This window comes from Budorcas taxicolor, chromosome 5 (assembly GCF_023091745.1).
Source record: "Budorcas taxicolor isolate Tak-1 chromosome 5, Takin1.1, whole genome shotgun sequence".
Classification (NCBI taxonomy): domain Eukaryota; kingdom Metazoa; phylum Chordata; class Mammalia; order Artiodactyla; family Bovidae; genus Budorcas; species Budorcas taxicolor.
The window spans coordinates 113,319,367-113,463,545 of record NC_068914.1 but is presented as its reverse complement, the minus strand read 5'-3'; the positions used below and the strand labels follow the sequence as shown (position 1 = coordinate 113,463,545).

The following is a 144,179-nucleotide window of genomic DNA, read 5'->3' as shown; positions in this document are numbered from 1 at the left end:
AAAAAACTTAAACCATCCCCCTTCCCCTTAATTTTCAGAACCAAATCCCAACTCTTTATTTAATTTTTGATTTTTTTACTGGTGGATAATTGCTTTACAATATTGTGTTGGTTTCTGCCATACATCAACATGAATCAGCCACAGGCACGCACATGTATATATACGTACATATATATATGGAGGGGACAAATTGCAACTCTTTGATCTGGGCCTCGTTTACTTTGCTGACCTCACCTTCCTCCCCACTTCCAGTAAATCCCCCTCTTGGCCAGGTTAACTTTCTCAGCAATCAGCAGACGACTATGGACCTCTCTCCTCACTCACCAGGGTGGAAATTCAGGGGAGTGGCTGGGGTGTAGGGAAGAGCACCTTGAAGCAAAATGAAGATATGTCAAAATAGAGTTAGGAAAATTTTTTTTAAATTTTTTTTTTGTTAATTAACACTTTCAACACGTGCATGAAAAGTTCAATGGGGGTATAATCTCACTAGATGACTAGGAGGAGAATCCTGAATCTGGGGTCCTCTGTGATGAGGAGTTTCAAGCTGAATAGGCTTCCAGCTACACACACAGCCTCAACCCTGTCAGCTCTCCCCAGCCTAAGAGGCCCTGAGCAGCCTCACCAAAAAGCTCTCTCTCTCTCTTTAGTCGCTAAGTCATGTCTGACTCTTGTGATCCCATGGACTGTAGCCTGCCAGCCTCCTCTGTCCATGGCATTCTCCAGGCAACAATTCTGGAATGGGTTACTGTTTCCTTCTCCAGGGGATCTTCCCAACCCAAGAACTGAACCTGGGACTCCTGCATTGCAGGCAGATTCTTTACCAACTGAGCTACACCAAATAACTATGGTGCCTGAAAAGCAACTGATTTCCCAAATGCTCTTCCCTAGCCTCAGATGCCTTTTCCCTGCCCCTTTCCTGTGCCTGCTTTAATTCACACCCTTTAAATGGAAGCAACTCGCCTTTTAAAGACCACACTTGAATCTTACAGTCCAGAGGCCATTAGTCTTTTAATGCCTTGGACCCCATTGGGAAAAAAAAATGAATTTGTGGCATAGTAACCTATCTGCTTCTTCTTAATGCATCAGATAACAAGATCCGGAAGCAAGTCTAGTATTTACCACGGTTTTGGTGTCATGATGCACATACGTGCTCTTTCAAAGTTTCTGTCACAAATGAAATGTGATATAAGAGTATCTGTGATTATAATTTGTGCCAAAGTCATGGATACCACTATGCCACTGTGGTTTGTTGCCTACACTCCTAGGAGAAAGGGCTTTCTCATTTCAGTTACAGGTTGGAGAAAATTAAGATAACATTTTTTTTTTAATGTCCAAATTCAGGGAGCTCTAAATTCAGTCTACAGACTGTAAGTTAATAATTCTGCCCTAGTCCAATTTGGAGAAGGCAATGGCACCCCAAGTCGGACACGACTGAAGCGCCGCCGCCGCCGCCGCCGCCGCCGCCGCAGCAAAGCAGTCCAATTTAGATGGCCCTGACCTAAGATCTGGAAGCATTTTGACTATGTCTCTGTATCATGTATCTTATCCTCTGCTTTCAAAGCTGAAACTTCAGCCTGCCTATAACCTGCCCTCCCTTCATCTACTTATAGGAGGGGTGAGGACGATGGGGGAAGATGGAAAGGAGGTTGGATCTCTGCTGGCAGCCCTCAGCCTCAGCTTCAGTCTCCAGCTCCCAGTGCCAGCTCAAACTGGAATACTTCACACAATGAAATCCCCTCCTTTCTTAGAGAGAAAATCTAGCGTTTCTAAATTGCTATTTGCTGAGCTGACCCTGATGCTGGGAAAGATTGAAGGCGGGAGGAGAAGGGGACGACAGAGGATGAGATGATTGGATGGAATCACCGACTCAATGGACATGAGTTTGAGTAAACTCGGGAGTTGGTGATGGACAGGGAGGCCTGGTGGGCTGTAGTCCATGGGGTCACAAACGGTCAGACATGACTGAGCAAGTGAACTGAATTGAACTGAGCTTGACCCTTGGAAGTCCAGTATTGGAAGAAGTGCTAGAAGCCTCTTTCTAAAGAGACAGTTTCTACACTTTCCTGGTATTTGTAAAGTCTTCATTAAGGAGACCAATGGCCACCTTTCCTCCCTGATCAGGGGAGTAGATGGCGGGGGGCAGTTAATAAGATGCTCAAGCCAGTCAGTGTGTGTGATTAGCGGCTCAGTTGTGTCTGACTCTTTGCAATCCCATGAACTGTTGCCCTCCAGGCTCCTCTGTCCATGGAGGAGTGGGTTGCCATTTCCTACTCCAGGAAGCCAATCAGAGTTTTCTTTATTCCCTTTATTACAAATGTTTTACCATCTAGAGCAAGGGCTTAATTGGGTCTCTTGCTTAGTCTGGAGGAATGGTAGTCACTGACTAGTTGACTGTAAGTTACTTGAGCATGGAAACCAGGCTCTGTATCCCAGTTTCTAGTATGCATTAGACATTCAATATTTTTGGAAGAAAAACTTGTATGAAAAAGCAATAGTCAATGAAGGTTAGGTGTCAAGAATGAAAACCTAAAATACCTGATTCGTGCTCTGTCCTAAGGCTTTCATTCAAACATTTTTCTTCATCAAACCAGTCTTTCTCTATTATCCTCTCTTGCTCTCCCACCTAATACCGTGTCCAATTAAGTGGTTTTGCTTTATAACCTTGCACCAGGAAATGACATGAAACATAGACCTCCCAAATGAACACTCACTCCCTATATTTTTGGGGTGAAAGGACTGACAGGTTCTGGGGAGAGGCTGAGAATACTTAACAATTGATTAGTGACGAGAATACCGATTTTCATATATTTTCTTCCTTACCACTGAGAGGTGAACAAATAAAAGTAAAAAGGCTATGAAGCTTGTGCATGCTTTTATCACTGGGCCCCTTTGCTCGGGTCTGAGGGCCTCCAGTGCAGTTGTGCAGCATTTGGATCAGATTTAATTTGGTGACTCTTCACGTGCCACTTGCATTCTAGGCAATCTATTGGTTTTTCCTGGAACCACCTGGCTCACCAGGTGATGTGGCTTTTGTTATAGACTTTGGTTTATGGAGGTTTGGGGCGTTGCAGATTGTGAGGTAGACCAGAAGTCCTAGAAGGTGGTTGATTTGTCACACAAAATATCAAAAATTGGGAAATAAGAGGTCTACTTTTAAAAATTTAACTACTTCACTGAATTTCCAACTTTTTTTTCTTTGAAAATTGGAATGCCTGGCAATACTGAGTTCAGTGTCTCATGTTCTAACACCTGGCTGGTATTGAGTCATAGCTGCGCTGTTACTGGTGCCTACAGTTACCCTCTGCCTGCTATGTTTAAAATTCTTCAGGCTTCATATTACTTTCAGGTTAGAGACCAACATTCGTTCTATGGCCCACAAGGCCTGCATAGACTGACTCCTGCCTGCCTCCCTGTCCTCATCTTATGCCAGAAATAATAAAAGCAGTCTTACATATAGGGCTAAATATGTTCTGGACTCTGGACAGTCTCAAGAAAATCCTGGGAAGGAGATATATTGTCTCCATATTATGGGCAAGGAGTGAGGCACAGAGAAGTCAAGTAACTTATCCAAAAGCACACAGCTAGGAAGAATCATAGTTGGGAAGTAAACCAGCCAGCCAGTCCCTTGGAGACTCCACTCCTAACCACTCCATTACGTCTCTTGGCATTCCAGTCACATAGGTCCCTCCCATCACAGGCTTTTTCCATGGGTGTTGTTACCCTGCCTACCATGCTTTCCTGTCCTTCCCCAGCTTTCCTCACCTCTGGATTTTTCCTCATCCTTCAGCTTCAGTTCAAATGCTTCTTCCTATGGGAAGCCACTTGGTGTCTGAACCTCCAGAACTCATAGTTTTGGTTCCTTTCCTCATGAGCAATGCTTTCCAGTAGAAGCTTCTATGATGAAGGACATGCTCTGTATTTGTGCTGAGCAGTAGCGTAGACACTAATCCCATTTTTTTGTTGGGCACTTGGCTGGTGTGACTGAAGAACTGAATTATTGACTACGTTTAATTTTAATTGAAAGTTGAATAAAAGTCACCACTTGGGGCAAGTGGCTACCATCTTGGATGGCACAGCTTTGGAGTTTTTGCCTCATGTAGGAATTATACTCTCTTACCCCTGCTGGTCTGATCTGTGCCTGTCAGCCACAGACTGTAAGCTTGATGAGGGTGGACGTGACTTCTTTTGCTTCCCGTTGTATTGCTGACCCTGTAGTCAGTGCCTGGCACATTCCAGATAATGCCTGAATGACACATTTGATAGCTTTTGTCTCTGCTAGAGAAAAATGTGCTAGAGAGGGGCAGTCTGAACCCCACCCCAGGCAGAAGGTGGCTTTGCATCAGTGTGGGCACTGGAAGCAAAGCTGTATATGAACCAAGGCTCCAAATACAAGCTCTGTGAAAATGGAAAATTTCCTTTCTCCATTAGGAAAATGGAGATGGTAATAATTGCTGTCTCGGAGGACTGTGAGGCATAAATGAATAACTGCTGATAATAATAGTTAAGATTTCTTATGAGTTTATTTCAGGTCTTCTAAGAGTTTTCTATGTATCATTTCACTCGGTCCTTTCAGGGAGCTGGGGCATGGAAGAGCTGGGTGACATGGGGGCATGTGGGTGGTACAGTGGTGCAGCCTTGTTTGAGCTCACCTGTTCCCTCCCCAGCACCACCTCCTAATCATCATGTAAAAAGTGCCAGCTCTTGTTGAAAATCCTAGCATGTTTAACTGTTGTTCATTTCCACACCCCCATCTTTGTCCCCTCCTCCCCTCCCCCAGACCCCACCAGCTTCTCCCTGGTCCAGCTGCAACAGTGAAACCCCCCTGCTGGTTTCTGGGGCCAGCTCTGGGTAGCCACTGCCTTTGTGGGGTCCAGGTGGCTGAGCCCACCTCACAATAGCCGCAGAGGCCCTGGAGCTTGGGGACAGGCTGGGTGCCAGGTGTTAGTGAATGGGCTGGCAGCCCAGCCAGTCTCTCTGCTGACCCTGCTGCTGCCCCTGACCTTGTGCGGCTCCATTGGCCACTGTGAGCATTGTCCAGCTGTGAGAGGTCAGCCTCTCTATCCTCAGGCGGGGTGCTTTCCATTTAGCCTTGTTGGAGACTCTTTGAAGGATTCAGACTAGGAGGCTGCGAACGGGGTGGAAGGCAGAGTTGGAGGGAGAGGGGAGGAAGGAGGAGAGAAGGGGAGAAGGGAATGAGCTTTGTGGGTAAGAGGTCAGCTTGGTCCTGAAACCAGGGCATTTTGGACTTTGAAGAGACCCTGATGCTGGGAAAGTTTGAAGACTAAAGGAGAAGAGGGTGGCAGAAGATGAGATGGTTGGATAGCATCACCGAGTCAGTGGTCATGAATTTGAGCAAACTCTAGGAAATAATGAAGGACAGGGAAGCTGGCATGCTGCAGTCCATGGGATCTCAAAGAGTCAGACATGACTTGGTAACTGAACAATGACAACCTCTTAGGCAATGCTTTGCAACAAGGCTAATGCAAATGAAACTAACACTTCTCAAGAACTTGCAATGGGCTGGGCATTGTTCTGATCACCCTTCAAAGCCTCTGTTCTCTGATTTAATCCCATTTGACAGAGAACAGAACTGAGGAACTTAAGTAACTTGCTCAAGGTCATACAGTAAGTGATTGAGCCAGGATTCCAACACAAGCAACTGGACTGCAGAACCTAAGTCTTTATGAAATCATAAACCTAGATTATCTCATGTGCATGTTAGGAGACCCAAAGATTAGTCACTGGGTACACTCTATTCCTTGTACACCTGGGACTTCAGAAATCTAGAGAGGAGGCATCTTGAGGATTTGATCAAGGTCATACCTGTGACTGGAGATGGAGCTGGGTAAGAACTCAGTCCCTGACTCTACTTTAGACACATATTAGAAAAGATCAGGATTTAACTATACTAAAACAGTCAGAATTCCACCTCCTTGGTGAATTCAAATAGAAATTTCAATGACATATTTCTGGAAGCAGGTATAATGAGATGCTCTGTGAAAGATGGGACTGGAGGGGGGTGAAGTCTGGGTGGTGTTTGTGAAGAGTCACTGTGCATACTTGCTTACCAAAGGCAAATTCTCTCCATCACTTGGTTGTGGAGTTTTGTCTGATTCACTGGACCCTTGGACCTTATACAGAAGGACTAGCTGCAGCTCAGGTTGGGAAGAAAGGGGTAGAAATCAGATAGAATTGGGAGGGTGTATGGTACAGGGGGAAAGCCACGGACTTCAGAGGTGGGCAGACTTGGGTACAGATGCTTCCTACATGGTAGCCTGTGTAATGTCGGGATTATCCTTAGAAACTGTTGCTCGCAATGGACAACAATAGCTCTCAGGTCTGTGTGAGCCCAGACGGAGTCACTGAAATGCTTAACACGTAACAGTCACCTTGACCAGGTATAGCTATCAATACTCTTAAGATAGTTAACCAACAGTTCCTAAAGTGTACTGTTCCTAACAGTTCCTAAAGTACAGGGTTGTTTTTTTTTTTTTTTTTTTTGCGAATTAAGAGGTATTACTTGACAAAAGTTTCTATAGCCAAATAAGTTAGACAGTACAAGATATGCAGATTTCTCTCTATAGAACTTCTCAATGCCTTTAGTTGAATTCTTCTCCAACTCTGTCTCTAGTCTTACTTCTTAGGATTCTCAGTTCTGATTTTTGAAAAAAGAGACATGGCTTTCCTATTCATTTACTTTTTAATCACTTTTAGGAAGAATTTATTTTTGTTCACCTTTGTGGAATATTTTTCTTGAGTTTTAATTGGAGGATAATTGCCTTACACATTGTTTTGGCTTCTGCCATACATCATTGTGAGTTAGCCATAAGTACCCATATGTCCCCTTCCACCTGAACCCCTTCCAACCCCCACCCCATCCCACCCCTCCAGGTTATCACAGAGCTCCAGGTACCCATACAGCAGCTATCTATTTTACACAAGGTAGTGTATATATAGGAGGAGGCAATGGCACCCCACTCCAGTACTCTTGCCTGGAAAATCCCATGGATGGAGGAGCCTGGTAGGCTGCAGTCCATGGTGTTGCGAAGAGTCAGACACGACTGAGCGACTTCACTTTCACTTTCATGCATTAGAGAAGGAAATGGCAACCCACTCCAGTGTTCTTGCCTGGAGAATCCCAGGGACGGGGGAGCCTGGTGGGTTGCCGTCTATGGGGTCGCACAGAGTCGGACACGACTGAAGCGACTTAGCAGCAGCAGTGTATATATATCAATGCTACGCTCTCAGTTCGTCCCACTCTCTCCTTCCCCTGTTGTGTCCAAAGTCTGTTCTCTATGCCTGCATCTCTATTCCTGCCCTGCAAATAGGTTCTTCAGTATCATTTTTCTAAATTCCATATATATGTGTTAATACATGAAATTTCTATTTCTCCTTCTGACATTCTTCACTCTGTGTAACAGGTTCTGTGTTCATCCACCTCATAGAACTGAGTCAAATGCATTCCATCTGTTTATTTTTGATGACTATTTCCCCTTTGGGCCCTCTACATCTTAAAGTACCTTAAATGTTTTGTGATACTCTGAGTGTTAATTAGTAAGGTCTACTGATATATGTGTCATGCCAGGTGTCTTGGGGCACAAAACCAGCCTTTATGAGTGAGGGCTTACTATGTGTTAGTTACTTGATATACATAATCTTATGTATGTTTCACAAAAGGCCTGTGTCATTTTATTATCCCCATTTTATAGACTGGGAAACAGACTCAGAGAGCTCCAATATTCAAGGAAATCTGTATAGTTTATACAGCTATACTTCAGGCTGATTCCAGAGTCTGCATGCCTGGAGTGGTGGTAGAAGCGCAAACTTTAGGGATGTCAGGAAATTAAAAGTAACCAAACAGAGAAATGAGAAGCTTCTTGGTCAAGGAAGGGTAGAGAAGCCCCAGAGCGGGAGTGAGTTCGCAGGGTCGCACGATTTTCTCTGCTGAATGCTGGGGCTGGGGAGATAATTGAGTAAATAAACAGCGGGGTCAAGTTTCCTGAAGGTTGACAAGCCAATAAGATGACAGTCCTCATCTAGTTTAGGGGATGGAAAATGGGGGTAATTGAAAGAAATTGGCTGTTTTTGTCACCTTAGGCTGAGCCTTGGACCTTTCATGTGTTCAGTTTGGATTGATGGTGATTTTCCTGCCCTATTCTAGACTCTTTTTTTCCCTCTAATTTCTGAAAGATGGTCTTGGAGCCAGTTTCTGAGAGACGATGTTTTCATTTTACATGAGGTTGCTTCAATAACTTAATATTACTTATTGTCACTTGCAATAATCACTTGAATATTGGAAATAAGATCTTTAGGGGGGCAGAAAAGCTTGCCTTCTTTCCCATTTGGGACTAATGATTCTTCTTCTTAGAAGAATGAAATGGGACTTGGGAGAATTAAGCCTAGAGAGGAAAAATGGAAAGTGGGCTAGAAGCCACAGCATTTGGGGTACCGTTCTAGCAGAAATGGGCTTCCCTGTGGCTCAGATGGTGAAGAATCTGCCTGCAGTGCAGGAGACCTGGGTTCAGTCCCTGGGTTGGGAAGATCCCCTGGAGGAGGGCATGACAACCCACTCCAGTATTCTTGCCTGGAGAATCGCCATGGACAGAGAAGCCTGGTGGGCTACAGTCCATGAAGTAAGTCAGAGTGAGGACTAGAGGCACCACTTAGCTGTGTGACCCTAAGAAAGTCCTTTTACTTCTCTGGGTGTCCATTTTCTCATTTGTCAAAGAGAGGGTTGAACCAGGTCATCTACTCTAATATTTCAAAACTTACTGTGTGGGCATGGGATGGATAAATACACAGTACAAGCTCAGGACTGCTGGTAAGATCAGGCTTGGGGTGCTGGGTCTGGTGAGGTGGGGTGCTGGGGGTTTGGGTCTTTGGGGAGGCAAGGTTTCCTTCATGACATCAACCTTAGAGGATTAGAGGTGCTCCCTCAACTCTGGATGATATGCCACACCTTGCAAAGACCATGTGGCATAGTGGTTACAAGGTTTGAATTTCAGCCTGGCCACTTTATTAGCTGAGTGATCTGGCCAAATCCAAATGACATCACCACAATTTTTAAAAATATCCCAGAGTTTGGGATACACAGATCAGCCTGGAAATACCTGGTGCCAATCAACTCTTGTAGTGTTTTTCACCTGTAAAATGGTTTCCAATCAGTTATTTTCTGAACACATGAAACTGAAATAATACAACTTACAGACTCATAGGGGCTTCCCTGGTGGCTCGTTGTAAAGAATCTGCCTGCAACGCATGAGACGTGGGTTCGATCCATGGGTTGGGAAAATCCCCTGGTGAAGGGCATGGCAACCCACTCCAGTATTCTTGCCTGGAGTATCCCACAGACAGAGGAACCTGCTGGGCTACAGTCCATAGATTGCAAAGAGTCAGACATGACTGAACGACTTAGCACATAGGCTTTTTGTTGATAGGAGGTCAATGCAGCCTTTGCCTCCTCGTCCCAGCTCTCATCTCTTTCCAGTTACCTCTGGGCCTGGGGTCATCTCAGCTAGTCTCTTGTCTCTCTTCCTTTACCTAGGGACACCTCCCTGTGAGCCCACAGGGAAGGAAGTGGGCCTTGGGGTGTAATCTACGGAGAACTGAATTCTCCACGCCCCCTACACCAAATCCTCGCCTGGCCTCCCTTGGTGCCCAACCCCTTCATCACGATGGGGACTTCTCTGGCCGCCCAGAAGCAAGAGATCCAGACCTACTACTAGCAGGTGCAGCGCGTCTCCACCCTGGGAGATTCCAGAAGGGAACCTCTCTGAATCCAGGCTCCTCTGCCTGTGGGAGCCAGTGTGTCCTTCCTCCCCGCCCCCCACAAAGTTGAGAGAAACCCAAGGGGGTGTGCAAAGCACTCTACTCCACCGGCCCGTATGGGGTTAGTTGAACGTGATGGGATTTGGCTGTGGAATCCCTTCACCTGCTCAGGCACTCGCCCCCTACTCAGGTCCAGTGGACTCTCACCCTGTCGAACTCTTCCCCAGCATGGTCAGATCTCCTGTTTGTTTGTTTGTTTTAAAGATAAGCTCAAACATCTGGATTTAAAAGCACAAAATAATCTCCCAAGTTTAAATGTTAGCAACCTCTTATTTTTCCTTCAAGACCCATTCCAGGGATCACTTCTGGGTAGTCGTTCATTCCCCCTGTCTCCTCTGAGCGCCCCCCATGCCCTCTGCTTCTCTCCATCATCATCTGGTCTTATCACTTTGTTTAATCTCTCGTGGGATGCATACTTGTCCAGATTTGACCCTGAGTTATTTAAGGGTGACCACCTGGCTTGACTCACTTTCCTCAGGCCCCGCACAGAGAGACACTCGACAGACTTTTAGAATGAATCGATGACTCAACGATCGATGAAGAGCTAAAGCAGGCAGGTGTTATGGTATGATTCAGAGCTTGCCAACTCAAGGACCAGGCAAGGAAAAAAAAAAATCCTTGAAGCTGGCTGTGCTTAAGACCACAGGCGCCTGGCTGTTTGTAACATGAACCATCTACTTTCTGTCCTATTACATGGGTTAAGCAAGTGTTAATTGCTCAGTCATGCCTGGCTCTTTGTGACCCCATGGGCTGTAGCCCACCAGGCTCCTCTGTCCATGGGATTCTCCAGGTAAGAATACTGGAGTGGGTAGTTGTTCCCTTCTCCAGGGGATCTTCCCAACTCAGGGATAGAACCTGTGTCTCTTGCATTGTAGGCAGATTCTTTATTGTCTGAGCCACTAGGGAAGCCCTGGGCAAACTGCCCCACAAAACACCTGGGCCCACTACTCTTATATCCTGGCACATCCCTATGTGCCGAGAGATTATATATCATGCTCTGTATAAAACAGCTACACTCAGGTGCAAAGAGAAAAAGAAACAGGATACAAATGATATCAATTGTTAGGGTAGCCAGGATAGTAGTGAAGTTCTTGCCATTAAAAAATGTATTATGGTTTCAACGAGAAATTTGTTTAGTTGGAAATAATTTTGATAGTGAAACATGAAGAAAGGTACAAAGAATATAATTACTAGATATCTATGTAGCTGCCACCTTGAATTTTTGTTGATATTTTATCTTCTTTCCCTCAAATATTTTTATATGAATGAAATTTTAAAATTAAAGTGGAAATTCTCTTTCCCCTTCTTTCTTGGTCCACTTCCTCAGCCTCCTTCCTCTCCTTCTCACACCCCACAGGCATTGACATCTCTCGTTTGGTGGGTCTTTTTGTACTTAGCAATGTTGTTTAGAATAATAAACACAAGTAAGAGAACAATATCATTTTCCCTTTCTTTGTGTGCATGTGCGCTAAGTTGCTTCATTGTGTCTGGTTCTTTGTGGCCATATGGGTTGTAGACTGCCAGGCTTTTCTGTCCACGGGATTCTCCAGGCAAGAACAGCGGAGTGGGATGCCACGCCCTGTTCCACTTTCCCTTTCTTCACCCAGCCCCTGTTCTTTCGGGTACCAGGATGAGAGGCGTGGGCTTCCCGGGTGGCGCTGGTGGTGAAGAACCAATGCCAATGTGGAAGAAGTGAGAGATGCGGATTCCGTCCACTTCGGGGTCGAGAAGAGGCTGGAGGAGTGCGTGGCAACCCACTCCAGCGGATTCTTGCCTGAGAGTCCCATGGGCAGGTCCACAGGGTCGCAAAGAGTCAGGCACGGCTGAAGTGACTTAGCACGCATGCCCGCATGAGAGGCTAACTTCAGTTTTAGAAACTAGAATATTTTAGTAGGCATCACTAGGAAGAGTGTGGTCCTAGGAGATGCTGTGTGGGGCAGTGTGATATGTTCAATGGGATTAAATGTGCCCAGTGCAGCCAGAGAAAGGACATGATGTTCAGTTTAACACATCGTGGGTACTTTAAATATGTAACCACATTCAACCTTTCCAGAAGCCTATGAGGAGAGGAGGAAACTGAGGCTTATGGAAGTGACAAGATAGCCCAGGCCACCCCACTAACAATCACAGCTGGATTTGAACCTAGTTCTGTCTGACGTCAGCATGCCTGCCTGTAGATGCCAACTGAGTGAAATGGGCTGTGAACAGATTCAGGTTTAATGGCTAAGGTTCTTGTTCTCATTAAATAGAACTTCCACTGGGTGCTCTGTTTTCTTTCACTCACTCAGAATTTTTCTGAAACTTTCTCTCTTTAGGGCAACATTTTCCATCACAAAAAGGTGATTTGTTTTGGAAAAACGGGTAAAAACAGCTCTATATTTCTTGCTTTCCAGAGAATGGAAAAACACATGCTATTTGGTTGTGTTGTTAATAGCTACTTCGAGAAACAACATGCAGACATTCACATAAATTATTTCTTCTTTGTTAATCACTCCAAATGCCATCCACAGCATTTCCAAAGAACAGCTGGGAACGCGAGTTAAGAAATTGAGTAATTTCTCAACATATTTACTTTCCTTATGAAATCTATATCCTCTACTTTAGGAAGACAAATGTGTTTGGGATTTCTCAACCTGGAGTTATTTCACATTTTCCGAGGACCAACAGACTTCCAGGTGCTCTTGGGGGACGTTCAAGTCTATGTGGCATCTTCAATTTAACAATCTCATAAAATAGGGAACGATATAGAAAAACAGATGAATGAACAAATGGCTAGTATTTTGCAATTAGAAAAGCATGTCACATATATTATTTCATCCTGGAGGGTAGGGGAGGAGATATTATTCCCATTTTACAGAAGGGTCAGATGGGATGCTCAGAGGTTAAGTGGCTAGATTAGGTCATGTGGTTGGTGAGGGACAGGACTACTCCTTCACCCAAGGCCTCCGGACTCCCGGAACTATGCTCATTCCACAGAGAGACAGAGCAATGGGGTTTGAATCTTGACTCTGATGCTTATCAGATGTGTGCTCTAAACTTCATGTCTTCAACTGTAGAAGGAAGAACGAAGATGCCCATAACCAGAAGCATGGGAGAACAATCAGTGAGCTAAGGAAAGACTTGAAAAAAGATGCCTTAGATCAGGCTCACCAAGTAGTCTAAGCAAAAGGTGGGGTCAATGGGATAATCCTAACCTAACTTTATTTGTAGTCTCATTGTTGTTGTTGGTTAGTTGCTCAGACTCTTTTGTGGCCCCGGGGACTCAGCCCGACAGGCTCCTCTGTCCATGGGGTTGCCATTTCCTCCTCCAGGGAATCTTCCTGACCCAAGGACTGAACCCACATCTCTGCATCCCTTGCACTGCAGGCAGATTCTTTACCACTGAACCCCTGCGGAGGACTAGTCTCACTGTTTATAATTGATTTTTACCTGGGCACATGGCTGCCCAGAATAAAGCTTCATTGCCCAGCATTCCTTGCAACAGATATGACCACGTGATCAGGTTATGACCAATGGGATATGACAGGAAGTGAGAAAGGAGGTCTCCTTGCCTTCTGTTTTTATCCTTTCTACTGGCTGGAAGGCAGACATGGTGGTAAACCATTTTGGACCATGTAGATAAAGGCAACATCTCCATATTAGTTTTCTGGAGCTGCTGTAACAAAGTATGACAAACTAAGCAGCTTAAAAAACAGAAATTTATTGTTTTCTGGCCTTGTTCTGGAGGCTAGAAGTACAAAGTCAAGGTGAGAGAGGGTTGGTTTTGTGCTTGTGGCCCAGCTTCTGATGGTTTGCTGGCAATGTTTGAATTTCTCTTGGCTTGGAGACGCATCACCCCAGTCTTTGCCTTTGTGGCATTTTCCCTGTGTGCATCTATGTGTCAAAATCTTTCCTTTTTATAAGGACACCAGTCATATTGGATTAGGGGCCACCCTACTCTGGGATGAGCTCATCCAAGCTTAATGAACTACATTTGCAATGACCCTAGTTTTCCAAATAAAGTCGTATTCTGAGGCACTGAGGGGTGATGACTTCCATGTATAAATCTTAGAGGGGACACAATTCAACCCATAATCACTTCATAGCGGATGCTGTTCTGTGATTACCTTTTGGGACTGAAGGGTTTATACCGACAGCTGCCAGACCCCAGCTCTCAACCCTTGCTGAGAGGTGCCCTCAGCTGAACCCTGTTTTCTGCTCCAAGGTCACATGTCTTTCCTAGGGGCAGACAGGATCCAGTGACCAGTCTTTGTGTGTGGTATAAAGTCCTGGTCTCAGGACCTCAAGTTGGACAACCCTGAAAAGGCATTGCAGTCGCAGGGCACCCCAAGGGGCTGGCTAAGGCTGTGACTGTATCAGAGCCCACGCTTCCCTCTGCTCAATCCAGTCTGTATACTTCTCCATAGATGTCCACCCTGTATGCTGGTCTCCAATCCCGAGTCTGTTTCCTGGGGAGCTCAAACAGCAACAAACCCTAAAGGGTCCAAAGCAGAGAAGATCCTGTGTCTGACCCTCAGGGAGTTGCCCTAATCAGCCTCTACTGTTTACTGTGATATAAATATAAAACTATAGAATGAAAGAATATATATAGAAAAATAAAATATAGAAAAAGAGAAACTACCTCTACATTTAAGCCTGTACTTTTTGCTGCATGTTACACTGCAGTGAATAGCTAACTCATTGGAAAAGACCCTGATGCTGGGAAAGACTGAAGGCAGAAGGAGAAGAGGGTGACAGAGGTTGAGAAGGGTGGATGGCATCACCGATTCAATGGAAATGAACTTGGGCAAACTCCAGGAGATGGTGAGGGACGGGGAAGCCTGGTGTGCTGCAGTTCTTGGGGTCGTGAAGAGCTGGACATGACTTAGTGACTGAACAACAGCAACAACCCTGCACTGGGGGCTTCCCAGGCAGCGCAGTGGTAAAGAACCCAACTGCCCATGCAAGAGACGCAGGAGACGTGGGTTCACTCCCTGGGTCGGGAAGGTGCCCTGGAGAAGGGAAAGGCTGCCCGCTCCAGTATTCTGGCCTGGAGAATCCCATAAACAGAGGAACCTCATGGGCTATAGTCCATGGGGTCACAAAGAGTAGGACACAACCGAGTGACTGAGCATGCGCGCATGATCTAGAGCAGAACCTGTGTCCAGCACTTGTTGAGGCGTAGGGGGTGGTTTGCGCAGAGCAGGTGATCGTATTTAATGAGGTCTGATGATCTCTGTAGCCTAGAATTTCTAGGAGCCCCAGATTCTGTGAACACAGCATAGTGGACATTGGCCTTCAGATTTGTGCATCATGCTGGAAACTAAAAAAGCTGCTTGCTTGGAGGTGACATCGAAGACTTCTAATGTCTGTGGTGGGGTCTGGATGGCTGTGATACTGAAGATGGCATTTGGGCTGCACTGGTGTGGGGGAACTCACTGAGCTTTACTTAGGGGATTTGGTTCAAACTCTGAGTATCTCTCTTTCCAGCTCTGTTATTTTTCCGGGCTTCAGTTTCTCCGTCTCTGACACAGGACTGAGTTATTTGCAAGTCCTTTGCTCTGCCTACTTTAGAAAGTTGCACAAGGCCAAATTAAGCCCAGATGAAGGGCTTTGAAAGGTCAGTAGCGCTGTCTAAGTACACAAGGTGCAATGATTGTGATTGGTATTGACATTAAAAGGCTGCTTTTGGTCACAGGTTGTACAAACCCAGTGCTTGACAGATGCTGTTCCCCTAGTGCTCCCAGGAGTCTTGTTACTGGAAGATTTTCCACGGAATGCAGTTCTCCTTCAAAAGTTTTGTTCTGAAACCAGAGAGCCAGTGAGGAGCCTTGGTTGATCCTGAACGTGGGCTGAACAACTCAACTAGCTGAGCTTGGGGCAGGCCCTTTATCTAGGCCTGGACCTTTGTGGAACATGGGAAGAGATGCTCTTTTGGTCCCTAATCCAGCTTGCCACAGTTGGTCAAATGTGAAAATTGCAGTTTCCAGATGTCTCTGGACTGAGTTGAGCCAGACTTTCTGCCTTTGTCTTCATTTTTTTGTTTTTCAAATTGAAGTCTAGTTGATTTATAATATCGTGTTAGTTTACGTGTGGTATTAGTTACATGTGGTTAGGTGTACATGTGGTGATTCAGTTATATATGTATATGTGTGTGTGTGTGTGTGTGGTGGTGGTGGTGGTGGTTTAGTTGCTAAATTGTGTCTGATTCTTTGCCATCCCATGGACGGTAGCCTGCCAGGCTCCCCTGTCCACGGGATCTCCCAGGCAAGAATACTGGAGTGGGTTGCCATTTCCTTCTACAGGGGATCTTCCCCACCCAGGGATCAAACCCAGGTCTCGTGCACTGGAGGGGGATTCTTTACTGACTGAGCCACCAGGGAGGCCCATATATATATATATATGTATATGTCTATATGGGCTTCTTCATTATTTTTTTTTTAGATATTTTGTTTCTCAGTTCTTTTAAAAAGTCTGTATATTTATTTATGGCTGTACTGGGCCTTTGTTGCTGCAAGCATGCTCTATCAAGTTGAGGTGAGCAGGGGCGACTCTTCCTTGTGGTGCACGGGCTTCTCATTGTGCTGGCTTCTATTTGCGAAGCAAGGGCTCTGGGCATGCAGATTTCAGCACGCTGGCTCAGTAGCTGTGGCTCTTGGGCTCCAGATGTAGGGAGGCAGGAGGGGGAGGGAGGGAAAGAAGAGGAAGATCTTCGCACCCGGAGGCTGCCGAGGACCTTAAGGCCCTGTAGTCCACCCTCTCCCTGTTACCAGTCCTGACACAAGGTTCAGAGAGGTTTATCTTGTCAAGGTCACATAACAAGTTTGGAGATAGCTGGGTGCAGAACACTGGATTTTCAACTTCTTGGCCTGGGGCTGTTTGCCACCCACAGAGACTGTTGACTGCTGCTTCCTGGAAGCCTCCACAGAGCTGGGGAGTGGGGTGGAGCCTAGACTCATTTGCCTGGACCTGCTTTCCTATCTCAATAGCTGGTTCCTCCCTTTGGTGTTGCTAGATGCTTGTTAGATTAGTTTCTCAGAAGCAGCCATGGGCAGTGACCCGGCCGGCGGCCCTACTTTGAAATGCAGTAGAAAGTTGATTATGGTCTGGAACAAGGGCACTGTGACACCTTCATTTTCTCAAGAGACCCACCACTGCCTGAAACTGCTCCCTTAAAGGCCCTCCTTGGGGGCTGCCTTGCTAAGATTCCTCTATTTAAAATGTAAATAACCCTGGGAGCAGCAGCACTTTTCCATCTGACCTGCTTTTGTTGGCAGAGCCAGAGCCGCTCTGATCTCCAACAGGTCCTGAAAGAGAATTGAACTGGGCGCTGTGAGGGGGTGGGGGTGAGAAGAAGATGGAAGTGACGACGAGGTGTGGGAAACTCCCTTCTTTTACTGCACAGCTCTGGTGAGGGCTGGTGGGCTCTGGGAGCCCAGCCTCTGCCTGGGTGAGGGGCATTGGCCCTTCTTGCCCAGGGATCTTGACCTGACTCCTAGACTGTCTGGGAAGCCTGGGGTGTCCTCACAAATGAGCCCACCTTTGACTCTCCTCACAGACAGGGAGCAAGGGATTTTGGGGGTGGGCTCCACACCACACGTGGGGACTACAGGGGGACAAAGGCCCAGCAAGAGGGCCAGCTGATACCTCTGGCCACTTTGGGGGAAAAGAAGAGCTCTTAATGGGTTGGGGTCAGAGCTCTGTGATGGTCATGAGAGGGCTTGGGGTGAGGGGGTGGGGGTGGGTCTTTGCAAAGGCAGAGGAGGTATCTCTCTTCCTAATGTGATTTCAGGGAAAATCAGAAGAAGCCAGGTGCCCAAATATATCCTTGAGCCCCCTCACCCTGCCCCCTGCCCTCACTGGCTCTGCTTACTCACCAATGGATCAGCATTTCTTTCAAAACAGAAAGACCATTAGGAAATTTGTCATGAATATCATAGAAAATCTAGAAATGCATAAAGAAAAAACAAAAACATCTATAATCCTGTTGCCTATAGACAACAGACTGTAGCCCACCAGGCTCTTTTGTCCATGGGATTTCCCAGGCAAGGATACTGAAGTGAATTGCTGTTTCCTTCTCCAAGGGATCTTTCCATCCCAGGGATTGAACCTGCATCTCCTGCATTGATGGGTGGATTCTTTACCACTGAGCTACCAACAAAACCCAACCATCAGTTATATGTGTCTCTAAATTCTTCTAGGAGAAAATTGTAGGTGGTATGGGATCATGGAAAAAGCACGAGAGTTCCAGAAAAACATCTATTTCTGCTTTATTGACTATGCCAAAGCCTTTGACTGTGTGGATCACAATCAACTGTGGGAAATTCTGAAAGAGATGGGAATACCAGACCACCTGACCTGCCTCTTGAGAAACCTGTATGCAGGTCAGGAAGCAACAGTTAAAACTGGACATGGAACAACAGACTGGTTCCAAACAGGAAAAGGAGTACATCAAGGCTGTATATTGTCACTCTGCTTATTTAACTTCTATGCAGAGTACATCATGAGAAACACTGGACTGGAAGAAACACAAGCTGGAATCAAGATTGCCGGGAGAAATATCAATAACCTCAGATATGCAGATGACTCCACCCTTATGGCAGAAAGTGAAGAGGAACTCAAAAGCCTCTTGATGAAAGTGAAAGAGGAGAGCGAAAAAGCTGGCTTAAAGCTCAACATTCAGAAAACGAAGATCATGGCATCTGGTCCCATCACTTCATGGGGAATAGATGGGGAAACAGTGGAGACAGTGTCAGACTTTATTTTTTTGGGCTCCAAAATCACTACAGATGGTGATTGCAGCCATGAAATTAAAAGATGGTTACTCCTTGGAAGAAAAGTGATGACCAACCTAGATAGTATATTCAAAAGCAGAGACATTACTTTGCCGACTAAGGTCCGTCTAGTCAAGGCTATGGTTTTTCCTGTGGTCATGTATGGATGTGAGAGTTGGACTGTGAAGAAAGCTGAGCGCCGAAGAATTGATGCTTTTGAACTGTGGTGTTGGAGAAGACTCTTGAGAGTCCCTTGGACTGCAAGATCCAACCAGTCCATTCGGAAGGAGATCAACCCTGGGATTTCTTTGGAAGGAATGATGCTGAAGCTGAAACTTCAGTACTTTGGCCACCTCATGTGACCAATGAGTTGACTCATTGGAAAAGACTCTGATGCTGGGAGGGATTGGGGGCAGGAGGAGAAGGGGACGACCGAGAATGAGATGGCTGGATGGCATCATGGACTCGATGGACATGAGTCTGAGTGAACTCCGGAGATGGTGATGGACAGGGAGGCCTGGCGTGCTGCGATTCATGGGGTTGCAAAGAGTCGGACGTGACTGAGTGACTGAACTGAACTGAAATGATGAATTATCAGCTAAGTTCAGGCTTTGAAACTGCATGACTTGGGTTGGAGTGCTGGCTGGACCATTTATGAGCAGTCAGAGTTTGAACTGGTTATCTCCGTGTTCTGAGGCTCAGTCTCTGCATCTCTCAATGGGACCAGGTTGGGAGGATGAGTGAATATGTGTAAAGTGCTTAGAGCTCTACCTGGCACAGAGTAGTTATCAGTTTGTAGCTATGCCAATAACCCATTGTATTCCGAACTAGTGAATAGCTGGGCAACACTTCCTCATGCAGAGAAATAAAAAAGAACCAGCCATGAGATCATCAGGGTGGGGTGGGGTTGGGGTTGGCTTGCCCTTTTTCCAGTAGTCTCAGTCCATGTGAGATTCAGCTTTCACTGTCAGGGCCTCTAGAGGGTCTTTCTGCATACTTCTATCCCAGTTCAAGCCTTTGAAAATGAAAATCCTCTGGGGGAAGGAGCTATTTTCACTGAGGTGCTAAGAGTTTATCAGATCTGGGCAGGAAGGGAAGAGACACTCAGTGGCTCAGAGAGCAAAGGAGGGAAAGAGGAAGGGGAAGAGAAAAAAGAGGCACAAGGTACAGCAAAAGGCAGGAAGGAACACAGGAGATGGCAAGACCAGCCCTTCTGGACCAGACTGCACTGGGTCCCCCCAGCCCCTGACCTGGCTGCTGTCTCACAGGTCTCCCCTGCCTGAGATGAGGCAGGGCCTTGAAAGCCCTCTCTGCCCCTTCTTAGGTAGCAAATAATGAAAGGAGCCTCAGTTTCCTCACTTGCAATATAGGAACAATAACCCTTCATTTGCTTGTCGTGAGGTTAAGTGCAATGTTATAATGTATCTGTGGAGCTTGCTAGAATGCCTGGCACAAAACATGATGACAGCATGTGCTCGTGAAAAAGAAAACCAAAGGACCTCAATAGACATCTCTCCAAAGAAGACATGTGTGTACTTGTTTGCTAAGTCGCTTCAGTGGTGTCTGACTCTTTGTGATGCTACGGACTGTAGCCCACCAGGCTCCTCTGTCCATGGGATTTTCCAGGCAAGAATACTGGAGTGGGTTGCCATGCCCTTCTCCAGAGGATCTTCAAACCCAGGGCTTGAACCTGCGCCTCTTGTGTCTCCTGCATTGGCAGGTGGGTTCTTTACCACTAGCGCCACCTGGGAAGCCCAAAGAAGACATATGGATGGGTAATTAGGGTAATCAACACATGAGAAGATGCTCAACATCATTAATCATTAGGTAAATGCAAATAAAAATCACAATGAAACAGCATCTCATATCCATTAGAATGGCCATTATTGTTATTTGTGACTGCACTGTGTGGCTTGTGGGATCCTAGTTCCCTGACAGGGATTGAGCCTGTGCTCCCTGGAGTGAGAGTGTAGAGTCCTAAACACTGGACCACCAGGAAATTCCCTAGGATGCATATTATTAAAAAAAAAAAAAAGACTCAGAAAATAATGAACATTGATGAGGATATGGAGAAAATAGAATCCTTGTGCCCTGATGGCGGGAACATAAGATGGTGCGGCCATTGTGGAAAACAGTATGGTGGAACCTCAAAAAGTTAACTACAGAATAGCCATTTGACTCAGCAATTCCTTCTCTGGGTACACACCCCAAAGAAATGAAAGCAGGGACATGAAGAGATACTTGGATATGCATGCTCACAGTAGCCTTGTTCAAAAAAGCTGAAAGGTAGAAGCAGCCAAGTGTCCATGGATGGATGAAGGGATAAACAAAATGTGGTAGAGATATAGGATAGAACATTGTTCAGCCTCGGAAAAAAAAAAGAAATTCTGATGAAAGCTATAATACAGATGCACCTTGTAGGCATTATGCTAAGTAAGAGAGCCAGTCACAAAAGGACAAATATTGTTTGATTCCACTTTTATGAGGTGTCTTGAGTAGTCAAAAGCACAGAGACAAGGAGTAGAATGGTGATGGCTGGAGGGAGTGTGGAAGGGGAATCAGTATTTAATGGGTGCAGAGTTTCAGGCTGGGAAGATGAAGATGCAGAGACAGATGGTGGCAATGGCTGGACAACAGTGTGAATGTACTTAATACCACTGAACTGTATGCTTAGAAGTGATGAAAATGGTAGTTTTGATGCTATGCATATTTTTCCACAAAAAGTAGCAAGACAAAACCAAACCAAGGAAGTTATATATATATATACATATATACGTATATGCTACATATATATATATATAGTAGTGTGTATACATATATATATATACTAGCAACGTTATTATTAATAATGATTACTGTTATATTTCTGAAAGTGGATCCTGTTTATTTTCTTAACTTTTGTCTTTCCTAGCCCAGCACAGTTCCAGGCTCTACAATAGGAAAGCTTCAAGCAAAACAAACCTTGGAACATTAACTAAAGGAACAAAACCCACTGGTAGTTATAAGATCATCTTCTACTTTTGGTCTTCCTTCCCCATTTCGTTCTTTGGGAAGTCAGGTCCTGGGTCTTAACCCCATTTTATTTCCAGAACCTAGCTCAGTGCCTGCTTACTAGAATTTTCTTCAGTGAAAACATGATAAAGACTATTCCTAGGAAACTTGTCTCTGCTCTCCCACTTATACTCCTAGAAATGCAACTTGAGGCTCCTGACATGGGTTGTATAAAGTCAGCAGAGCAGCTAAGAAGCTAATAAAGGGACTTCTCTGGTGGTCCAGCGGTTAAGACTTGGTGTTTCCAGTGCAGGGGGTGCAGGTTCGATCTCCAGTTGGGGAACTAAGGTACTGTATACCATGCAGTGCAGAGGCACCTCCATTCCACAAAAAGCTAATGGAGGGATCAGAGCTATCTCAGTTGATTGTGATAGAACCAGATAGGTGAAAAGTGAAAGCTTTGGGGGCAGTGGAGCCAAGACTTGGTGAGAGAACAGCAAGACTTCATCCCTTTCCAGAAATGCTGAGTCCTTAATCACTAACCAGAAAAACAGACATGGTTTCAATCCTTTCCAGGATTCAAGTTCACTTCCAAAGGAACTGGCTTCATTCCCTCAAGAGGAATAAGAGGCTTTCCTGGCACTTTGTTTTATTCAGTGAACATTCCTTTGAAATGTTTTAATTTGGGGGATACACAGTAGCCATTCCTTGGTAGAGCAAGATTTATCTCAGGGTTTGAGAACCAGTAGATGAAAACCCTTGGAGACTGGAATGAAAGCCCTGTTTGATTGTCTGACTTATTTTCACAGAGTATTTGGAACCACTGTGATCCTTTCTCATCTCACAGGCCATGTGATTGGTCTTTGGAGTGAGAGGAAAAAAGGAAGAGGCAGAACTGGGGTGTCCAACCCAGGTGACAAGGGAAGCAGATGATTGCTTATTGCCTCTTTGTCCTTAAGAGAGTCTGGACATGATTACTGCAACTTTCACTACCATTCTGTGCACACCAGAGTTACCAGTTATATTAGTTAGCATGTGCTGTGTAACAAAAGACTCTAAAACTTAGTAGGTTAAAACAATAGCCATTTATTTAGCTCATGAGACTAGGTGTGACTCCCTGCTTCTCTTATCTGGGCCAGATGTGACTTACAATGCTAGGTTCATGCATCTGTGGTCAGCTGCAGGATGGCTTGGGGGCTGGCTGGTCTTGAGTGGCCTCGGCTGTGCTGGCTCATCTCTGCTTCATGTGGCCTCCCATCCTCCAACAGGGTGACCCAGTCCGGGCTTGTTCCAGTGGCAGTTGTCCAAGACCTCAAGAGAGAGTGTAGAAGTGGACAAGATCCCTTGAGGTTCAGGCTTGGAACTGACTGAATGTCACTTCCACTGCATTTTATTGGTCAGAGTGAGTCACAGAGTCAGCCCAGATCCAAGGAATGGGCAAATTGATTCAAGGAGGGGAATGATGGCAGGCTGGTTTTGCAAACAATCTATCATTCTAACTTTACAAGTTTGCTATCATCTGGGACATCATGTGAATGGGAGAAATAATGAAACAGCACTTAACACAGCGCTTGCCATTAGTCATGCTCATGAAATGTTGGATAAATAAATAGAAGCAATTTATTAGGCAGAAAAGATAAAAGTAAGAATAAGATGCTGTCCTTGTCCTCAAGAATCTCAGAGCCAAGAAGGAAGACAGATGCATAAACAGATCCTTCTGATACAGTGTGGTCAGGGCGGCCTTTAGCAGTGTGGATGGATAATTGCAGACATCAATAAGAGATGGGCTCTCCTCATCCAGCCTGGGAGTAGGGGTGAGATGTAGAGAAGTCAGAGGCAGTAAAGTATAGTGGTTAAGGCCATGGTTTCCAGCCATTTTGCCCAAAGTGAAACCCAGCTCTGAATCGGGGTGTGATCCTGGGCAAGTCACTTGACCTCTCTGTACCTCTGTTCCCTCATCTTTAACATGCAGATGTTAAAAGCAGTGCTTACCTCATAGTGTTTGCATGAGTATTAAATGAATATTTGAAAAGTACTTATAACAGTGACTATATAATAAGCATTATGTGAGTGTTAGCTATTGTTATCAATTTTTTTTTTGATAATGAGTAGGTGTTAGCCATAGGAGAACTTGGGAGAGGTCAGAGCATTCTAGATGTTAGGGGTTTGGTATGACCCTATTGCCTTCTCCTCCCCTCTAGATGTAAATCAACTGAGAAAAGAACAGGGATCAGGCAGAGGAAAGGATCAGGTGTATACTGCTAAAGGTGGACTAGCGATCTCAGCTTGGCTTTGAGGATGATGTCATTTTCCTTCTCCTTACTACAAAGCTGGCATACAGTTAGTGTTCAGCAGGTTATTATTTGTGATTCCAAACCTTGAAGGTAACTACTGGATTCTTTTGGCTCTAACAGAATTTTGAATCTAATGGAGATCAAATTTCTGATAACTTTTCTTACTTGCCCCTCAGCTTCCTTTCTCCTTCCCTGCCTCCCTCTACAGAACCTAAATGTGCCTGCCGATTACTTTCAGCCTGCTTTGTAGATAAATGTAACTATGTGACCAAGTTCTGGTGGACGGAGTAGGCTGGGAAGTATTTTCATCTTTCATAAAAGGAGAGAAGGACACATGAAGGGCTCACCCGAACCCAACCTTTCTTACTTTGAAAGCAATAGTATGAGAATGTGATGTCTGGAGCTATAGCAGCCATCTGTGACCATGAGGCAATAACCCAAAGTTACAAAAAAGCCAATAAACTAAGAACGGTTCAGAAGAATAGAAAGAGTCTGTGTTCTTGAGGTCTTTTTGAACTGCTGAGCCATCTCTGGAAGAATGTACCTCCAGGCTTTTTGTCATGTAAGATAATAATATGTCTTCATTGTTTGTCACTTTTACTTAGTTGTTTTGTTCCTTGCTGTTAAAAGCATTTTTATATAAATCCTCTCATGATAGGAGAAAGGTACATTCTCACTAAGGCTGTTCAAAAGAATGTGCTACACACTAAAATGCGCTTCCCAAAAAATGTCCAGCAAGTGTTCTTCCCCAACCCCACGGTGAGTACTCTGAAATGGACACCATTTATTTTGGATTTGTGCATCTCAATGTATTTTTAAAACCAGTCTCATTTCTTTATAGTTACACACGTGGGCTTTAGCTCAGCTTAGTTCAATATTTACTTAGCGCCAATTGTACCAAGCACAGTAATAGCACTGGTGATACCCAAAGAAAAAGAGACCCAGACTCTGCCCAGTCCAGAGGGGAGAACAAACAGATAAACAGTTTCAAAAAAAGGAAATGTCAATGATGAAATGAAAGTTCAAAGGAGGGGAACCAACCACATGGTTGGGGAAGATGATGGAGGTAGTGAATCAAATCAGGAAAGAGAGTATTTATTGAACACTTACTACGGGGTGTATGAAAAATTAAAAAAGTGAGAGTGTTAGTTCCTCATTGGTATCAGACTCCTTGCAACCCCATGGACTGGAGCCTGCCAGGCTCCTCTGTCCATGGAATTCTCCAGGCAAGAATACTGGAGTGGGTAGCCATTCCCTTCCCCAGGGGATCTTCCTGACCTGGGAATTGAACCTGGGTCTCCTGCATAGCAGGCAGATTCTTTACCATCTGACTCACCAGGGAGTATACAGAGTATATGAATATATGACTTGTATCTTGAATTCCTAGTTCTGGAAACCTACATCAGCTCATGAGAACTCCCTTCCTTCCTCATCTTTTCAGCATCATCACAGTAAGCTAGATTAATTTACACCTCCATAAATGACAGATAGATGAGAGGGTAGCATAGCCAGCCTGGGCACTAATAACATACCTAGGATCACCGTATTAGGGGTTGCTTATTTGCATATAGCCAATCAGAGCAACAGCAACACTCCAGTGAACAGCAACACTCCAGTGAAACCAATCACAGAAAAGGAGCCAGGAACTATGAGCTTTCAGAGCTGGGTGGCATCTGTTGACACTGTACGGCCCACACTGTATACCTCAACATGTCCCTCTCTCACTGGCCTAAGTAACCCTTGAAAGTCTTCTGCCAGAGGCTCTCTTGATGAAAGTGAAAGAGGAGAGTGAAAAATTTGACTTAAAGCTCAATACTCAGAAAACTAAGATCATGGCATCTGGTCCCATCACTTCATGGGAAATAGATGGGGAAGCAGTGGAAACAGTGTCAGACTTTATTTTTTGGGCTCCAAAATCACTGCAGATGGTGATTGCAGCCATGAAATTAAAAGACACTTACCCTTTGGAAGGAAAATTATGACCAACCTAGATAGTATATTGAAAAGCAGAGATATTACTTTGCCAATAAAGGTCTGTCTAGTCAAGGCTATGGTTTTTCCAGTGGTCATGTATGGCTGTGAGAGTTGGACTGTGAAGAAAGCTAAGCACCAAAGGATTGATGCTTTTGAATTGTGGTGTTGGAGAAGACTCTGGAGAGTCCCATGGACTGCAAGGAGATCCAACCAGTCCATCCTAAGGGGGATCAGTCCTGGGTGTTCTTTGAAAAGACTGATGCTGAAGCTGAAACTCCAATACTTTGGCCCCTCATTCAAAGAGTTGACTCATTGGAAAAGACCCTGATGCTGGGAGGGATTGGGGGCAGGAGGAGAAGGGGATGACAGAGGATGAGATGGCTGGATGGCATCACCAACTCGATGGGCGTGAGTTTGAGTGAACACCGGGAGTTGGTGATGGACAGGGAGGCCTGGTGTGCTTGTGATTCATGGGGTTGCAAAGAGTCGGACACGACTGAGCAACTGGACTGAACTGGATCATGCTCTGATGAGAACTTTGGGACTGGATATAACCACAGTGATGGCTGAGACAATAGCTGAGGCAAGAGAGAGAACACTCATTTCTACAGGTGAGTGATTCCTGCAGGTACCTTCCTGAACATTCAGTTCAGTTCAGTTCAGTCTCTCAGTCATATCCGACTCTTTGCAACCCCATGAATCGCAGCACGCCAGGCCTCCCTGTCCATCACCATTTCCCGGAGTTCACTCAGACTCAGGTCCATCGAGTCCGTGATGCCATCCAGCCATCTCATCCTGGGTCGTCCCCTTCTCCTCCTGCCTGCAATCCCTCCCAGCATCAGAGTCTTTTCCAATGAGTCAACTCTTCACATGAGGTGGCCAAAGTATTGGAGCTTCAGCTTTAGCATCATTCCTTCCAAAGAAATCCCAGGGTTGATCTCCTTCCGAATGGACTGGTTGGATCTCCTTGCAGTCCAAGGGACTCTCAAGAGTCTTCTCCAACACCACAGTTCAAACGCATCAATTCTTCGGCACTCAGCCTTCTTCACAGTCCAACTCTCACATCCATACATGACCACAGGAAAAACCATAGCCTTGACTAGACGGACCTTAGTCGGCAAAGTAATGTCTCTGCTTTTGAATATACTATCTAGGTTGGTCATCACTTTTCTTCCAAGGAGTAACCATCTTTTAATTTCATGGCTGCAGTCACCATCTGCAGTGATTTTGGAGCCCAAAAAAATAAAGTCTGACACTGTTTCTACTGTTTCCCCATCTATTTCCCATGAAGTGATGGGACCAGATGCCATGATCTTCATTTTCTGAATGTTGAGCTTTAAGCCAACTTTTTCACTCTCCTCTTTCACTTTCATCAAGAGGCTTTTGAGTTCCTCTTCACTTTCTGCCATAAGGGTGGAGTCATCTGCATATCTGAGGTTATTGATATTTCTCCCGGCAATCTTGATTCCAGCTTGTGTTTCTTCCAGTCCAGCATTTCTCATGATGTACTCTGCATAGAAGTTAAATAAGCAGGGTGACAGTATACAGCCTCGACGTACTCCTTTTCCTATTCGGAACCAGTCTGTTGTTCCATGTCCAGTTTTAACTGTTGCTTCCTGACCTGCATACAGATTTCTCAAGAGGCAGGTCAGGTGGTCTGGTATTCCCATCTCTTTCAGAAGTTTCCACAGTTGATTGTGATCCACACAGTCAAAGGCTTTGGCATAGTCAATAAAGCAGAAATAGATGTTTTTCTGGAACTCTCTTGCTTTTTCCATGATCCAGCGGATGGGTACTGATAAAACCTTTTATCTCAAAGGAGTAGATGAGTTTGCATTAATGCAAAGGTTTAGTCTAGACAGTTTAGGTAATTTTCTATTGGGAGACTTTTTAGTGTTAAATAATCCTCTTTGTGTGTGTAATCTGAAAGATGTCCTCAGATGGGCTTTTACATATGGCAGAGCCAGTGCAGTGAACAAAGCCCAGCTTGCTGTAGCCTGAAACCCCTGTAGCTCTGACAGGGTACTTGTAAACAGGGACTATGTCAGGTACTCCTAGAATAACATAGATGGAGTTTGCAGGATCCACTGTCTCTGCAACTCTGTTGTCAATAGGCTTCACTCAAGAGGCCAGGATCATAATCAAGGTTGTACTCTTTACAAATCCAGGAAAATACCTTAGAGGACAAGCTCACCTCTGGCCAACACTGTCACATAGGACTTATTTGCAAAAGTGATGGCAAGTTCTCTTTCACCCGCACTGACACTTCTTAAGTTCATCTGGGTATGCTTGAAATTCAGTAATTAGAGTTTCATCCTTTCGGCTAAAGTCAAACAGGCAATCTGTGCTTTGTTAAGTACATTTCTTGGAGAGTGAACTGTTACATTTACGAGTCGCAAAAGTGATGTTCTCATATTCCTGCTTCTCACTGGATGCTCCTGAGCAGCCCAGTATGATGTTTGATGACTATACTTGTTTAATTGATGAGGAAACAGAGGCCCAAACAGAAGCTGAATTCTAAACCCTTAGCTTGAATTTCAAATTTCTATGGGGGATGGGGGCTCTTGGGTCTTACATTGCTCATGTGAAGATCGGACACCATAATACAGTAGCTGAGACTTCCCTGGCAGTCCAGTTGTTAAGACAGTGCTTCCATCGCAGGGGGCCTGGGTTCAATCCCTGATCAGGGGATGAAGATCAAACATGCTATGCCATGAGGCCAAAAGTAAATTAAAGAAAATAAAGGAAGGGTTATCATTAGTTTAAAAAAAATAATGCAACAGCACAGCGCTCGTGGATGTCATCAGGAGGACCAAATGAAGCATGCTCCTCTGTTGCTTGTTAGTTCTTTTCTTAAAAAATATTTTTATTTATTCATTTTTGGCTGGATTGGGTCTTTGCTGTTATCGCGCAGGCTTTTGTCTAGTTGCAGTATGGGGACTTATCGCGGTGGCTTCTCTCGTTGCAGCACGTGGGCTCCAGGGCGCTCAGGCTTCCGCAGTTGTGGCATGCGGGCTAAAAATAGTTGCAGTTCCCAGTTCTAGAGCACAGGCTCAATAGTTGGGATGCATGAGCAGTTGCCCCTCAGCCTGTGTGATCTTTGCGAATCCGGGATCAAACCAACGCCTCCTGCTGTGGCAGGCAGGTTCTTTATCACTGAGCCACCAGGGAAGCCCCTGCTTGTTGGTGCTTCATTCACATTTAGCAGGTGGTTCTCGGTAGTTCTGATCTGAGGGGCAGAGGGTTACCAAGATGCATGAGGAGTAACAGCTGCTGCAACAGTCGAAAATAACATCGCCCTTTAATCAAGCCCTTGTTATGCACCAGATGGAAAACACAGTTCAATATGGTCGTGCTGCTGACGAGAAAGCCTATTGGAAACACACGAAAGCCAGGGGTGAGAACCAGAGTGCGAGTCTCCTGGGTGAAAATACTTCCCTAAAAGCCCTTCCAGCTTAACGAAGGTGTGGTCTGGTCTGCGTCCTTTTCAGAGAACGTCGAGGTAGCTTGATGTTTGAAAGAGCAGGAGGTCAAGCTGAAGCCAGGCCGGGTTCTTCGTCCTGCCCTTTTTGTGGCTCACTATACTCTAATCTGGAGACCGATAGCTACATAGAGTCCATTTCTTTAGAAAAAGGACATCGAGACCCTGTAATGAACCACATAGAAAGTGTTTCACAAGTGACTTTCACAAACATGCCCCCTCTTTTTTCGCTTTGACAATGTCCCTGTGATGGAATATTGTCTCCCATTTTATAGGTCACATGTTTAGTGGCAGACCTGGTCCTCTAACTCCATCTTCTACTCTTTCCTTCACATCACTTCTCCCTGGATTCCTCAAGTTCTTCGAGTCCCTGTCCTAGGAGCTGGTCAATGTATTTTTCTCTGCCAGGCAATGTATATTTTAGGCTTTGATGATCATCTGGTCTCTGTTGAAACTACTCAGTTCTGTTGTTATAGCTCAAAAGCAGCCATAGATGTACATAAATAAATGGGCATGGCCGTGCTCCAAGAAATCTTTATGTGTAGCTTGAAATTTGAACTTCATATAATTTGCAGATATCATAAAGCGTTGTTCTTATTTGATTTTTCCAACCACGTAATAATGTGAAGATCAGTCTCAGCTTGTGTGGGGCACAAAGAAAGGTGGTGCGGGCCCCAGCTCTATCTTACTTGTAAAACCGGGGAGTGTGCATACCTCTCTCTTAGATTTTTATGGGTTAAATTGGATCAGACAGGGGATACACTTTCGCAGAGGACATCGTTGCTCTTCTGTCCCACTGTCAGAGCATAGGCTTCCCTGGGTTTCCGTTCCTTGGTGGCTCAGATCGCCTGCAATGCAGGAGACCTGGGTTCAATCCCTGGATTGGGAAGAACCTTGGAGGGGGGCATGGCAACCCACTCCAGTATTTTTGCCTGGAGAATCCCCATGGATAGAGGAGCTTTGCGGGCTACAGTCCATGGGGTCGCAAAGAGTCGGACACGACTGAGCGACTGAACACAAAGAGTGAAGAGCTGGCCACTTGCAGGCCTGGCAGTCTGCAAATTCCTCCCAAATTCTTGAGAAAAAGCTCTGACTTCCTGCCTTCTCCTGGGCCTGAGGACATCCACATCTCCTGGATCGCCCCTGAAATTCTCCGCTCTGCTTCCATTTTAGCCAAGTTTTTTTTTTTCCCTCTCAGTCCTGGTCATTAGTTAGTCTGTGCCTTGGATCGCCCTGAAATGAACTAGATTTCTCCTGCCTGTTTCATAGAGATTTTCATGGGCAGAGACTCGGCCACTTGGTGGTGCTGTGGGAAAATGTTTCTACTCGTAATGCCACCTGGAAGTTCCTGACAGAACTTAAGTTTCAAGGTAGGGACATCAGAATTGGCATTTCGTGGGGGGAGGCAGGGAAAGAGATGTGGTTCATACCTGGGCATGTGTTTTCTGCTTTTGTCCACATTCTGTTAATTTGGGTATTCAGGGCTCTGGATTCTGAGGTTTCAGGAATCCCAAGTCAGATATATGCATTGGAGGGACCAGGGAAAGACATCTGGGGAGACTCCCAGTTCATCTGGATTCCTGGTTGGTTCCCAGATCCCTGCCCCACCCCCACTTCTGTCTTGTTTAGGGAGGGAATCTGTCTCTCCTCCCCAAACAAAACATGCAGTTCTCTTTGGAGCCATTCAAATGGCCCTTATCTTTCAGCGAGCTGACTTTTTGTGACTTTTATAGAACTGCTGTTTGTGAGATGTGATGTTGCTTGGATACTAGCTGCGGTGGGGCCAAAATACCTGAGTTTGAGCCCCTGGTTCCCTATTTATGAGCTGTGAGAACTTAGATAAGGCACCCAGTCTCTTAACACATCCAGTGAAATGTCGGAAAAATCAAAATCTCTAATCCAAAGTAAAATATCATTATGAGAATGAACAGAAGCCAGTCGTGTGAAGGCGTTTGGTAGCCTGTCAAGCAAGCCCATGGGAGATATTAGAAACTTTCTGAGGGCAGAGGACTCTATTAGATGACTCTTGATCCCCAGTCCTGCCACAAAGACTGCCTCTTATAGGTGCTCAAGGAACATTTGTTGCATGAACGAACGGAAAACCACGGGGATGCAGAGATCGTGAAGGGAAGGGGAGACTGGCAATGTGCCTGGTAAATTAAGGGTTTCAAGAGATGAGGCTGCAGAGGGAGCTGAAGTGGCAGATCCTTGAGAGGAAGTTGGGGCACGTGCTGCAGGTGCTGGGAAGGCAGCTAACACATCGCTCACCAGCTGGCTGCCTGGGCAGCTTGGCGCCAGGCCACAGGCCATCTGAGGCCCAGGGGACCGCACTAGAGCAGGTGGGCCAGGAACTTCTGCCGTCACAGGCCTGCTGGTGCCACGCCCGGAATGCCCTTCTCCAGCCTGCGTTCAGTGCCTAAGTCCCTGGTGACCGTAAACATAATGGACACGGGGCCTGACACTGAGCTGCCCTGGGTCTTGGCAGGGCAGGGCTGAGGGACCCGTATCCCAGGGTTAGAAATACAAATAAAAACAAGACAGGTAAATACAGGCAATTATGTAGGCTATCTAGATCCCAAGGCTGTTTTTCCCTGACCTAGGTTTTCTTTCTTTTGTTTGTTTGGGACACAATTACTTGGGAAATTGTAATTGCTTTACAAGGTTGTTATAGCTGATGGAATAAATGGAATAAAATGATTAATTAAACAGTCAGATAGCAGCTCCCTTTTTGTCAATGCTTATCACATATAGGTACCATGCTAAACACTTCATAGACATCATCTTATTTAGTCCTATAACATAAGTATTAACTCCATAGGATCACATTGCACAATACTATAAAGTGTTATAATGATATCCATTTTACAGATGAGGGAACTGAGGTTTAATCTTTACTTACTTACTGGGTTCATAGAGCTAGCAGATGAAAGAGCTGGAACTCAAATCATTTATCCATCCATTCATTCATTTCACAAAGAATTATTGAGCATTTATTATATACCAGGTCCTGGGGATTCATGAGCAAGTAATATAGATAAAAATCTCAGCTTTGTCCAGACAGACACAACAAATAAGTGAATTGTATAATATTATATGCTTCCCAGGTGGCACTAGTGTTAAAGGACTCACCTGCCAGTGCAGGAGAGGTAAGCGATGTGGGTTCGATCCCTGGGTGGGGAAGATCCTCTGGAGAGGGCACAGCAATCCACTCCAGTATTCTTGCCTGGAAAATCCCCATGGACAGAGGAGCCTGGTGGGCTACAGTTCACAGGGTTGCAAAGAGTCAGAAATGACTGAAGGGACTTAGCAGGCATGCATAATATTGTACACTGGTAAATACAATAGTGAAGAATAAAGGGGGTAAGGAGCATCACTGAGGGAGTGGGGGAGGAGAGGGTGGGCTGTAGTTTTAAGCAAGATGATCAGGAAAGAGCCCATTGGTAAGGTGACATCTGAGCAAAGAGTTGAGCTGGGTTGTTGAGTTGTGTGGAAATGGGTCAGAGAGTAGAATTTTAATGCCTTTGAACTTTGCCCATTGGGCAACTTGAAAAATTGGAGTTCAAGGACGATTTCTATGGATTCACCTTTTTCTTAAGTTCCTTCTTTCTTTCTGGGGCTATGCATTTCCAGAGTAAGAAATAAGAAGGTAAACTAGAAAGAAAGTAAAGGTAGTCACATTCACCCATCCATCCATCCATCATCTTTCCAATGTTTGTATGGCATTCATTATAAGTCAGATCTATATTTCTATTAGAATGAAGGTAAGATCTAGCTCTGTACTGTTGGATACAATAGACATGAGCTACATGTAGCTAGTGAGTGCTTGAAATGTGGCTATGTGACTGGGAAACTAAATCATTAATTTCATGCAATTAATTAAAATTCAAAGCAGAAAACCTTGGAACAATGGAAAATCTTTTTCTGTTAAATACAACTTAATTGTTTTGCTAGGATTACATTTCAGTTTAACCATTGGAAACAAAGCTCTGAATTGAGATTTACAGTAAGAGTAAATTATGCAAGGGATTTTTGACATCTTAGCACAAAAAGAAGCTTGTCAAATATCTCATCAATGAGTTTTTTAATATTACAGTCAAGATTACACCTTGATTGCACATTAAAATCAAATTTTGAACAGAATAGGTTAAATAAAATATAGGATTAAGATTAATTTCTCAGTTTTTTAACTCATTTTTAATGTGGCTGTTCAGTTCAGTTCAGTCGCTCAGTCATGTCCAACTCTTTGCGACCCCGTGAATTGCAGCACGCCAGGCTTCCCTGTCTATCACCAACTCCCGGAGTTCACTCAGACTCATGTCCATCAAGTCAGTGATGCCATCCATCCTCTGTCATCCCCTTCTCCTCCTGCCCCCAATCCCTCCCAGCATCAGAGTCTTTTCCAATGAGTCAACCCTTCGCATGAGGTGGCCAAAGTACTGCAGCTTCAGCTTTAGTATCATTCCTTCCAAAGAAATCCCAGGGTTGATCTCCTTCAGAATGGACTGGTTGGATCTCCTTGCAGTCCAAGGGACTCTCAAGAGTCTTCTCCAACACCACGGTTCAGAAGCATCAATTCTTTGGTGCTGTGGCTGTTAGAAAAGTTTAAATGCTATACAGGGACTTCCCTGGTGGTCCAGTGTCTAAGACTCTGTGGTCCGAATGCAGGGGGCCCGGGTTTGATCCTTGGTCAGGGAACTAGATCCCACATGCTGCAACTAAGACCTGGAGCAGCCACATAAGTAAAGAAAAAGAAATACTAAAAAAAAAAAAAAAAAGGAAAGAAAGAAAGAAAAAGGATGAATTAGAAAAAATAAATGCTATCTGTGGCTCACATTATATTTCTGTTGGATGGTGCTGTTCTAGACCTGAATGCCCTGGAGCTTTCAGGAAACTGAGCAGACCTGGGCACACAATTGAGTAACTACAGTACCATGATGTAAGTGCTATAATAGACCCAGGGACTGAGTGCTCTAGGGACAGAGCCTTCTGTTCTATCTAGTGCAGGATCAGAGGCAGAGTGACATCTTAGGCTCAGTGTCCGAGGGGAGCTGGAGTTTGTCACCTGGAGGGCAGGAAAGGGGGTGTTCTAGGCACTGGGTACAGCATGTAAAAAGGTGGAGAGATATAAAATGGAGTGAGGTACCCCAGAAACAATGGACGTTAAGTGGGAGGAGGTGGTATGGATACGAATCAGGAGAGGGCTTTTAGGGTCAGACCATCAGGGCAAGGGAAGCAGGCATTACTCAGCCAAAGGAAAATGCACGGCTGGGTACCTGTGAGCCAGCAACCATAACAGATGCTTTCTTCTATAGTAGTTCATTGGTTGAGTCCACACAAATGTGTTGAGTACCTACTATGTGCTAGGCATCGTTCTACATGCTGAATATACAGAGGGAACAAGACAAAGTCCCTGCTCTCAAGGACATGCAGATAATAATATCCAGGACAAGGAGAAAAGAGAAGAAACCAAGGTCAGAGAAGCTGAGTGACTTGGGTAAAATCACACAGCTGTTGATAGGCAGGGCCAGGATTCTGACCCGGGTCTTTCTGATGCTAACGCCGATATTCTTATTACCCTGTCCAGCTGCCCTGTATGTGAGGCTAAGGAGTTTGAACTTTGTCCTGAAGGCCACAGGAGATAGCAGAGGAGGGAGATAGAGGGTCAGATAGACGTGTGCTTTAGGAAAGACATGGTGACCATGTGGAGGAAGGATGGCAGAGAGGAGATCAACTAAAGAGCCATAGTCCTTGCTTTGTAGTTCCTGTAGGTGCCTCTCCTTGGCCATCATCAGAGGTACCTCCCCAGATGCCTTCCCTCCCTCCTCAAGCCTATGTTCAGTACAGTGGTTACAAAGAGACTTTTCAAACCCACGTCTGATTATGTCACTGCTCTAATCAGAATTGGCCAATGGCTTCCTGCCTGACTTAGAATAAAACCCAGAACTCTCCCACCACTCCACAAAGCCCTATAGGATTGGGTCCTTTGGTTAACTCTCTGACTTCATTCATTCTCCTCTCTTCCTATTTCACTCTGCTCACAGTGGAATATTCTGCTCTACTCACTGTTTCATCAATAGGCCAAGGATAGTCCTGCCTTGTGGCATTTGCATTTTCTAGACCCTATTACCTGAGATGGTCCTTCCCTGGATATCCATATTGTTCCTAGAGGCCCACGTGGTCTATTCTCTTGCTTCCCTGGAGGCTTTGCTCAAATGTCACCTTATCAGAAACTCTTTTTCTTACCATCCTCATCATTCTGTACCTCTTTACCTGGTTTTATTTTTCCCGCTAACCCTTAACGGTTATAGGACATATAATACATTTATTTGTCTAACTGTAAACTGATAGGCTGAGCACCAAAGAATTGACACTATCAGCCTGTGGTGCTGGAGAAAACTCTTGAGAGTCCCTTGGACAGCAAGAAGATCAAACCAGTCAGTCCTACAGGAAATCAACCCTGAATATTCATTGGAAGGACTGATGCTGAAGCTCCAATCCTTTGGCCACCTGATGTGAAGAGCACTCATGGGAAAAGACCCTGATGCTGGGAAAAACTGAAGGCAAGAGGAGAAGGGGACAACAGAGGATGAGATGGTTGGATGATATCATTGACTCAATGGACATGACTTTGAGGAAACTCAGGGAGATAATGATGGACAGAGAAGCCTAGCATGCTGCAGTTCATGGGGTTGCAACCAGTGGGACATAGTGACTGAACAGCAACAACAAAACTGAATTAAGGCAGGGACTTAGTTTTTGTTCACTTCTGTACCTGCAGTACCTAGAATCACGATGAGCCTATGGTGAGCATGTAGCTAATGAGACTGAGTGCACTCACCCGTACAGGGAGTATATAAGGAATACACTTATAAAGTGTAACGAAGGAAAACTCTTTATTTTTATTTATTAATGATTTTTGCAGGGCTGCCTCTAATATCTTTTTCCAAAAAAGATTTATTTATTTGTTTGTTTGTTTATGGCAGTGCTGGGTCTTCATTGCTGCACGTGGGCTTTTTCTAGTTGCAGCAAACAGGGGCTTTTGATTGTGGTGGCTTCTCTTGTTTCGGAACATGGGCTGTAAGGTGCAGGGTCTTCAGTAGCTGCTGCAGGTGGGCTCAGTCATTGTGGTGCGTTGGCTCAGTTGCTCTTCATTGTGTGGGATCATCCTGGACCAGGGATCAAACCCATGTCCCCTGTGCTGACAGGTGGAGTCTTAATCACTAGACCACCAGGGAAACCCTCTCTCTAATATCTTGATTTTTAGTTTTTAACTTTTTATTTCACAATGGAGTACTGCAGAGTAACAATGTTGTGATAGTTTCAGGTGGACAGCAAAGAGGCTCAGCCATACATATATATGTATCCATCACCCCCTGGTGGCTCAGCTGGTAAAGAATCCGCGGAAGACCTGGGTTCAATCCCTGGGCTGGGAAGGTCCCCTGGAGAAGGGAAGGGCTACCTACTGCAGTATTCTGGCCTGGAAAATTCCATGGACTCTATAGTCCGTGATGTGACAAAGAGTTGGACACAACTGAGCAAATTTCACTTCACTTCACCCTCCCCGCCAAACCCGAGACCATCCATATAACATCATAAAGAGTTCTTTGTAGGTCTACTATACAGTAGATCCTTATTTGTTACACTTTTAAATATAGCCGTGTGTACATGTCAACCCCTAACTCCCTAACTACCCCCTCCTCCCCATCAAGAATTCATTATATCTCCCGAACCTGCCCAGAAATCTCCATTCAACTTCCTTGAAACCCAAAGGCTCTTTCATTGTAGCCAATTAGAGTTATTCCCACGTGACCCCAGCACGTCTCTGCATGTGACACGTGTAGTCTCTCGACTTTCTGGCAGCCACTCTTTCCAGGGTGGTACGGTATTGTTTGCTCCTGCTGGAGTCCTGCCAGCGCTTTCTCTGTTGATGGGGAATTTATCACATTTCAGTTTCTTTTCTCAGTAACAGAACCTTCCAACGAATCCCTGCTGTTGTGTTCCCACAGGAAGCTGCTATCTTATTTTTCAGTATAAAGTTTAGGACAGAGAAAACAAAGCAAATGGAGCTGCTGCCAATCGTCCACTTGCCCCATTCACTTTACACGTGCATGAAGCAGGGAGGAAAAGAAGGAACATGGTGGGGATGTAAAACTGAAATCTCCAAAAGGGGTCGGGGATTGTCAGCCCTTAGGAGCATCTCACCTGATGACAGGATTCCACAGAGAGGTGGAGGTACCTGGCCAAAGTACCGGGGTATGGGATGGGAGAGACATGGGTATGGGTATGGAGAGTATGGGTCAGGAGCCCTGTCTCTTGTCCCACGGGTTGTCCCATTCTCCAGGGATTACCCAAAGGGATGCTGTTCCCAACAGGATTCTTCTGGACCCTCAATCAGCAAGTAGATGAGAAGAATGGAAAGTAGGATCTCAACCTGGGTTATTTCAGTTGAATACTTGTAATATCCACCGATTCTATTGATAATTCTTTTCCCTGGTGTCATGTCAGCCCCCTGAAATGGCTGTCCACTATATCCTTGTATACACAAAATGTCATTCCAGTGGGAAGGTGGCCAAAGATAGTAACAGCCAATTTATTGAGTGCTATCTCATGTCATTTCATGTTGTTCTTAGTGCTTTTTATTTTTTGCATTAACACAGTCAATCCTCAACAGACACCCCTTGTGCTAGGTATTGCATCCACATTTTAAAGATGGGGAAACTGAGAAACAAAGAAGCTGCCCAAGACCACACAGTTTGAAAATGGTAGAGCCAGGACTTGAACTCAGCCAGTTCTGATTCTGAAGCGTATGCTGTTAACCACCATTCTTACTGTTTTTCTAGCCACTTAGCAGGGGAAGAAGCATAGGATTCTGTTTTGATGTACAAGGAAATTTTAGTTTTTAAGCATATCTTCCACTTTTAAATAGCCTGGGATCTCCCAAGAAGTTTGGTGGCTGGAGGTCAGTTGAAAACTGTAAATTGTATTTATTACCCACAGACGGGGTGAGTAAGATGTTCAGCTTCCTGAAGATGAGACCAGGCCTGTCCTGTTACAGTGCATTCTCAGCCCCAGATGTCTGGTATGAAGCGGGAAAAACAAGAAATATTGTTGAATGACTAAACTTGTTTCTTATTAAATCATTTTATGACTACTGAATACTATTCTTGTTTGGATCTTAGATACACGTAATACAAGGAAAATTAGAGGAAAAACTTCCAGTTCTAAATAATAAGCTTTCTCCTTAAATAAGCAAGTGGACAGAGAACATAAAAGTGGCATTTTGGGTTCCAACTATTGAGATTGTTGTTATAATCTACCATTGTGCTTTTTATATGTAAATATGGTGGTATAGTGGTAAACAATCTGCTGGCAGTGAGGAGATGAAGGTTCCACCCCTGGGTTGGAAGGATCCCCTGGAGGAGAGAAATGGCAATCCTCTCCAGTATTCTTGCTGGGAAAATCCCATGGACAGAGGAACCTGGCGAGCTGTGGTCCACAGGGTCACAAAGAGCTGGACATGACTGAGTGACTGAACACACACACAGTATAAACTGTATATATTTGTTAGGATAGTACTAACTGCTGTAACAAAGAAACTTTGTAATCTCAAGGGCTTAACACAGTAGCAGCTTACTTCTCACTCATATACCAGTCCAGTGTCCTGGCCAGAGGTTGGCTTTATCCTTAAGGTGATGCAGGGACACAGGCTTCTTTTATTTGGTGACCTCACCTTCTTCCGGGGCTTTGGAGCCTTCTGCTTACAGCTAGGTCAAGAGGGGAATGCATATCCATTTTTCAACACTCTGCTCTAGAATTAATGCACATCACTTCTGTTCATATGCCATTAGAGATAACCAGTCATATGGCCACACTGGGATGCAAGAGAAGTGGGGGACACACATTCCCAGCAGAGCAGCTGTCTGTGAGCTCACCTCCTTGAGAAGCATGAATATTTGGTGGGCAACTAGAAATATAGGCTTTCCAGGTGACTCAGTGGCAAAAAATCCACCTGCCAATGCAGGAGATACAGGTTCAATCCCTGGTCCAGGAAGATCCCCTGGAGAAGGGAATGCTGGCAACCCACTGCGGTATTCTTGCCTGGGAAATCCCAAGGACAGAGGAGCCTGGAGAGGTCACAAAGAGTCGAACACGACTTTCCAACTGAACAACACCTAGAAATCTGCCACTGTGAAGAATAAACACTTCCCTGGGTTGCTTTTTATCATAAGGTGTCTACCAAACAACATACTTAAGTTAGAAATATTACAACCTTTGGTAACTTTCCAAAACCTCATCTAGAAAAATGCAAGACTTCAGTTAACCAAAGCATATGCATTCACGGATATGAGCTGGGATGTCAGGCAGCTTGGAACAGGGATCAGAGGAAAGCTTGATCACAGACAGCTTAACCTTTTTGAGGCTCAGTGTGAACAGCTAAGTGGCAATCATTAATACTCATCCTGCAGTTTCATGATGATTAGAAGAAGTGAAGTGAAGTCACTCAGTCGTGTCTGACTCTTTGTGACCCCATGGACTGTAGCCTACCAGGCTCCTCTGTCCATGGGATTTTCCAAGCAAGAGTACTGGAGTGGATTGCCATTTCCTTCTCCAAGGGATCTTCCCAGCCCAGGGACTGAACCCAGGTCTCCTGCATTATAGACAGATGCTTAACCGTCTGAGCCACCAGGGAAGTCCTCAGTGCGAACAGCTAAGTGGCAATCATTAATACTCATCTTGCAGTTTCATGATGATTAGAGGTAATACATCTTAGTGAAAGTGAAAGTCACTCAGTCGTATCCAACTATTTGTGACTCTCCAGGCCAGAATACTGGAGTGGGTAGCCTTTCCCTTCTCCAGGGGATCTTCCCAACCCAGGGATCAAACCCAGGTTTCCCACATTGCGGGCGGATTCTTTACCATCTGAGCCACAAGGGAAGCCCCCAATATATATAAAGGTCCTGGCAGACTTTTAGATAGCAGATAAACCATAACTAGCATTATGAGGTCTTCTAAACGGCCATTTCTTAAGAGAGCAAATATTACTTTCTTTCCTTTTAAATTGCCTTGACAATGGAAAGTGTAATAAAAAACAAATCGTGTGCCTTATGAAAATATACGTTGTAGGACAGTGCGGATGTTATGCTTCCAACTGCTAATGTGACAACATTGGTCCCATATCCATAATGAAGCCAGAAATCAGAGTCTAATCAGGCAGTATGACTAACCTGCTTATAACTGCCTGAATTCTAGTAAGAGTCATAAGAAGGTGAAAAATGAGTATAATCTTAATAGCCATGATTTACTGAGTATATATATTTCTTAATCCTCACACCAACCCTCTGAGACATACTGTTACCGCTGCAAATACCACCTATGTTATTACCATCTCCACTTTGCAGATGAGAGAACAGAAGGGTAGAGAGGGAAAACAATTGTCCAAAATGCTCAATTATGAGTGGTGGCACAGGGATTTGAACCCAGGCAGTCTGACTCTAGAACTCAAGCTCTTAACCAAGGAGCCTGGGGGCTTGTTGGAGGAAATGCTTTATCTATGTGAAAACACTTGAGCACAGTGCACGATAACACTGTGTAAAGTGTGGTTCCAGTTATAAATGCTATAGGAATTCAGTCTGGAGAGGAACTCCCTGTTCTTGGGCATGACTTTGTGCCAGGCATTGTACTGTTTCCATCCTTCCCAATTAAGGAGAGGTAGAACTGCATATGTGGTAGAACACACGCTTGGGAACTGGACAGGTAGGGTTTAATTCCTGGCGTGGCTATTTACAACCTGTGTAATCTCAGGCCAATTACTTAACCTTTCTGATATGGTTTCCTCAACTGAGAACAGGCTTTACTGTCATAAAATAGGATCAGCACATGGTAGGTGCTATTTATTCGATACTGATTAAGTCCTAGGCACTGGGGAGGATCACCATCAGCCCGAATAAGTTAGGTTATGCTGCTGTAACAAACAGCCGCTAAATCTCCCTGTTTAATATTTGCTCACACTACTTTTACAATGCAGGTTACTTGGGCCAGTTCTGCCATCATTACAGAGGCCCAGGCTGGATGAGGGAGGCTCTATCTCTGTACTTCATGGTTGTTGTGATTGCCAACATTGCATTTTCAGGACTGTCAAGACATGGGCATTTACCCATTGGTCCTTCAAAGTTTCCACCTAAAAGCAATGCACATCATTGCTCTCATTCCATTGGTCTAAGTAACGTGGCCACATTTAATTTCAAGAGATGGGGTAGTGGATTCCTACCATGTTCATGGGCTTCCCTGGTGGCTCAGATGGTAAAGAATCTGCCTGCAATGCTGGAGACCTCAGTTCTATCCCTGGGTTGGGAAGATCCCCTGGAGGAGGGCATGGCAACCCACTGTAGTATTCTTGCCTGGAGAATCCCATGCCCAGAGGGTCACAAAAAGCTGGATATGACTGAGTGACTAAGCACAGCACACCACATCCCTGGGAAGGGAAAGACCCAGGGTTAACAGTTTTAATTACCACTGTAGACATGATCCGTTTACCTGTAAAACAGATCCAGTAATCTACACTTCAAGAAAAAACTGAAGCTCTGAGAGGTTAAGTCATTTGACAAATGTCACACAGCCTAGCCACTGGGAAGCCAGGCTCAACCTGCCTGTTATTTATACTGACTCTCTAATCTACATATGCAAAGTCTACAGATTTTGTATAAAAGCAGAATAGTTGCAAGAGGCAGGCAGGGAGACCCTGCAAGGGTGGAGGACACGTATGGTGACTAGTGTTACAGGCTATTATTCTGGCACTGCGGAGGGGACTTGCAGGGAGGACGTGCTGTTGCGGGATCCAGGGTAAGGTGATAAGGCATAGACAGGCCTGAAGACAGCAGGAATGCAGAGGGCTGAACCTGAGAGCTGCGGAGTAAGGGCAAGTCCGGCTCACTGGTGAAAAAATGAACCACCAGGCCATCTGCAGAACGCACCAGACATTCCTCACCCCTCACTCTTCCCATCCCAGTCTGGTATACCACACTATTGAAAAAACTCCCGAAGCCTCCTTTTTCTCTTGTGCTCTTCCTTATTTTCCCTTGCTGCTGCTTAGAAGGTGGCAGCCTTGCCACCGTCGTAGGCCTTCCTGCCTGACCCTCGCTTGTGGGGGTGGGGTACTGGGTACCATCTCCAGGATCTGGCCATCTCAGTTAAAGGAGAAATGCAAACGCCCAAGGGGCCAAGAGGCCTGCCTGTCGCCCCTGGCTTAGCCAGTCTCAGGCCCTGCTCCATCCGAGGTCCCTGGTTTGCCCATCTGCAAACACAGCCTTGGCGGGCAGGGTAGGCGCCCAGCTGCATCAGGCACCTCTAGCGACCCAACTCTCCTCCTCTCCCAGGCGGGAGTCCTGGATAGTGTCGGAGGGCGGCAGTGCGGCGACCGGCCGCAGATTCAGCCTCGGAGCCTCCCTTCCTCCCCGCCTTCGCCTTTCTCCGGCGAGGGCGCGGGGCCGAGGTCATCGCGCCTCTCTTGGGGTTTTCAGGGGCGCGCAGCTGCCCCGACCCCGGCCCGGGAGAGCAGCCCTTCGCCAGCCGGGATGGGGGTCTGCGAGGCGGGGGTGGCAGCCTGGGCTGAGCGCGAGGGGGTGCGCACCGCGGCGGGGGAGGGCGAGCCGTGACTCACCGCCTGTAACCCAACACCCGCGCGCCTCCCCTCCCCCAGCCTCTCCCCGTCTCCGGCCTGGCGGCCGCGGCGACACCTAAAAGAAAATGAAGGGGCGCCCGAGCCCGCAGCGCCCCCGGCCGGATCGCCAGCGGGCCCCGGGGGCCCCCGGCTCCGAGCGCTCTCGTCTACCCGGCGCCGGGGCTCGGCGAGCCGCCGCCGTCGCCGCAGCCAGGGCTCACGCAGGAAGGGAGGCCGAGCGGCCGGAGCCGAAGTCCGAGGAGGCGGCGGCGGCGGAGAGCCCGCGGTAGCGGCGGCGGCGGGCGAGCCGGGGGAGGGGGCGCCCGGGCTGGGAACCCCCCCGTCTCTTTCCCAGCCGAGCGAGGACAAAGCCCCCTGGCCGCCGGCGCGGCCTAGCCGGCGCTGCACAAAGGGCGAGTCGCGACACGCTTCCATCCCCCTCCCAGTTCGGGGTGGCCCCAGGCCCGGGAGGCGGGCGGGAGTTGGGGGGGAGCCCCGGCCGCGCCGCCCCTCGCCCCCCTCCCCGGGGGCCGGCCCGCGCGCCGCCCCCGCCCCCGCGCCCGCCCAGTCTGCGCGTCCTCCCGGGGAGGGGTCTGGGGGCGCGGCGCCCCACAAAACACTCCCCCTCCTGCGCTCGGGGCCACCCCTCTCCCCTCCCTCCTGCGAACACCACCGCCTCCCCTGCCACCGCCGCCACCTCGCCCGACGCGCCGCAGCTCGCCGCGGCCGGTGGGCGGTGCGCGGATCGTGCGCGCCCGGGGCGCCAGATGTGCAGTCCCCGCCGCCGCCAGTGACCCAGCCGCAGCCCCGGCGGGAGCCGGCCGCCTTCCCGATGCTGCGGGGGCGACCTTGAGCGCGCCCAGCTTTCTCTCGGCTGGGACCCCGACACCGCGAGCGCCGTGCTCGGTCCTGCCCTCTCCGGCCCTGCTCGCCCCGCATTCGGACATGGAGGGGGCCGCTGCGCCCGCGGCCGGCCCGGACTTGGGGCCGGGGGCGCCGGGCTCTCCGCCGGAGGCGGGTGCGATCGCAGCCCCCTCGGCGGCGGGCCCGGAACCCAGGAAGCCGCACGGTGTGAAGCGGCATCACCACAAACACAACTTGAAGCACCGCTACGAGCTGCAGGAGACCCTGGGCAAAGGCACCTACGGCAAAGTCAAGCGGGCCACCGAGAGGTTTTCGGGCCGAGTGGTAAGTTGGGGGGAATCCCGGCGGGCTCGGTCTAGACGCGGCTGGGGACGCAGCGCTCACGCCACGGGGTTTGGGGCGCAGCGGGGAGTCTCTGGTCCGAGAGGGGGCTTCTCCGGAACCCCTAGACAGATTCCTCACTCTCACCACCGCTCCCCACCCCCGGCTCCAGCCCCCCGTGGCTCAGGCGTGTCTTTCTCCCGAAACACTTGTTACATCCTGTCTGCGCATATTTTGGGGGTTTTGATCCCAGCAGCAAAGTAGTGTTTATGATTTGCAAACACTTTGCACCATCGGGACCGTTGGGGTCTCCCTCTCGGGCACGCATTCATGCCCTGGAATGCCTTATTGCTGTAACTCCACACAGAGCCACATCCGCAGTTCGGAGCTGGTTCGCCTCGTCCCGTATCCTATAGATGAATGAGACCACCCCCCCCCCCCCCCCCCCGCATCCTTCCAGTCCCCGTCGCCGCGGTGCTGAGGTCGCTGCAAGGGAGGACGGACTCCTGCCTGTTTTGAAGAGAGAAGGTTAGGGAATAGAAGTGAAGGTTCAACCCTCATGCCTGAGGGTTGTGACAGTTTGCTGCTGGTTTCTGGGAGGACTGAAATGCCTAGGGCATGATTAGCCACCCTGAGTTGCAGATTCAATTGCTTTTCAGGCCCTGGCTGCAAGACTGCTGTATTGTGTAAGGGGTCTGACCTAGCCGCCCCACTCTGTGACAGCTGTAACCCTGCCAGGGTCCTAAGGCCATTTATTCAGCCCCAAGTAACATCTTGAGTGCTTTGGAGTCTTTGCATTGTCCCGACCTTGGCTTGTTGTCATTTTCCTTTCTGCAGAACAGGCCCTTGCAATCCATGCTGCTTGTGGCTAGAGGGTTGGGTTCAAAGTGACTGACTATTGCAGAAAGATTTTGTGTGGTGTGTGGCAGAAAATTAACATGGTTCTTTGATTTTCAGCATATCAGATGGATTTTAATCGATTGAGGGCCAGTCAGGAAGTAATTATGGAACTCCTTGTGGACACTTTTGAGGGGTGTTTGGGGGCCCAGGGTTGCTTATAAACTTAACAAATGATCACAGGGGAAAAGCAAAATGGGCTGCTGAATAAGTAAGTGGTGGGTTGATGTCAGTGTTTTTCTTTTGCACCTGTGCAGTGACAGTTCTGTGGACAAAACCTGGCACCAATCAGAAAGTTCAGCCAGCTCAGTTCTCAAATATTGGTTTATCTGGATGATTCCTTCATTCTAGGCTTCACTCTTTGGGTTGATACAGCTTTATCCCAAATCCTAAAAATTAAAGTCCATTATCGATTAACTGGAAATTTGAGAGAATGTACATAGTATTTTAAAGCTGTCTCCTATCAACAAAATCTATAGCAAGTAGTCGAGAGGGCCGGTGCCATTTTTGTAGACTGAAAATTTTCGAGAGGAGATGCAAAAATGTCCTTTGAGGAGGAGGCTGAGAAACGTGCGCTTCATTCATGCTTTTTGTCTGAGGTGATATTCCCCAGGCTGGATGTTGAATAAGCAAAACCTAAGCCTAGCTCCTTGCTCATGTTGTCTTAATAGCTGTTGAAGAATCACGCTGGGAAGTTCGAAAGCGGAGTAATGAAAACCAGACGCGGTTGGAGCTGCAGGTTGAGGATGTGAGCTTGTGAGGGGTTGAGTGGTAAGGGTGTGTCTGGGATCTGTGAGGGGCACAGACTCCGGAAGGCTGAGTAGCTTGCCGCCAACTGCAAGAGTGAAAACTTGTCTTATGGCAGACATCTTTCTGAGCTTCACTGGGGCCTCAGGTATTCCCTCTGATAGCTGTCTGATCCACGGACTAGGATAGAGCGAAAGGGATTGATTGCATCAGTAGGCGCGAGCCTGCCTTTCTCTTGTGGTGGGTGTCTTTCTCCCTTTATTTGCAGAAACTCTGAACATTCCTTCGGAATTTAATCGAATGGCCACTAGGGGGCGCCCTGAGAACGGAAGAGGCTCATTTCACAGCGGCAAGCTGTTGAGTCCTGCTCTGTCGTCCAGTCCTCCTCCGTTCAGTTTCCCATTGTGCTACTCATTACAGCTCAATCTCGTTTTACTCAAAGATTATGTAAAGATTCTCAGTCAGGTAGCACATCCACATCCAGAAACTGGCAATCCCCAGACTGCTTTCTACCTGATAGATAAGCTGAGGATGTTAGCAAAATCATCTAGGTAGAGACAGTAAGCAGATGAGAAAATTGAGATTGGGTGAAGGGGAGGCTTCCTTGACTTCAAGTCCGTCCCCCGTCGCCCACCTCGCGGAGCACACTGCTCACAGATGGTGTCAGAACTTAAGTGAGAAACAGAAATTGTCAGGTGGAAAATTCCCTATGCCTGACTGGACAAAAAATAAAACATACATAAAAAAAAAATTGGTCAGCAAGTTGTTCTTGCCTGTACAGTGCTTGGTGACTCAGAATCTGTCAAGAGCAGCAAGAAATTTTCATCTGAAGTGTGACTTTGGAGTTTTCTTGTGGTTCCAAGGATACACTGAATATCTACTTGCTTTTGAGGTGCAATTCCAAATTCAGAGCATGTCGTCTCAATTCTGCCCTTTAGGTCTTTGGGTAGAATTGCGAAGTGATGCTTTATTTTCATTTGTACCCAAGCCTTTCCGAGCACTTTCCAAGAGGCGCCGTGCCTTTCAGCTGCTTTGCCAACGCAAGTGGCCCAAGTAGAGTGCTGGGTGTTAGGCTGCCTGAGATGCTATGAAATCAGCACCCTTGAGACAGAGAATTGTTTAAGAATCTTGTGGCTTTTAATTGCACGTCTGGAAGGGCCTTCTGAGTCAAACAGCACACCATGGAGCATCAACATTCTGTGAAAGGCAGTTCGGAAGAGAGAGGTTGCAGAATTAGGAACTTGGAGTCAGCTGGTCCAGCCCTCTAAGTGGTCCAGGCATTCTCCAGGCATCCTTGTCATCCCAAATGTAGTCTTGCTGCTACTGTCTGAGCATGTCTATGAGAAAGGACTCAAAGTGGCTTCTTCCAGAGTTCATAAGCTGAGGCACTCTGGCAGAAGGACTAAGAGCTCTGGCTTATATTCCAATCCTGACTGATTCCTGACTAGCTTTGTGACTTTGGGGAAGCTATGTAACTTTCAGAAGCCTCCATTTCCTCATCTGTAAAATGGGCTAATATAGTACTGCTTCATGAACTAGTTGTGAGAATTGAATAAAATAACCTATGTCAAAGTGAAAGTTGCTCAGTCGTGTCTGACTCTTTGCGACCCCATGGACTATACAGTCCATGATATTCTCCAGGCCAGAATACTGGAGTGGGTAGCTGTTCCCTTCTCCAGGGGATCTTCCCATCCCAGAGATCGAACCCAGGTCTCCCGCATTGCAGGTGGATTCTTTACCAGCTGAGCCACCAGGGAAGCCCTTAGAAAGCCTCAAAAGGGGAAATTAGCAAATTCAGTTTCTTTTTTTAGCAGATTTTTTTCCCCCTTCATTTCACTTGGACTTTCATTTAGGTTTTAAGACCATCAGAGAGGCATGATGCATTGGACAATTAACTCACTCAGAGAGAGGTAGGAGAAATAATCAACTTTTCAGGTTAATTAGGGAAGTGCACCCATAGGAAGCCAAGACTGTCAGCCAGATTCTGAAAGGATCTGAACACATTTCTAAGGCCTTGAATTTGGGCTTTGTTTATTGCACAACTTTCATTTTGATACAGTTTCGGGCAGGGCTGCAGAGCAACCCCCTGTGTTATAACATGGCATTTTCTTTGAGCCAAGCTCCCTGGACCCTCAGGCTGCACCGAGAATTGCCAAAAAATCCAAGAGCAAAAATAAACAATGTTTTGGGGAGATGTGTTAGTCTCTCTCTGCTCCAGGTTATCTCTTGTGAGTGGTATGAGGTGTGGTGTGAGCAGGAAGGAGGTCTCTGGGAGGGTCTGACATGGGAATGGCAGGGCTGGTGAGTCAGTTGTGCCCCCAGATAGCTATGATGCCCTGGGATGGGTGATGGAGCATCCTCACCCAGCAAAGGAGCTGATTTGACTAAAAGTGGGTGTTTTAAGCACTGGCCCAAAGTTATTCATAACTTGATGCTGGAAAACTGCAGCTCAGGGGTGCAAATTAGTAAGCTGGCCTGCTGAACCAAGGGTGTATGACTGTCACATGCAGGGTGGCTGGGGCACCATATTGCAGCTAAGGCCCAAACCCAGTTTTAAGGTATAAGGGACCTCGACAGATGTGTAGTCCAAACTTTTCATCCATCCTTGAGGTGAGAAAAATAAGGCACAGAATTGTCAAGTGACTTCTCTGAGGTTGCAGAGCTAGTAACTGAGTAGGCTGAGTTTAAAAAACCCGATTCTTTGCTTGGTTTTTCTCCATAACTCATTTAATACATCTTTACTAGAACAAGACATGATCCTTAAAGAGTTTATAATCTAGTAGCAATGATGAAATGTACTTACAAGTATTGAACTAATTCTGTTCAGTTCAACAAAGATTTCTTACCGTCTGCCATATGCTTCTTACCATGTTAAATTCTGGGGCATACACATGGGTAAGACCTAAGGAACATATGGTCTGGTGGACGAGACAAGAGTGAGCAGTTGCTAGGCTATGGGTACCTCTTCTGTACAGGAATTGATTACTTCTGGAGATTTTCAAGTTGAAACATAGCTCATTGAAGATCACTTAATTAACTTGAGTGCCATGCACCCATTCCCTCAAATGCCACAACTGCTCTTATTACTACCAGCCGATATTTTTGAGAGTTTGGGGTATGTCAGGCTGTGCTAAGTGCTTTACAGATATTTTCTCATGTCTGATTGTCACCATGACCCTAAGAGGCACGCACTCACCTTAGACCCATTTAACAGATGGGGAAAACAATACTTGGGGAGTTTAAGTAACTTGCCCAGGGTTAAGTAGCAAGGAAGCATCAAACAAGTCTATTTTGAGACCCACTGCTGCTGGAGACATGGAGAACCTTTTATCTTTGTTGCACGGTGGGTGACCGCCGGACTTGGATGTGGTGTTTTGCTCACGTTCCAGAGAACTAGCCGTGGGGAGATGCTTCTCCTGAGAGGTTTCTCATTGTTCAGGAAGGGGATTGGGAGAGGGCCAGGGAATACGGTAGGATTAGGGAGGGCAAGGGCTGTTGAAGATGACCCTTGATTTGTATTTCCAAAGACCAAAATATGGAAGCTTTCAGGCAGAGGGCAGATTCCGGGGTGAGCAGGCCAGATCTCTTGGAATGTGGGCTTTATGCTAGGACGCAGTAGGAGGCAAGGCAGGTAAGATAGGAATAGGGAGGATAATAATAACATTTAATAACAATAAATAATAGCAGCTAATTCTTCTTGAGTGATTATAACGTGCCAGGTCCATTGAACTAATTTAATTCTCATAACAATCCTGTAATCGTCTCATCTTCCAGATGAAGAGGCTGAGTCACAGAGAGGTTTGCTAGCCTGCTGAGGTCACACGCTGCACCAGAGCCGGGGTCTGGACTCAGGCAGCGTGAATGTGAAGACCGTGGCCAGCTCCCTTCCCCTAAGTGGGCTGAGCTGGGCTCTGATCACAGTGGGGCTCCCAGCCCAGGGGTCTGCAGTGCTGGCTTGGAGCAGGGAGCCAACCTGGAGGTTTTCGCAAGAGCTGAGCTATGAGAAGATAAAGATCGGAATGGTGTCAGGGGTGAGGGGGGAGAGAGGTCTGCTTGTTGGGCCACGAGTCTGTTTTAATGAAGCAGGTCCAGGAGCGCTTCTTTGTGCCCAGGAGTTCTTTGTGCCTTCAGCAGCCTCAGGTTCTGGAATCCCTTGGGGCCCTCTGGAGATCAGCTGGTTCACTTTCCAGCGACAGAAGTGCTCCCTCACCACTCTGGGATGTCTGATCTCACTTCCTCCCAGGAAGCTGCAGGAGATAAGGATTGAGTCAAGGTGTCTCGTCTGCTGACAAGCCCCATCCAGCCATCTTGGACCTGCTGTCCATTTCTAGCAGAGTGCCGGGCACATAGGAGGTCCCAGGCAAAAGGCTTGTGGGATGGCACAAAAGGGATTACAATAGCGAATAACTATTTCAGGAGGTATGGGAGCTGTAGGTCATCACCCCTGACCTCAAAGAGCTTTCTGATTTGTGGGCTTCAAAACACAATGGCTGGAAATGAATGGCGGGTAACATAGCAGTGTCTGCAAAGTCAGGCAAATCCTTCCCTGCTCGAATTCCCATTCGGTCTTGTGCTCGTGGAGAGGAGAGAGCCGTCCTGGCTGTGGCTTCCCGTCCTCAGTGGCTCCGGAGTCAGACAGCCTAAGTCTCATTTGTCTTTCCCACATGAAAGTCCTGGAGCATCTGTAAGTTATGATTTGCGAAGTATCTGCTTTAAAGCAGAATGCATTTATCATCCCGCCGGCCCAGACGACACTGTGCAGTGCAGGAATGAGAAGATCCCAGGCCCAGGGCCCAGGAGGGGCCGGGCCAGATGACCCACCCGTGAGTAGAGTCTGGCTGTATTGATAAAATTCTCTGGAAATAGTCCAGAGGCAGCCAGATGTTGACTTCACAGTGAGGCTCTTCTGTAAACTTTTAACTGCATGTTCAACCCGGGGCTGGGCTAAAGATTCCCTGTCATGAAGACACAGCCTCCACTAGGGTCGGCCCATCTTTCCCTTTCCTTCTGGCAAGGTATATTTCCCGAGGGCTTCCTAAAGTGCCCAGGATGGTGGGAAGTTTCAGAATAGAATATGACAAGTCTTTCTTGCCATGGAGGTACTGGGGACTTAGTTGGGGCGTGTCACGAACACATCTGGAATAACTGAGCACAGCACAAGGGTATGAATGAGGAGGAAGAAATGGCTGTAGAATCAGACAGACTTGGGTTCCTAGTCTCCCCTGTAGCTCAGCACCTAGATGATCCTGGGCAAAGTCACATATCCTCTGAGCTGTTTTCTCTTCTAGAAAATGCGGCTGCCAACATCCAACCAAGTGGGATTGCCATGAGAAGTAGGACTGGGAGCCTTCCGATGCAGAGCTTGTGCATACGAGGCTCTTGGAAACCAGAGCTAGTGAGAAGTGCAAGCAACGAGCACCTTGGTGGCCTTCTTCTTCCTGGTTGTGGCTGTCCCTGCTTTAAACTCTTGCATGGGTGGCTGAGGACTTAAACTGAATTTGCCACATCCTTCAAGTCCTGCCTGGCTGTCCAGCTCTTGCTTCCATATCCTCTTGTCTTGGGCCTGTATCGGTTTCCTCCAGAGCTTGTGGCTTTGATGATTTGTCCACACTCTTCCCTTCCTCCCCCATTAGGAGGGAGGCAGGGTCACTGTCTTACCACTGCAGCCTGGCCTGTAGCCAGGCGGTATAGTAGATGCTCAGTGTGAATGAATGAATGAATGAATGAAGAAACAGCTGCATGAAGAGTGCACCAGCAGTCCTGAGCGGGGAGGGGTCTGTGGAGGTGAGAGGCAGCAGGGAAGACCCCTTGGGCCCCCATCCTCCCCCTTTTCCGGGTCACCCCTCTCCTTACCACCCTTTGGACAGCTGTGGAGGGTGTCGGCCCAGCATGGCCAGGTGCCTCTCCATCGTAGCTCTGCGTAGCTCTGCGCTGAGGCTGCACGGAGGAGGAAGGGAGCTGATTCCCACCCTTGGCGGCTGCTTCCCGCAGTTCTTTGCTACTCTCAGGCCTCCCTGGTCACTCCCACACTTCCGGGAGCCACCAGCAACCGCCGCCCCCTCACTGCATCCCCCACCCTGTCTGAGAATCCCCGGTGATCAGCTCTGCAAGTAGGCAAGCTTGAGATGCAAAATGCATTTGCAAGATTTTCAAAACATTTTCTCCCTGGGTTGTAAATCAAGTACTTAAAGAATTGTAAACCAGCTGGAGTGCAGAGTTAATGTATGTCTGGAAAAAAAACACCATCATGATTTGCCTTTAAAACTCAAGAAAAGAATTCCACTTGGTTTACTTTCATTAGCGGTATTGAGAGGCAGCCCGAGGTGTTTAGTGGGAGGGTGCTAAGAGGCCGCCATGGTTGGTTCCCTCTTTCCCTGGAAGGGAGGGGAAGGGCGGTGTCCAGACGGCTCAGAGTGCAGCTTGCATCTCTGTGGCCAAAGGGGCAATTCCCCACTGTAAGAAAAGGGAGCTGCTGCTTTGTCAGTGTTTCCTTACAGCCCCATCCTCTCCTGCTGGTGTCACGCTTCCTGTATCGCTAGTTCTTCTGACTCTAAAGCCACAAAGGCAACTGATGGGTGCAGGTTGGAGGGAATCCTTGCTGGCTGTTGCCATTTCATTGTGATTGGGGTCAGTTCATGCATGATTCACCCCAGCTGCCAAGGACACTCATACGCCCAAAATCCTACAGGAAGGTGGAAGGAAAGTGTACAAAAGGAGTGGTTCTGAGTCTGCCTCTGGAGCCAGGCACTGGGGTTTGAGACCCTGCTCTAACCTCCTGTGTAAATCTGAGACTCAGTTTCTTCATCTGTGAAATGGGGAGTGATTGTGAGGATCAATGAACTGTCTGTCGAGTTCTTAGAAAAGTGTTTGGCCCATAGAGAAATGTTATCCTTGAAGGAGCCCTCTTCTTGGGAAAGGCAGGACAGGGGCTCAGCCGTCTTTGTACCTCCAGCAGCCTGGGCATGGGACAGCACACAGTGCTGAGTCCCTTTTCTTTACCTATAAATCGAGAGACCAAGACAAAATGCTCAGCAAGGTCCCTGCCAGCTCATAGGAAGAGAATCCTGGGATTTGCTGAATGGAACTGATGAAACAGACTTCATTTCCTCTTGCCTGGTTTTTGGCAGGAGGTCTCTTTGTTGCGGGAAAGGGAAGTATCTTCGGCTCTCCAAACCCTTTTAAGATTGTTTGGTGCAGGCTTTGTCAAGTGTAGGGAGAGCCTGCATTTCCTTTCAGCTCGAGGCAGGCATTGCTTTTTAAGCTTGTTTATGAAGTGGGTACTGCACAACCCATGTGAGTTAGAAAATACTTTCAAAGAAGCTATCAGTTTTCTCATCTATAAAATGGCATGATAGTAAAACCTGCTTCCCAGATTGTCAGGGACTGTGCCAAGAACATTACCTGACATGTAGCTGGTTGTCAATAATTATAGGCTGTTATTATTCGGGATTCAGAGGAAGGCAGTCTCATGGTCTGCTGGGTTGCTTGACGGGATCTTCACTCATTCCTTGGGTACTTTGAGTTTAGGGGACTTTGCCTTGGAGGCTGCAGGCCTGTGGCTACCTCTGCTCTCTGTTGTGCATTTGGTGTGCCCGTGCTTTTAGCAGTGATGCGGGCATTCGGCATCCAGGGAACTCCTTCATCCGGGGGACAGGTGGGTGGAGGCAAGACTTCAAGGAGGAGGCCCTCTCCCCACGGAAAGGCATGTTTTTGGCAGCCTCACTTAAAAGGCAGAATAGACGCTCATGGTTACTACTCTCTCATCCTTAAAGATGAAATCATGCCATCAGACTCACCTCTGTGGAGCACTTTATATCCGCCAGGCCTTGGGGTAAGTGTGTTGCCTGCATCGTCTCACTGAATTCCTGGTCATTCTTAGACCCTCCCTCCTCCCACAAGAAAGATGCTATCACAGCCCCCGTTTTACTGCAGAGGGAACTGAAGCCCCCAGGGATGCGCCGTCTATAACGACCTGGGGATGATGGCTGGAATGAAACTCACGTCTGTCTGAGCTCTCGGCTATGACTCTAGATGGCTTCCAAGAAGTAGAAACAGTTGTCAGTTTTCCTTCTGCCTCTCCCAGGTCGCACGTTTAAACATATTTGTGCACGTTTTGGCTGAGCTCTTGTTCTGTTCCAGGCACTGTGTAGGCACTGGGGAGGCTGGGACAAGGGGACAGAGTACAGCCTCTGCCCCAGAGGAACTCAACCAGCTCTGGGTTCTAGAACATACAGCTACCCTTGTCATTTCTACATCTCCAGCCTCCCAGCCTTTGTGGTGTACACTTAGCCCTCCTGCCCATGTATTGAAGGAGACCCGTTGCCTGTTGTGTGTGTTTTTTTCCCCTTTCTCTCCTCTTTTAGAATTTCATCTCTTTGTATCAGATACTTCCATTATACAGCCTTGACTTTCTTGTTATCAATTAGAAGAGATGCCAGCAAACTTTGAGAAGCTCTCAGTGGTCCTTGATGTAACATTCCAGCTTGTCTAGCTCTGGGTAGATTAGAAAGTGAATCTTTCTGCAACTAGCAGAAGCTGTGGGAGGGAAGAGACTGAGCCTTGGGTTGACCTGGTGAGCTCAGAGCCCAGCACGTGGATGTGTTTGAATGGAAAGGCAGGACCGTGATGCACCCGCTCAGGAGAACCTTACTTTGTGTCTTCCTCACAGTTAGTTGATCTCTGTTTCCCAGGGAGAATCAAATGGAATGCTCTGGGAGGGAACCAGTGTGTGGTGGGCATGCTGGCAGCCGGTAGTATCAATCCTGGAGACGGGAGGGATGAAGTGGAAATCTCCACTGATTCGTAGCTACCTTATTGAATGTGTAGGAAGGTCCTGAGTGGAAGGACGATGCTTCCCCTAATGATTATAATAGCAGGAAACACGCATTGAATGGTGCATGTGTGCCAGGCACTGTTCTAACCACTTTAGGGGCCTTCTCTCCTTTGAACCTGCATTATTAGTACATTCGTTTTGCATACCGGGAAGGAAAGTCTTAGAGAAGTCACATGACTTTCGCAGGGTCATGGAGCTGGGCTCTAGGGCTGGGCTGTCTGCCTTCAGGCTCAAGGTGGTAATCGCTGGGCTCCATGGCCTCTCACGGGTGTGGATCCTTGGAATCTTCTGCAGCTTCCTGCTTTGGTTCTTCACACACACTTGGGGGCCGGGGGTAGAGTCCCACTGAACCCAGCCAGACTCACTGTTGTCTCCAGGCTTGTGAACATAGCAACTGGAGGAACTTGTTTCTGTGAAGCCAGTTGTTCCATGTCTTACTCCTGGTGCCTGGTTCCATGTCTGGTGCACAAGAAGAAGGCGGTCCATGTCTGTTGAATGGCTGTGGAGTGTTAGGAGTCTGGGGATGTGGTCAGGAAGCTTGGGGGCTGATTCCTCCATTGCCACCACGTGAGCCTCTTGACCACGGGAGAGTTATGTCCCTTTTTCTGTACTTCTTCAGCTACTTTCTCAGTGAGATGAGAGTTCTAGGATTGATTTGGACTTCCACTCCAGCCCTTTCCAGATTCTGCAGTTGGTGAGTCTTCAGGTCTGGTCTCCAAATTGCTTCAAAGTGGGAGTCACTGAATCCTCCGTTGTTGGTCCTCCTTCCCTGGAAGGCGGGCTCTCCCAGGGCTTGGATTTTCACCAACTTTGTTTCCTGGTATAGCCCAAGTGCCTCACACAGTGCCTGGCAAATCAGTATTGTTGACCTGCCTGCGTGCACGCCTGAATGAATGATTGCAGGTATCTCTCTTGCTGATGAAATCTCAGGATATCAAAAATTCTGTCACTAAAGCCCAAGAAGAAAATTACGGAGCAAAAGTACCGTTTTCCAGGAAAAACACCCTCTTTATAAAGCCAAGATACAGCCGAGATGGGGACAGTTTATTATCCCTGCTAGCCAAGGGATTAGGGAGGCAGGCAGGATTCCTTGATTTTTCATCATCTGGTGATGCTTTTTGCAAACCACAAAGAAAACAAAACAAAAACAAAAACTCTCTCACCCCTCCCCTCCCCACCCCACTGCCTCCTTTAACTTCAAGCCGAAAAGAGCCCTTGCTGCTTGAAACAGCTCATGAAGGAAGAAATTATAACAAATATTTTGCATTTCTCTGGTGGCGACACAGTCTGAATTCCTTTCAGTCCTACAATGAGTTCTAATTTTATGAAATGTTTGGATTAGCCACCAATTTTCCGGTGGAATTTAGGAGGCTTGTATTCGTACTTATGCTTGAAGCAGAGAAATCTCATAAAATCCATGCAAGGCCCAGTGGGACGTTGTAGCCAAGGACAAAATGACCGTCAGCGGAATGACGGAATGAGAGAGATCTCTTTGGCAGCTGTGGGCAGGCTTTGGTGGGTGATGGTATGATCTTGAACCACGGTCTCTGAGGCTTGGCCGGGCTGCATACCACTTCCAACTGATCATGGCCTATAAAAATTCCAGCCCAAGTACAATGCCTTGTACCTGACCTTGTTCTTTCTATTCCCAGAGCCAGAGAATGTTAGAGCATCTGGTAATTGGGTGAGAGGCATTTGATAACACATGGTGCTTGACCTCCCCCCGCCGACCCCATAGCACTGAGTGCCTTGTGTTATAATTTCCCATTTACTAATCTCTTTCCTCCTCCAGACCTGCACTGTCTCTTGTGGACACATGTGCCTATTAAAATTAACATTCATTACAATGAAATAAAATTAAAACCTTAAGTTCCTCAAGCCACATGGTAAGTGCTGGATAACCCTATGGGGCTAGTGGCAACCATTGGACAGTGTGGGGAAGATAATTTCCATCATCACAGAAAGTTCTAAAGGATGGTGTTGCTCTAGAGGCTGAGTTTAGTGACAGCATGCTCCATCAGCTACCTCGTTTATTAGCTCCATTCATAGCTCTTGTCACCCTCTGTAATTACCTCTAAGCAACCTGATTCATTATCTTTTCTGCATTTCCAGGGTCTAGCACAGTTATCTAGTATATAGTAAGCATGGTGAAGATTTTGAGTAAATGAATGAAGTTGTCTAATTTAGCATCACTTTGCATGTAGCTGCCATATAGCAGACCTTCAAAACAACTGACTGAATACTTACAGAGTTGTAACCCTTGAGTGGATTCACCTGATACCTGTCCAGCAGGTACTGTATGTCAAGCATACTATGTGCAAGGCTCAAAGGCTGTGATGGTGAGCAAATGGACAGGACTCTCTAGTTAAGGAACTTAGCCAGTCTAAGGGCTCTTAGATTTGCAGGGACATGGGAGTCTCTGGGTGTGCCTGTTAAAATGCACCATCCTTCACACCCACCCCAGAGAGCTTGGTCCAGCGGGGTAGGGGGAACTTATGGAGACCTGGGAGTCTTCGGCAGTTTAACCAAATACCACAAGGAGGCGTGATGGGGTTGGTCCATGGTGTGGCCTTGGGAAACACAGCAGTGGGAAGCTCTCTGCATTCATCTGAGGATATATCACCCCACTTTCTTCACTCCACACCTTTTGTGATAGCTGGAGCCCCCCTAAAACCCCAGACCTTTATATTGGAGCCATAGTTTGAGATCTCTTTGTCTGTTATTATCCCATGGAGGAATAATAATAATAGCAAACAATTACATAGCAGGAATTGGGTCAGGCAGTAGTCTAAGCTTGTTGAATCACTGACTTAATTCATGGTCCCCCCTAGGAGATGCCCAGCATTATCATCCCCATTTTACAGTGGATAAACTGAGGCACAGAAAATTAAGTCACTGGCCCATGTTTACACTACTTGTAGGTGGAATTCCAACCCTGAAGTGCTGCGAAGCTTCTGCTGTCAGTCACTGGGCCTTGAGCTGCTGCTCCCCGAAAGTCAAATGTGCCTCTGCATCCTCTTCTGCCAGTTACTCAGAATCAAAGCTCAGGCATATCTATGAAATGCCTGTCTAGGGACTTAACACATGTGGGCCTTAGGAGCTCTGTGGGTCTACAAGTGCCATCCCTGGCTTCAAGGAGCATAATTCGTTCAGACATTCCCTTGGGCTTAAGATGACCCTGCCCTGTGTGGTGCTGGAAGGTGAAAGAGGCTCGCAGCTCATAGAGGAGACAGAGGCAGGGGCAGGGACCTCCCAAGAAAGTTTTGCCCCCAGGTTAGGTTGTCCTCTGGACAGGAAGAGCAAAGCAAATCTTAACAACTAGGTGTTCCCTCATTTTGCTGCTTGTGACTCCATTCTTTACATAGTTTTGCTGTAGAATATGCCTATTTTGGGGCTTCCCCAGTGGCTCAGCAGTGAAGAATTTGCCTGCAATGCAGGAGCCCACAGGAGACGTGAGTTTGATCCCTGGGTGGGGAAGATTCCCTAGAGGAGGACATGGCAACCCACTCTAGTATTTTTTGCCTGGAGAATCCCTTGGACAGAGGAGCCTAGCAGGCTATAGTTCATAGGGTCGAAAAGAGTCAGACATGACTGGAGTGACTTAGCACACAAGCCTATATCACCCAGTAGGGGTTCTGAGTGTGAGTATTTTGTGTGTGTGATGGGGAGGGGGGATTCAACATAAGGAACGATGTGCCCTTTCCCTCCACCTAGCAAGGCAGGCAACCCCTTAGAGTTGAGAGATGCCAGAACTCCTGACCTTCTTGGGAGAACCTTGAAAGAAGGAGAATAAAGTGAGCTTGGTAGGATAATCACCCTCCATCATTCCATTTCACAGCGACTCTGTCGTGAAGTGACCATTTTCCTTACTTTGCGCTTAGAGAAGTTGATCCTCAGAAAGGGTAACTCATCTGCTCAAGGAAGCAGGGTAGCACCTGAGTTAAAGACTCAGGCACATCTGACCCCACTGTGGGCTCTTCCCCCTACACTGTGGGTTCTCCATCCCGCTGAGCATTAGAATAGCCTAGGGCCCTTTTAGAAGCCCTTGAGGATGGGGCCCAGGCAGCACCATTTTTGAACAGATGCCTCAGTGCATAGCTGAGTCCATGGTGGAGCCTGTTGACGACAGGGGCCTTAGGGTCTGCACTCCTGAAGGTGTCCCCTCCGTGCCTGGTCTCACTAGGACCTTGCCCGCAGCAAGGCAAGGCCCCTCCCCTGTGTGGCCCCCTTCCTCCAGGGAGGGCTGGCTTGGCCTAAGCCATCCCACTGGACCTGAGCCGGGGACCTTTTGCTCTGTTGCATCAGAGGCTGCCCGTAAATCGGCAGCTGGCTTGTTTTCTTTTTAGGCTTCAATTGTAGCGACCTTTGTGCGTCTGTTTATTTCAGGGAAATAATTCCATCCTGCAAAATCGATTCCCTGAGTGCTACAGAAGTACATTTGGAGGGACTTCTTTTACTGGGGTGACCCGAATTGTCCCCTTTCAAAAGAGGCTACAGCTGTTCCTCGTCTCCCAACCCCCATCTCCCTTTGCCCTCTGACACCGTCCTCTTAACCTCATATTTGGAAGGTTTTGCTGCAAGATTTTTACTTACACACATTTCTGCATATGGCCTATTTGTTAATAATAATAATTTAAAAAGCAGTTTCATAGCATGTAGTGTATGTTGGACAGTATTGGGCATTTTTTATACATTGTCTCATTGCATTTTGCCTTTTCTTGGCAATAATGAGTGTAAACACTTCTGAAATCTGGGGATCTTTATCCTTGAGTGGAGGAAGTTACAGTTGTAGCCTGGCTTGCTGGTGTTTTTTGGAGGATGAGGAGAGGGGGCTTCCCTGGTAGCTCAGTTGGTAAAGAATCAGCCTGCAATGTAGGAGACCCCAGTTCGATTCCTAGGTTGGGAAGATCCGCTAGAGAAGGGTTAGGCTTCCCACTCCAGTATTCTTGGGCATCCCTGGTGCTTCAGATGGTAAAGAATCCGCCTGCAGGGCAGGCCTGGGTTCAGTCCCTAAGTTGGGAAGACCCCCTGGAGAAGGGAATGGCTACCCGCTCCAGTATTTTTGCCTGGAGAATCCCATGGACAGAGAAGCCTGGCAGGCTGCAGTCCACGGGGTCACAAAGAGTTGGACATGACTGAGTGACTTTTATTCTTCACTTGCACACACTGGGAGGATGAGGTGTCCCATGGACTATAGAAGCTGCCATATTGGGGCAGTTGGCTTGGCTGGGATGGTTGTCGGTCATTGGCTGATTGAACGGAGGAGAGCAGGAAAAGCAGAAAGCAGCCCAGCAGTCCCTAGGATTCAACCTGCCATGAGTCCCAATCAAGAAAGTGGAGAATTCTCATTAGTCTGATACATTGGTCAAGTGGAAATACTAAAAAGTTGCAATAGAGGGCTCCAAATATATTTTTTCGGGTAATTGAAACTCTCCGTGTACAAGCCAGTCTTTCAAAAAAAAAAAATTGTAGCCATTTCTTAAGGAAATCTTTCTCAAGATGTGCACTTCCTTCCTTCTTAAAACAAAGTACCTCGAAGGTAGTTAAACATTTTCTTGATGTCTTTGGGGGAACTTCTAGACTGTTTCCAGTGCCGTATTTTGGCCTTCCCATGCCTGCTATTCATAGTTTCTCAATCTGCTCCTTCATCAGCTTCCATGACTTTTTGTGACCCTTTTACATGATAACGTCTTTCTTTCACCTCTAGCAAACATAATGCATGCTCGGTAACTGAAAACTCACAAGGCACAGAAAAGTTAAAGACGAAAGGTAAAGCTAGTTGTCCTGCCTTGATCCATCAGTGAGGCTGTCTGTAGTGGCTTCCTAGTTTCATGTTCCCACTTCCCTACAGATTTGCCATGACAAGCTTGTTAAAACTGTGTTAGCAGGAAGACAATGGGCGACCATATTCAGGGGCTCAGTGGATAGATTCTAGGCCATTTCTTGGGGTGGCTTTTCTAAGAGTTTATTTCCCTTCCTCATACAATCTTCAGAGATGAATGGGCCACGAATCTGGAAATGAATCTAGAAATGAATCTAGAGTCTAGAATCATGACAGTGAATCTAGAAAAGTACTGTTTTCTCATGTAATGGAATGAGCCATTTTGCGGGGAGTTGGGCCAGCCAGACTCACTCAGTTTAGTATGTGGGTAAGCTGGTTCTCTTGATTCAGGGTCCACTGCATTTTCCATTTTGTTCACAGTTTGCCTGTGTTCCAGATTGTGGGTTAAGGGATAAATGACTTTGGAATATCTGGAAAACTAAAACCAGGAGAAAACCTACCTTCACCGCATTCACCTAGGTTGCTCAAGTGACAGATTTTTTTAACTTCTGAAGGAGTAGGAAGCAGGATGCAGGGCTTTCCTGGTGGCTCAGTGATAAATAATCCGCTTGCCAATGCAGGAGACAGATTCGATTCCTGGCCTGGGAGGATCCCACATGCTGTGGAGCAACTAAGCACGCATGCCACAGCTATTGAGCCTGTGCTGTAGAGCCAGGGAACCACAAATGCATGCTGAAGCTTGCATGCCCTAGAACCCGTGCTCTGGCAAAAGGGAAGCCACTGCAAGAGAAATCCGCATACTGCAACTAGAGAGTAGCCTGGGCTTGCTGCAACGAAAGCCTGCACAGCCACGAAGACCCAGCACAGCCAAAAATAAATACATAAATAAATAAATAAAATCAGTTAAAAAAAGAGAAGCAGGATGCAGCCTCCTCTTCAGCATGCCAGACCTACTGTCTTTTTGAACATCAGTCTTAGATTAATACCGAGATGGACGCAGAAACACACTTGAAAGCAACTTGCACCAGTCTCCGTACATAGCTTACATTTTATGACCTGCTTAGAGATGCAGGGCGCATAAATCTCGGGGAGGACGGTCTTATTTACTTGTTCGTGTTTTCTGCAGATGGGGTGTTTGCATCAGAGCCCGGCTGGCCTCAGATGTCGGCTCCAGGATATTTTAGCTGAACTGTATGAGTCCATTAAACAAATGTAAGAGTTTGGGGCAGGGAGGGCTGTGTCTCAAACCAAATGTTTTACATGGAGAACATCTGGGGAATATTGGTATTTGTGTGTACAGTACATCAGAAAGCAGCTTGGCGGGCTTCAGCTGGGATGTTTCTGGCCTGTGGTTGCTGGATTTGACAGTTTTGTTGTAAGGGAATGGTTCTTATGAAGTGTTGCCATAAAGGCAAGGCTTGGTCCAGGAAGGGGTGTCCTCGTTTAGCCGTGCACTCAAATTGCTCTGATTAGCTCTCCCGCCAGATCGCCCATGGGGAATAGTCCTGAGCTAGTTTTCCCCCAAAGTTTAAATGACAGAAAAAGGAAGCATCGCAGTGCCAGGACTTGGGGGTGTTTCTTCTTTTCCCTGTGGTTCCATTTGGTGACACTTGGAAACAGGTATGTCCCAAGTAGTATTGGATGCACAATTCAGGTACCTCGGTTGAACTTGGGATGTTGCATTGATGACCTGCAGGGACTCGGGGCACTCCTTTCCCCAGTATTTCTTAGTTTCCTTCTTCTGCAAAATAAGTAGCCTGCCTTACGGGTTGTAGAGAGTGCAAAATGAAGTGGATGACATTGTATACATGGCAGTTGTCGTTTAGTCGCTAAGTCACGTCCGACTTTTTGTGACCCCATGGATTGTGTAGCCTGCCAGCCTCCTCCATCCATTGGGTTATCCTGGCAAGAATGCTGGGGGGAAGGGAGCACAATTCAGTTTATAACAACTGGTAAATATTTTATAGGGGCTTCCCAGGTGGCGCAGTGGTAAGGAATCCCCTGCCATTGCAGGAGACTTGGGTTTGATCCCTAGATTGGGAAGATCCCCTAGAGTAGGAAATGGCAACCCGCTCCAGTATTCTTGCTTGGAAAATTCCATGGACAGAGGAGCCTGGTGGGCTACAGTCCATGGGGTGGCAAAGAGTTGGACACGACTGAGCACATACACACACATATTTTATAGGGGTGAACATGATTTGGCAGAGAATATAGTTGGATTTCCTGTACCTCTTTTGCAAGATAGATAAAATGACCTGACTGGACCCCCCTGTCAGCCAGAAAAAAAAGGGCAGAACTCCGTAATAATTTACTCTGGCTTTATTGGGGTGTGAGAGGAAATTGTTGTAAAAATTAACCTTCCTGGGTCCTCATGATGGTATTTTGACTAGTACCAGTCAAGTGGAGTAGTCAGAGGTCCGTCTTATACTGGAGGTGATGAAGAGTAAGGCTCACGACAAGAGTGTGTGTAAGGGGACAGGGGAGGGTCTCTTTGCTGGGGATGGGAAAATTCATACTCTGAGCATAGTGGGACTCATTTCTGTGTTTAGGAGCAAGAGTGAGACTCAGGGGTGGAGATGGGGAGTGAGGCAGGGAAGGACTTCTCACGAGGCCCTGCCTCTGCACACAGACATCAGTTGCTGCCTGTTATCTCACAGAAGAACCCTTTGGCAGGGACTCAGAGTCCTAGAAAGAGCATGTCCTTGGTCAAACCCTGGGTCATGTGTCTACTCATTGGCACAGGGAATGGGAAGCATCTCGTCTGGTAGTCTCTATAAAACTGTATCCAGTGGGGTAGGGGTGATCCCCAGTGCAAAGTCAGGGTGCTCCTACTGGTGGAAGGATGAACAGGTGCAGGGCAGGACGGAGCCCCCCTGTTCTTTGCCCTCCCCAGGGAATTACAAGCAACCAGAAGGGTAGGTCCGTGGTCTGCTAGACCTTGATCAGTGCCTTATCCAGAGCAGATTTCCCAGAATTGCTTGCTGGAGAATTGACTCGTTGTTGCATCATTTTAGGGATGCACTTCCCAGACCTTCCTGTCTGATTCTGCCCTTTGTTCAGCTGTGTTGACTGATTCCACAGAGAGCAGTAAGGAACAGCAGTGGTTGTGTTTTTGAAGATGAAATGATTTAAATGAAAAAAAAAAAAAAGACTTAGGGTGGGAACAAAGCAGTGCAGTGTGGCTTTGGTGGGACCTGTATCTCTAGAGACTCTGATTCAGCTCTTTCTTTTTTTTCTCTAAACATGCACTGAATGCCAGGCCCTGTGCTCCTTGCTTTGTCAGTGCTGGTACCGAATTTCGGAATGTGGTCTTTGGGTTTGGTGAGACCCAGCTCTCCTATTCATTAGTCGTGTGCCCTAGGGCAAGTTATTCACCTCCCTCAGACTCAGTTTAAATTCATCAAGCAAGCAGAAATAATGTTTTAGCAAGACTTTAATGAGTGAGCGAGCGGTGGAGAGGTTTAACAGAGTGGTGCCCAGTGCCTGGCACACAGTAAGGGCTTGATAACTGGTGATTATTGTGATTACCATTAGCTGTTGTTGTGAATTCTCTTCCAGCCCTTCTGGAGTGGGCACTATTACCACTCCATTTTAAAGATGAGGAATTTCAGGCTCAATAATTTGGGGATAAGTAGGGATTTAACACTTGAGAGTTCAGCAAGTTCAGAGAAGAGTCAGTGACAGGAAGCTGGGGGCTAGGTTGGGTGGAATAAGATGCCCTGTTATTGTTTTAGGGTTTTATAAAGGTCTTTCTGATATGCGGGGGGTCATTTCAGACACAGCTTTTTGGCATATACAAAACACCAGCCACCTTCTAGGCACTGGAGACTTTGCAGTGAATAAAAGAGAAACGGTCTGTGTGTGAGTGAAAGCTACAAGTAATGGTGACTCAGGTTATGAAAGGGGGCCTGTGCGAGTGTCGTGGGGGCGCATCCCTGTGATGAGGCCCCTGGATGTGGAGGAGGTGGTCAGCTGGAGAAGTTAGTTGCAGACAGTAGGGCCTGGAGGGATCTGGGCAGAGGAAATGACAAGCACAAATGTCCAGGGCCGTGGACACACAGGCTGCTCCCTGAGTCCTTGTGGAGACCAACAGACCCTGCCCCAGTGTCCCCACGGGTGGGAGCTGAGTGATGGCTGTTGGGTGAGGGTCACGGAGGCAACCAGCCTGATGTGGTGGCAGACACAAGGGGACTGAGCTTGCTCCTTCAGTCGGGCTGTCAGTGCTGGGTGGGGTCTGTGTGTTTGTAGCTGGAGGTCCCGCTGTGACAGCATCCCTGGAAGGATGGTAGGGCGGTAATTAGGGAGCTGACAGCATCCAGATGGACTGTGGGGGTGTTTGTGGGGGACTGTGGAGCAGGGACCAGCCTGTGAACTCTCTGGCAAATGGACACTGAGAGCCGCTGAGAGCTTCCTCAAAAAGAAGCCGCTGCTTCTGAGGAGATGATGAGTGAGGCCTCTGGGGGGACCGACAGCAGCTCATCCTCTTGTTCCTTCCTATCTGCTCTGTCTGTGCACCCTAATTGCTATACATCCCTTTTCAGACAAGGGGGATTGAGTCAGGATAAAAATAACTTCTGAAGACTCCCTTCTTCCACTTGTCTGTGAAATCACCCATGGAAAAAATGTAGAACTTAAAGCCTTGCCCTTTCATTTGTGTATGTGTGTGTTATGTGTACCCTACCATCTTAAGACATTAAGAATTTCTTTTCTTTCTTCTGTTCACCTGGATCAGCCAAACTCACTTAGCTAATTTCCTCTCCCTTTGGAAAACTAATGTTGTTTTTTAGGTCTTTTGTGTCCCTTTTTCATTGGTTCCCGAGGTCAGTGATCCAGTGGGAGTCTGAAGTTAATATTTAAAAGAAGTGTTTTCAGTGAATTAAGAAAAAATGGGATAAGAACCTCCCAGATATGTCTACTCCTGTGTGATATCAAATCAGGCTTCAGGAATTGGAGCAAGGTTTGGACTGGGTTGGATTGCAAACAGCGTCCTTAGCATGTCTGTGTGAGGACAGCTCCCTGGCATCAAATGGAATGAAATCATGTGTCGTGCTGTGAAACGGGTCCTAATTTGCCAGCACACTTACGAGTGGCTGTCGCTGCCCCCCGCATCTCAATTTATTAATAAAAGGAACTTCGTTGTGCTGGGGCCTGCTTTACATGTAAATGTTAATTTAAACCCCTTAAAATTTTTTTATTTTTAATTGGAGGATAATTGATTTACAACGTTGTGTTGGTTTCTGCCATACAACATGAATCAGCCATATTTATACATAGGTCCCCTCCTTCTTACACCTCCTTCCCATCCCACCCCACCCTGCCCCTGTAGGTTGTCTCAGAGCACTGTATTGAGCTCCCTAGGTTATCCAGCAACTTCCCACTAGCTATCTGTCTTACATATGGTAATACATATGTTTCAATGCTACTCTCTCAATTAGTCCCACACTCTCGTTTCCCTGCTGTGCCCACAAGTCTGTTCTCTATGCGTCTGTATTCCTGCCCTGCAAATGGGTTCATCAGTATATTTTTTTCTAGATGCCATGTATGTGCATTAATATATGGTATTTTGGGGGTGGCAGTTTCATTTCTGAAGCTAGCTGTGGTTTGGAATTTGTTAGGAATCCTCACCCTAGGTGTGTTATATCCCAGACTAGAGAGGAACTGAGGACCCTTGTTGCCGTTCCAGCTGCTGTTAACTTCGTGAACTTGGGTCTGTACTCTAACCTCCCTGGGACTCAGTTTCCTCAGCTGTAAAACAAGAGGGTTGGCATAGAACATTCTGGGGTCCTTGCAGCTCAGACATCTGCTGGCAGTAATGATACTGGCTGTGCCAGTATTTGCAAGATGTGATCTGATCTGATCCCTACAGCCACCTTGTGGGGTTGGTGCTCTGTCACATCCCTTACAGACGGGGTAACTGAGGCTGTGACATGGTGGCCCGAGGACCTCCCTGTGAAGGGGGTGCTCCTGGGCCATGTTCCTGTGACTGATGACAGTGCTGAGGGGCTGAGGCTCGCTTTCTTAGCAGGGCTGCTGGCTGGGGCTACGCTGGGCTTGGAGCTGGATGAATCAGAGTTGCACAACCCTAAGCTTATTCAAGCTGTGGTGTAAACAGTGTCAGAGTGATCAGATGCTACTGCTTGAGGCTGTCCTACTTAGAAGTAACCTCAGCCCTCTGGTCTGGTCTGTCCTTTCCCCAGAACGATTGAAACCTGGAGCAAGAGCTGCTGCCCTTTAGATTTCCAAGTTGCTGTTGTATTTTATTTCTGAGTTGCTGTGGCATCTCACTTTCAGTGTGAGTCCCCAGATAAACCCTGTGGTCCCAGCCTCACATTTTCAGTCTTTTTGCGACTCTGGTGTTGCCTTTGTGGCATCTCTTCTGCTACCAGAAGCCCTTTCCTGCAAGGAGCCCTGGGGTTGTTTTTTAGAGATTTCCAGCAGATCCCAGTAAGAGGGGGTTCCTCACAGCCCCAGCCAGACCCTCTCTCACAGAGCAGGCAGGACTGGGGGCGGGACTCCAGAGCTCATTTGCTCTTTCTTCCTCCGGACACATTTACTTTGACCCGGTGCAGGAGCTCCAGGTGGCCTGCAAAGCCGTAAGTAACCCATGAGCAGCCAGCGTCTGTGGTCTCCGGGCATCCCCAGGCCTGCCTTGGGTTAGGACAGGCCCCAGATGTCCAGATGACCCAGATGTCCTCTGGGAACAAACCTTCCTTTTCCCAGGGGCAAATTCATTCAGGTCACTGAGTCTCCTCAAGGAAGTAACTTGCTTTAAATTCCTTTCTTTATAGATAGGCAGTTCATGAATTTCCCTGAATTATCTAGCTTTTTAAAATTATCTAGTTTTTTGGCTGCAAGGTATTTTCTTTTTTCTTTTGTTTTGACTCAAGCTCTATCTAATTCATTTTTATGTACTTATTTTTTATTTTTCGGTGTACTGTTTTTATTTTAGTTCTCTGTGTGTATGTGGTTGGTTGTGTCCAACTCTTTGTGACCCTGTAGACCATAGCCCGCCAGGCTCCTCTGTCCATGGGATTATCCAGGCAAGAATACTGGAGCGGGTTGCCATTTCCTATTCCAGGGGATCTTCCTGACCCAGGGATTAAACCTATGTCTCTTCTATCTCCTGATTGCAGCTAGATTCTTTACCACTGTGCCACCTGGGAAGCCCTATAGTTCCCTGACCAGGGATCAAACCCATGCTCCCTGCTTTGGGAGGGTGAAGTCTTAACCACTGGACTACCAGAGAAGTCCCCTGCATGGTTTAAATTACGGAATGAGTGCCCTTCTAGCCACATTGGTTGCGGTTTAAGGTGGTGGGTCTCAGACATCACTGTTGTAGGATCACCTGGGTGCCTACAACTTGCCCTCACGCTCGAATTCAGTAGGTCTGGTGCGGGCCCTGGAGTTCGCATTTGAACAATCAGTGTCCCCCTTCCTCCCCACCAGGGGATCTGATGCAGGTGGTATGCCGACCAACCTTTGGCAAAGTGCAGTCCCCTGGAATCTAACTGTGCACTGGGGGCAGGCTCGTGGCTCACTTTGGCATTGCTGCTGGTGCTAACTTTCCATCGGTGGCTCTTTTGGTTTCTACCTGGTCAGCCCTGGCCACTGTCTCCTGTTTACAAACCTCAGTGCCATATAGGGAATGTAAATCTGCCCTTAGTTTCTTAGTCATTAATTCCACTTCCCTTGCAGCATTGCCACGTGTAATCATGACATGCTCCACTCAACCCTTGAAGGGGCGGGCGTGGAACCAGGGATGGCTATACAAGTAGATAGAAATGTCCCCGGGCCCTCGGAGGTTCTCCTAGGCGGGCCCTGGCCTGGTCAAATCAAAGTCTGGTTTGCCATTTTAGTTCTGGAGATAGAACACATTTTTCATGGCAGGAGAAAAAAAAATCAGTGTCATCTAAGGAAACAGCATCTTTTATGGGGAATTTTGATAAATTGAAGATTGAGAGCTGATTTACTTAGGATTATATTTTCATAACCTCTTGCACAATTAAAGGGCTGGTGGCAGCAAATGGTAGGATGCTTTTCTTTGAAGAAAAAGCTCTTTCTTACACATGCCGTGCTCCCTGGCATCAGGATGCCTCTTCTCGGAGCCTGTTGATACAACTCTTGGCTTCCAACCTGCTTCTGTCTGAAAAAACATCCGTGTATCGACATGAATCAACAGGCCAGAGAGGAAGAGGCCCACAGGCCCTGCGGCGGAGCTGGCTCGCATCCCTGCATCACAGCAACTTGCAGGAGTGAGTGTTGTCTTGAGTTGGCCGGGCTCCTCACAAAATGCTGGGGGTCATCTAATGAATCAGGGGCTTTGGCTAGAAGGTGGTCTCCTGGCTGGCATCACCATGGTCACGGCTGAGCATAGCCTTTCTGAATGGGAGTTCTTTGGTGATCCTGGGGAACTTTGGACCCATGGGTCCCACGAGGAGCTGTGCCTGGCCTTGAACTCTGACCATCAGCCAGACCAGGGCAGGAACCCCTACCTCTGCTGGCCTCCAGCTTGACTTGGCTAACCATTTCCGCTGCTAGTGGCCTCTGGGCCCCTTGGTAAGAAAAGATCCCTCAAGCTACCTCTGATGCAGTGCCCTGCAGCTCCTGTGGAATGTGGCCAGGTGTGAGATCATACCTATGAATGGCAGGGAAGTGGCCAGCTCCCGTTGCTGGAACAGAACTCAAACTTGTTCTCACTAAGTGAGACTAATGCCATATTTATGGCCCCATTTCTTCCCTGCTGCTTGGTCCCCTAGTCCTGCCTCCCCGGGACCTCACATGGGACCCCATACAAAAACTTCATCCGCTTGGAGGATGCTCTTCACACTGGGCTTTGGAGATTCTTTGGGATCTTCGGAGAAATTCTCTCACCTGCCATGTTTGCTGTCCACCCCAACTTTATCCATAACCTCGAGAATCAGCAGCTTCTGGGCTCAGCCAGCCTGGGTTCAAATCTTCGCTCTGTCTTTTATAGGCTGTGGGATTTAAGGCAGTATTTATGTTCTTGGTGACTTGGTGGCTTTGTACAGTTGGGGATTAGGATTGTAGTTAGGATTAAATGAGATACGGTCCATTGGCATCTGGTTAACACATTATAAATATTAGCTGTTGTTGTTATTAGGAATATTGCAACTGTTTTAAGAATGTTGGTAACGTTAAGGCTCAAGACAAAGTGTTAAGATCTTGCTCCTCAAAGTGTGGTCCCTGGGCTAACATCACTGGCTCATTAACTGGGAGCTTGCTAGAAATCCAGAATCCCCGGCTCCATCTTAGACCTTTGGATTCAAAATCTTCACTTTTGACGCGAAACCCAGGACCCCTTTGACAGATACTGTTCTAGAACCCTCTCCTCAGACTGATATGTGTCAATCAATGAGCATCATGGGAGGAGGCTGTGGAGGGTGGAGGGTAGTGATTCTCTTGGTTAGAGGCTCAAATATGCAGTCTGCCTGGGATTTCCCCCGCTCTTCAAAGCAGGCCAGGAAGATGGCTGGCTGCCCTGCTCTTTTGTAGGCAGGCAGGCTGGATATAAATTTTCACCTATTCTTGCCTCAGTACAAATATGGGGAAGGGGAGGATGTGTGTGGGAGGAATCGGCAGGGGGAATGTCTATATGATGATATATATACTGTGCGCTTGTCACGCCTTTAATGTGGCCCAGGGCCCTGTGTCACTGTATTGTCCTGTCAGGAGCTTGTCAGACCTTGTCACTGCCATTCAGTGACTACCCGAGTACTAGTCACTTTACTTACATAGCAGCCCCAAGAGTTAGGACTTGCTGACTCCATTTTACAGATGAGGAAACTGAGACCTGTGAGATATGGGTTCACCTGAGGTCACCCAGTCAGCAAAAGCCTGAGCTTTCATCATACTGCTTTGCTCTGCATAGCCCTTCCTACATCCCTGAGCTCTTAACATTCACAATAGCCACTGTGGAAAAGTGGGGTGGTTTTGGGTGATTATTCAAAAAAGAAGAAATGAACGCTGCAGAGGAGAAGGCTGTTACATTAAACAAGGGATCAGAGTTGGCTGGGCTATTTGCCTCTTAAACAGGCAGGTACCACGGGGCAGAATTTGCAGGTCCACAGCCAGAAGGTTTAATCATTAAACGATAAGGTGGCCTTATTTAAAAGCAGACCATTTTATAAGGCACACGATGCTGTCTAGACTTGGGAACACTTAGGAAAGGGGCTGGGCTGTGTGTTGGGCTTAAACACCTGGGTTCCCAGCTTCAGTGAAATCTCTCCAACTCCTGCAGGAACAAACTGAACCTTTTTTTTTGGAGGGTTTATGATTTCAGACGTTTGGTAGTCTTTTCCTGCTGGGCCCTTTCCTTCTGTTTCCTTGTAGATATGGGTATGTGTGTTAGTTGCTCAGTTGTGTCCGACTGTTTGTGACCCCATGGACTGTAGTCCATCAGGCTCCCCTCTCTGTCCATGGGATTCTCCAGGCAAGAATACTGGAGTGAGATGCCATTTCCTACTCTCAGGGATCTTCCCGACCTGGGGATCAAACCCGCATCTCCCGCATTGCGGGCAGATTCTTCACTGTTTGAGCCACCTGGGAGATATGGGTGAGGGTTGAGGAAAACTGGAGAGGAGGTTTGCTCCATAACATCGTGTATCTGCGGGTCTCTTTGGTAGCCTTTGGCCATGAGGGTAATCATGTAATTACTTGTGTGATTTTTGCTTATTGCCTTGGTCCTCTCATCCCCCACTCCCCAAGGGCTGGGGCAGAATCACTTTGCATCACGACATCTCAGCACTGTGCTCGGTCCCAGGTGGGCACTCAAAAGGGTTAAGTCCACGAACAGTCAAAATCCAGAAAGGCTCAAGTGGATGCCATGAGTCAGACTTCTGTCTCTAAGTGGGAACATTCGATTCCCATGTTCACCTGGCAGCCACTGAAAGAAGAAGGGGGAAAATGGCCCTGAGGCTGTGTTTTGGATTCCAGTTGTTCCTCCTCCTGTCTGGTCTCAGATTCAGGAGCCATGATGCTCCCATGCACCCAGCTGCTCTGAGTTTCTGGAAATTTCCGCTGAGGGTACAATTTAAAGACCCAGGAGAGAAATTCTCGTTCACTTAACGCACTGTGAGAACAAAGGGGGGTCCCCATTCCCTAGACCTTCTCCTGCTGCCCCATGAGGAAGCAGGAGGAATTAAGTTTGTTCCCAGCGTGGAGGGTAAGGAAGGAAGGCTCTATTTATGGGGCGTTCTCTCCGCCTTAAACATACGTTGAGCTCTTATCCTGGGCCAGGTATGTTCTGAGCCATTTATTTAATCTTCATAAGGACCTGTGAGACAGGTGCTGTATTTTCCTGCCTGACAGATGAAGAAACAAGTGCACAGAGAGGTTTTGGCACCTGTTCCAGGTCACACAGCTGGCACGTGGTTTCAGCCCGGACTCAAAGCCATGTTCATAGCCCATCCTGCCATACTGCTTCACCGTGTGCTGCCCTCCGTTTATACCCTTCCGCTCCACAAAGGAGGCACTATGTTACGTTATAGGAGCAGCATTTATGAGCTCATTCTCCTCTTTCAACAACTCTGCAAAAACGTGACAACCGTTCTGAGCTCTCTGGGTTTCCTCTGGAAGCATCTTGGTAGCTGGATTTGGCTTCCGGCTGAATATGCAGCAGGCTAATTTCATATTGTGCGGGAAGGGAGTGAGAGGGTAGGGGAGGAGTGGCCTAAGCAGCTGGAGGGTCAGGGAAGGTCTCCCTAAGGGACCATGGAGCTGAAGCCTGAACGTTAAGGATGTAAAGAACCATGGTCTGATGTCTGTACCATATATTAAGTGCCTCTTGAATGCCTGCTATTATTCTTATCCTTATTGCTCTCATGGTTGGCCAGTAATTGGATTTGTGACCTTGGGTGAGTCATCACACCGCTCTTGGGAGTTGAACTGAATGTCTTCCCTCTGTCCTTGACAGTTGCATGGTTCCAAGTGATTTCTAGCATTTGTCTCCCACTATGCCTTTGACATAGGGGCAGAATGAGCCCTCTTTTACACTTTCAATAGAAGACTCATTGTCAGATAAGGGAAGCTTTTGTAGAGGGACAGCCAATGGCTGCTAACATATATGGAGCCCTTTTAGTTTTCTCAGTGCTGGAGTGGGGTTTGCTTAGAATGTGGGCACTTTCCTTTCCACACTGGGCTGGAAGCATACGCCTGGCAGATATGCCGTGGGACCGTTGGCCTCTCACTGGACTGTTGGGGAGATTGACAGATGGGATTATTTTCTTACCCCCGAGAATGTCACTACCCGTGCCTGACCCTGAATGGTGAAAGAATTTATTTCTATTGTCATTTGACAATAGGGCCTCCTCAAGGCCAAGTTCAGCCTGCTCCATAATCATAGGGGTGGTTTCTCCCCTCAGCCCATCTTTAGTTCATAGAGGAATGCAGGAGTTGGTCCAAGAGCCACCCACATCCTCCCTGGCCTGTGTGTGTTCACTGTCGGCTTCCTTCAGAGCAGGCTCCCAGGATTGCAGGCCCCGCTCAGATAAAATAAAGCCTTCCAGTCATGTCTTTACATTTGACGTAAGCAAAGGCAGCTTTTCTTTCTGTGTCCTGAATGGGGCTGAGGTGAGGGCCCGGGTGAGCTCGGGGGGCTGACACCCTGGTGAAAGGGGGCCTTGAAGCTGGAAGCTCATTCATCTCTGTGCAGCCTCTTTGTCTCCAGCCGTGTGGTCCAGCCACAGTGTAGGGCAGATGCTGCCTGTCCCTGGGTTTACAGCCGGGCATCATGTATTTCTGCTCTGCTTTCCCCATTCCTCGATTGCCCACGTAGGTAGGATGCAAAGAAATCCTAAGCCATCAACCTAACGTTCCTGTCTTGGTGGTGACGTTCGACTGGAATGGTCCCTCCTTCTGTGCTTCAGTGCAACTGTCACTTCCCTGGTCTGGCTTCTCAGCCATCCAGTAGCATCAGCCCCTCCCCGTTGTCCACTCTCCTTCTCTCCTTCTCCCTTTCCTTCCCTCTCCCTGCCTGCCCATGCTCAGGGTTTTCGTAGGCCTACCATGCACCCGGCCTGTTGCTAAGCTCTGGAGCTAAAGCAGTGAATAAGATCCCCACTAGTGTAGTAATGACACCAATATGGATTTAACAACAACTGGGGAAAGTTCTGCGAAAGAGAAATCCGGGGACCTGCTGGTTGATTTAACCAACACATAGCAAAATCAAGAATAATGAGAGTTTCCTAGTTCTCTTGGACTGGTTGTATTTTATGGAAGCATCTCCAAGTCTAGGGCTGCATGTGTATCTGCTGCAAGTCGGAAGTTGCAAATGTTCACAGAGATGAGTGCATTCCTGGGGAGACCGCCCCTGCTTGACTCTGAGATAGGCGAGGTGTGACCCTGGGTGGCTGCTAACAAGGACTTTTTCTCCAGAGTGCTTTGTGCCTTTGCAATCTGAGGGGTGGTTTTACTTCCTTTCCTCCAAGAAAGAGTGCTAAGTTGAGGGTTGAGGTCACAAGAGGACCAGTTTGGAGGGAACCAAGCAGGCTTTCAGAGCTGGCAGCAAAACCCTTGGCGAGCTTTCCCTCTTACCTAACCCACCTTCCCCACCCCAAACAAAGTAGTTTTTGCCCCCTTTAGAGCCAGGGCAGATGAAGTTATCAACCAACTTGTTTATGAGCAGAGAATCCATTGGCAAACATAGTTTTTCCCTATAAGATTCGCATTGTCATTTAATTTAAAAAAATTAAAAAATTTTTTTTTTATTTCTGTGATTCTTTTGAGTAAGTGCTCTGTGTCATGGCCCTGGGAATTCTCTACAGTTTGGATTTGCAGACGACATTGGCATGGAGCTTTGGGATCAACCGGGGCCAGGCAGGGAGTCTAGCTTTGTTTTCTTGGATTTACTCTGATTTTTTTCTTTAGCAGAGCCTTTTGGTCATATCACATGCTATCAAAGGTGCCTTAGTGAGAGGAAGGATGTAGAGAGGATTTGGCTTCTGAGCAATTGCATTAGCACAGCAAAGGCTAAAGTCTTAAAATCCAAGCTTTAATCAGAACTGGCCTCCAGACAGGCCATGCAATAAAGCCTTTTCTGTCCATCACTGTGGCAGCTGCACGGTGGGGCTGACTGATGCTAATTTCATCTCTTGGTGTTAGTCACCCACCTCCTGTACACCAAGCTCTCCTTTTTTCTTTTTTTTTTCTTCAAAAAGGATCAGGATTCCTAGAGTAAATGGATCTGGCCCTGTTGAAGGAGCCTTTTGCTTTGTGGGGGGAAAACACCATCCCAAACCGAGGCTGTTAAAACCTGATGTTTTCTGTTGTCTGGAGAAGGGTGTTTTTGCTATAAATGAAAGACATGATAGGGGTATTTCAAAGTTTTGTTTTGGTTATTGTCAGTTCTGCCAACAAGTAACATCTGTATTTATTTTCTAAACTCTCCCAATGGCTGATTTGCATCTGTTTAGGTCTCTGAGTAACATTTCATTTCCTGACTTTATAGGTGGCTATAAAATCCATCCGTAAGGACAAAATTAAGGATGAACAAGACATGGTTCACATCAGACGAGAGATTGAGATCATGTCATCCCTCAACCATCCTCATATCATCAGTATTTATGAAGGTCAGTGATTTTTTTTTCACCCCCGTATCAGTGACCATTTCTCATACCATGGGGCCTGCCAAGATTTTTAGGTAATTGCCCTTCTGGGCAGGAGCCAAGTATTTTTCCTCATGATGCAAAAATAGCCGGGTGTTATCTCTTATTTGGTTACCTTGAATGCAACCAGACACACGTAGCACAGTGTACTTTGGTCATAAAATAGCTCTGGCTGGTGCCTTCTTCCATCTTCCCAGTTTCTTGGCAGTTGCTAAGCAACCCACCTTATTGAAACCCAGTATGTGAGACACCCATGGTTTCTGGAAAAATGGCAGTTTTCTGGGTGGCCAAGTAACGGTGGATCTGTTGTAAATGTCATCCCCCAAAGCTGACGCTTCAGGGGTGGTGTCATTAGTTATTGAAAGTTAGCCTTTTTGAGTTAGGAATTTCCAACCGGTCCAAGAAATACCAAGAAAGAAGAGGGATCAGTTGGTGTGACAGATATTTTAGAAATAGAACGTACGTTGTTGGTGTTTGGTGAAACATGGGGAGGGAAAAAGCTTATATATGTGCTCGTGCTTCACTTCTGTGGCCCTTCACAGGAAGAAGTAAACATCTCACATTAAAAAAAATAGCCTTTAAAAAATTATAAAAGCAACGTGTGTTTATTGCAAAAATGATCAAAATATAACTGTTAAAATTAACATAATGATTAGTTTGATAAATAGCTCTGTATCCATATTTAGATTTTTATCTACTTCTCTGTACATGTATGTGTTTTTTTATCCAAAATTAAATCATACTGTTTATACTGGGTTTTAGCTTTATTGTTTTTCATTTTTTATATCATATATCTCTTCCTATGTGGATAAATATTCCCCTATAAGGACATTTTTGAAAGGCTTTGTAGTATTCCATTTATGGGCATACCATAATTTATTGGCTCTATCTCCTTTTGTCAAATATATAAATTGTTTCACATTTCTGGTTATAATAAACAGGGCTTTTAATGACTTTCCTTGCAGATCACTTTTTACATTCATTTCTGATTATTTTCTTATGAAATAGTCCTAGTCCTGGACTTACTGAGTCAAAACAGTTCTACAGAATATTTTTAATATATGATTCAGAAAAATAAACCTATTTTTAGTTTCTGGTCTGTTCATCATAATTTATACAGTAAGGGCTAAGAGGAAACCAGATGGTAACCCTAAAGTTTTTCTGATATTTCAAATTTTCCTTCTTCTGGTTCCCTGTTGATTTTTGCTATTGTTCCCCACCACCCCACCACCCCCACCCTGGTATTTCTGTTTTTGCTCCTCATCTAGAAGTAAGTGCTGGTAATATCTTTTATCTTGATTTTTCTAAAGCTCATTTTTGGGGCCCTTGGGGATAGGGTTTTAGGGGAAATTTATATTTATTCAGTCATTTATTCATTCCACAAACATCTCTTGCAGTGAGTCTTGATTTCAGCCCCTGGACCAGTAGCAGCAGCATAAATTGGGTTTGTTAGAAATGTAAGAGTCCTAGGGCCTGCTGCAGATATGTAAATAACATATTCTGGGACCATGGAGACCTAAGCTTAGAAGTTTTCATGGAAACATATGGCAGCCAGGCTGGGCCTTGAAGGGAGTTTTTTCTTGAGGAAGAGTTGTGAGCCTGTGTGTGTGCTCAGTCGTGTCCCACTGTTTGCGACCCCATGAACTGTAGCCCACCAGGCTCCTTTGTCCATGGCATTCTCCAGGCAAGAACTGGAGTGGGTTCCCATTTCCTCCTCCAGGGGATCTTCCCGACCCAGGGATCAAATCCACATCTCTGTGTCTCCTGCATTAGCAGGCAGATTCTTTATCACTGTGCCACCAGGGAAGCCCGAGGAAGAGCTGACAAAAGGAGAATTCCAGGCTGAGAGAAACAAACCTGAATATGTCTGGTAATTGAGTGGAATTTCCAGAAGTGAGAAGTGAGTCAAGATACAAAATGCAGGATGAAAGTGAATTTTATTAAATGTGGAGTGTTTTTGCCCAGTGTGGCCCAATTGCCATGGAAACATGGAAACCTGAAGGCCACTGTGCATGGCATGGACCAGTGTGGGTCACGTGCTCTGTGCGCACTTCTGTGTTTGAGATTTTTTGGCTTAGAGCTTGAAGGCTTCTTTGCCGGAAAGGCAGAGAGAGTTTTAATTCAGCATGAAGTTTCCAGTTCTTTATTTGGAAGACAGTTTGCGGTCACAGAAATCTGGCATCAAGAAGCCTGCTTCTTCATTAGCATCATGCCCTCCTTGGCCTTGGGAATTCTTCAGGCTGAATGGGAAACAGGAGTCTATCTACTTCCTAAAGGAAGGCCAGAGATGAACCTCAATGGAATAATATACTATTATCAAGGTCAAAATGGCCTTAGTTCAGCCCTTGCTGGTGGCTTCCAGAAGAGAAGCCTTTGCTTGTAACTTTAAAAATTGGTATCTGCATGAATTAAAGTTCTTTGGGTGATTAGAAATAATTTCTACCAAGGCTTCAGCCGAGAGCTTGGGCTTCAATTTCTAAAACCCTTTGAACTGGTCTAGGGAGTCAAGGAAGAGCTTGAGGTACACTAGACGTGAGACTTTGGGCAGGATGGTTGGCTTTGCAGTGCCTCATAAAATGGGGATAGCCATTCTACTCCTCCTAGGGTTTGGCAGCAGGATTAAATGAGATGATACATATACAGGTAGGTTCCAAAAGGTCATTGATGTGAAGTCTATGTCAGCTTCATCCCAAGTGGTTCTTAATGTGTGGTCTATTGACAAGGGTGTTTCAGGAGTGAGCAGCAGGGGTCTGTAAATCCTCTGGAATAGTATATAAATATATTGTCTAAAACAGAAGTCACTAGTCATAGATGGATATTTAAATTAAAATTAATTGGAATAAATAAAAAATACTGTTGCTCTGTCACATTAGCCACATTTCAAGTGGCTCAGCAGCCACTAGTGGTTCGTGGCTGCCATACTGGACAGCATAGATAAAGAGCATTTTCATTATTGCAGGACGGGACTGTGTTGGTATATAATGTTTTATGTGTTAAGTTCATGAGTTATTTTTCTCTAGGTAGGGGGTGAATGCATAGCTTTCATCAGACTCTCAGAAGGATGAACTGTACAGTCCATGGAATTCTCCAGGCCAGAATACTGGAGTGGGTCGCCGTTCCTTTCTCCAGATCTTCCCAACCCAGGCATTGAACCCAGGTCTCCCACATTGCAGGTGGATTCTATACTGTCTGAGCCACCAGGGAAGCCCTTCCTGATCTCAAATAGATTAAAAAGAACTATATTGCCTTTAAGTGTTTTGTGACCGGCCATGTACCTTACAAATAAAAGGTATTGTTTTAATCCAGAGAACTCCCAGGAATTTAAATATGCCTTTTTTTTTTCTTTTAATTTCTTGCAGATCTCCAGTTTCTGTTCTGTTCTCTTTCCTTTCTCCCACACAAGTTCTTTTTCTCCCACATCCACACTAAATAACTGTGGAGGAGGTCAGCTCCCCTCCCTTCCCAAGGGGTTAGGAACAGGTGATCCCCAAAGTGTGATTCCAGCTGTGACCCTCCACCTGTGACCCCAGAGTCTCCAGGTCTTGTGACTATCTGTCCCCTGTCCAGGACCTGAGAACGCAGCGCCCAGAGTGAGGACATCCTGATGTTATCTGTAGAATTCTGCCTTGTGCACAGAGCTCTCCTATACCTACTCTCGTTTGATCCCTGCAGCCTACCCAGGAGGTAATCAGCCCAGGTGTTCCCATTTTGTGGTTGTAGAACCTGAGGCAGGTTCATGACTTGCTGGGTGTGTTGGCTTGCCAGGGCTGCTACCACAGACTGGCTGGCTTAAACAATAGAAATTTATTATGGATTTGGAGGCTGAAAGTCCAAGACCAGGGTGTGGGTAGAGTTGGTTTCTTCTAAGGCCTGTCTCCTTGGCTTGTAGATGGCTGTCTTCTCTGTGTATCTTCACATCTGTATGTATCTGTATCCAAATTTCTCCTTCTTAGAAGGTCACTAGTCATTTTGGCAACCCCACTGATTGTAGCCTGCCAGGCTCCTCTGTCCATGGGATTTCCCAGGCAAGAATACTGGAGTGGGGTGCCATTGACTCCTCCAGGGGACCTTCCCCCAGGAATTGAACTCATATCCTGCACTGGCAGACTGATTCTTTACCACTGAGTCACCAAGGAAGCCCATTTTGGATCAGGGTCCACCGTAATGACCTCATTTTAACTTAATCACTTCTTTAAAGACTCCAAATAGGGTTGTATTCTGAAGAACTAGACTTTGACATATGAACTTTTTCGGGGGGGATATTCAGCTTATACCTGGAAGAGGGCATTGCAACCCACTCCAGTATTCTTTCCTGGAGACTCCCCATGGACAGAAGAGCTTTGCGGGCTATAGTCCATGGGGTTGCAAAGAGTTGGACACGACTGAACAGGTAAGCACAGCACATTCAGCTTGTAATATTGAGTGTGCTGAGCAGTTGATGGCCCTAGCACAAAGTTCTTCTTACTGCATCTGTTTTTTTCCTCTGCCAGTCCTCAGCCCTGGACTTCTGGCCTCATGTCATATTTTGCTGGTTCTGCAGCCCACCACTGTGCTCCAGGCATCCCGCTCAGCCTGGCCTTTCCCCCCCTCTTTTGAACCTTGGAGCATGGCCCGGGCAATGTGGTGACAGCAGTGAGGATGAAACCCGAGTTTATCAGTTAATACACTGGTCTCTCTGCAGCTCACAGAGTGAAAGGGGAACCTTCTTCTTGACAGCTGATTGTTTGATGAGCCAATCAGAAGCCTTAGCTTAGTGCTGAGATGCATTAATTTTGGCGGTGAAAAATCAGTGCCCAAGCATCTAAGTGGCTGTTGGGACATTAGCCAAGTGAACTTTACAATTTCTTCTTAAACAAAGACCTTTGTGATTAAAAACACATACACACACAAACATACACACCAGACATACCCTAGCAACAGCAGCAGTAGCAGAAACAATAATAGCGGTCATGACAAAATTCCTGGCCTTCATAGTGGTTACTGTCTTAAATATGTGAGATCATTCAATCTCAGCATGGTGTGTACCTTAGAAAATAATTCTGCATATATCTTAAGAAGAAGCTTGGGTCCCCAGTCTGGTGAACTCACTGGTCAAGTGTTTTCTGAGCTTTAGTTCATGGGAATGTAAGTTATTTGTATACTATTCACAGTACTTGCAGCCTGGCAGGCTGTAGTCCATGGGGTCGCAAAGAGTCAGACATGACTTAGCGACTAAACCACCACCACACAATATCTGCAGGCTCAGAAAATCTGCAACTTCACTGAATCAGTGCTGCTGGTCACCAATTCCCCCAAATAATTCCTTTCAAATGTTTTTTTCTTAAACCAGACCGCAGGGTTACTCTCGTGTTGACTTGTAGGTGAACGTGATTGACCCTCAAATTTGTCAACTCTGTGTAAACACAAACTATCACTGGCTCCTAATGCTAAGTAAATAAAAGGGGATAGACATCTACCTTCTAGCGTGTGATGCTAAGGGTAACCTAATCAAGAGAGAAAAGGAAGAAAGAAATCACTAGTCCCCTCTCAAGATGGACCCCTGTTTTCAGTCAAAGGGATTCCATTCTCTCAGCAGGGAGGTAATTGACAATAAGGAAAGAACAGCTGAAAAGGAAGTGCCCGCCTGAGCACTCAACTTGGTTGCCTAGGATGGAAGAGATAAAAATGGTTTTTGCCTGGGGTTCTGATTTCAGGACCCAAGTTCAAACATCAAAGGCACATTGTCTCACCCCCATTTCCCCTTTGAAAGCCCCGGAGATTCAAATCTGCAAAACCATGAAGCAGTGTCTTGCTGCATAACACTTCAGGGAAACAGCACCCCATCTGGTAACAGTCACGCACGTAAAAGCAAAAAGGTGGGAAGTGGGGGAGATTGGGTTGCTGCTTTCACTTTGATGCCCTTGGGTTTTTTCGTTCCTGGAAATCTCTCTTCTTGGCCCTGAAAGATTACGTCTCTCTCTTGGCCCTTTGCGGTGTGATATTCCGGAACTGGCTAGCCTTTTCATCACACCCCTTGTCTTAGGTAAGAGGGAGCCTGGCTTTCTGGGACAAAGTAGGATGGCTGTTTGGCATTTGTCAGCTGTGATTGCTTGCCTTTGGGAGAGTCTCTCGAACTTCAGAAACAAAATCGCAAGCAAATGTGTCTCTTGATAATCATGTGACTTTCATGGCCTGGCTCCATCTGCCTTAAACCTGCTGCCCATGAAAAGATGTGAAAGAGACTGTATTCTACTCAATTCTCAGAACTCCTACCATAGAGATGTCTTGCATGAGTTTACATCAGTTAAAAGCTCCTTCCAGCTTCTTAGAAACATAATATGCTTTCTCAAGCAAACTGTGCCTTCTGAGATTCCATTAGATCTTTCTGGAAGGGGATATGGGCTTCTCCCATGGCTCAGCGGGTAAAGAGTTTGCTTGTCTCTTAGTGAAGAATCACTGCTTTAAAAATCCAGCTCCAATGAAGGATGTTCCTGCCTTCTCCTCCCTCACAACTTGTGGCCAGAGACATTTGGGCCAGTAAAACGTGTTTCCACCAACCCAGCAAAGGTCCTGGAGTCAGAAACTGTTGCTGCCCTGGAAAAGAACCCCTTGAGGGTGACAGGATCCCAATAAACTGCCGAATAATACATCTGAGCATGGTTCTCTGACAGAGACTCAGAACCAGTAGCATCAGTGTCTCCTGGGCCCCACCCTAGACCTATGGAATCAGAACCCTGCAGGTGGGCCTGGATGTGCTGTGTAATAGCCAGTCCCCTAGGTGACTCTAAAGCACTCTCAAGTTTGAGAAGCACCATGTTAGAGTAACCATTGCTCAGTAGGTTAGATTAGAAACCAAAGCAGGGCTGCGCTGTGAGCATCAGTGGTTTGGAAACACCTGTAGTAGAAGCAATTAACACTTTTCTCCTCTAGCAGAAAAAAGCTTAATCTAGGGTTTTCAGGCAGAGAAGGCAATGACACCCCACTCCAGTACTCTTGCCTGGAAAATCCCATAGACAGAGGAGCCTGGTAGGCTGCAGTCTGTGGGGTCGCTATGAGTACGACCTAAGATACGACTGAGCAACTTCACTTTCCCTTTTCACTTTCATGCATTGGAGAAGGAAATGGCAACCCACTCCAGTGTTCTTGACTGGAGAATCCCAGGGAGGGGGGAGCCTTGGTGGGCTGTCGTCTATGGGGTCATACAGAGTCGGACATGACTGAAGCGACTTAGCAGCAGCAGCAGCAGGGTTTTCAGGCAGTAAGCAGATCTGGACTTTGGCCCTTTTGAAGGCAGGGGACAGCTGAATTGATCTAACAAGATCTGTGGGTCACTAACAGTACCCCATGTTCTTCTTCGTTTCTGTAGTCATTCATTCATTCATTTTACAAAAATGTATTAAGCACCTATGTTCCAGGTACTGGTCTAGTAGTGTGAGTATGTATTTCTTGTCCAAATGGGCTTAGATTTGAATGAATCAATTGCCTTGCAATTACTACTGTGTGATTTTGGGATAGTGACTTAACCTTTTCTGAGGCTTGGTTTCTTAGCTATAAAATGAGGTCAGTAGCTAGCTACTTTATAAGATTGTGAGGATTAAGCTAATGGGTAGGGACTTCCCTGGCAGTCTTGCTGTTAAGACCTCACCTTCCAATGCAGGGAATGCAGATTCAGTCTCTGCTCGGGATGCTAAGATCTCACATGCCTTATGGCCAAAAAATCAAAACATTAAAAAAACCCCAGAAGCAGTAAGGTAACAAATTCAATAAAGATTTTAAAAATGGTCCACTTTTAACAAAAAATCTTGAAAAAAAGATAATGAATAAAATTGCTAAGCATGGTCTGAGGTCCACGTTCAATAAAGCCATACTAGTTATTCTTGATGTGATGTTAGAGATCTGAGAGGTCATTGCTGGCTGGAGTAGAAACTTTCATTGGGTGGTGGTGGGGTTGAGGCCAGATTGCCCAAGTCAGTGATTCTGAGCTCTGGATGCACATTAGAATCTCATGAGGTGTTTGTAAGAAGGAATGCTGATGCCACCCCTAGAGATTTCAGTTTAATTGGTCGGGCTGAGAAAGATTGGCTTGATCCTCCAACTAGGGGGAAATGGTTGTCTTGGTCCGATCATTTGTCATCAGTGGATTCCAGAGCAGAACATGCGTCTGGCAGTCGTCACCACTGAGCCGTGGGCGATACCTTTGGGCCTGGGTTTCCTTCCTCAGCCATTTGGTTGCTGCCCTCATCAGGGACTCAGAGCCCCATGAAACAGTTTGTTGAACTTGGCAAAGTGGTGTGTTATGCTTGTGTTTACTCTTCTGAACCCATGGCGAATTGCTGAGTATTTTAACACACTCCCTCTGCTGCCAGATTCACAAGTTCCACATGAAGTCTCTCTCATCAGACTGGATCCAAATGGAGGACCCACCCCCCCATCAATCGCACCGCCCCCAGAGAGTTTTCTTCACTTAGAATCAGATGAACAAGCTCTTGGGCTATGAATCTGTCCAGTCACGTTTTTAATGAGTTTCCTATGAAGTTAGCTGTTTGACCTTCAAGTGTATTATTTTCATTGTTTTCATTTGATTACACCCAAGTCATTTTTCTAGAGGCAGGAGATTAGACATAAAACAACCAAACACGAATGCTACTCCCTGGCTGTCCAGCCTCGCCCTCTTGGGTTTCCTGGAATTCAATATTTTCTAGTGCCTCAAATAATACCACTTGTACTTGAAGCTAATTTTTAAAGAAAAAAAAAAAAGGAACTGTATTGCCATGTAACATAAGGTCTTTTGAAATGAACTGGGATGTCTCTGTAAATCTGCCAAGGCTGCAACTATTAGGAAGGCTCATGGAGTGTAGGAGACTTGTCTTTACAGTGGCCATACCCTCCAGGGGCATTTGGATCCTGAAAGGGGGATTGGACTTGAGGAACTGTAATTTATGACTTTCAGAGTCTGCGATTTCTTTGATTTGGGAATTTGTGCTCTGCCCACTCCAATACTTCTGTAGAGTGGGTTCATCTGGTAGGTGTGACTCCAAGATCGACATTGGTGCTTTGGGACACCACTGGGAACTGAAGAATGGAGCCTAGTTAAGAGAGCCAGGCTTGCTGAGTCCTTTGATACCTTGAAGTGTTAGTTCACCACCTCCTCTATTCTTGAACCCCTCTCATCCAAGGGCACAAAAGCAATCTCAGGAGTGGATTCTGCCAACACAGATTCATAACAATCCTGGATTTGATCCATGCATGTCTTCATTTGTTCTTCATTTTTAAACTAAGACCCGCTGCCTAATAATAACAGCTCACGCTTACATGTCTGCTTACTGTTGTATGCTGGGGTAATCCTTATGATGAGGTTACAAGCTTCCATTTAACAGATGAAGAATCTGAGAGAACAGAAAGGTTAAGTAACTTACCGAGGTCACTCAGCTGGGTAAATGGCAGACCTGGATTTGAACCCAGGTGGCCTGGCTCTGGGAGTCAGGCTCTTAAACTCTGCATTCTGTTGTCTAATGAAGCAGACTAGGATTCATGGTTGAAAAGAAAGTCATGAGGCACTCCTGGAGGGTCAAGCAGTGACTAGAACCAAAAGTGTGATAATCACAAATCTGACTTTTCCACCCTAAGTGATAAGGGTGGGATGAACCTGAAAACTATCATAACACTGTTGATTGGCTATCAGTTCAGTTCAGTCCCTCAGTCGTGTCCAACTCTTTGTGACCCCATGGACTGCAGCATGCCAGGCCTCCCTGTCCCTCACCAACTCCTGGAGTTTACTCAGACTCATGTCCATTGAGTTGGTGATGTCATCCAACCATCTCATCCTCTGTTGTCCCCTTCTCCTTCTACCCTCAATCTTTCCCAGCATCAGGATCTTTTCAAATGAGTCAGTTCTTCACATCAGGTGGCCAAAGTATTGGAGTTTTAGCTTTACCATCAGTCCTTCCAATGAATATTCAGGACTGATTTCCTTTAGGATGGACTGGTTGGATCTCCTTGCAGTCCAAGGGCTATACTCCAACACAAAATTGTTGTTAGTCGCTCAGTCGTGTCCAGCTCTCTGCGACCCCATGGACTGCAGCATGCCAGGCTTCCCTGTCTTTCACCATCTCCTGGAGCTTGCTCAAACTCATGTCCATTGAGTTGGTGATGCCATCCAACCATCTCATCCTCTGTCGTCCCCTTCTCCTGCCTTCTATCTTTCCCAGTATCAGTGTCTTTTCCAGTGAGTTGGCTCTTTGCATCAGGTGGTCAAAGTATTGAAGCTTGAGCTTCAGTATCAGTCCTGACAATGAATGTTCAGGGTTGATTTCCTTTAGGATGGACTGGCTGTCTTAACTAGAGTCCATTCTTCAGTTTCCAGTGGAGTTCCCAAGCAATCTCGGAGCCGCACGTACCAGATGAACCCACTGTCAGGAATTATAGGAGGGGACAGAGCACGTATTCCAAAATCAAAGAAATCTCAGACTCTGCAAGTTAGATCCTGAAGGAATCCAATACAAGATAGAAAGTAAAAAAAAAAAAAATAATAAAAAAGGTGGAATGAAACCATATAGAGAAGTCCTATGGTGATTTTCAGGGGAGCGAGATGAAGGTTGTTTTCACAGAGAAGCATGCTTTTTCCTGGAAGTTCACTGGAGGAGGGTGGAGTCCAATAGTTGGTCCAACATGGTTCCCTGACCGGCGTCCTTCTCCCACACAACCCCTCTTTGCTGGCTGTTTTCCTGCCATCCCAGTATTTGCCATTGGTCCCTTCAGATAACACTGATAAATAGTTCTTGGCCAGGCTTTTGCATCCACTCTTCCTTAGGTAGTTTATACACTTTCTTTCATTTCGTTTGCCTTCTGTGGAGTCCACTGCTGGCTGTGGGTGGCCTGATTGGCTCTGGTTCTCCTTGGGCATGCCAACCAACATCCAGAGTTTTGGTTTAAGAAAAGACAATGAGTGAATTAAAGAGCCTTTCATTGTCCAAACCAGGAAACACATTTGAGTCAACTCTGACCAACTCACGGACAATGGAGAGCTGCCAGTTTAGGTTATTTTTCTCACTCTCACTGCCTTAGGCTTTCTGATGTAAGGGATTAGAGGACCGTTTTATGAATCCATCAGCCCATGAGGTGTTTGGAATTTAGTTCTGGGGAGGGAACTCTTGAAGAATGAATCTTGTATTGACTAAATGACCTAATTAGGCTGCAGACAATTCTTGCAAAGGAAAGATCACTCTATTTCTGAAATGAAAAAGAAAGAGGCTTTCTGCGAGGGTCCTTCTCAACTTTAATAAAAGAGCATCCCTGAGGAGTGGAATGGTCTGAGGTTTTAGGAAAGTAATAAAAACGCTGGCAATGTGAGGAGGCTCCACCACGGAGGGAAGGGCAGCATCCTGGAACTGATTTAGAAAATGGAGCTAATGGAAGGCAAAGGCGTGAAAAGAATTCTGACTGATCCATTTTAGGCCCTTGGCTTTTTGCTTAAAACTAACAAATGAGCCTTCCTCCTTTTTTTTTTTTTTTAAATTTATTTATTTGGCTGCGTTGAGTCTTAGTTGTGGCATGTGGGCTTATGCCCTGAGGCAGGTGGGATCTTAGTTCCCTGACCAGGAATCGAACACAGATCCCCTGCATTGCAAGGCTGATTTTTAACCACTGGACCACCATGGAAATCCTGCCTGCCTCTCTTGAGGTTACATGTAAAGCAGAATGATAGCTTCTAATTTTTATAACCTGCTTCTCTTGGAACATTAAATGATTCCTACCCTCTCCCTTCCCAAGCCCATTTTCTTCCTAAATGGCCTCTTTTTGGCTCTAAAGCAGCCAGTGGATGGTTGAAATCCCACGATCTCCTCACTCATCAGCATTTCTCCCAGGCCAGGGCATTGTTTTTATCATATGCATTTTCTCAAGTTCTACGAGTTGTGTTATTAACCCTGAGGGCAGCAGGAGGGAATGGTTAGGAGTCGGGTAATTAGGGAGATTGTGAAAGCCAGGCAATCAGAAGGCAGAACTGGACTGTCAAACCCAACATCTGATGAAATTCAGAATTAATTGGGAGAAGTAGCTGTTACCATAGTAACCAATTCCCACTCTCCCTGGAAATGGAAAATAAACAGAAAACAGGACAAATACTTCAAGTGAGTGTCTGGAAAGAAGGCCCTTCTGTGGAACAGTAGGAGAAAAAGGAGAGAGTCTGGATATTTTAGGATTTGCTGAGACAATGGTAAAACCAGTTTGTGCAAACACAGTGTAGGGCGTTTTTGATGGTTCAGTTCCACCCTTGTTTTCTCTAGTAATCTCTGCAGGCCCTTTCAGAATGTCTTTCCCATCTTCCTCTCTGATCACTGGTACTTAAAATCTGTATCTCACAGGTTAGCCCTTGACTTGTAAGTACTGGAAGGGAAAGGCAATCCACTCCAATATTCTTGCCTTGTTGGGCTACAATCCATAGGGTTGCAAAGAGTCGGACACGACTGAAGCAACTTAGCATGCAGTTTTATTCAACTAGATAGCAACTCCTCCAAAAAACAGTGTCTTATGCTATGTTTGTATCCCCTTTATCATGAAGCGAGATGCTCAGATAAATGCTTCAGATAAGCTGATAAACAAGCATTTTCAGAAAAGGAAGTGATGTTGGTTAATGAAGAAGAATCTTTATTGAGTATTAGGCAAGAAGGGTAAACCTATGATGGAGGAAGGTGGTGGGGAGTCATGACGAGAACATACGCTTTTGAGTCACACACATTTGGGATCAAATCCTGACTGGTTATCTTCCCCACAGAAATGCATACAGAGCAGCATCAAAAGGCATACACAAGAATGTTCATAGCGACTTGGTTCGTAGTGACCCTCACCTGGAAACAACCCAGATGTCTCTCACCAGCAGAATGGATATGTTCACAAATTGGAGTACTCTACTGCAGTGAGGATGGACAGTCTTTGACTCCATAGAACAGCATGGATTAATCTTACAAATATAATGTTGAACGAATGAAGCCATTCACAAAAGAATATACTACACGCTGTGATTCCACTTTTAGAAAACTCAAAATCCCAAACTAATCTGTGATAGTGGCCTATATACATACCCCTGGGGAGATGGTTAGTGACCGAAGAAGACATGGGGAGTGCTTGCAGGGTGCTGGCCACAAGCGCTGGTCCCCTATTTATGAAGTAGGGATAATGTTAATCTCATAGGATTGTGAGGATTGGATGTGACAATCCATGGCGTGTAGTAAGTGCTCAATAAATGTTCACTACAGTGATTATGATGAACTTTCCTGATGGCTCAGACCATAAAGAATCCGCTTGTGATACTGGAGACCTGGGTTCGATCCCTGGGTCTGGAAGATGCCCTAGAGAAGGGAATGGCAACCCACTCCAGGATTCTTGCCTGGAGAATCCCATGGACAGAGGAGCCTGGTGGGCTGCCATCCATGGGGTTGCAAAGAGTCAGACACGACTGAGCGACTAACAGTGCACAGTGATTATGGATCAGCCTTCTTGGGGAGGAGGGATCACTGTCTGGAGAAGTTCTCGGGGTGATGTGATGAAATCCTGCACTGTTTCGTGGGTCCAGGATCCTAGATGCCACCCGGTCCCTTGTTCCATCTGTTTCTTTTTCTTGGCAGTGCTCAGTCACATGTCTGCTGAGCTCCTTGTGGGCACTCAAGGGCTCTGTGTTCTGTTCACAGTCTGCTCCTTCTTTCTCTTGCCTTAGTCTCTAGCACTGTCCACTCTGGTGATCCTGCTTAACACGCTCCTGGTTCCCCCTCACTCACGCTGCTCCTTCTGACGGCTGGTGTCTCCTCCCCTTCTTACCCTGGTAAAGACTTCTTCCACTATCCCCCGTGGGTGCTTTGTAAAGCTCTGTTGCTCTCTTAAAAACCTGGGTCTGCACCACATGGACTCAGGCCCCACACTGCAGGCTGACTCAAGCTGAGCTCAGTTTCTATTCAGGGGTTTAATTTTCCTGGTAGGCCTGGCTTGTCAAGGGCCATAGTTTTCCTTACCATTCTGGAGCCACCAGGCTTCTGGGTAAAACTGTCTGGCCAAGAGACACAGGCTTTCATTTTTCAGAAAGGAAACCCTTCCCAACTGGTGGAAAATAAGCTTTTGCTTAGTGACTAATAACATAAACACAGACGAGATTTCTGGGCTTATAAATAACCAGTTGTAAAAGTGCCCAAGGGAAGCGGCCCTTTTTCACCCGAAGAATGGCTGAGAGTGTTCCTATCACCTGGCTGATAGAGACCTTACAGTGGGCAAGCCCGAGCCGTGGGCTGGGGGTGCGGAAACCGGTCATTCTTCAGCACGAATTCCCAAGGCCTTGCTCTTATATGTGATAAATCTTGGGCTACTCTGGAAAAATAATAGCTGATCTCTAAGGTTCTTCCTGCTCAAAAATCCTGTGATTCTGAAGCAGCCACCGCATGTTTTAAAGAGTGATGCCAGTGGGGAGAGGAAAGTCTTAGGGTTTTGTTTTGCCAGAGCTGCCTAAGAAGCAGACGGAGTAATTACAAGAATAGCTCACGGTGACTGAGCAGTGGCTTGGGCACCATGCTTAGGGGGCTAGGGCCTGTAAGCTCACTGAATCCCCCCTTACTGTGTGAGGAGGTTCCTGGCCTTATTTACTGATGAAGAGACTGAGGTTCAGAGAGGTTGATGCATGTGGATAGTAGGATAGGAGCTAAGAGCGTGGAGTGTGCAGTCATTCGAGGGCTCAGGCCTTGTATCTGCTCTGTGGCCATGGCAGTCACTAACCTCACTGTACCTGGGCTTTCTCATCTGTAGAACAGGGATAGTCATAGGGCCAAAGCCATGTGATATAATTCATGCAATATTGGCACAGTGCCTGCGCATAGTAGGCCTTCCATAAATGCTATTATTAGGAAGGGCTCAGAAAGCTTCATATATAACACTTTATGGCCTCCTTGATGAATCACTGATGCTCCGAGTCTAGAAATGTTTGCAGTTACCTTATCCAGGATTGCAGTTACGGCATTGACCCCGAGACTCCAGCTGCTTCCTGCTGGAGAACTGAAGAGTGGGGTTCCAGAGCCAGGCCTGGTCACGTGGACAGTTCTCTTAACCCAGCTGCCCACCAGCCCTGCCGGCAACAGTGGGGCTCTTGCCTCATTCATTCAGCATTTCCCACACTGGCTCCTAGTTAGTTCAGTAGGAATATTGAAATGGCCAAATCACCCTGCAAAACTCAGGGTTAAAGAAGCCAGGTTCTCCAGGGGTGATCAAGTATCAGCATTTTCCAAATATTTTACCGATGTTTGACCGTGGAACCCTTTATTCCTCTGGATGTCTTGCAGGACTAGTGCTCCATGAAACATGTATTTGGAACTGTTCCCCAGCCCCTCCAAACACAGTCAGCAAAGGAACAAGAGTGAAAGGATTGGGGGAGATTATTAGGAAAGGGATGCCTGGGAACGTGAGACAGAACCAGGGACTATTTTAGAGGTAGGAGCAGCAGGACTGACTGTTGGAAGCTGTTTAGTAAAATGGCACATTGAACTATGTCAAACAGAACTGTGTTTATACCTCCTTGACACCAAGTTAGCCAGTTGGAAAGGGACACGTCTGGTCACTGTCACAGGCCCTTTGTATGCATGCAGGCAGTGACCACACCTTCTGCTGGTCACTGAAGGGACCAGTGGCTTTGGCCTCCTTTAAGCACGTATCAGGCTTGTTGGAAGTGTGAGGCTCCGTGTTAATTTCCCTGTCAAAGTACTTTCCCTCTCTCCCCCTTAATTACCTCCCCCCAAACCTGCTCTGCCACCCCAACTTTTAAAATTAGAAAACCTGCTGCCCTCTCCGCTGGCCTGTCAGTCTGTCATTTTTTGAGGCTGAGCCATGCATCTTGAGGCAGGTTTTCCAGTTTCCAGAGTTTATTGTTAATGAAAAGTGCACAACAGGCTGAAATCCCCAGCAGGAGCCAAGACCGCAGGGTGCAGCAAGGCTGGGAGACTTGGGAGCAGCCAGTTTTATCTGGCTGTTCTCTCTCCTCCTCCTCCCTGCCCTCCTGCTTCTCCCTTCCTTTTTTTATCAGAGAGGTTTGGCTGGACTTGAAGGAGCCAAAAAGGAACTGGAGGGGCCTGAGCTTCTACAGCCAGTGACAAGGTGTGGGAGGACAGGGGACCCAGGCCGGGCACGTTCCAGTTCACTGAGTGTGTCTGTGTGTCTGGCTCAGTGCTAGGTCCTGGGGTCCAATAGTATTGATACCAACAAGAATAACTAACATTATTGAGTGAAAAGGCAGGCCTTGTTATAAGCATTTAAAATACCTGATATCAATAAATCCTCCCAACATTTCTAGAAGTACGTACTGATATATTCACATTTTACCCTTTACTAAAATGAGGCACAGAGAGGGCAAGCAACTCTCCCAGAGTCAGACAGCAAGTAAGAGGCAGATCCAGAAATCTACTTAGGAGTGTCTGGTTCCAAAACTAGTTTTTACCTCTGTAAGTCTAGGCTCACAGTCTAGACAGAGGAAATAAATATGTAAGTCAGCAAATATATCCATGAAGTTTGAAAGTACAGTAAGAGGTAGAAAGGAGGCAACCTGGATGCCATATTTGAGTTTATTTTTGCCTGGTGAGTTGGAGGGGCCCTGGTAGGTCAGACAGGTGGGAGTAAAGAAAGAGGGAAGAGCATGGAGGTAGGAAACAGCAGTGTGTGTGTGTGTGTGTGTGTGTGTGTGTATGTGTGTGTGATAGTGAGAAACAGTGAACAGGCTGGCATCAGTGGGCATAGGGGGCCGGACAGGGAGTGGCAGAAGCTGATGAGTTGGAGGGAGGTAGGCAGGTGTCTACCTGGGAAGGAGGGTCTTGGGTATCCTACAAACATTTTTATACTATATCCTTTGGGAGTGATGGATTTTAACACAATGATTATTTTGTTCTTGCTCAAAAGACATCATATGTGAAAGCCCCAAGCTTTCTGCTTATAAAACAGCAGTGGAGTGGCTTTGGCTGAGGTGGAGCTGAGGACCTGGAGCCCATCTTTCATGGCCTCCTCTGACCTGCCCCCATGGGCATCTGACTGCCTGGAACTCCTAGGTCAGTCTAGCAGAGTTTGAGCATCATTGATAGAGAATATCAGGGTTGAGCAGAGAGAAGCATTTAGTGCCATGCAGTGTGTTACTGTAATGGTCCAGAATGCATTTATGAAGTTTTGAATCCCTTCATTTAATAAATATTGATTGAACCCCCTTGCCAAAAGGCGGTGAATGCTTGAGATACCTCAGTGAATAAAACAGCCCAGCCTACTTAACATTCTAATGGAACAGACAGAATAAATGCACAGATGTGTAACAGGGATAAGAAGGGCCCATAGGACCTGTCGGACCTGGGGGCCACATTTGGAAGCTTGGGTTTTGTTTTGAGTAAGATGGAGAGTCTGGAAGGTTTTGAGTAAAGAAGTGACAAGTTCAGCCACCCATTTGGGGATCCAGGTAGCTGGTCCATATCCAGTGATTAATAAATGGTCGTTGTGTTTGTTATTCCCCATCATCCCATCAACAAGGGAGATGCAGAAGTGGGAGGGGCTTGTGAGAAACGAACCTGGTGAGGGGGGTGGGGTCCTCAGAAGAGAGGCACTTATCCTGCAGCATTAGCAAGGCGAGTCCAGTCACAGCAGCGATGATGTCACTGTCCACCTGGCTGGGCAACTTGCCCGTCTCCTCGTCACGTTGATGGCCTGACTGGTCTGCCCGCTGTGCAGCGACATCTCCATCGTCGCCTCTCTCCACTGCGCTGTCTGCAGTCCTAAGTGAGCTTGGCGGTTAAACAGGCTGTTTGTGTGTTGCTGTTCCCCCCGCAGTGTTCGAGAACAAAGATAAGATTGTGATCATCATGGAGTACGCCAGCAAAGGGGAGCTGTACGACTACATCAGCGAGCGGCGGCGCCTCAGCGAGCGGGAGACCAGACACTTCTTCCGGCAGATCGTCTCCGCCGTGCACTATTGTCACAAGGTATGGCCGCCCACCACTGCTTCCGCCGCAGGTGGTTTCCATGGCGCCACGGGATTCTGTTCATGTTATGAAGGTGACATCTGTTCTTTGTAGTATCAGTTCAGTTCAGTTGCTCAGTCGTGTCCAACTCTTTGCAACTCCATGGACTGCAGCACACCAGGCCTCCCTGTCCATCACCAACTCCTGGAGTTTGCTCAAACTCGTGTCCCTCTAGTCGGTGATGCCGTTGTAGTCACTGTAGTATATACAGAGAATTTATAAACTAGAAAGAAGGAAATCACCGTCACCTTGAATCCCACAATCCAGGAATCACCCACTGTTGACATGCTTGTTTGTTTCTTTCCAGTCTTCTTCCCTCTACTCCTCACATTTATTAAAAGCTCATTTAATAATTTTAGGTTTATAGGAGAGCTTCCATGAGAGTACAGAGTCCCCATGCACCACACTCAGTTTACCCTGATGCTAACATCTTACAGGATCGTTGTACACTCATGAAAACTGAGACACCCACATTCATATACAGTGATTAACAAAACTCTCTCGATTTTACTTGGGTTTCACCAGTTTTCCTACCAGTGACCTTTTTCCATTCCAGGATCCAATCCAGACACCACTTGGTATGCATTTTTACATTTCTGTCTTGCTACTTTTTTCACTTAGGATTTTAATTTAAACAGGTTCCTATGTTACTAAATATTCTCTATCATTATTGTGATTATTGGATGTTTAGATGTTCTAAGTTCTGGTTATTATAAATAATGATTGACATCTTTCTACATTAACCTTTTTTCTATCATTTGAATAATTGACTTAAGAGAAATTCCAGAACTGGAATTAGTAGACCATAGGTTCTGAGCCTTTCTATGTCCTGGTTTCTTTCCCTTGCATAGGTTACATCCACGTAGGTTATGTACAAGTATGCGAGTGTGGGAAGTCACTTCAGTTGTGTCTGACCCTTTGTGATCCTCTGGACCATAGCCCGCCAGCCTCCTCTGTCCATGGGATTCTCCAGGCAAGAATACTGGAGTGGGTTGCCATTCCTTCCTCCAGGGGATTGAACCCAAGTCCCTTAAGTCTCCTGCATTGGCAGGTGGGTTCTTTACCACTAGCGCCACCTGGGAAGCCAGGTCATGTACACACATGTACAGTTTATTGCAGCACAACTAATGGGATGCACTCTTAATCCCCCCAGTTTAGCTACCCTTGTCCTCTGCAGAAGGGAGTGAAGTACACAGATAACTCCAAGCTGTACTTCACCCAATTATTATTTATCACTTTAGCCCTGATTTTCATCCCATTCATACTTTTCCACAGAACTGTCACACCTGGAACAGTCCCTCACTTTGAGGACTGTAGTGACTTGAATCCAGCATAGCCTCCAAACTAGAGTCAGTTTCTTCATTGAAGTGATTGCAACACAGGGCCTTCTGGTTTGTTCAATATTCCAGTTAATTGAGAGTAACTCTGGGATGACCATCTTCTAATGATTTACAATCTAAAATCCTTAACCCATGAACATTAGTTGACTTCTTAGCTGACTCAAAAGGCACTTATGATTCAGATTGTACAGTGTTTTGTATCTTATCATCATGCATTATCATAAAGCATCATAGATACTATTTTCATTATTTAAGAGTGTGAAACTTGGATTGTGTATGAATGGGGTTTCCATCTTATGAAAACTAGGAATGCAGCCGTGTAAACCAAACTACTGCCAATGCTTAAACAAAATCAGCCATCTTGTGATCTGTATCTTTTGTCCAGGAGCCCTGCTTTGTGCATTTCTGATTTCAGAACACATCCCTGAAGGTTTGAATTAGAAAGAGTGGTAGAAATACATGTTCTCAGCCTCTTCGGTCAGTGTTTTTGGAGAAACTAAGAATTGTCAAATGGAAAGGAAACTAAGCAATAAAGTACCAGCTGTGAACATGCAGACTCTGAACTAAAGGAATCCTGAATGAAAGAGAATTCCTAACCAGTTGGTTTGCCTAAGAGGGCAGCTTCAATTGCAAAGGTCTTTTATGCTGAATGATGTTAAAAACATCTCCCTGTCTGAGTAGCTGGTTCTTTCAGTTCCTCTTCTCTTTCCCTGCCCACCCACCCCCTTAAAAGATCGTTGGGTTTTAAAAAGAATTGAACTGGACAGTTGTTACTGCTGTATAGACCAGCGGCCTATTGGTTAAGGATTTCTTTTCACTGTTCAACTGGCTGGCTGCTTGTCACTGGGCTCAGCAGCTAGCCTTGCCAGTGTTTGCTTGAATGGAAAGGTCCTACAGTATGGCAGCGGCCTGCTTTGGTCTCCTTGGCTTCTCCACCTTTCACTCTTCACCTCACATTGAGTTTTGTCCAGCAGAGAGGGATTTCCAGAACCTTCCCTCCCAGCTGCTTAGGAAATAACCCTTGGAAGGGCTTCTGTTAACCTCAGGACAGTTGTGCATGGTTTTCTGGGTCCAAAAAGTTTGAACCCAGTGTTGGGGAGACAGGTAGACAGACAAGCCAGGTCTGTGAGCCCTGCATTCTGAGCCGCCAGCAGGGAGATCTGCCTCTTCCCTGGGAATCGCCATCACAGACAGACGGTGTCTGCCCCTGCCTGGGACGATACTGCTTTCACACTGCTTTCACACGGTGGAATGACATTCCCACAGAGAATCCCCCTGCTGTTTTACAGGCTCTGGGGGAGAATGGATTCCAGTCATTTTTCCCTTAACCACGCAGCAAGTGACTAATGCTCTCCTGTCGCTGGTGCTGGTCGCTGGCAGGGCACTTCATGACAGTGAGAGAGGCCCCCGAAGGATGGGGGCGAAGACCACCGGCGCTGGTGCACTGTAATCTGTCAAAGATTTTTCCCTTTGCTCACCTTCCTTCCCCTTCCTCCCCACTCCCCACATTTCTCCTTCATCCCAACTGCTCCCATTCAGTTCTCTCCATGTCTTCTCATTTCAGAATGGTGTGGTCCACCGGGACTTGAAGCTGGAAAATATACTGCTCGATGACAACTGTAATATTAAGGTAAAGCACTTGCCTCGCTGATGGATGTGCCAGACCTGGGGATTGTAGCTGGTCGGGGGGCAGAGGGGTGGTGGTTAAACACTGCTCCAGGCTGCAGCCTACGAAAAAGACAGCCACATCCTTCCCTGGCTGGTGGGGTGGGGAGCATCACGAGGCTTGAGCCCTCAGTTCGGTTGAATTCATGCAACGAGCATTTATCGGTCTCCAACTCCATGCGAGACATTGTCCTAGGAGCTGACGTAAAATACCGTCCCTGCCCTTGGGAAGCTCATAGTCTGTAATGATCACTGTCAAAATACTTACAATAGCCCAGTGCATTTGTATGTCATATCATATTTGCCCGATATCACTTAAATAGAATCTTCACAACAGCCGTGTGAGATAGAGATTGTTATTTATATCATTTAACAGATAGGGAAACTTAGGCACAGAGATGTTAAATAACTGTCCTGAAATGACACAGTGGTAAGCAGAGGAGTTGGGGGTCTGAACCCACGTCTCTCTGATCCACTGAGCCCAAGTTCGAACCATTCTGCTGGGTTTGCCTGCAGGCCCCCACTTTTATTATCTATCCCGGTCACTCCTCTGTCACTCCCATCCCCTGTCTCCTACTTCTCCCTTCACCCGCACCCCCACCCCAGCTGTGGAACTGGGAAACTGAAATGCCGTTGGGAAAAGAACATACCAGCAAGTGATGGGGTTGACTTTTACGGGGAATATTATTGCTGGCTGCTGCTGGAGCTGGAGAAAGCTCTCCTGGCCAACAGGGTTCCAGTGCCTCCCGCAGAGCACTCCAAATGGCCTTTTGATCATGGCTACAAAATAAGCAAATGCAGTTTCAAAATAAACGGGAGCTCGCCACATGGGTTTCATTATGAAATGGCCTTGGTACTCCCGGCACCAGGGGTCCCTCTCATTGGCTGCTGGTGACGTTAGTGCCTCATCCCTGGTCCCCAAACCAGGCATGGGAATGACCTTGCATCATCCCCTCCTTGGGTTGTTGCTCTCAGTTGGGGGAGTGCATCACCGGGAGACTATTTCCTTGCCGGGGAGGATGGAGTTGCCTTGCTGTTTGGATTCTGTTCGTGGATCATGGCGGCAACCATTAGTCACCATAGTCCTATGAGAGGCCCCTGGAAGACACGTCAGGGTGATCTCTCTCTTTTTTTTTTTTTTTGTGAGTGGTTGGCTGTGATCACATATTTCTCTGTAGTCCATAATGTAAGAAGGAAACAGTTGGTCAAATTAGTCTTTCTAGGAACAGGAAGTGAAATCTCAAGGTTTCTCCATTTCTGGCAAAGTGGTTGGATGATTCTCGAAGGAGCAGTGGCTGCAGGGTTAAAAAGAGTTCCATCTTGTGTGGTTTACTAGCTGCTTGACCTTAGGGGAGCCACTTAACCCTGTTTCCTCAGCCATAAAGCAGGGAGGTGGTAATGCCCACAGGCTTGTCTTGAGGACTGAACGAGATACTCTGTTTAGCTTTATCTGAGCACTGTTCAGTGAGTCAAAGTTAAGAAAAGCAGCTTTGGGGTTGGATGGCCTGGTTTTGTAATGCAGCTTTGCCCCTTGCTGACAGCAGTGTTTTAGAGGAATTGTTCATCTATCTAAACCTCAGTTTCCTCATCTGTCCAGTAGAGATGCCAGCCCATTTCTTTGGGGATTGTTGGTTATCTCTTCATTACCATGTGTCAGGCCCTGTGCCTAGTCCTGGACAATCCACGACAAATGTGAGGAATTTAGACAGTCAAAGCTCTTAGCACTTGACTCTTCATATCCAAGGTACCTGCTGATAAGGCTGGCTGTCCAGGAGGAAGTTGAACAGGAAGTCAGCTGCACTGAAGGTGCCTGGGGCTTGGTGGTCAGACCACAGCTAGAGAACTGGGTTCTGCTCCAAGGGACACATTCTAAGGGTTTGTGTCTTCCACTCTGGCAACTTTCTCTGCAGGTTCTTCCTGCCACCTGCTCCCAGAGCTCTCAAAACAAGACGTAGTCTTTACAAGGCCTGGAATGCAAGCCTGTCATTCAGGGATTGGGTTCTGTGGTACAGCTTGACCTCCTGGTCCCATGATGTAGTCGCAGAAATGATAAGGCGCATAGCTTCCTATGGAGTCATAGAATTTCCCAATGGAGGAGAAGAATGGTTAGCATTCAGAAAGCAATTGTGCTGGGAACAATGGGCAGGAGGCCTGAGAGAATGGCTCATTTACATAAAGCAAAAGGGCAGTAATATAGGGCCTCTCAGCTCCCAGGACCAAGTCTTCCATCCAGGGTCCCTGACCATTATGTAGGGAAAAAGCAGATACATTAAATATTATGAAAATTGAGGTTTTGGTCCTTTTGCCTTAGGAGTCTTTAAGAATTTCTACTCCTGGCATTTACCAAGCTAAAATGCCTATGTTGAGAGTGAGAAGAGTGTGTGTGCGCTCAGTGTCCAGCTGTTTGTGACCCCATGGACTGTAGCCCACCAGGCTCCTCTGTCCATAGAATTTCCCAGGCAAGAATACTGGAGTGGGTTGCCATTTCCTCCTCTAGGGGATGTTCCTGACTCAGGATTGAACCCACTTCTCTTGAGCCTCCTGCATTGGCAGGCAGATTCTTTACCACTGCATCACCTGGGAAGCTATAACCTTCCCTTTCTCTGATGCTAACCCTTCCTTCTGCTTGTTCAAGGACTCCTAAAAGGATCTGAGAAACCTAGAACTTGAAAGAGTCTTTAGGTCATTTTCTGACCGCTGTTTTAACCAATGGCCTACAAAGTCTGATTGCCTCAGTACATCACTGTGTCTTTGTTTCCCTGGAAAGTGGCACAGAGCTTGTCACACAGTAGGTACTCTGAACTGTTGGATTTTGCAGCGAAGGGATGACAGCCAGGATTAGATTTCACATGTTTGACTTCCAGGAAGATTCTCTTTTCATCATCGCACACCCACTTCCAAGGTTTTTGAAAATGTGTTTCAGCTGCTGTTGATCTCTCTTCTGGCTGCATGTGCTCAGCTCTTCCTGACTCAGCATTTTGCTGGAAATATATTTAGAAAGGGCACTTGTAGCAAAGACAGACAGACACATGGCTGCAAGCTGGCCTCTGAGTTCAAGAGATCCCATGTCATCAGTGTCTGGATGGGGTGGGGGGCGGGGGGTGGAAAGGGTGGAGGTGGGCATTGACCTTGAAGGTCTATTACCAGCCAGCAGAGTATGAGCAGCAGGTGCCTCTCAAAAGGTGGGTCCATCTTCTGTATTTCAAGGGTAAAGGGCCTTTGCCCAAGAAGCCTATAAAAATATTACTGGTGGAAACTTGTCACGTGTTGTTGCAATTTTGGTGTGAGCCATAGCTCTTGTTTCATTCCTCTTCCCTTCCCTGCCTGATGTTGACTTGCAAAGAGCACATCTGGCGTTGGGAATTATTTATCTGGCCACTGCGCAAGGGTGCGGCTTCTAAAAATATTCACACAGTCAGTCGGCAGAAAGAATGAGAGCAATGTGCTTCTCTGGGTTGCATTCCATCCTCTGTGGAGAAGCATGTCTACCAAAATAGACACCCAGCATAGCATTAATTTGCAATTAATAAAAACGGGCCAGATTCGCATCCCACTCTCTGGGAGAATGGAATGCCGACAATTCCCATAGATGGCTCCTGTTAAAGTGCCTGACAATGAGAAGAGGGCCCAGCACCAGGGTCAACCGACCCCCAGGAAAGAGGGCTGGGAATTTGGTGAGCTCCCAGAGCTCAGAGTAGAAGGATGCAGGGGAAATGGCCCGTTGCCCCTGATGACAATGGAAACACCCGCTGCTTGCGGATAAGAGCGGCTCTGAATGGCCAGGGCTGAGTTGAAATGGAAGGCCCGAGGCTTAACAAGACCAGGATGGGCAGCTCAGGGTATAGGCCTCTGGGCTTTGATTATATGAATGTGAGGATGCTGCGTTCATGCATTCACACATCCATTCATTTACGTATTCATTTGTCCACTTGTGTGTGTGTGTGGGGGTACATATATACCCATGAATGCCTGTATTCACTCCTCCATCCTTGCACTTATCCGTTCAGCAGATTGAACATCTCCCATGAGCACTACTTATTCGATCACAAGTATTTACTAAGTTGCTACCGTGTACCTGACGTGGTGCTAGATGCTGGGAATTTAATAGTGAACCAGATGGCCAGGTTCTTCTCTTCTTGGAGCTCAGGCTCTAGCAGTTGTTAAACTAGCTGTAGTAATAATGAGGTATGAGAAGGTTACGGAGGTGAATGAGGAAGGTAAGGTACCTGCCCTAATGGATTTAGAATTCCAGTTGGGGTCACAAACAATAAACAAACACATCATGTAATTCTCTGGTGGTAATGAAAATCCATGCAGACTGAGGCTGGAGGATGGGGGTGTTATTTTAGCTAGGGGCCAGTGGGGGTTGGGGCAGTCAGAGACGGCCCCTTGCAGAGGACTCAACTCAAATTCACTAGGCTTTTTGGCCTTTGTACACACAGTTCCCTCCACCTGGAATGCTATTCCTATTGATCTTTACCTACCCATCCTTAGAGTCTCACCTTCAAGTCCTCTTCTTCCAGAAAGCCTTCTTTGGTCCTTATCTTATCTCTTAGCAGGCCCAGATGGCTCTGCTGTGTGCATTATAGCACTGTTGTGACCTTCCTGTTAAAAGGAAGCAGTGGGTCTGAACTATGGGAGGATCAGAAAGCCATTGCTCTGGTTGTGGTGACTGAACTGGGTTTTGATGGATAAGTAGGAGTTCAATAGAAAGGAATATGATCACAGCCTTCCAAAGGGTGAAACAAAAAGTGTAAGTCTCTCAATTGTGTCTGACTCTTTGTGACTCTTTACAGTCCATGCAATTCTCCAGGCCAGAATACTGGAGTGGGTAGCTGTTCTCTTCTCCAGGGGATCCTCCCAACCCAGAGATTGAATCCAGGTCTCCTGCACTGCAGGTGGATTCTTTACCAGCTGAACCACCAGGGAAGCCCAATGTGATGATGACCTTCCAAGGGGAAGAAGCAGTAAACACAGGAATAGGGCACGTCATGGAGGCTAGACTAGGAAAGTAACCTTTTCTGAGCCCCTGCTAGAGGCCAGAACCCTGTGGCAGAGCTTCCACATGCCTTATTTCATTTGGTTCTGAGAATGCCTCCACTAAGGTGAGTCTGATTACCACCATTTGACAGATGAGGCTCCCATAGCTGATAAGCAGTGGGGCTGGCTACCATCCTAAGGGCTGTTTGACTGTGAAGACCAGGCACCTGATAAATTCTCTAACTCTCCCACCCAAATTTGCTCTAAATCCCAGTGCATCCTCACACTTACAAGTGTTCTTGCTTCAGCTGCCTGATGTTGTGTGTAGGTGGCCTGCAGACAGCAGGCCCAGGGGGAAACCCTCCAAGTGCCGATGGTGGCTGTGGCCAGAGCAGCTGTATGGGGAAACCATGGTTGAACGCACCTCCCTGAGAGGCTGCTTCATGGAGCTTCCTCAGATGGCTTGGGGTGCGTCATTTCCTGTCTCTCTCGGGAGGAGGTGTGATCTTAGATCTTAAGATAGAAGCCAAGCCCACTTACTCCTGCTCACTGGTTCACTCCCTACCTTCACTCTGGGACAACTTGAGCAAGGCTGTCATGGGAAGAGCCACAGTAGTGAACTCCAGGTTCCAAGAGAGCTATGGAGTGTGTCTTCCTGAAGAGTGACACAGAGAGCCCATGTCCTCTTTACCCCCCGAGAGCCATAACTCCCCCTTATGTGGAGCTTTACAGCCAGCGCAGCTCTTCACCCACATCTCAGTCTAGCCACATTCCTTCGCTTGGCCTCAGCTTCCTCATCTGCAAAATGGGGATCACAGTGGTACCTGGCACCTAGGGTTGGTGTGAGAATTTAGTATACATACCACTCACACAATGGCAACTGTTGTGTAGCAATGCTGCTCTTATATGATTTTCTCATTTAGTCTGATTTTGCTTTTCACAGCAGCATGTGGTTGGGGCTGTTGCCGTTCCCTTTCCCAGCAAAGGAAACAGACTCAGTTGGAAGTAATGATCGCTAACATTGACTGAAGGCCTACTATGTATAAGGCATGGTTTAAGGCACTTACCATCTACCAATTCATTTGATTTCATATCAGCCCTGTGAGGTAGGTTACATCATAACCATCATCCTCTAACTTACGTTGAAGGAACCCAGGGTCAGAGTGGCTGACGTCCAGCAAGTCCCCTGAGGATCTTGTGACAGTGCAGACGCTGACACTGTAGGCTCTGGGTGGGGCCTGGGAGCCTCGGTTTCCAATGGGTTCCCAGCTGGTAGGTGGCAAGGCCAGGATTCGAGCTCAGACACTCAAACCCAGCATCCCTTGCTTTTCCCATCATGTGATGCAGCCTCTGTAAGGCTGGACATGCTTATTTTGGAAATGGATGCTAATCATTTCTCTTGGCTCTTTGGTGGACTCTGAGCAAACAGTTGTTAAGTAAACCAAACTATTGGCATTATCCTAATGGCTGTAGTTAATAGAGTTGGCCAGTACTAGGGCTATTGCAGGGCTTCACATACATGTCTTTAATCCTCACAACAGCTTTAGAGGTGGGTTGTACTATTATCCCTGTTTTGCTGTTGAGGAAATTGGTGGCAGCTCCCACATCACCTGGCCGTGCCAAGTCTAAGGCTAGCTCCAGGTTCTTCTGGCTCTACAGTCTCTGATCTGTCCAGTGCACGTCCTCTCAGTCACTGCAGTTACTGTCTGGCTATAGCTTATGTTATCAACATCAGCTTTCTTTCTCAGAGGTTAACCATCAGCAAGCCAGTACTTCCTTTTTCATTGGGTGAACTCCCAGGGATTACTCACAATAATCTTTAAAACAATGGTGGTAAAATGTATGTAACATAAAGTTTAGCATTTTTAGGTGTTCAGTTCAGTAATGTTAAGTACATTCACATTGTTTTGCCACCACCACTTCCATCCACCTCCAGAACTTTTACATCTTCCCAAACTGAAACTCTGTTCCCATTCAACAGTAACTCCCCATTCCCGCACCCCTGACCCTGCACTTCCGTCCCCCACCCTGATCCTGGCATCCCCGCTTCTTGATGAACTTGACTCCTCTTAAGTACCTTAGGTAAGTGGAATCATGTAATATTTATCCATTTGTGTCTGGTTTGTTTCACTTAGGCAAATAGTGTTTTCAGGGTTCATCCATATTGTAGCAAGGCTAATTCTTTTGAAATGTGTATAATCATTTTCCAGTTTGTGTCTCTGATTTTGATCCAGCAGGGCACACCTTTAGAAAACAACAAAACTCCAGAAATTAAGGACATGAGCGTTGACGTCTTTTTCAGAGTTCAGGCTGAATTGAACAGAGGTGGTTCTGAACAGGGCAGAGCAGCAGTCCATTAGCAGTACAAATGCAAAGTGGTTACCTTCCTCCAAAGCTTACCACTGTGTCAGCAAAATACAACTTTGAAAGCAAAACCACATGCCTCCTTGGTGGAGAGTCAGTCTCAATACACAACTGATGTTCTGCTACAGAGAGTCTTTCAGAACCCAGCGTTCACATGGGTCTTCTGTCTCTGATCTTCAGCAGAGATTCTTCTTTTTTAAATTGATTTTTACCCGAGTATAGCTGGTTTAGAAGGTTGTGTTAGTTTCTACTGTCCGGCAAAATGAATCAGCCATACGTGTACATACACCCCCTCCCTTTTGGACTTTGCATTCAGCTCACCACAGTGTACTGAGTGGAATTCCCTGGGCTGTACAGTGGTTCTCACTATTTCATACATTATCTTAAGTCCTCTAACCATGTGCTTCACTTCCAGAGCAGGGGGCAGGACTAGCTCCTTTATGACTTTTTCAGGTTGGAACCATTTCTGGGATTCTTTTTTGTTTTATTATGTTTAAAGTAATCATTTCCCCAAATCCCCAAATATCTTTTATTTCATTCTCTTTATGGATTTTGCCTTTTTCTAGTATCTTCTGTGCTATTTCACTTTCATATTTTTTTGAGTTCAATTCACTTAAAAAATCCTATGTATTTGAAAAAGAAACCTTACATAGTTACTTCCAAGGGAAAACCAGTATTGCTTTGAGTATAATGAAGCTAATCAAGTTACCTGTGTGGATTTCAAGGGGGGACATGTATTTGAGCTCCAACTTTGTAAAAATGCTTAAAATGGTAATTGGGACATACATTATGTCATTTAATTTTCACCAGGACATCGTGGGGTTGGATACTATTCCTACCTCCATTTTACAGGTGAGAAATGGAGACTTTGAGAAGTTTTGTAACCGGTGGCCATTCCCTATCTTATTGTTGTTATACGCTCCATGCAGTGTGGAATTTTAGAGCTGCAGCCCAAGTTTCAGTGGCTCAAAGATGGAAAAGTGTATGTGTTGATTAATATTGCTTTTCCGTTGAAGTGCCAGGAACTTGGACTAATCTAGATTTCTATTAATTTTATGTCAGCAGCAATGACAGTTTTACTGGGAGAGGCCGATAGACATCAGTCTGTAAGGATGGGAGTGGGACATAACATAAACACGCTTCTCAAGAAGGGCTACAGAGAAAGCAAGGATGCCTAGACTTGGAGTGCTCGGGTGTGCATGTGGGGATTTGCACGTAGTGATGGTGGATGTCTCGTGTGTGTGTGTGTGTGTGTGTGTGTGTGTTTGGAAGCTCACGCAGTGCCCCAGATGCCACCAGCATTCACAGTGCTGTGTCGGCTCCTGCCTTAGCCAACTTCTTGGAATGTTCCAGGGCTGCAGCTGGTCCCTTCGTGTCCTGATTGACAGGACATACTTCATAAAGCTTCTAACCATCTTCCTGCAAGCCAGGCAGGGAGGGGCCTTGATAAGAAAGTGAAATTCAAGGCAATTAAGTGCAATCTGAGTCCCAAGATGCATTTTCTGAGTGCGGTTTTGTGCCAACTGCTTTCTGTGCCATTCCATTATTTGGGGCAACTTTACAAAACTGGCTTCTTGGCGCTGCATTCAGAGCCTCAGCTGGATGGATGAAATCACTCATCCTGTTTATAAGCCTCCAGTGGAAATGTGTGTAGGGTAGGGCAGAAGTCCTCAGAGGCTCAGCGTGGAAGGCTGTCTTAGACTGGCTGAATTTGCAGATTGCCCATGGGTAGCACAAAAGACAGCGATTTGAACCTTTAGAGACACCTGGTTTACAATTGTCACTTGCTAGTTAGCTCTCCTGAGATGAATAACCTAATTTTCTTAAACCTCAGTTTCCTCATCTGTTCAGTGGGTTTTTAAAAAATTGTGATGAAACATCCATAATGTCAAATCTTCCATTTTCGATATTTTTAGATGTACCATTCAGTGGCATGAAATACATTCACATTGTTGTGTAAATGGAATTTTAGATAGGATTAAATTGGAGAGTGTAAGGTACTAAGGTGCTTAGAACAGAGCCTAATAACTGGAGGTTGTTCAATAAGTGGTAACTAAGTTTAATATTTATTTTCTATTATCTACTAATTATCTTGTGCTTTTCAAAATATAAGGCCTATTCTGGTGACAGGTGTTTCTTGGGTGAGGACAGGGGCTAAGCAGTGAATGATACAAAGATGAGGGGTGGATGTGGAACCTGCCACCTGACTCGGGGGACTCAACCTAGTATGCAAAGTGAATTTATATATATATCTATATTTGTATATATATGTTTCCTGACATATACATACACACATAAGTAGTATATAGTATATATGACCTTATATATACTACATACTTATGTATATGTCAGGGTATATGTATATACAAATTTATATGTACATATGTAGTATATATGAATATACATGATAATTCATACATGCATAATATACGTATGTATGTGACAATATGTGTATACATGTAACATATATACCTTATATGTATATATGAATAGGTGCACACACAAACACACAGAAGAGCACTGCCATGAAGGATAATAAAACACTTTAAGAAACCAAAGGAGAAGAGAGTGATTCCAAGGGGTGTGTGATACAAGAGAAGCAAGGTTAAGAAAAACATTTGGCTGGACTCTAAAGACTTGAAAGTTACAAAGCACCTTGGCCTTCACAATCTCACCTTGATTAATTTTTTTCTTACCATTCTCACAGTAGTCCTGCAATCTAGTACACGATAGGGATCATGGGTTTGCATTTTCTTGTAGGTAGACTGAGGCTCAGAGTGGCTAAGTGACTCTGCTCCATGGCACAGAGATGGCTGGTGGTGGAGTGTGGGCTGCACTATGGTGACACAGAGCCCGCTGCTCTGGGTCCATTTCATCTAGGGTTCCAAGGTGTGCACCACACAGTTCTGATCAGTGTGTATGCACAGGTAGGCGCATATACCACATGGATGGATGCCGCGAGATTTTCGGTAGGCCGCAGACAGTTCTCAGAGTAGTAACTATACACTTTAGTGTTCATCAGAAACACCAAGCATGTGATTCTGTGGGTATTTCTCAGGGCACATCTTTACTGATGTGAGAAGAGTCCTTGCACAGAGTGATTTTTAAGTAATAGACCATGCAGTGGGTGCCAAGCACTGCAGTCGGGAGTCACAGGCCCAGTTGTACGAACTGGTCCTTCTGTGAAAGCTCAGGGCTGGAGAGCAGAGGACGACCCAACCCAGCTGGCAGAGCCAGCCAGGGGCACCTCAGATGCTCTAGTCTGGGAGGTGTGAGCGGAGCTAGTGCAGACAGTGACTGCAGTGCTAACAGGCTCTCTGGGTCTCACTTCTCTTTGTAGATTGCGGACTTTGGGCTTTCCAACCTGTACCAGAAGGACAAGTTCTTGCAAACGTTCTGTGGGAGCCCACTCTACGCCTCTCCTGAAATTGTCAATGGGAGACCTTACCGAGGGCCAGAGGTAAGCAGCTTGCCTGGTGTGTAAGGTGGGGGGCTTGAGGGAAGGAAGGAACTTAACCTAGGAATACTTAAAAAAAAACCCATAAAAGCAAGCAAGCAAAACCTTTTATGATTATAAAAGCCATAATATATATGTGTATATATATATCTGGAAGAAAAATCCAGAAAAGCCTAAAAGAGAAAGTAAAGTTGCCTCCAATTTCCCCATGAGAGATAACCACTTAATATTTGTGTGGTTTTTAAAAAGAGTTTCCCCCCCCCGGTGTAGATCTCATATTTCAAATAATTGAGATCACTATATACATGTATATCTCACCTTTTATTAACTTAAAATTGTCATATTTTCTAAATTTGTTATTAAAAACATGGTTTTTAGTGATGACACTTATTTTATGCATATACCATAATTTATTTAATCACTTACCTAGTTTTAGACAGATTGTTTTTAGTTTTTCCCTATTATAACAAAACAGGCAAAACAGAAAGCAAACTCTCACTCTGCAGTGAATCTTTTTGCATGCATTTTGGACAGCATGTATTTTTGATTAAGGAAACACATTTTAATTGCATCTTCTGACTCATGAGAAATGCATCTCTCTATATGCCTAAACTTATCAGGGCCAATAAAAGACGTGTATGTGAGAATGTCCTTTTGAAAATGGGTGAGTTGTGACTGATTACTCATTTTTAGAATGATAGTTCTATTTGCAGAAAGAGTCATCTACTTAGGATCCTTTAAATAGCAGCCATTCAGTGGATTAAAATGTTTTCTTCCAAATATTTATCTGTTTGAGAGTGTTTAGGGGCAGGGCAAGAGGGTAGAGAGATGGATGCCAAGAGCCTCCGTCAACTGCAGTAAAGTCTTTCTAAAATAAGAATGTAAGAGAGGAGCGTAGGATCCAATTTACAAAACTGCAGAAACTCGACACTAAATTTATCATAGATAACGAACGCTCCTGTGATCGCTGATGGTCTGTTTCCGAGGTTACAAGCTGGCAGCCTGTGATCTGGCCAGCAAGCATACTTTATTTGGCCACGTTAGTCTTTCTAAAAAAGTGAACAAACATTTAATCAATGGGCTATTTCACATAAAAGTCTGTTTTCTGACTTCTCTTGAAAAGCCAGAGGCTCTAATAGTGCTGGGCCTGTTTGAGTAAGTGGCCCCTACTGGCCAGCGGAGGCTGCCTGCTTAAGGTGGGGACTGCCCTCCACAGTTTGCCTTCAAACCAGCACTTGTCTCTTCAGCCCCACCTTGTCTCTTGCCTCGTTCATTTTGTTGCCTGCTTGGCTCTTGTAGCCATTTGGGTCTGTAGCCTCTGAGCCATTGGAAGAAGCTGCAGGATTCCTGAGTAAGGAGTCCAGAGGCCCGTGTTCCCGTCTGACCTCCATCACTGGGATGGGGCGTCTCTGGAGAAACCACTTAACTCCCTTGGGCCTCATCTGTCAAATGGAGCTGAAAATAATGCAGGGCCCTACCTGTTTCCCCAAATTATAGTGAGGATCAAAGATCATCTATTGAAGAAAGTTCTATGAATTAGGACTGTTTGAAACGAAAAGGTCAGGCTCTGAAGCAGGCCCCAGGTGCACTGCCTATCAGGTGTCAGGCCATGGTGGGAATCTGGCTGCCAGGTGCTAAACTCCCTTCCTGGGGTCGTTGTGGGTGGCTGCTCATGGTCTGTGATGCTGATGTTTGGGAAGGGAATCTACTTGTCTCTCTCTGCTTCAGGTGGACAGCTGGGCCCTGGGCGTACTGCTTTACACTCTTGTTTACGGAACGATGCCCTTTGATGGTTTCGATCACAAGAACCTCATCCGGCAGATCAGCAGTGGTGAATATCGGGAACCCACGCAGCCCTCAGGTGCGCGCCTGTGGACGGCCAGCGGCTGGGCCGGGCGAGGCCAGCTCACATATCCCACTTTTGTGTCGATGTCTGTAAGGAAGACACCTGCTATTCCTCTTCTCCCCAGATCTTTGCTGAGCTGGCTTGTTAGTCCGCTTTCCCCAAACCTTTCCACTGTGGTACCTGCAGATCAGTTGTTCTACAGAGCAGGCTAAGAGTCCTGTTTGCTTGCTGTGCAAACTTGGGCAAGGCTCTTACCATGTTTAGATTCTGTTTTCCGCTATTGGTGCACAATTTGGAAAAGGTATTACATGAAATCCCTTCCAGTCTGTAGACATAAACTCCCTTGGTAGACTCTGAGTGCATGAGGGTGGCAACTACTCTTTTTCACACCTTGCCCCACTGCGGGTGTGGTACATGAGTGTTGTTTTGTTACCATGGCTGAGAACAACTTTGTCCCATTGCCCCCACCTCCTAGCAAACTCAGTGGTTTAAATGACTTTGATGAGCCATGTCTCTTGGTTCCCTGGATTGGCGAGAGCTCCTCTGGCCTGGCTGGGGTTTCTCCTGCAGTTGCAGTCAGATGGTAGCTGAGGTTGGGGCCAATTGTGGGGACATCTTGGGGTCCCTCTGTGTGGGCTGTCTCTATGAGCAGCCTCCTCAGGCCTGTCCCTCCAGGGGGTAGCCTGGGCTTGTTACATAGCAGCTCAGGGCTCAAAGATGGAGGAAGAAGTAGCTGCCAGGTCTTAATGTCTCCTTGGAAGCCAGATAAGGTCACTTCTGCCATGTTTTATCAGTCAAAGTGACCAAGGCCATAAGCTCCATCTCTTGACAGGAGAGCATCATGTGGGTATAGAAGGGGTGTGTACAGGTAGTCGATTTTAGAATGTAATTAACAGACCTTTCATATATACACATCCCACATGTGTGTACACACACACACACATACACACACAAGTTGATTCTCATTATTTGCGGCAATTCAGTAAAGTTGCTGTGAATGCTGAATTCATGAATACTGAACCACTGCTCCTAGGGAGATACAGGGCTTGACTCCTGTGAGCCTCTGGTCACAACGTTTTTGTCAACGGATCACTCCATATCCTTGTCTTATGGACGTTTCTGTTTAAAGGTGCCTCTTTTAAACTGTACTATTGATTCATGAACATCAAACTCACAGCCAACAGCGCTTTAGTTCATGCCTGGGAGCAGCTTGTCTGACACTTGTCTGATACCTGCCTGACATTCTCTCTGCATGGCGCCTCACCGTCTTCTTGCCCTTACAATCACCAGACAGCACTTCAGCACATTTGGGGGCCGTTCCAACAGTGAGATCACCAACAAAAAGGGCAGCAGTGTGAAAAGCATGGACTAAATGGGTTATGAAAAGGACACTTCCAGCACAGGAGCAGAAACAAGAAGACAGTGCCTTGTTGCCTGGTTCTGGCTCAGCTGGGAACACACATGCACAGTGGGGGCAACTCATTTTTTCTCCTCTGTGGAAAGCACCCTGAGTATTGATTTGGGGGTTACAGTACAGCGTAGTGAGTGGGCAAGTTTATAAATACAGAATCTGAATAATGAACATTGACTTATTTTATATAAATAGATATAGATATACACACATATACATCTGTATATATTTTTCAATGAGCCAACCTGTGGGGTTTGTTGGAGAAAATTCAGGGTGACCTCTATGGTAGCCTTTTTGGCTCAGTAGCCAAATGGTGCCAACAGTTTCTGGCACATTACAGGGGTCCAGAGACTATTTCTTGACCGAATGAATGAACATCCTGTTGCTGTACAGAGGTGTGTCTCACCCCCAGCACCATTGCCAGGCCCCTGCCAGCTACTCATTAGCTGCATAAGTAGCAGAGGGGAGGTGGCGCCTTCCTGGGATATAATTCAACTCCCACTGGGGAAGCACAGTTTGATCTTAAAAGGTGATTTATAAGCTGCGAGAGTCAGTTGGTTCCTGTGGCCTCCTCAACATCCCTTTGGGGCTTTCCCTTAATTCTTTGGCAGCAGAAATTTGCAAATGGAATTTTTCAGACAGGCCATAAATGGATAGCAGATAGAGATCAGCTCTCTGATCCGACAGCTGGGTAGGCTGTGGATTATATCAGAGAGGGACAGGAGGTGAGCGCTGGGTGTGGGTCTCAGCCTGGCTGAGGCCCTGGGGTTCAGGCCAGCCTTGAGCACAGTACCTTTCAGTGCCCAGGTGTGCCAGCTATGAGCACCTCTCCATCCTTCTCTGCCTCTCCCTCTCTGATAAGAAGCCTCTTTTTTTTTTTTTTTTTTGCCATTTTAGCCCTAAAATTTCCTCTCTGTGCTGACATACTTTCCCAATGACCCAAGCAGTGTGTATTTATATAAGTCTACCTTTGGAGAACTAAAGAAAGTCATGGTAATCTACACCTGTTTTCCCTTTTGGTAAGATGATACCCACCAAAAGAATGGTGGGGCCCTGCTTGGACTTGGGCCTGGATTCTTTCCTGGTTACCTGGTCTTCCCCATTTTATAAAGATCTGAGTTGATGGAAAGCTCAGCAATTCGACATTGTGTTACCTGTGTGAAGAAGCATGCCAGGCTGTGATGGCCCCCTGGCCTGTGGCTCTGAGTCTGGCTGGTGCTTTCTGATGTCCAGTCTGGAAGGCTGCAGCTTCCCGCTCCACAGTGTGGCTGAACTAGGGCTTCCTCTGGATTTTCCTCAAATGAGTGTCTCCTGGAGTGTCAGCCCTGTGGCAAAGCCCAAAGCCCCCATAAATGTATTGCTCCTAGAATTCTCTGGTGATCCAGAGGTTAGGGCTCTGCACTTCCATGGCAAGGGGCATGGGTTTGATCCCTGGTCCAGTAACTAAGGTCCCGCATGCCATGCAGGGCACGGCCAAAAATAAACAAAAAAATGTATTGTTCCTTTTGCTTCTTGTCCCGTAGATGCTCGAGGCCTCATTCGGTGGATGCTGATGGTGAATCCCGACCGCCGGGCCACCATCGAGGACATCGCCAACCACTGGTGGGTGAACTGGGGCTACAAGAGCAGTGTCTGTGACTGTGATGCCCTTCACAGCTCTGAGTCCCCACTCTTGGCCCGCATTATTGACTGGCACCACCGTTCCACGGGGCTGCAGGCTGAAGCCGAAGCCAAAATAAAAGGCTTGGCCAAACCTGGGGCCCCTGAGGTCGTGCTGGAGCGTCAGCGGTCGCTGAAGAAGTCCAAGAAAGAGAACGACTTCCCTCAGTCTGGCCAGGACTCGGTGCCCGAGAGCCCATCCAAGCTGAGCTCCAAGCGGCCCAAAGGGATCCTGAAGAAGCGGAGCAACAGCGAGCATCGCTCTCACAGCACTGGCTTCATCGAGGGTGTCGTCAGCCCAGCCTTACCGCCCACTTTCAAGCTGGAACAGGACTTGTGCCGGACTGCCGTGCCCCTGCCAAGCCCCCCCGAGGCCGAAGTGCCAGGTAAACTCAGCCCCAAACAGTCGGTCACGATGCCCAAGAAAGGCATCCTGAAAAAGACCCAACAGAGAGAATCGGGTTACTATTCGTCCCCGGAGCGCAGCGAGTCTTCAGAGCTGCTGGACAGTAATGATGGGCTGGGCAGCAGCATCCCCTCCCCCAGCCCCCCGGACCCGGCCAGGGTGCCATCCCACAGCCTCTCCTGTCGCAGAAAGGGCATCTTGAAGCACAGCAGCAAGTACTCAGCGGGCACCACGGACCCGGCCCTGGCCAGCCCTGAAATGCCCACACTGGAATCCTTGCTAGAGCCAGGCGTCCCCACCGAGGGCCTCTCCCGGAGCTACAGCCGGCCTTCCAGCGTCATCAGCGATGACAGCGTCCTGTCCAGCGACTCCTTCGACTTGCTCGACTTGCAGGAGAACCGCCCCACCCGCCAGCGCATCCGCAGCTGTGTCTCTGCCGAGAATTTCCTCCAGATCCAGGACTTTGAGGGGCTCCAGAACCGGCCCCGGCCCCAGTACCTGAAGCGGTACCGGAACCGGCTGGCAGACAGCAGCTTCTCCCTCCTCACGGACATGGATGACGTCACTCAGGTCTACAAGGCGGCTCTGGAGATCTGCAACAAGCTCAACTAGCTCCCGGGGTGCAGGGGTGGGGTGGGGTGGGTACGAGGGAGAGGAGTAGGAATGATGACTGGGCTTTGGAGCTGGTTACCTCTTTGCTGGCCATGACAATAGACTGACAAAGGGATTGGTGCTGTTTGGCTTTGGCCAAATTTGAAAGCTGAGTCAGTGCCTATGTGGGAGAGGTGGGCAGTTGGCCAGTCCTGCTGACTGCCAGTTAGAATTGGGATCCTAATTGGCATTTTGCTTTATGGCATCTCCTAGGGGACCAGCTGTCCAGGGGAGGTGGTGTTGGCCAGCACTTCCAGGATAGGGAGGGAGCATATGGGAGAGGGAAGCATTTCTCTAGAAGTCATCCACATGCTTCTGGAGGAGGGCAGAACAGACTATAGCCATCTGTTGCAAAATCACTCAGAGCTTGCTCTTTCTCATGTTATTAGCAGGCTTGGTCTGACTGCATAGGGTGCACATGTCGATTTTAGTTATCTGAGCTTGAATCAGTGATTGATTGATAAGGGCTGCTGGGTGCGTTGGTTTGAGTAGCCCCGTGAGAAGGAATGCTGTGATTGATTAGTAATGGCTATCATGGGGATGGGAAGGGGTGCAGTAACACTCATGCCTTGTCGTTGTCATCCTTGACCTGGCTAAGCCCTGGGAGCGTTAGTGTAGATCCCATGGGATCTATGTCGTCTCTTTTATGCCACCGTGGGGCATTGGTTAATTTGCTACTCTACCTTGAATGGAAGACAGGGCCTTGGTCAGAGAAGGAATGCTCTGGACACTGCTAAGGACTTAGAGTCAGCCCATGGTGATTGTTTGGCTTCTTGTGGTCTGCCTCTTCTTTCCTAGTGTCTGCCTGGCTCTTCAGCACAGCCTCCCAAGGGTGGACAGGGGGAAAGCTGGTGGTGTCAGAGGTCAAAACTATGGTGTAGGACAGTGCTCGAGACCCTCTGTGATCTTTCTAAATGAATGGAAATTGATCCATACCAGCAAGGGGGCAACTTGTCAATTTCTTTAATGTCTCAATATTAACTGGAATGCTGCCTTCTGGATTCTCACCTGCGTGAATGTTTTGAATTGGATGTGATACTGGCTACGGTCTCCAAAGGAGTAACTGAGTCAACTATTTACCCTATTTACTCACAGTAAACAGTTTCCTCATCCACTCAGTGGAGAATCCTCAGAGGTAGGCGAGTTTGCTTCTGGGAGTTAGTGTGTAGGTGGGATATTTGAAGGAGGAAAGTCAAGTCAGGCAGAAGGTGTTTTCCCCCTCAAATCTAGGTATTCTGTGTCATGGGTTTGAACTCCTAGACTTTGAGGGAAAGGTTCCAGCCACTCAAGTGAATAAGCTGCTGAAAGAGCAGAGGGGGTTGGGAGGAAGAAAGTGGAAGAGGGAACATTTCCCTGGACGTCTTCCTGATGGTTCTGGAGGAGGCAGACGAGAGGTGTGACAGGACTCTTATCTTGAAAAGTCACATAACTCACTTATGTAACTTCTGGACACCCAGATTGCAGGTGAGAAGACATCACTCCCACAATGGGACATCTTCAGATACTGAGTTTCGGATTGATGGTCATATTTGGGAGTTTGGGAGGACCTCAGATTCTACTGGCCCCAGCTAATTGAAACTCTTGTTTCAAGATGGCCAACTTCTGAAAGCCACCTGGATATTTAAGGAGAACTAGTCTTGGGAGGTGTTTGGGGGAAAACCAACATGGGAGATGAGAAGGAATTTACCTTCAGACACTAAGAACATTGATTAGAATGAAACTGCCCTTTGCCAAAGGAGTGGCTCCAGTTCTCTCCTTGTCACCAGCTCTGGGGTTTTAGCTTGTGCATCCCTTCGGGTTGAGCTGAGTAGTGTAATATGGGAAACTTTGTGGGTTTCCTTTCATTCAATTCCACCTTCTTCCTGAACTCCAATATAGGTTCAAAGGGAAAAAAGCCTATAGCTAGCAAATTGTTTGTGGGGTATGTGGGTGCGCGGTTGGCATTCTCCAACCTCTAAAGCTCCTTCTTCCTTGTATCACTTTATGCAACCTTTTCTGGACAGCCTATACTGCCACATTGCTGGTCCCTCATGCATGGCAGCCTGTCTAGTTGGTAGCTGTCAGTGTGACTTAGGTATAACATCTACCTACTGGTTGATGTAGTTTCCTTTTGCCCAAGTGATCGTGTCTGTTTGGTATTTTCCATCCTTATAATCTTTAAGTAAAAGTGACACTATTAAGGAAAGTCATTCTATCCCTAGCCTCCAAAAGAGAAAACATTTATTTTCTCTTTCTCAGTAGACCCAGACAGTGGATTGTGGCAAAGACTGTTCTCCATTCAGAGGCAGAGACTGCATTGAGTCCTAGTCTGCTGGTGATCTTAGGAACCTGCAGTATTTCAGGGGCTGAGTTTTCTCTTCAGCAAGGACTGGATTAGCTGGTCTCTCAAGTCCCTGCCTAGTTCTGACATTCTGCTAACATCCTCTGATTCTGGATATGATGTTGACTCTGTCCTTTCAAAAAAGAAAGAAAAAACTTTGAATAGAGGGAAAAAACCACAAAGCAGCTCCCTTCCTTCTTAAGTAAGTCCTCTCATCCCTTCCAGCCAAGGAAATCATGCTTGATTTATTTCCATGGAATTACAAGTGAGAGACACTTTGATGACCTGGTGGACCAGGCAGGAGGTTCGAAGTCAGCTCTCCTGGTCCTTTCCTTGCCTCTGTGGGCCTTTCAGTGTCTTAGTTTACACATCTGCCAAAGGAGTAGAGTTAATACTTCTTTTTACAGGTAAATTTCAAGGCATGATCAGTTTTCAGGAAGTGCTTCAAGACCCCAGGTGAAATGAAAATGCCAAGTGCTCTCTGAATTTCCATCCCTGTTATAAGGTGCTGCTTCTGCAGATGGCAAATAGTACCTTTTGGGGTGAAACTCAGGTGAGTGTTGGCCAAGCCTGTTGTCTTGAGTACAAATGTGAATGACTGACTGACTGCTTATTGCCAAACTGGAAATGTTCTGTAGGGATTTACTGGCATGGTATCATTCCTAGAAGAAAAAAAAAAGAGAAACTTGACTGCACATTTTTTTTTAATCCATGTTGTGACTTTTATTTAATTTCTATTTTTTTTTTTTGGTAATAAAAAGTTGACTTTTTTATTTGAATTTGTCTTTTTTTATTTATTGGTCTGAAAGGCATTTCAAAGGTATTATAATAATATATTGGTGTAATTTAATTGGTGCAACATGCTTTATGGCTCCAGTCAAAATTGGTTTTCATTCATTTGATTGGTTTGAGCCCAGGGCAACCTATAGGGGATTAAAAAAAAAAGCTGGATAACCACCCAAAGTGTTTGTATTTTCATTGGAAACTAATTTTGTTTTTGTTTGTTTTTATTTTTAAATTAAATAAATTGCCATGAACTGAACTGGAAACTTGCATCTTTATTTGGTTGTTTTTCTCTTAGTTAAGAGATAGATTGGGTATTAAGTAACAGAAACCCACCCATTAGCTTAAGCACAAAAGGGAAATTTCTTCAAAGTTCTCAGAAGAGGAAATGTAGCTGGCAGTGCAGTTGGAACCAGGAATTGAAAAAGTAGGATCCAGGCCCTCTTTTCTGCTCCTTCTCACAGTCCGATTTTATTATTCTGTTTCCATAGCCTTACTTTCTTCTCCCAGGTTTTAATGACCCACCTTGGCTTACCTGATAGCTTACAAATTCACATGTTCTCAGTTCTAGTTTCCAAAAAGTTGACCAGGTTCCTGCAACCTGTACTAGAGATAGCATCAAAGGTTAACTCAGCCACACTTGCTTCCCATGTCAGCCTCCTCTGCCTGCCCCCTGCCAGGGTTCTCTTCATCTGGGCAGGTGTTGTCTAGTTGCAAAGAAGTGTTGGACTCTTTTGTGACCCTGTGTACTGTAGACCACCAGGCTCCTTCTGTCCATGGAATTTCCCAAGCAAGAATACTGGACTGGGTTACCATTTCCTTCTTCAGAGGATCTTCCTGACCCAGGGGTTGAATTCGTGTCTTCTGCATTGGCAGGTGGATTCTTTACCACTGTGCCACCTGGGAAACCCTGTTGTAGAGGCTGAATCAAATGTGACATGTGAGGGGTAGCCAGAAAACAGAGCTGGCTGGATTGCCACAGCTAACATATTGTCAGCTATGTCATTGAGGTTATGTGAGGTTAATGTAAAGTGGTAACTTTCAGGAAAATCAAGAGAATTACTATTTATTGAGCTTCTACATGGGTGCTTGCTTCATCCCATTCAGTGGCAAGTGGTATAAACCCAATTTAGACCATGTCAGGGCTTCCCAGGTAGCTCAGCAGTGGAGAATCTGCCTGCAGTGCAGGAGTCATAAGCAACTTTGGTTCGATTCCAGAGTCAGGAAGATCCCCTCGAGGAGGATATGGCAACCCACTCCAGTATTCCCGCCTGGAGACTCCCATGGATAGAACGAGCCTGGTGGGCCACAGTCCATAGGGTTGGGAAGAGTCAGACACAATTGAAGCGACTTAGCATGCACACATGCAGACCCTGTTACCTAACAAGACATATTTACTGCTTCACGCAACTGAGAGGTCCAAGATGTATGTCTCAGGCACAGCTGATCCAGGAGTTCAAGTGATTCCTCGGTCTCTTTTTTACTCACTGTTTCCGGATGTAAGCTTTATTTTGGGGCAGGTTCTCTCTGCATGGCAGCAAGAGAGCTCCAGGTAGTCACAGAGTTATGTAGTCCTCTTAGTGTTTGATCCTAGAGTCAAGAGAGATGTTTAATATACTAGCTTTTATGTGCCAAGAAAGGACCGTGATTGGCTTTCTGGGGTCACATGTCTCACTCTGACCCAATCACAGAGTCCACGTGGAGAGATGCCCTGACTGCTCTAGCCTGGATCATGTGTCCAACTTGAGTGACAGCTCCTTCAGAATCACAGAGCTGGGGCGGGCCACTGTCCAAAAAGAAGGGATGTAAACCTGACAAAAAGTGACCCGTATTAGTTGCAACTTTTGGACATTAATTTCCTCATCTATAAAATAGCATTAAACGATCCTAACTTTCAGAGTTCTTGTAAAGATTAAATGAAATAAATCACTTAATACAGAATCTGACACAGAAGATTTTTAATTTATAAATGAAATCAGGAAAGGTAATAATATAGAAAGGAGATATATATATTTTTAGGATGATTTTTAGCTGTAAAATCAGGTATAACATCAGAAAATTCAGTTGAAACTGGTTTAAATACTACAGGGGCTTTAGTAGTTCATATATTTGGAATTTTAGATAGGGTGGATATCATGGTTACTTAGGTCTAGTGGGAAATATGGATAGTAAATAACAAACACCCAAAATGGATAGTAAACAAACACCCCCCCCCCCACACACCACCCCAAATTAGATTGTAATAAGAGCTATAAATTAAATGGACAGGGCCCAGAATCAGAGAATTAAGGGAGGGCTACCTCTCGTAGAAAGAGTAGGCAGGGAGAGCATCCCTGAAGAGATGACTCTTGGGGAGAGGTCTGAAGATGAAGAACTAACTATACAAAGAGTGATCATTCCAGGCGGAGGGAACAATGTATGCAAAGGCCTTGTTGTCTTTAAAACAGAGCTTTATAGGGTTTAATTCAGGTCCATTTGTATAGCACAGTCATGATCCAGGAAGTCTGGTGTTTTGCTAAACATATGTGGCCACGTTCTAATGTGAACTGGCTGTGATCATTTATGATTCTGTGTATCCTTAATTACAAATGGCTGCTTCCTCTGACAGGTGGTCCCCAGACGAGACATATGCCAGGACATGCAATTTTCAAGGAGAATATGTTTCCACTGCAGAAATTCGCTGCCAATGTATTGACATTTATGGAGAGGGTTTTTTTTAATCCACAGAACCATGTGAAGTTTGGGGCATGGAAGTGGAGCAGTGATGTTCTATAAAGACCAGAAAAATGCAGACTAAAGTTTTCATATCATAAAACATGCCCCATTCTATCACAACTGTGTAGTTCCAGTAAGGAATTGTGTAGAAAATTAGCAATCCATTTTCCTTTAAAACTGACAGTTATTTTCTTAGTGATAAAAAATTTACACTTCCTGTCCCTACCTGACTGGGAATAGCAACTCTATCTTGACCAGCTGGCTCCTCTGTCCACGCCCTGTGCTAGTTTTCATTTTTTAATAAGTCTGGATGGGCTATGTTATATTAAAGTAACCAACCCTGAAATGTGGGTAACTCAGTGGCCCTTAGTCTCACCAAGTGCAATATAACTTGGGCAGCTCTTCCTAGCATGCCATCTCCACGTGGGCACTCCAGGATCTGAGCTTCTTTCATCCTGTGGTTCTGTCATCTTGGGGTCCTTCTTTTCTATCTATTCCAATGAGGGCAAGAGAGAGCACAAGTCAGGACTTCTTAATGATCAGGACTGGATGTGGAGTTCATCATTAGAGATCAGTCACCTGACCCCAAGCTAACTTCCTGCACAGTCTTCAAGTTTATAGTACTTAAAGTGGAAAGTAAAATCAGATGGACCCATAACACTGGCTCTGTCATAACTTCCACCTGTTTACCATGGGTGAGCGGGCAGCATAAACAGAAATCAGTATTGTTAATAGCAACCAGGTACCTACTGAGCTGCAGGCATTGAGTCTTCCCCTTAATGCTTCACCTTTAATGTTCCTTGTGTTTCCTTATCTCTGGTTTTTAAAGATGAAGGGCTTCCTTGGTGGCTGAGAGTAAAGAATCTGCTTGCAATGCAGGAGACCCGGGTTTGATCCCTGGACCAGAAAGATCCCCTGGAGAAGTGAATGTCTTACCCACTCCAGTATTCTTGCCTGGAGAATTCCATCGACAGAGGAGCCTGGTGGGCTACAGTTCATGGGATCTCAGAGAGTTGGACATAACCGAACAACTAACACTTCAAAGATAGGGAAGCAGTCTTGGAAACATACAGTAGTTTGTCCAGGTCATCCAGTGGTTAAATGTGGAGCTGGGTTCAAATACAAACCAGACTGACCAGCTTCTGAGTCCAAGACTTTAATTGCTCTGTTGTGCACCTGGGATGATCCTTCAAGTCAGGCTCCTTGATCACATGCCCCATCCTGTCACCACTCCTGTTCATGGAAATGGCATTTTCCTGCAGAAGCTAAGTAGATACCATCAGAAATGAAGATGCTGGCCCAAGTCTGTGCATTCTCCCAACAAACACAGATAGGAGAGCAATAGTCCCCCAACACCCCATTGGTATCAGATTCTAGAAGACCTGATATCAGTAGATGGAGTTAACATAGTTGACTCAGAGTTGTTTATGCTAGAGCGGCATGGGATAAATAGTGAGTCTTTTCCATCCTGAGAACCTGCTGGGCCTTAGAACTCAGTAGACAGGACATAGGCCTTCAGTGGCCAGGTCCCTTCTGTCCAAAGCTATGAAATCACATATGCCCCCAAAGAGAGCTCCACACATTCTTTCTTGTGCTAGTGTGCCTAACACAACCCTGCTCCTAGAGAACTGAGAGCACAAAGCAACTTCTTGGAAACATATGGAAACACAGGATGTCAGTCTGGGCTGCATGGATGTGCTTGGGGTCATGCACGGCAACAGCAACTTCAATCACACAAGACGCAGAGCATCACCATGTCTTCAAAGCCTAGAGCAGGGCCATTGTACAGGCATGGTTCCAGTTGGACATCCAGAGGAACTCCTTGCGGTTAGGTGAAACTCAGGGTGGAAACAATTCATTTAAGAGGCAATGGAGAAAAGAAGCTCCCCAAAATGGCCACCCTGAGAAAGTCCTGCAAATTGGAATTTGTGAATCACTGAAGCTAAAAAACATCTGATTCAGCAGTGCCTAGGGCATTCCAGAAGCATCAGCCATCAGACTTTGGAGACCAGACAAAAGATGCATGCAAAGCAGAAAGCCAGATGTGGACCTCCGAACCAAGCCTGCTGGTTAGCTCCAAAGAAGCCATGGCTGTGGCTTTAATCCCTATGAAGTACAGATGGTCCCAGGTAGTGGGTGCTGCTTTAGGCTGACTTCTCATAAACACCATATGGGGCATCATGATGATGAACTAAGACACTTGGGGAAAAATGCTTCCCCTTTGAGAGAAACAACTCATAATCACATGCCCAGTCCTTTTGGGATCCAGAATCGTGGTAGGTCGGAGGAGACAGGCAACAAACAAACAAACACACAATATGACAGATGATGATGAGTCAATGGAAGAAATAAAGCAGGACAAGGAAATGGGGATGGGATGAGGAACAGTATTTTTGGTACAGTTGTCAGAGAAAGCTTTATTGATTAGGTGACAGTTACGCAGTAAGCCCTGCAGCTGTGTCCTGAGAAAGTATTCAGCCAGAGGAAGCATCAAGTGCAAAGGCCTTGAGTAAGGAGTACATTTGAGGAACTCAAGAAAAAACAAGGACCAGGGTAACTGGAGCAGAGGAAGTATTAGGAAAATGACTGGAGATGATACCAAGGAGGTAGACGGCTGTGTCATCCCAAGCCACAGAAGCCCACATGGAATATATGGAGAGATTATTTTCCTGAAACTTGCAAAGAGATGGCCCAAGGATGGCTAGAAATCCCCCAGATCTTCGCAACTACATATCAGAGTGAGGACAGATCTTTTTTTGGTAAACTGATGGCTCTACAGTTTACTGCATCCAACTTTAATCACAGTCTACCTTCAAATAATATGCCGCTTGATATAACATAAAAACTTTCACTTCCCCTACTGTTTTTACACATTTTACTTTTACATGTTTGAAACCTCACAGTACATTACTGTTTGTTTTAAATTATCTTAATATTATGTTTAAAATAGAATTATCTTAATTAAAGAATCAGACCATATAATTCACGTTTACTCCTGATTTCACGTTTGCTGTATTTTTTACTACTTTGTTGTGTGCCAAGTTTCTCTTTCTGGTATCATTTTCCTTCTTTATGAGAAACTTTCATTAATATTTCTTCTAGTAATGATTAGCTGGTAACAACTTCTCTGAGCTTTTGTCTGAAAAAAAAATCTTCAACTTTAGTTTGGAAAGATATTCTCCAGTTATAACATTTTAGGTGACAGTTTTTATTTTTTGTTCTTTAAAGATATGCCTCTGTCTTCTGGTGTCCATAATTTCTGATGAGAAGTCTGTGAACATTTTCCTCTTGGTTCTCTGTGTCTAGCATGTCTAGCGTGTCTTTTTTTTCTGAACAACATTTCGTATTTTCTAGTTATCACTTTTTCTTAAGCAATTTGATTGTGATTTCTCTTGGTATGCTTTTCTTTGTGTTTATCCTTTGGGTTCATTGAGCTACTTACATTTATAAGTTTATTGTTTTTGCTAAAATTTCAATTTTAAAATTGCCATTATGTATTCAGATACTCTTTATATTTATTCTCTTTCCAGAACTCCAGTTACATATGTTATACTGCTTGATATTGTTCACACATTTTATTCTTTCAAACAATGAGGTGTTTTTGGCCTATTTTTTAGTCTTTCTGTGCTTTGTTTTGGATTCTTTTTTTTTGCAGGGGGAGGGGGAATATGTCTTCAAGTTCACTTTTCTTTGATAGCATTTAATCTGCTGTTAATTTCATCTAGTGAAATTTTCAGATGTGTGATTTTCAGATATTGTTACTTTCATCTCTAAAAGTACTTTTGGCTACTTACATGAATTCATTAATGTCTCTGTACGCTGGCTGGTGGGAATTTGAGTTATTTCCAGCCTGGGTGAGCTCAGAAGTTGTTTGGTTTGCTGCTCCCGAGAAAGTTCTTTTTCATGTTATTTTTCTTTGCTCACTTTCCCCCTACACATTAGCAGATTAGTATTTAAAGACTCAAAGTGTCCCTGTGCAGATTTCTGGAGATCTTTCTTTGCATAGTGCCCTCCTCTCCAGCACTCTGCATCCCCAAATCTTCATGATCTTCCTGAGTACTGTCACTTTCTCTGTTTGGGTTCCCTTTCCTGGTGATTCTCACCAGGTGTTCCTCTCCTGGCGATTGCCCTCTGGTTAAATTCTTACCTCATTTTTTCCTTTCTGTTGGCGGTTATAGTCCTAGGTTGCTTATCGTCTAATGTCTGCAAACAACTGTTTAATATATTTGCTCTGTCTTGCAGGGTTTTTTTTGTAAAAGAAAAAAATGTAAACAAAACAAAAAAGAGTGGGGCAAGGTGTATCCCACAGGAGTTTCTCCTTCACAGATAGAAGTCGAAGTTTAGTCATTTGTCCAAACACAGAAATAATTCATGGCAGAACTGGATCTTAGACTCAGATATGACAGAGCTTAGAGCCTGTGGCTTTGACTGTTACTAAGATCATGTTCCTCTTCACCATCCCCATCCTCTTTTTAAAAACACACTCCAGAAAGCAGGCAGGTAAAAATCCTGTCCGTGAAAGGCAAGTTGATTATTCTGCTTACTGGTAATTCCAGTAAAGAGGATTAGTCCAGGAGCTTGCCATTGTAGTTGGCTACTTCTCATAGGTGCCCTGCCAAAGTGAGCTTTCATTTATTATTTTCACTTGTGACTGAAGAATATGCGGGGTGGCTCTTCACTTAATTTGCTCATTCATTCACTCTATCATTATTTATCCATTCAAGATTATGGAATAACTACCACAGTCCAGACACTAGGCTTTTCTTCATGCTGGGGGACAAGAAGTAACTCCCCTCAGGTTCTCTTTTGCTTTCTTCTTCCTCTCCTTATTCATTCTCCCAAAACTTTAATGTGATCGTGTGGGAAACACCCAGATGGTGACATTTACAGAATGTCTCCCTGGACTCTGGTGAGGTCTCTAGTGGTTAGGAGAGAAGTTAGGGTCTCCTTCTGATTAAGCACCATAACCCCCAGGAGGAATCACATATCAAGCCACTGAACACGAGCCAGCCATCAGTGCTTCAGGAGAAATGCATTAAGGGCTAACTGAGAATAAGAATGCAGACCAACATGGCTCCTTGGGAAATGGGACTGGATGAAAAAACAAAGAAATTCTCACAGGAAAGGTGGCAAGGATATACTCTGAAATTTGCCTCAAGCTGAGCCCATTGAGGCAAGCATATGTTTCTTGCCTTTTTTGGTCTGGGTGTCACAATAACAAAGCAAGTAACGTTTATAGGTTACAGCAACGGTACCCAACATTTTGGTACCAGGGACTAGTTTCACAGAAGATAATTTTCCCATGGATTGGAAGGAGTGGGGGATGGTTTCAGGATGATTCAAACACATTTCATTTATTGTGCACTTTATTTCTGTTATTATTACATCAGCTCTACCTTAGAGGATCAGGCCTTAGATCTTAGAGGTTGGAGACACCTGGGTTCCAAGTTCCCTCCATACTATCTTTTTCCTTGAAGCTGCCTCTCAACAGGCCCTGGAGATAAGCATTAATCCCACTGAGAAAATGGATGCTTGGAGAAGGGAAGTCATGGACTCAAGTCATTCAGCTGGTAAGTGCACGGCCTGAATCTGAACTCAGGCCATGTAACTCCAGAGACTCCAATCCTAAAATCTGCTCTGTCATCTAAGCATGCAAAGTGGCTTGCTGTAACCGAATCATCCATCTTCATTACTCGTGCAATCAATTGAGCATCTTGCTTATGCAGCCCCTCCGCAGAGCACCAAGCTCTGTGCCAAAGGTCATCAGGGCTCTTGCATGTCATCCAGATGTTTGTTGCCAAACTTAGGAATGAGTTCTTCCCCTATGTGGCTGGTTGATTGGAATGGAAGCGAAAAGCAAGTCTGGCCAACAACTGCCCAGGAGACCAAGAAATGACAAACAAAAACATACAAAGATGTTCTCATCTTAAAGCTCTGCACTCCATCTGGGCAACTGCATTGGAAAGAAAGGACTTTTGAGGAGAGGCAGGACTTAAATGATGGTCTATCACTAGGTCTGCCACAGCTGGAAAGCAAAATGTAATGTATTTGCAGGGTGAGGTTGCAGAGCTGTTCCTAAGAGAGGCTTAAGCAGGCCTTAAATGAAGGCTACATGGGTTAATGAAATAAATGCATTTCCTGCTTCTCCATGATTTATATTTCTAAGGCTGCACCACATTGTAATTCAATAAGGCTGAAATGGCAAGAATGTCTGGCAGATATTTTGGGAATATGATACTTGGCTCGTTGTGGTGGTTCAATGTCAGTATCTGGAAATGAGTGAGATGCAAAGGGATATTAGAAACCCAGACTTTTTTCTTTTCTCTTTTCAGTCTCTACTACCTCAAACATAGCCCACACCGTATCAACTTTATTCATGTCAACATAAAAGGATATTTACTGCAGGCTTCCTGAAGCTTATGACCTATTTGAGAATGATGAGGTATTCACTGTCTGCCAGTTATGGGCCTCACAATTAGGAAGTTTATGCTTCAGTTCATGGTTTGTCTTTTCCACCTGATGTAACAAGAGACTTCAGCTTTGTTGCCTAAGTAATAGTGGGGTGATCTTCCTCCACTTTCCAAGGATCCCAGGACTGTTTGAATCCACTTCCTTGTATGTGAATGTATGGGCCAGTGAGATAGGAGAGAGAGAAAAGTATACTGGTTTTAGGAGAAGACTTTTTGTTTCCTTTCTACTGGCTTTTATTGACTATCAACTCTGTGCCACTTATGGTTTCCAGGTGGAAATCTGCCCCTTTCGTCATTTCTGCATGTTCTCTGTCACTTCCCTTTGGGGAATAGTCCCTCCTAAAGCAACGTGACTCCTGTGAGGCACCCCCAGCTGTAATTACCTTCTACACTGCACAAGGGAGTGCTTTACCCACTCTAATGAGTTGGAATTCTCCTTCTCCTGGACCCAATGGTGGGTCCCAGATTTACTCCAAAACCCAAACAAGGTCAGTCAGTGTCATTTGGGTAATCAGGTGTGAATATTGGGAGAAAGGGGTTTGTGTTTTTTCCTTTTCTTTCTGGAATTATGGTAAGAATGAGGTAAACCTAGAGATACGTAGGGTGGCAGTTTTATAACCAAGTGATAAGAAAGATGACCTGAGAATGAAGGCAAGTGAGATAAAAAAAGAACCAAGAAAGTGAATGAAATGTGTGCTGCAGCATTGTTTGAACTTCTGGGTTCGGCTGTCCCTAAAGCAAACAGTGGGCTTCGCAGGTGGTGCTAGTCGTAAAGGATCCACCTGCCGATGCAGGAGACACAGGAGACTTGGGTTGAATCCCTGGGTCAGGAAGATCCCCTGGAGGAGGAAACGGTAACCCACTCCAGTATCTTGCCTGAAAAATTCCATGGAAAGAGGAACCTGGCGGGCTGCAGTCCGTGGGGTCACGAAGAGTTGGACACAACTGAGCACAAAGACAACAGTAACCCAAGGCTTCAGTTATAAGAGTTAGTCTCTTTGGGGGCAGGCTTAATTAATTTGATTTGGATTTCTGTCACTTGCGACCAGAGAATTCTTGTCTGATACAGTTTCTGAGCATAATCTGGAAGAAAAAGCCGAAGAGAACTCTTAGTGGTACAGTGGTGATCAAGACAGACTTGGCCCCTGCCCTCACGTTGTTCATGGTCCAAGAGGCTGTCATTTCAATGGCTGTATCAGTCAGAGTTCTTAGCTTCAAACATTAGAATCAAATTCTGGGTCTTTTATGTAGAAATGGAAATTATTAAAGGCTATTTTGTAAACATAGAACCTTTGGGACGGCCAGACATTAAGACTGCAGGTATAGAAATAGTTCTGTTGTAGATTTTATTAGGTAGAGATTCCCCAGCCAGTTCCAGACATTGCCCCTTGCTCTGCTGACATCTGACAAGGTGATGCTGGGGACAGGACACTAGTGATAAAATATTTGTCACAGATGCCACTGAAAATTGGAGATAGCAGCCACCTCCATTTCCAGAATATAGACTCCATGTGGGGTCTGCCTGTGGGTCAAAACTGGGCATGGGTTTGTCTAACTCATGGGAACTGGGTCACATGCCTGTACCCTAGCAGCAAGGGATGTGACTATCTGGTTTCTATAATAACCTCTACCTTGCACTAAGCCTCGTAAGATGAGAACTTCTTTGGACAAAGGGTGAGAGTCCAGAGATGTTAGGCAGCTAGGTGGATGACAAATATCCACAGTGTTTACCATATTAGGGCAGGTTAAGTTTGAACTTATAGCATCTTTGGCCCTAAGAACTTCGTGTATACTTTAGAGGAAGACTAAGATTTGACAAGTTTTGCAAAATAGGTTCATATGGCATATTTCCTCAAAAAGCCAAGCAATGGATGCTGCTTCTCTTTTGTTTGCAAGTTATTTTTTAGTAGAATAACAACAATAATAATGATGATGGTGATGATGATACCAAATCAACTTCTAGTTTAAGATAGGGTAACAATTTCATTTTTTCTGAAAACTGCCCCAGGTATTAGCTTTATCATTAGCTATATTGATGATCAAGCAAAATTAGAGACTACAGCTTAGCCCTTAGACCATAAGCAGCCTTTTTGCATCTTCTCTTCAGGTGAACGTGAAGCAGTGAGAGGCAGAGAAACTGCTGAACATAGCTTCCTCCACACAGAATGCCTCACCTGGGACCAAGGGAAGAACCCGAGGCTTCTGTGGGTGGATGCTGAGCAAGAGAGTGACCCAAAGTGTCCTTAGATGACCTTGCTCTGTGCCCTTCTTCTGTTCTCACTAGCTGATCACTCTGTCCCATAGGAGAGAGGGGTGAAGAGAAGGATAAAACATTCCTGCTATTCCCTCTTAAGTAGGAAAGTAGTTCCCTCCCTTTTGTCAAAGCAGGAAGAATAAATACTTTCTTAGTAATGCCATTAGCTGGGGACTTCCTCTGTGTCAGACACGTTACCAAGCACTTTACAAAAATAATCTCATTAAATTTTCACAAAATCCCTATGAAGTAACCTGAGAGCTGACATTTAGTGTTTATACCAGAAAATTTTTTAAGCCCTTGGCATCTTTTAATCAATTCATCCCTTATCAGCTTTAGGCAGGGTCCTGGCATGAAACAGGATGATATTTTAATTAAAGCACAATTTCCGAAGCCCCCAAGGGTAGTGAGGTCGGTGTGATGAAGGGGGCAGATGCTGAACTCTGGAAGGACAGGAGCTGTCATCAAGGGAAGCAGCAGCTGGGGGGACTGTTGGGAAAGTTGGTCTCCGACCGGCCGTCTTTCAACCTCCGCTCAGCTGCCTAATGATGGCTTCCTTCATGAGAAAGGGCCCACCCCACCTGCGCTGGGCCTCCCACTCTGTGTGGGATTATCTTTCCCTGCTTCAGGTGCGATGGGTGCTTTTTCTAAAGCATGTGTGTCACATGGCACCTGGCCAGCAGCACTGTTGGACCTGTCCTCGGGGAGGGAACAGGTTCCTCCCACGGTGGCACAGAGGCGTCCACATAGGCCAATTGCCCTGTATCCACCACCGAGAGAGACCTGATGGCCAGGGGGGACCCACACCCACTGTTGGAAGCTGACCTTGTCCCATCTCTTCTCTGTGAAAGTAAAGCTTTGCTCCATCCCGTATTTGACTGCACTGTGTTCTCGAAGACTCTGGTAACAAGATGCAGTGGGGGTAGAAGTGTCTAGAATCTTCCCCTGGGACTGGCGACCTGGGCACCATACTGCTCCACAGTGACCCTGAAGGGAGGGAGCTTGGCACTGACCGAGCCAGCACTCTTCTCCCTTCCTCTGATCTGCCAGTAGCTACCCCTCCCCCCGACCCCGCCCTCAGCTGAACTTCAATGGGACCCACAGGGCAGGGACATCTTCTGATGTGACCGACACCTTCTAAAGGCTCAGAGCACATGGCAAAAGGTGGGGAGTACTTCTGGAGGGACACATAGTAGATCCTCAGCATAGGCATGAGCTATTACTGCCTCTATTTCCTGGATGAGGAAGACAAAGCTCAGAGAGGTTAGATAGACAATGAGCCCACAATTACATACTCCTTCCTTCTCACTGTAAAGCTTGTGCTCATCACTGTCACTCTGGCCCTGGAGCTTGTGGTTGTAGCTTTACTGCTTCTGAAAAGAGAGCCACAGGCTGTGTGTCAGGCAGGACATGGGGATTGACCCTGATTGGGTTTCTACTTTGCAGTGTATTAGACAATTTACTCTCAACAGGCCTGTTGACACCGGTATTGCTGATTTCTTTCTCTGTGTGAAGAATCTGAGCCTCAGAGAGGTTAAGAAGCTTGCTTGAGACTGCACAGCTGGTGAAGGTACTAACCTAAGTCTGTTGGGTTCCTGAGTCCATGATCTTTCCACTGCTTCACGGAACAGAGGCAGGAGGAAGGAGACAGATAAGGGGCTGCTGTGTAGGCCGTTTGGGGATGGGAAGCAGGAAAAGAGGAGAATTCAGGGGCCTGGGAAGTATAACTGACTTCCCAAAACTGACTCATTGGAAAAGACCCTGATGCTGGGAAAGACTGAAGGCAGGAGGCGAAGGGGACGACATAGGATGAGATGCTTGGATGGCATCACTGACTCGATGGACATGAGTTTGAGCAAGCTTCAGGAACTGGTGACGGACAGGGAGGAATGGTGTGCTGCAGTCCATGGGGTCGCAAAGACTTGGACACGACTGAGCAAATGAACTGAACTGGGAAGCATAAGGCGTGCAGGCAGGCGTCCCAGAGTGCCATCTGGAGTTCCATGAAGTCCCCGCAAGCAGCCTTTATCTCTGCAAAATCAGGCCAGCCGGCCGGTGCCGAGCTGCAGCTTTGCTGGGAAGCCTAAGAGCCTTGTGCTTTGGGAGCAGTGGCTGGCGTGGATGATTAGGCAGCAGATGGGAACTTGAAGTCACATGTCGGACAGAGCCCAGCCGGCAGGATCTGAGTCCTCCACGGCACTCTCACATGTTTGAGACGCTCTGAATTCTCCCTCCTTGACTGTGCTTCCCACTCCCTCCCAATCCCTCCTCCCTCCCTTTCCTTTCGCTGTTTTTGGCTATAACTTTTGTTTTCTCAAGTCCCTCTGCCTTCTCCTGGGACCTGGGGATACATGCTCACTGTGATATTTTTCAGGCCTCTCCCATGCAACGCATTAGAATAAAAGCCACTTTTTCCCCACCCAGCAAACCTGCTTTTCTTCCTCTCTAGTTTCCCGCTTTGCTTGAAGGCATCAGATGAGGACGGAACCTAGGAAGAGCTGGCTCTCCACCTCCGTCTCCAGTTGGTTTCTCCATCACCCTCCATGCCATATCTGCTCCCACCTCCAGCGTCCTGGTTTTCACCCTTATCCTCTCCCACACCAGCTCATCTTCCTTCCTTCCCCACTCCCTTCTGCATACTGCCTTCTTCTTTCCTCATTCCCTCCTGCACACTGCCACCACAGGTGTCTCTCTAAAACACAGATCGGATCGCGCTTGTAAAACATTTTCTAGGACAGATCCACAGTCTTAGTGTTACTGAGCAGGGGCTCACTATGTGACGCACAAAGAAGCCAATATTATGGCACTGGCTTTTGAGAAAAGAAGAGCTGTATTGGGAGGTCGATTGGCAAGGAGACAGGAGGCCAAGCTCACAAGTCTGTTTCCCTGATCCAGAATCTAGGGTGAAATTTAAAGGGTTCAGGGAATTTAAAACTTGGAAGCTGATTGGCTGGTCTCCAATCAGTCCATATTAGCTACTTGGGCTGCTGGAGACCAGATTCTCCTTACTGCAGCACTCCTCGCTTTGTAAAGGGCTCTGGTGGCAGCATTTCTATTCTTTGAGCTCCATAGACTGAAGGTTCTGGGTTCCGGGTCATCCTGGAGACTTGGAGTCCCAACTTGAACAGATGCAGTGCTGTCTGTGAAATAACTCAATCAATCTGTTTAAGGGAGGCAAACCTCTTCCCTGGTGGCTCACATGGTAAGTAGTCTGCCTGCAATGTGGGAGACCCGAGTTCGATTCCGGGGTCAGGAAGATCCCCTGGAGAAGGAAATGGCAACCCACTCCAGTATTCTTGCCTGGAAAATTCCATGGACAGAGGAGACTGGCAGGCTACAGTTCATGGGGTCGCAAAGAGTCAGACACGACTGAGTGACTTCACTTGCTTCCACTTTTTTCTTTCTTTCCAAACCTGGTTTAAGCTGATCAATGAGCAAGGAGAAAAATTTAAGGCTTGGCAGAGTAGGTTAGGAGAGAAAGGTGTGGTGGGCAGAATTACAGCCCCTATAAGACTCCAGTCTTAAGGGCAAAGGGACTTCATAGGTGTGATTATGTTAGACTCAGACAAGGGATGTCTGAGCCCTCCTGGTGAGACTCCCCCTGCATGAGGAAGCCTCACCCTTCTGTCTCTCCTATCTACTCACACCAGATACCAGCTCTCCTGTCCCCTTGGCTGTCTTTCTCCACCTGGCATTGCCAGGAAATGGGATGGAGTCCTCAGAATCCCACTCACCCAGGAATAGCCGGCAGTCACAGCATTCCTTGGGTCTTGGGACCTACCTGGTGCTTTCAGCACTGCAGGTACTACCTAGCATCCTTACGGCATCCTTTCTTCTTCTACCATATATCCTCTTAGCTCTGAGCCAGGCCAGCACCAGAAAGAACAACAGCAAAACCCACTGTCATTTGCAGCCCATTTTCTACTCAAGATTTTTGGAGCAGAAGAGGCACTGGCCAGTGATTATGAGGTTTAAGTCACTATGCTGGTGTGCAGGCCGAGCTAAATGGAAACAACTAAGCTCAGACCCCCAGAGGGGGAAACCCCAATTCAAAACTGCCTCGGGTGACTCCCCAATAAGTTATCTTTGAGGATGACTAGTGGCACTGACAAGAATTGGTTCATGGAGGCATTTATTTATGATAAATAATCAATATATACCTATATATTCAAACCAGTCTATCCTAAAGGAAATCAACCCTGAATATTCATTGAAAGGACTGATGCTGAAGCTGAAGCTCTAATACTTTGGCCACCTGATGCGAAGAGCCAATGCTTCGGGAAAGACCCTGATTCTGGGAAAGATTGAAGGCAAAAGAAGAAGGTGCCGGCGGAGGATGAGATGGTTAGATAGCATCACTGACTCAATGGACATGAATTTGAGCAAACTCTGGAAGATTGTGAAGGACAGAGGAGCCTAGAGTCCTGCAGTCTATGGGGTCTCAAAGAGTTGGACACAACTTAGTGACTGAACAATAGCAACCTATATATTCAATAAAGATATAAATACACATTCAATATTCAAATATACATGAAACAAATGTTCAATATATAAACACTTGCTATTTGGTGCACACCTAGGGTTACACAGTAGAGCACAGGAATGAAGCACATGATTGTTGAACACCTACTATGTGCCAAGCACACAACACACATGACCTCACTCACTAGTTACTGCAGCCCCAGAGGTGGTCTCATCACTGCTATTTTACAGATGAGGAAATGGAGGCTGAGAGCATGAGTTAGTATGAGGGAGATTGTTTTCATACCTCATAAAGCACAGAGGATAGATGATTAGAATTCCTGCTATTATGATCAATCTTTTAATTAGCAATAGTACTGACTATGAAATATAGAAAGTCAATGGTTTTACATGCTCTCTGGACCACAGCCTGTTAGGCTGACAGGCGGACAAGACAGCAAGAAGGACAAGATAGTGGACTGGGTCCTTTATCCAAAACTGACTTCCTATATGTATTTAGACACACCCTGTCCAAGTGCTTTGTTCACATAGCTCATCCAGTCCTAACGACTATCTCCTAAGAAATTGAGCCTATTATTATCTTCATTTTACAATCAAAGAACTTGAAGCATAGGAAGAGACTAAAAACACCAAGTAATTATTCAAGGTCCCATCACCTGTGGGGATTTGAACCTTTGTACTCAGACCCTGGAGTTGGCTTGCTTTGCTGCTAGACCATACAGTTTCCTGGCTAATTGCTAGCCTTTATCACCTGAGGGTGTAAGAGTGCCAGTTATCACTAACAAAAATATAGCATGCACCATTCAATTCAAATTTCAGCTAAGCCACAAATAAATTTTTAGTATAAGTGTATCCCATGCTCTATGGTCATATATTGGGTTGGCCAAAAATTTCCATATGATCTTATGGAAAAATTCAAACAAAGATTTTTGGTCAACCTATGAATAGGTGTGCTAAGTCTGCTAAAATACCTAGCACATAATCTGTGCTCAAAAAGCCCATTTCCCTTCTCCTTTGGCAGACGCTGCTATTGCCTACCCAAACTCCTGTTGACTCTCTCTCTTCACTAACAAACCATCATTTCCAGTTGGGTGCATCCTCCAGAATGAAGGATGGTATTTCCTGGGTTCCCTTACTGGGCCATAATATCTAGGTGTGCCCAAGTGTCTAAGTTATATCAAATGAAATGTAGTCACAGTATACTGTTTTTTGGTGCTTCTGGAAAGTTTAAAAGGGAGGGGACAAAGTGTTTTTTCTTCCCTTTGGTCTTTCACACTTCCCCCTTATCTGGCCTGTAATGTAGATGCATCTGTGGCATTCTGGCATTCATATTGGACCATGAAATGACCTTGAGGCCAAAGCCATCAGATGAGGTCAGTGGAACAGGAAGACAGATGCCCTGTTCCTAGTGACCAATAGAGTGAAGTCACACCCGTCTATTTGGAGTAATCTGATTGGTGAAAAGTGGTATCTTGGAGATGAAAATGGCAACCCACTCCAGTACTCTTGCTCTGGAAAACCCATGGACAGAGGAGCCTGGCGGGCTACAGTCCATGGGGTTGCAAAAGAGGCAGACATGACTTAGCAACTAAACAACACAATAGGTGAGAAGGGTATCTTACCATGGATTTAATTGGCTTTTTTTTTGTTATTATGAGTAAAGGTTGTAGGTCTTTTCATGTGTTTCTGGCTGCTCGCTTATTTTGCATATTAATACCATCCCTTTGAAATCTATCCACTCTGCTCTGCTGCTGCTGCTGCTAAGTCGCTTCAGTCGTGTCCGACTCTGTGTGACCCCATAGATGGCAGCTCACCAGGCTCCCCCATCCCTGGGATTCTCTAGGCAAGAACACTGGAGTGGGTTGCCATTTCCTTCTCCAATGCATGAAAGTGAAAAGTCAAAGTGAAGTCGTTCAGTCACGTCCAACTCTTCGTGACCCCATGGACTGCAGCCTACCAGGCTCCTCCATCCATGGGATTTTCTAGGCAAGAGTACTGGAGTGGGGTGCCATTGCCTTCTCCACCACTCTGCTCTAGGGATGTGTAATTTGTCACCTCCTTGTAACACTATGTTCCATGGACCACTTTCATTACATTTAACTTTATTTCCCCTGGCAACATCTATTACCATAAACCCTTACTGTGAACCAGAATTTCTCTGGGATATATGTACCCAGGAGGACATAGATGCATTTAATTTAACTCAGGGCTGATAGATTGCTTTTGGAAATGTCTATAATCATTTACCTTTCCACCAACAGGGCATAGAGTTTTTACTTTTTAAATTTACTCATTTTACAGATACGGCAGTGAGGCCTAGATAGTGGGTGGGGGCTTGTCATAAAGTTCACCAGTAAGAGCCAGGATTTGAGCCCCAGTCTTTTAAGTACGTATTAATCAGAGAAGCTAGAAATGTTACTCCAGGGGAGGGAAAGAAAGTTTCCCTTTCAATGGTGAGAAGTGCTTACTGATACAGAGTCCTGGGCTCTGAGATTTGTGGAAGGTTCTAGGGAGGCTGTCTTGCACTGGCCCTCAAATTGTTCACATACCACAGATATTTGAGGGAAAGAGTTGGCGGGGGCGGGTGGGGGGGGAGCGGTGATGAGGAGGGAGGAGAGGGGAAAACACAGTGGTACTGTAACCACGAAAATCCTATCCTTTTACCCAGCGTGGTGCAGTGGTTAGCTGCACAAGGTTTGCAGCCCAACAAATGTGGATTTATTCCAGCTCTGCCCTTTACTGTGGGACATAGAGCACATCCTGTAAACTCCCTGCATTATATCGTCATTATCTATAACATGGCAATTATGACATCAACTTTAGGTGGTTACTCTGAGATTTAAAGAGAGAGTATCTGTAAAATGCCTGGAAGGTAATAGACGGTCAGTAAAACTATGAACACAATTCAACCTCCCTGACATGGTCTACAAGCCCCACATGCTCTGGTCCCTCATCTCTCTCCCACCCTGGCTCCTCTCCTCTCCCTGCTGTTGATTACACACTGTTGCAAACACCACTCTTCCTCTGCCTTTTCCAACATGCCAAGCTTGTTCCCAGCTCAGAGCCTTTGCCTGTGCTCTTCCCTCTGCGTGGGGAACGGTGGTGGTGGTTTAGTTGCCAAGTCAAGTCCTACTCTTGCGACCCCATGGACTGTAGCCTGCCAGCCTCCTCTGTCCATAAGATTTTCCAGGCAAGAAAACTGGAGTGGGTTGCCATTTCCTTCTCCAGGGGATCTTACCAACCTAGGAATCGAACTTGGGTCTCCAGGGAAGGCGCATGCACGGAGACTGGTCCTCACACACTTTCAGCTTCATGGCTCCTTCTTATCCCTAGATTCTCACCTCCAAGGATGCTTCCTCCCATCTCCTTATCTAAACTTTCTCCCTGCTTGAGCACCCAAGCTTCTCCCTACCACGTCACCCTGTCTTATCTCTTTCAAAACATTTATCATTATCTGGTGTTTTCTGAAATTGTTTCATTGTCACTCTTTGATGAGGACGGGAGCTCCATGAGGGCAGAAGTCTCCTCTGGGTTGCTCATGCTGCAGCCGCAGTTGTGTTGAACACATAGCTTGTGCTCAATAAAATCTCCTGGAGGAGAGGATGATGATGGTGATGATGGAGGTGATGAGGGCTTGTTAATCTCCTCCTTCCCAGGCTTCACAAATTCTATTCTTTTCTGACCTACCTCAGTTTCAGAGCCTCTCTCTGTGTCTTGCAGGCGTCTTAAGGATAATAGGCAGTGTAGGTCGAAAAACACACAACCCAAGGGGTAACATTTCAGAAGGAGGCAACTCAGCCTTTGGGAGATAATGATATGAAGCAGTTGGGTTCTCTTGGTCTGAGACTTGAGATTCTGGAGAGAGTTTACAGAATGCTATCCAGATATTTTTGCTGCTCAGTCACTAAGTTGTCTGACTCTTTGCAACCCCATGAGCTACAGCACAGTCTTCCCTGTCCTTCACTCTCTCTTGGAGTTTGATCAGACTTATGTCTATCAAGTCGATGATGCCATCTGACCATCTCATCCCCTTATTACTGCTTGTTGTTGTTATCATCTATATATCTCTTCACATTGTCCAGGATCTTTTACAATGCCTTATTATCAGATTTGCAGAGAGCTTTGTACACATGTTTTATTGCCTATTATTAACCTGGCAGGGGTTTCCTGTGTCAAAAATTGGAATGCTTGCATTTTATGGGACTGGAATACTTTTCTTTCTCAGATGTCTGACTTCATCTTTTCAGCTGGTTGTGTAAATATAAAAGAAGAAAATGTCAAGGACAATGTGAGCTTTTTGAAGGTAGGAACTACATCTGAATCATCTTTTTATTTTCAATACAAGACCTGATGTGTAGTAGGTAGTTAGTAAATGTTTCTTGAATGCAATAAATGGAATGAACGTAAGTTAATAAATAATGGAGACCTTTCTGGTATAGACACACATCATGATTGGAGGGAGTGATCATCAAAAGCCAGATCCCCTGCCTGCAAGGTTTAGCTTTACCCTCTGTTCCTGGGCTGTGTCCTGTGGGCCCTTCTTTGTACCCACATTCTTCCTCCCCATGCTGACCAATCCAGGAACAGGAAGAAGGGCTTAATCCTGCCAATGGCAAATTTGCAGGTCTCTTTCTCCCTGACACTAACAACCCAAGCCCAGGTCTCAGGGATGAAAATATCTTTTGTTAATGGGCTGTTGATCAACTTGTATATCACTGTGTTACACTATAATTTTCAGAATCTCAAAGACTCTTCTAAAATAATAAAAAAACTTAAAAACATGTTATGTAAGTAACGCATGTCTCTTGTAGAATAGTTAATAAAGGGAAAAACACCCAGAAATCACCCATAAGCCTACCATCCAGAACTAATTACTGCTATTTATCAAGGATTTAAAAATATTTATAGATAAATGAATAAATCAGTAAATAAATAAATACCTATAAATACCTCTGTAAATTTTACATGTGTGTGTGTGTGTGTGTGTATGGAGAAGGAAATGGCAACCCACTCCAGTATTTCTGCATGGGAAATTCCATTGACAAAGGAACCTACAGGCTATAATCCATAGGGTCGCAAAAGAGTCAGACATGACTTAGTGATTCAGTTCAGTTCAGTCCCTCAGTTGTGTCCAACTCTTTGTGACCCCATGGACTGCAGCACGCCAGGCCTCTCTGTCCATCACCAACTCCTGGAGTCCACCCAACTCATGTCCATTGAGTCGGTGATGCCATCCAACCATCTCATCCTCTGCCATCCCCTTTTTCTCCTCCCCTCAATTTTTCCCAGCATCGGGGTCTTTTCCAATGAGTCAGTTCTTCACATCAGGTGGCCAAAGTATTGGAGTTTCAGCTTCAACATCAGTCCTTCCAACGAACACTCAGGACTGATATCACTTAGGATTAAACAACAACAAATATACGTGTGTGTTTGTATATGTGTGTGTATTGTTGTTCAGTTCACACTCTGTCTCCAAATAATATAACATTCTGAGGTAAGGGGTTTTGACATGTTTCATAATTTTGGGGAGAGGGCACAATTCAACCCCTACCAGTTCCCAATCACCACCATAAGGACAGTTGTCCATACATATCTTCCTGGAAGTTTTGCTGTTGTAGCCTGCTGTGCAAAAAAAAATATGACATCCATTGAGGACTTGAAAATTAGATAATATATGTGAAAGTCACTTACAGTGGAATTTCTAGGTCAAAGATGTCCTTTGAATAAAGATGAGCCTGATGAGAAGAATTTAGTCAATGAGGGATCAGGTGAAGATGAACAGTTCCTGGGCAGATGAACAGCTAGTTTCATAGCAGGAAAAGCTTGGGAGGTTTGGGGTTTCGTATTCAAAAATGGAAAGAAGACTGAGGATAGCAGGTAACAGGAGGATCCTGGGAGAAAGTTGGAGATGTAGACAAAAGCCAGATTGTGAGGAACATTGTAAACCTGGAGGGCAAGCCTATTAGATGTCCTCCTCATCCTCCTGGGCACACAGACTACCATTTCCAGCCTTCCTTGAAGTTAGGTGTGGTCACACGACTGAGTTCTAGGCAATGGCACCTCCATTAGCCCCGTACTTGACGCTCTTTCTTCAATATGATAACATTAGAAACCACATTTTAAGATGGTGGAACCATAAGATGGAAAGAGCCTGAATCCTGAATCATTGTTTAGAGGCCAGGTTCTCTTCATTCAGGAGCACCTGTCTGGACTTTATCCATGACATGGCCAGCTTTGGCTGCCATAACAGAACAGCACAGACCGGGTGGCTTTAACAACGGACGCTTATTTCTCACAGTTCTGCAGGCTGCAAAGTCCAGGATCAGGTGTCTCTCTTGCAGATGGTTGCCTTCTTGCTGTATGCTCTATGGCTCACACACACACACACACACACATACACACACACACACAGATGGAGGGAGAGAGAGAGATGGCTGTAGTCTCTTCCTCTTCTTAAGAGGACAGCAATTCCATCCTGGGGGCTCTACCATCACGATCTCATCTATAGCTAATTACCTCCCAAAGGCCCCATCCCCAAATACCATGACATAGATGATTAGGGTTTCAACATATGTATTTGGGTGGGCCAGGGCTGGAGAGGGGTGGACACAAACATTCAGTCCACAGCACAGATGTAAGAATTAAACTTCTATTGGGTTTGGCCACTGAGATTTGGGCGTGTGCTTGATACAGCTGCTAGTGCTGCCTTAACATCTGGATAAGGATGTATCCATGATTTTTTTTAAAGTGCATGGGAGACCATTAGAAGATTTTCAGTGGTAGCATAAGAGCAGCCAACTTAAGGTGTGACCGATTTAATATTTCAGATGTAGTTAGTTTGCTGACTGAGTGAGGAGCTACTGTTAATGAAGTGAGTGAGCATTTCATTTATTACTGCATCTGTGGGTTTCATTTTATTTTTGCAGCCAGAATGCTATCTGGCCACTTCTAGAGGGACATTGAGGTGGACATTGAGAAACTCTGCTCAAATCATCTTTCTTAGTGGGCAGACTATCCCAAGTGTCCAGTCTCCTGATGGCTAGTCCCTGCTGTTTCCAGGCTCAGCACTGTAGCCTTTGTGAAACAGAGAGCAGGTCAGGCTATGACCTATCCCAGCCTATAGTGGTCAGAGAAGAGAGAGGACGTGATGGCCCAGACATCAAGGGCCAGGACATGTCATTGTGGGAGCAGGATGGAAGAGTGGCCATTGTTCTCTGGGAGGGGACACTGGTGAGCACACTTGAGCCCCACCTGGGGCCCCCACAGCTCACTGTGGGGAATCTGATGGTGGCTGGATCTCCCCTGAGAGAGGTGTGGGGTTTGAGCCAGAGAAATTCTGTTTGTTACTGGTACTGGGTAGAGGGGAAAACTGTGGCTAAATGACAAATCCTCTTCTTGAAGGGAGGTGGGGTATGGCGAATGGGACTGAGACCGAGAGTGGGGTAAGGAATGCTGATTTCACTTGGTCCTCTGCAGTGGGAAAAAGTCAACCCCACAGGACATTTTTTGTGGGCCAGTTGTATCTAGTGATCTCGGTTGTGAGGGACTTTGGGGTTTATTGGTCTTCCAGCTGCGTCAGTCCATGGAGCGTTTGAGGTGGGGAGGTTTTGGGTTGTGTTGCGATGTGGGGAGGAATCTTTACTCTGGCCAACTAGTAGCTGGATGCTTTGAACCAAGAAGCCCTTCAGGAGAAATTTTCCCTCTTTCCTCATGTTTCCAGGAGGTGAAAGTATTTGGAAATAATGCATTTTCCACCTTTGCTCACTGAATCTCCCCTCAAGGGATGAAGAGGATCTAATCTGATTGGCCAAACCTGGAGAAAGAATGAACATATATGCCCACCTCTTTCTCTTTCTTCCTTCATTATGACCTGTCTGTAGGACGAAACCTTTCTCCCAGGGCCCCCACATACAGCTGCTCGTGTTGTGCACTGCAAAACTCCTTGCAGTCCTTTGCATAAAGGGGCAATGGCACTCCCTAGAGTTGAGCAGGGTGCTAGCCCTTCATTCTTCTCCAACTCCAGCCTCCAGTGGAAAACACCTCTGGATCAGGGCTTAGAGAGTTTTTAGAGGCAGGTCTGCAAGTGCATCTCTTGCTCTCCTCATTTAGGCTGTTTGTGGTCAAAATAGTGCCATCTCACTCCCAAAGATATTCACATCCTAAACCCCCAAACCTCCAAATATGTTACCTTACGTGGCAAAAGGAACTTTGCAGATGTGATTAGGTTAAGGATCTTGAGTTGCTCAGTGGGTAAATCATGTCCAACTCTTTGTGATCCCATGGACTGCAGCACACCAGGCGTCCCTGTCCTTCACCATATCCTGGAGCTTTCTCAAACTCATGTCCATGAGTTGGTGATGCCATCCAACCAGCTCATCATCTGTCATCCACTTCTACTCCTACCTTCAATCTTTTCCAGCATCAGGGTCTTTTCCAATGAGTCAGCTCTTCACATCACAGGGCCAAAATATTGGAGCTTCAGCTTCAGCATCAGTCCTTCCAATGAATATTCAGGATTGATATCCTTTAGGATTTTACTGGTCTGTTTTCCTTGCTGTCCAAGGTACTCTCAAGAGTCTTCTTGAGATGCTCATTCTGGTTTATCTGGGTGGGTCCAGTTAAATCACAGAGTCATTATAGACAGAAGGTGATGTGATAAAGAAAGAGTCTTGAAGATGCTGTGCTGGTGTCTCTGAAGATTGAGGATGGGGCTGTGAGCCAAGGAATGCAGGAAAGATTCTCCCCTAGAGCCACCAGAAAGGAACACGGCCCATTGACAATAGGGTTTTAGCCCAGTGAAATTAATACACGTTTGTGACATTCAGGACTATAAGATAATAAGTTTGTGTTGCTTTTAGCCATGAAGTTTGGGTAATTTGTTACAGCAGCAGTAAGATACTAATACAGACTCAACTGCTATTAGGCAGCAATTCCCCTTCTTGCTGTGTGGTGTCTGGCTCATCTTCATGGGCTGTGTTCCAAGGTCTAGAGCTGTGTTGTTCACATCAGTAGCCACTAGCCATTGGTGGTGATTTAGTCACTAAGTTGTGTTCAACTCCTAAGACCACATGGACTGTAACCCATCAAGCTTCTCTGTCCATGGGATTTCCCAGGCAAGATTATTGGAGTAGGTTGTCATTTCCTTTTCCAGGGGATCTTCCTTACCCATGGATTGAACTTGGGTCTTCTGCATTGCAGGCAGATTTTTCAGGAATTGAGCCACCAGGGAAACCCAGTAACTAGCCATATGTAGATATTAAAATTAAATACAAATTTAAAATTCACTTCCTCCATTGTACTAGTCACATTTCAACTGCTCAAGAGCCTTACATGGCTTATGACTACCTATTGGACAGTGCAGGTACAGGACATATTCATCATCATAGAAAGTTCAATTGGATGGCACTGGGCTGGATATTTGGGGAAAGTCATAAGAACCCCATTAGCCAGGAGCTATTAGCTGTATTCTCCAGCCAGACAATACAAAATCAGCACTTTACCCTCCACCTGACTTCTGTGTTTATAGTGCTAGACGTATTTTGCCCTGGGGGCAGTGGAGCAGAGGCAAATTGGTTCTGTCACTCAGTTAGGTCTGACTCTTTGTGACCCCATGGACTGCAGCACGCCAGGCTTCCCTGTCCATCATCAACTCCTGGAGCTTACTCAAACTCAAGTTCATAAAGTCAGTGATGCCATCCAACCATCTCATCCTCTGTCACCCCCTTCTCCTCCTGCCCTCAATCTTTCTCAGAATCAGGGTCTTTTCAAATGAGTCAATTCTTCACATCAGGTGGCCAAAGTATTGGAGTTTCAGCTTCAGCATCAGTTCTTCCAATGAATATTCAGGACTGATTTCCTTTAGGATGGACTAAGTGGATCTCCTTGCAGTCCAAGGGACTCTCAAGAGTCCTCTCCAACCACAGTTCAAAAGCATCAATTCTTTGGTGCTCAGCTTTCATTATAGTCCAACTCTTACATCCATACATGACCACTGGAAAAACTATAGCTTTGACTAGACGGACTGTTGTTGGCGAAGTAACGTCTCTGCTTTTAATATACTGTCTAGATTGGTCATAACTTTTCTTCCGAGGAGTGAACATCTTTCAATTTCATGGCCGCAGTCACTATCTGCAGTGATTTTGAAGCCCCCACAAATAAAGTCTCTCACTGTTTCCATTGTTTCCTTATGCCATGAAGTCATGGGACCAGATGCCATGATCTTCGTTTTCTGAATGTTGAGTTTTAAGCCAGTTTTCTCACTCTCCTCTTTCACTGTCATCAAGAGGCTCTTTAGTTCTTATTCACTTTCTGCCATAAGGGTGGTGTCTTCTGCATATCTGAGGTTATCGATATTTCTCCTGGAAATCTTGATTCCAGCTTGTGCTTCATCCAGTCCAGCATTTCACGTGATGTACTATGCATAAAGTTAAATAAGCAGGGTGACAATATACAGCCTTCATGTACTCCTTTCCCAATTTGGTACCAGTCTGTTGTTCCACGTGCAGTTCTGACTCTTGCTTCTTGACCTGCATACAGATTTTTCAGGAGGCAGGTCAGGTGGTCTGGTATCCCCATCTTTTTCAGAATTTTCCATAGTTTGTTGTGATCCACAGTCAAAGGCTTTGGTGTAGTCAATAAAGCAGAAATAGATGTTTTTCTGGAACTCTCTTGCTTTTTCCATGATCCAGTGGATGTTGGCAATTTGATCTCTGGTTCCTCTGCCTTTTCTGAATCCAGCTTGAACATCTGGAATTTCACATACTGTTGAAGCCTGGCTTCATGGCAGAGGAGAATGGATCCCTTCAAATCCCAACTCAGCCAAGCAAGGACAAGGGTAAAACAGTCCAAAAACTGGACTGGGGAATGAGAAGGGGACTAGAAGGGAGAGACCCAGCTGCCAAGGACCAGCACACATTAGGAATTCTTGACCTCCCAAGAGATCTGGGGGAGGAAAAGTGGTCAAGTCTTTCAGAAACATAACTCAGACAACAGCTGGGTTTCTGGAACCCTTGAGATCCAGATAAGATTGGTTTGAAAACTCATCCCATTCTCCAGGCAGTCCAACTCTCTTCTCCAGACTTCTGAATATTCCTGACTTTCTCTAGGCCATTTTTGGCCTTGAGATGAATCTCTCTGAGCTACATCAACCCAAACCTAACTTTCAGCTCCTACTTTGATTTCAATGCAAAGCACCCCCTCTCCCTCAAATGTTTGAGAGGCAGTGTGGCATGGCAGTGAAGGGCAGGGATCCTGAAGTCAGACTTCCCGGGCCTGTCACTAGCTTTGGGACCTTGGACAATTTACCTACTTTCTCTATGCCTCTGTTTCCTCGTCTGGAAATCTGAGATAATAATTAAATTGTGGAGATTAAGTGGGTCAATTTGTGAAAATTCCTAGGACACTTCCTGGTACATAATAAGTTTTAAAAGGGGTTGGCTAATATTTGTAGGTATATTGAACATTTCGGATTCACCAAGGGAAATCTGTACCCTGCCATAAAAAATTCAATAGCCGATTAGCCATTCTTGGCTAATTACATCTGTTCAGCTTCTGCCACTAAAGGTCCTAATTAGCCTGCTACTGTTTTATCGGTCCCCTGGTCTTTCTCTCCTTTCTTTGGCAGGAGGTCCCCAGAGTGGGAGTTTCGACAGGCTGTAGCAGGGTAAGGGGGTTTAAATTGCAAGTCCCTGACTGTCACTTTGTTACTGTTATTGTGCAGTGGCTAAGTCATGTCTGACTCTGCAAACCTGTGGACTGCAGCACGCCAGGCTTCCCTATCCTTAACTATCTTAAAAAGAGTGTTTTTTTCAGACCGAGATTTATCACGCTTTGTGTGTCTACACCAGGGGCATTTCAGGCTAAAATAGCCATTGTTATCTCTTTCAGAGGAAGTGGGAGATAGGCGCCTCCAGACACTGTCTGTGAGCAATCGGCTGCGGCTGTGAGTCAGGAATTCCTGGTCCCCTTTCTGCAGGGTCTAGGCTGGGGGCTGTCCTGGAGCTGATCGAAGATTTATTCTGGACTGTTGCTTCAGCCCAGGGCAAGCATCACCCCTCTGAGAGAAGATGAAAGGACCCTGAAAGGATCTTGGAGTCAAAAAGATCCATGTTTTTCTGCAGCTCTGCTCCTTACCAGCTCTGTGATCCTGGGCAAATCACTTCACCCCTCTGGGTCTCAGTTTCCTTACAAGCAAAACACAATAGCGACAAGGCTGCTAGTACAGTTCAGCATGATAATAGTTTAAGAGGTAATGTGGTGCTGCTAGTGGTAAAGAACCTGCCTGCCAATGCAGGATATGTAGGAGACACGGTTTTAATCCCTGGGTTGGGAAGATCCC

General features: G+C 46.1%; 1 protein-coding gene across 1 annotated transcript; it reads left to right on the top strand.

Annotated features, from left to right (window-relative positions):
* Positions 1-43,923: 43,923 nt before the first annotated feature.
* NUAK1 (NUAK family kinase 1) lies at positions 43,924-112,779 on the top strand. Its single transcript, XM_052640724.1, has 7 exons — positions 43,924-44,166; positions 74,887-75,007; positions 92,849-93,000; positions 95,944-96,009; positions 106,729-106,848; positions 108,574-108,706; positions 111,626-112,779. The coding sequence occupies exons 1-7, from the start codon at positions 43,924-43,926 to the stop codon at positions 112,777-112,779; spliced, it is 1,989 nt and encodes a 662-aa protein (XP_052496684.1).
* The last annotated feature ends 31,400 nt before the right edge of the window (positions 112,780-144,179 follow it).

Bases quoted from the DNA above. Each gene is read 5' to 3' on its own strand.
- NUAK1 (XM_052640724.1), top strand. From the start codon at position 43,924: ATGGAGGGGGCCGCTGCGCCCGCGGCCGGCCCGGACTTGGGGCCGGGG. The intron at 93,001-95,943 runs GTATGGCCGCCC...TTCTCATTTCAG, and splicing joins CCGTGCACTATTGTCACAAG to AATGGTGTGGTCCACCGGGA. The intron at 108,707-111,625 runs GTGCGCGCCTGT...CTTGTCCCGTAG, and splicing joins GGAACCCACGCAGCCCTCAG to ATGCTCGAGGCCTCATTCGG.